General features: G+C 47.7%; 2 protein-coding genes across 2 annotated transcripts; one reads left to right on the top strand and one right to left on the bottom strand.

Annotated features, from left to right (window-relative positions):
- Positions 1-26,313: 26,313 nt before the first annotated feature.
- Positions 26,314-44,385, top strand: LOC144161987 (calcyphosin-like protein). The gene is made up of 5 exons (XM_077692527.1): positions 26,314-26,732; positions 30,917-31,131; positions 38,222-38,405; positions 43,064-43,273; positions 44,100-44,385. The coding sequence occupies exons 2-5, from the start codon at positions 30,983-30,985 to the stop codon at positions 44,199-44,201; spliced, it is 645 nt and encodes a 214-aa protein (XP_077548653.1). The 5' UTR covers positions 26,314-26,732; positions 30,917-30,982; the 3' UTR covers positions 44,202-44,385.
- Positions 44,386-51,339: 6,954 nt separating this feature from the next.
- Positions 51,340-123,881, bottom strand: LOC144162723 (solute carrier family 4 member 11-like). The gene is made up of 14 exons (XM_077693366.1): positions 123,682-123,881; positions 123,432-123,472; positions 113,713-113,847; positions 83,399-83,468; positions 80,312-80,396; positions 76,797-77,118; positions 75,844-75,867; positions 74,997-75,078; positions 72,870-72,992; positions 69,786-69,902; positions 66,897-67,029; positions 62,321-62,718; positions 58,429-59,134; positions 51,340-58,011 (listed from the first exon to the last, which is right to left on the bottom strand). The coding sequence occupies exons 1-14, from the start codon at positions 123,845-123,847 to the stop codon at positions 57,945-57,947; spliced, it is 2,469 nt and encodes an 822-aa protein (XP_077549492.1). The 5' UTR covers positions 123,848-123,881; the 3' UTR covers positions 51,340-57,944.
- Between the last annotated feature and the right edge of the window lie 16,430 nt (positions 123,882-140,311).

Raw genomic sequence — 140,311 nt, 5'->3', positions numbered from 1 at the left:
CGCCGCCGCCCCCGGATCGTGACTTCGATCGAGAGCGGCTCTGGCGGCCGCCGCCGTTGCTGTTGCGGACCGGCGTCTGGGACCGGCCCCGTTGCGAAGAGGCGCTACGTTGGGGTCGCCCTGTAGGACCTCTTTTGCCTTGCTTTTTGTCCTCGTTGTCTTCTTCCGCCCGGCGCCGTTCCCAGCGCCGTCGACGGACGACGTAAGGCGTTTTGAATCTTGCCTTGCAAGCCTTGTCGGCGGTGAGATGTTTCCCCCCGCACAGGCCACACTTGGGTACGCACTTGTGGTCTTCTCCGGGGTTGGCGACACCGCAGCCCCGGCAAATCTTGTCTTGAGGATTTGGGCACGCGTCCATCCTGTGCCCCACTCGGCCGCATGCGTAGCACACGTCAATCTGCTTCCTGTGCAGGGTGCACTCTACTAGAAGGTTCCCATACCGGACGTGGTTGGGCACTTTGTGTCCCTCGAAGGCGATCACCACCGACCTGGTCTTGCCGATGCGGTTCGCCTGCAAGGCCGTGGGATTGTGCTTGTGCACGACTAAATCTTGTATTTCTTGGGCGGTGTCCTCCAGTGGGATGCCCCGTATTACTCCTTTCACTGTTCCGTAAGGGGCCGACTCGTACGCGCTGACTTCGTGGGACGTTCCCCGAATGTCGATTCGCTCCACCATGGCGTATCTGTCGGCGTGCTCCCTCTTCGAGGTACTCACGACTATGATGTTCTGTTGGTGGTTTAGGCATATCACATCTTCTCTAGCAGCAATTGCGTCGACTTGCGCCGCCGCCGTTACAGCTCGGCTTCTTTCCACGCGGGCCACCTCGCTTACGCGGAGCCCGCCTCGTGGCCGCATGACAATCTTCATATCTGCGCGCGGCAGGTCTGGCATGCGCGCGCCCTTCAGCAGCTTGCCCTTGTTCATTCGTTTCTTCGTCCTCTGCTGACGTAGATCGTTGCCGGTGGCGGCACCGAGGTCGTTGCCCCGACCGTTGACGTCAGTCGGGGCCTTGGCGCCATCTTGGTTCACTTGGAGTACGGGCGTTAGGCTTAGCAATCCTACGCCGCCTTGTTTCACTTTTTCGCCAGCGGTTTTCCACCCCTGCGCTCTAGTGAACTGATCCGGCGAAATTTCTACGCCATCTACTTCTACTCGCATAGCGGTAGACATCTTGGGTCGTTGCGCGCTTGCGTAGCAACCGATGAATCGGTGATCGGCTTTCGGCGTCGCCGGGGCTCGGCCTAGGCCTACCGCTTCCCTCGGCCGAGGCCGAAGTTGTCGTTAGGCCTAGCGGCTCGCGGGCACAAAAAAGTCCTCAAATTTCCGAAAAAATGGTCCCCCTACCTCGGAATTCGGGTTTCCGGTGCTCCATGCAACTTCATACATCTAGTCGATGCCCTTTCATAAAGCTGCGGGTCAATTAACCAGTGAAATCAGTGAAAAATGACGGAGCGCCTGCGAAGCTTTCCCAAAGTGGAACGCGTCAGCACGTGCCTCTCCGACGGTAATAAATATGCAGTCCTCGGAGGTAGTGCAGCTGATAGAAGTTAGACTAACAAAGTGTGAAGAATACGAACCACTCCTTATTTCCGTCCTCGTGGTGGACTGTTGGGCATTCGAAGTTAAACGACGTCAACAGTGGGTATACACGCAGCTTGAGGTGTAACGTGTTTCACTAAGCTTGGCACATCACTGTTGGCGAATAACAAAATGCTCTCTCTCTCAATTTATAAGGGCCCTGCAGCACTTATCATCGACTACTGGGAATGTATTTTCCCAGGAATCCCAGCAATCTCCTCCCGAAAGCCGAAACTACGCGGTATGAGAAATCGCGCATAATCGTTCCCTCTCAACTGCGCGCTCTCTCCCGGAGAGGGCGGCGGCTCGCAGCGTTCTCTTCCGAGGCCTTCTATATATACCACCGGATGGGGAGTTTTCTCCTTTTCTCCGCAACATGGAGGGGTCTATCTCACGTCTAGTGCCACCTAAAAGAAGGCACGGCTGCCTGCTCGCAAGTGCGCGCTCGGGCTGGTAGGGCGTTTTTGAAGCAATAAACGTTTGTTGTCGAGTGGTCTGGTGAACGGGAAGTATTGAGCTCATCACTCAAACTACGCGCGCACTCAAAACACAAAAGAAACGGCAAATTGTGCGTACAGGTTAAGGTAAGAGGTTTGTACACAGCGCCGACGGCGGCGGATCGTCACAGGAATTTCGAGAAATAAGACGCGAAGTTGACCAGTTAGAGCCAATTGAAAGCCATGGCCTCAATGACGTCGTTTAGGCCATGCCAGGGGGGCATGATTAGGAGAACTGAAGAGAACGCGGTTGGTTTTTTCGCGTCTTTCACAGCAATTTGTGCGCTCACCGCTTCACGCGCGCGTGTAATATTTGGCTCAGGTATTCATGTCTGTAAGTTAAACGTCGCGCAGGTTTACTTGCACTGCTCAAAGGGTGTTGCAGGGTCCCTTTAAAGAACACACACCTTCGTCGGGTGGATTGGCCATTGACGCTGACTGCTTCCGCAGGAAAAAACGGCCATTTATCTAATTCCCATTTCGTTGCGACATCAAAATACAGCCCGCCCACAATTCTCACTCACCAACACTCCGTTCCACATGCTCAGGAGGATTAAAAAATAACTATGACAGCGGTTATTAGAAACTCATGAGTGTGAGAGAGAGAAAAAGAACGTTATTGAGAGTGAGAGAGAGAGCTTTGCGCAGAGGCAGTGTCTCATCCAATGAAGTTTTATTGGGAGAAGTCGTTGATCTTAGGCGTCGGCCAAGAGCAGCTGGCCGAGGACGCTGGTAAAGTTCACGGCAGACTCACCCATTGAAATTCCACTGCGGCGCCAATATAGCCTGTATTCAATAGCGAGGCACGCATGCAGGCAACCATGTGAGTCTGTCACAGGTTGCGTCGTGCTCCGCGGGATGGGGGTAGTTGTCCATGCTAAGCGCATGATATCTGTTGGACATTCCGAGCTCTAGCCCACCGAACGCGAAGTAATGCCTCAACTCCAATGTGAGTGCGATTAATAACAACTCTGTTGACACCACCGTTGAGAATCAGGTTGACACCGAGCAGACTACGCACGCCCGTGTTATATTTTTCTTCGGCGTGCGCCCGCAGCGGCACAAGCCGCGCGATGTCCGTGGCGCTTCGGCCATGTCCGTGGCCATTTCAGTGTTGCCAAACAAAGAAATTGTCAGCTAAACTTTTTAATGAATACCACTTATATTAACACACGGTCTATTCTGTAGACCATACCACCGAATAATGTTCAAGTTTATTTTGTAGTACAGACCACAGGGCTATGTTCTATTTCGAGATACTGCTTCGGTGGCGCAGTGGTCGAGTCTTGGGTTTTTGGCGCTAACGCCCTGGGTTTGATTCCCAGCAATTATTTATTTTTTTCATATGTGAATTTTTGCTGTAACCTCTTCTCCTAAGTCAGTTATACGGATTATTTATTTGAATTAGTGTGGACTGGTGTCTCTTAGATTGCCTTAGACAATTAAGGATCAACAACGGTAACAAGGTACAGTCCACAGAAAAAACTGAACATTACCGTGTGGACTGGTCGACAGAACCATTCTGTACAGTATCCTGTGTTCATGTGTATCATCATCCACTGATCCACAGAAGCGCCAGTGGACTGTAAGTGGGAAAACTATTATTTGTTTTCTCAGCGGTTGGGCGGCACTCCACCGGTGTCTTCTGCCACGTGCTGCAGTTCCCGACGGGGTCAGCACTGGTGGTACCCTTGGTCCAGGGCTCCACCGGCCTCTTCTGCTTTGCGTTCCCGGAGATTTAGACCGATCTGGTCTTCGCAGCCGTCGCTGGCCAGCAGTGCCTCCCATTACTCCGCATTAGGGTTTCTCATTTTTGGCCAGCCATTGTGAACTGCCATATGCCAACCCACAAGCTGACATGCACCCCCGGGGATTGGCCAGGGACGATGGCAGCTCACAAGTTCTTATTGGCTGGTTCGTAAACATACCCAGTCTAAGGATTACTGTCGAATCTGCTGCGCTTGATTGTAATAATGTTTTCACACTCGTAAATCATAACAGGTTCCAAGTCTGTGTTGATATTCTGTTCCAAGATAGTTACAACCCCGGCCCTTGCTGTTAGGCACAAACGTTAAACAAACGTGTTGATATGCCACACCGCACCTCTAAACCAAACTAATAGATGGAAAACCACCTTCATTTTCAGAAAAATAAATCTCATAATTGCGTTAGTAGAACATTACACAATAATAAATATAACGGGTGTTGAAAAACCCGGGCGTTTGTTCCAAAACACACAATTCTGCCCCTTGGCTACTGCGCAGGACAATGGTGCTCTTAGAAGTTTCATTAATTAGAAGGAAAAATGTTCCAAGCGAAACTGTGGATGGTTGTGTGTGTGCAAAGAAGTGCGAGGTTTCTACGTATACAGGGGAACGGAATCTCGCACCAAGGCGTCATTATCGGTAGCCGTTACTTGTAGACAGGCAGACTTAGTACGCCACAGCTCCCCACCCCCACCCACTTCAATACATCGGGAGGGAGGGGGGGGGGGGCTTACACAAACTTGCTAACAACACTACCAACCTGATTTGCTCATTGATGAAGCACCCGCTCGGTATAGTTAGCGTAGGTCAAATTATGAAATTATGGCCAAAGTCGGCACTGGAAAGAGCGAGCCTACACGTACAGAACCGCACATATATTAGATGAGATATTGAAGAAAGTTTGATTTCCCGTGTAACGAAACAAATGATACCCATCGACTGATTACCAGCAATCAACAACACTGAACTTGGTTTAATCGTCGCATTTGTGTTAGCGAACATTCATTTCATTTGACGCTGGAATTTACATCCCATATGCGGGGTTTTCAAACATTTTTTTCGTTTTCATGAAAGCAGAAGAGGAGTCTAATCAGGATTCAAGTGCAAATAACCCGTTGAAACTTGCAAGGATGGCGCAACAAAAGCAGCTGCCGTTAGCTTTTGCTTTTGTCGTGCTTTAACCAGGCATGGCTGGAGGAGCGATGGTCGAATTGTTAGGCAGTTACTCGTCTGCAGCATGGAGTCAGAATGCGGAGAGGGCGCGCGTGAGTAGACCAGGTGCCATCAGTATTTGTCGTCGTGGATTTTTCATCCAAAATGTATGTAGACGGCATTAAGCAAAGTAACACGGTAAGCAAGCCATGCATGGTTCACTGCTTCACTGTCTCAAGCTGCAAGAACTTCGATTAATCTCGAATGTTCTCCTGGAGGCCAGGGCGACTGTTTATGATGCACTTGAAGAAGTGAATTGCGGGAAATTGTGTACAAAGCAGGCCTAAGAGCGCAGGCTGTTCCAGCGACATATTCTCTCCCGGCAGCACATTGAGAAGGTAGCCGAAGTCGTATGCGCTATAATAACTGAACCCCGTTGGCTTGCTTGACCAGACAGCACTGGAAATCGTGAGAGGGTCGGCCCACTTCTTCTGGTCAGTATCATCGTCATCCCGATTGTTAACCTCAGAACGAGAGGTGATGAGCAGCTCGATGGAAGCAATAAATGTAGTCATCTTGAGACGGGAGTTGATGTTATACTGATGGTTGGAACAGCTTGGTTGAGGCCTACATTCCTCGTCCATCGGAGTACAGCTCACGGGGGGGAGATACGTTGGTATACGTTGGTGGCTAACATCATGTGCGGGTGAGCTGATGTCCCCAGCTCAAAGTAATTGAGCCTCGCCGGAACACCTGGGAACTCGGTGTCTACTGCGGGTGTGAGATGGAGGCGTGACGTTGGCGTGATGGCGTGGAACCAACTCGAAGCTGGAGTGCCGCATACCTTGTATTTTTCAGAGATCACAGCGGAGTCTCGTCCCGTTGTGTGCCGTGAACACGAGTGACGTCTTTGCCGTTGGGGCTGCTGGACGTAGAGGAATAGTGTACGAACAACGTACACCGTGGTTAAGTTTGCCCGAGGAACCAGTGGCCACTGCTTCTACTTCGCTGTGCTGTTACTCCCGTGGCGGCGGTTTATTGGTGGCGTTTCTAAAGAGAGACATACCCACGCAAGGATCTGGCTATGACGGTTCCCAGAAAAATAATGACGTCACCTTGATTATCTTAGATGACGCCTCCCTCGCTCGTCTGTTTCGGAGGGAGATGTGTGGCCAACCGCCAATGTCGCGTGGCATGCGCAGCAACATCGCGGGAAATGCGCGTGTAGTGGCAACGCGAGAGACTTTTGGAACCCAGATAGCTCTTGGAATAAACTCGCGACTTGAGCTCCCGGTTCTGCATTACAGCCACAAAAGGAGCCATCGATTGCACTCTGGTTGCAGGTACCGGATGCCCCAAGCGACTCAGCGAAGCTACTCGTCGATGTTACATCGACTGTGGCTCGGCGTAGTTTTTATTGATCGGTACCAACACTGTTGGACCTCTGGGTCCTCCAGCTGCGGCGCGATGCTCAGAAAGCGGAGCGACACGCCTTGATGGGATGGATCTTTAATGGAATGTACTAGAAAGCAGGCGTGAGCTGGCGCAGCCACGAGAGCATGCGACAGCCCGTGAGGAGCATAATGGCAATGAAGATGACTAGCGCCGTCTGCTACTATGCTAATGCAGAGGAAGTCACAACAAACATCTTATCGGAGGTTCGACTGACCCTGACTGCGAATCATGTCTCATACCGGAGACTATTCAACATTTATTGTGGAACTGTTGCTTCCACGCGCATCACCGTAGTATGTTTGCCACGTCGTTGGCCCGGTTAGACAATCAGGCATTGTCTGAGGGCGTCCTGTTGGGGCCCTGGCAGCAGCGCTGTTCCGGTGGGGAGGCTGGTGGCGCTGATGATTGTGATAACGATGAGACCCTCGATAAAAACGGCACATCACTGCCGCACCGCGTAGCCCAAACAATTTCTTCCAGGTACCCAGGCTTGCGTTCTCTGAAGTCGAAAGCCGGGCTGCTGCACCATATTTGCACCTTTATTCGCTTTCTTTCTTCGTTGTTGCGGGGATTTATTTAGGCCTGAATTTATTTATGCTACACCGTGTTTGAGCCTTTGTCGTCGCGTTCTTTTCTGCATCTTACGGCGTGAATTAAGTCAGCAATCCGACTGGCACACGCCGTAGCTTGCATAGAATCAGGGTTCTGCGGGGCTGGTGTGTACCTGTTGTACCATCGTGCCATCACGTCTATGCGTAATGCGGCGTGCACTCTTACGTTTCCAAATCATTCTTTTTTTTTTGTGAATTTTGCAAAACCGGCACCTTTTTCACTCAAAGCTCCTGATTCCTGGCCAACCCCCAAAGCAGATGTGTTCCTCGAAAAAAGGAATAGCAATGACAACAACTTTTGTTGTACCGCTGGCAACGTGCGGAAATAGCGCAGTGATTGTGCATCGGGCCAATACTGTGGAGGTCCGGGTACGTATCCCTTCGGTTTACACATGCTTTTTATTTAGGCGAGGACCTTAAGCGATCAATTTCGTCAAAAAACCGCCGTTGTTGTAGCTGTTGTTGTAGTTTTTGGTCAAGAAAATGGCTGCTGCATAAAAAGTAAATAAATATGAAGCACGTCTGTGATCCTATTGGATTTCAACCCCGCTCTGCACAGTAGCAGCCCAGTGCTCTGCCTACGGTGCTATATCCACATTTTGCCGGAGGTAGAGCAACAGTTTATGTCGTTGATGCCCCTTTGTTCTTTGCACATTCCGACTTACGGAAGTGGACGGGAATCATTAGCATTATTGGGCCAAGTGCCTGTTTCAAAAAATTAATAAAACAGCGAATTTGAAAAGTAAAGGCCGTAGAGTAGCTCGTGCCGGGTGACACCTGAACGTGATGTCAAGCGAGTAGAACAGGTGCGCGTGGAACCCTCGCTCTAGGGAAGCTCTGGCGTTTGCAAACCCGATTGTTGAAGTAATTCGCGCCGTAAGACGAGGAAATGGAAGCGAAGAAAGGGACGCATACCCAAAGTCGCACAAAAGAAGCCGCTCGAAGTAAATTGCACCAAAAGGCAAAGAAACCACAGCGAAGAAAGATGCAAATACGATGCAGCAGACAACAAGTTAATATTTCTCGGGTTTCGGACTTAAACCACATGAGCAGACCAAAATTCTCCGAGGAATCTTTGATTTACTCTTCATAGCGGCGCCCATTTTCTCAACGCGATAATCACAACGACAGTTTTTCCCAGTGTGTGCAATATAAGGCGTTCTTAACCTGTGTTGTCTGCAGTAAACATGTTCCTTGGACGCCGCCCATTTAAGCTGCAACTGCCGCGATCAGAGTGTGCGAAGCAGTCGGGTGTACACAGTAATAAGGTTTACACCCTTCTTGTCCAAACTAACGCCCTTGAACTTTATCAACAGCAACACCCTTTGAAAGGGTGAACAAAGGGCGTCTACTTGATTGATTGTGGGGTTTAACGCGCCGACGCAACGCAGGCGATGAGGCGCGCCGTAGTGGAGGGCTCCGGATAAATTTTGACCACCTGGGGATCTTTAACGTGCGCCGAAATCTCGTACACACGGGCGTTTTTGCTTTTCGCCTCCATCAGAAAAGCGGCCGCCGCGGCCGGGAATCGAACCCGCGACCTCGTGCTCAGCAGCGCAACGCCTTAGCCACTGAGCCACCGCGGCGGGTAAGGGCGTCTACATGTGTTATTGCTAGGGTGCGAGTGTCTTATGAACAACAAAACACATTAAAGGTGTTTTTCATTTTTATTGCTAGGGCGGACGGATATGAGTTATAGATAATGATATACACTCTTAAGGGTGTATATCATGAGTGTATAACGCGAAATGGGAGTAGTGACTCGAAATTTTAGTATTACGTTTTTAGAGTGTTACGACTGCATGCAAGCCCACTGATTATGGAATGATTCATGAGAAGGCACACCACGGTGCGAACAATTATATTCCGTCTCGCTTAGTATTGGCAGTTTCGGTTTCGGTGAAAGGAACACTGAGACGGCCGCTATGACGGGTAGGTGTTCATTACATCACTGCTCCAGAGTTCCTGAATACGTTTCGGCAAAGTAGCGCGTCTGATTTGCACGAGCCGCCGTGCGTTCGGTTTCAAGCTGACAGTAAAGCCCGTTTTCAGTTCTGGGCACCGAACTCCTTTTCCAGTTGTGCGCAGGTAAGCGGCTGTGGCTTCACCCCACCAGTTTAACCGACGAGGGGGATCCAACATGCTTTCCCGCACTATTTCTGAACTCAAGTTTGCCGATGGTCGCGCAGCCAACACCCCTAGAACAGCTACATACAGGAACTCTACACGGTTCCCCTCGCACGCGTAGCGGCAGCTGGACGTCACTCCTAAACCTTTGATGTGACGCGCGGGGCGTAGCAGCCAACACGTTGGCTACGTCAAGGGAACCCTGACGTCAGAAGGATGGGGCGAAGCACTCAACGCGTCACGCTGACGCCAAAGTCGAAAGGGTATCTGTTGTGAGCTTTCCTGTGTGTGCAAAGACGAACATAGATGTAAAATATATCATACTAGACGGCTAAGGTTGCTACTTCCTGGGAGATATGTCCACGTGCAAAGGGAGCTTTTTGCATAGTTATCTTGGTTTTCAAATTTCGTATCAATTCCTGTAAGCTGACAAGAGAGCGCGAAGATTCAATGTAGATGCAATGGAAATGGTATTAAAAAGTTATACTTTACATTTAAAAGTTCCTGTATACAGGCAGTTCTATCTATTTGTGGCCGAGTGAGTGACACCATCTCCTTGAACTTTATTATAGAAGAAGCTTACTGCTTGCAGTTCTCTTCTGAGAGCCGGATGCAGTCTTTGAGAAGGCTGTGTTACAGCACAAGGCAGGGACTTGTTGCGAGCAGTTCTGCCCCCATTTCCGTGTTGACATGTACAATATTCTTGCCTCTAATACGCGTCTAAGCTTTCATTAAGCTGTTAGCTCGCCTAATACCACTTTTTTGTGCACTGAAGAATGCATTGTAACTGTTATTCAGGGCACGCCCGGTTTAATATCTGAAACTTGGGACATGCCAAATGTACGGTATGTTTATTGTGAGGTTTAATTGAATTGGCTGAACTAAAGAAACGAGCATAAAAATGTCAACCATTTTAAGAAATTCATTCAACTGAGCACATTTGCAACACGACTAGGAGAAATTGCACCTTGCGAGAGCCAATTAAGCTTTTTAACACAGAGCTCATGAGATGACGTTAGACTCGCCTTCAGCATGCCTTCACGGACTGTAGTCCTAATTCCCGTTTCTTTAGGAAATATCTTAATTTTTATAAACACATTTGTAGAAATATACTGTTTTAGTCAAGAAGTAAATATAATTTTTATCGGAAAGACAATTGTATAAAGGTATTTGTGTAATATTGCGCGAAAAATGGCGAACGATTGTTAGTTGAAGTGCGAAGGACAGTTTCTCCGAAGGCAGTTTGCCACGCTTTTTAGCGCAACGGTAACAATTCGCGTCATTGGAGATATTACAATCAATTTAATTAAAGGCATGATAATCAGCAAGAAGCAAGTTTATATTTCTGAATTGACATGTCAATGTAGGTATGATTGCTCGTTCGTATAAGCAAATCTTTGGTTCCCCCCAGGACGTTCGGCGATTCTGTCTGTTTATATATATGACAGCGGCGTCATAAGCCTAGGTCGACCGCCAGCTCTCCCATATCGCCGATGGGAGCGTTGGGCGTGTGGGGTGCATCGGCAAAGGCGAACAGGCCCACGGCCATCGTCGCGTTGCCGTCGTCGCCGGTCGTCTCCTGAGCCGTATGGGCTCGGAGGAACAGGACGCCGGTAGAGTACAGCACGAAGACAAACACCAGGCCCAACAGGAACGTGACCACCAGAAGGATGCACAACCTGCAGATGTGGAGACGGGAAGACCTTAATTCAGTCACGGCGAAGACTAAATATAGTGCCGAAGAAGTCTGGATTCTTCTGACAGTCGCATTCACAAATCTAACTTATGTGTTGTGTTGTGTAATGTAGTTCTGTTCATGCCACCAGGTGGCGCACAATGCTAAGGTGGCCAATTTCCAGCATCATCATCAGCAACCGCAAGCCCGGTTCTAAATATCGTGAAACAAGAATAAAGGCTCTCTTTTCCGTGGGTACGAGGTAGCGTCTGCGTCTCTCTGCCATGTGTGGTGACTCGGTGGGCGGCGGATACAACATTATGGCCATGTATTTTCAGCGGCTTGCTTTCTTTTAGAAAATAAATGCACTTAAAGGGACCCTGCAACACTTTTGATAAGCGCTTTCACTCTTTCCTTCGCGTCCGGAACCACTGCGAATGTTTTAGTTATCGCCAACACGGAGCTGCGCTGCGTGATTTGCTCGCCGCACCCGATACGCCTTCCGTTTCTGCGCTGTTTTTGTGGCTTTTTTTTTAGATGCGACGCTCAGAGCATCTCTTGTCGGCGGCCCTGTCCTTCCTGCGTGCGTCCGTTGTTGTCCGCGTGCGTCCGTTGTCCGCAGCCACTCTCCCGCTCTCCCCTCCGATAGCGAACACTCTCTCGCGAGGGGCATTGGATTGGATTGGATTGGATTTGGATTGGATTAAAGTGGATTGTGTTGGATTGTGTTGCGTCATAGCCACGGCAGACGCACTGGCGCCGGCGCGTGCCCAGGTGAGAGCGTGTGCGGCCCAGCGCGCTCTACTATCGTCTTTTGACGGCATTTGCAACGAAAGGAGCAGATACGCGGCCAATTTTTTCAGTTGCTTTCGAAAAGCGTTCATTGCTGCAACGGAAGGAAAACCGGCCAACAGCCTCTACGTGGTCTCAGTGACGTAAACTTCCTTAACAGGCACCAAGAGCCGGACTACATTCCCGTTTAATTTTAGCAACCAACATTGCGGACTATGACAAAGACCTAGCTCACTTTGTAGAGTTTGGGCGTCGTGCGCAAAAAATAGATAAAGCCGAGTAAGGTGAAGCTCCTTCTGTACGCTAAGGCTGGGTTCAGACTGTTGCCGCAACTGTGGTAATGACTTTAACTCTTTCGCTACCGCAGAAAATTGACCAATTTTGGGGGGTCCAAGAAAACATTTTTTTTTCTGCTAAAAAATTATTTAGGCACTAATTGCAGGAGCACAAAATGCAGATTATTTAACGGCCTTTCCAATAACACCAGTTTTTTAAAGGTTTTCATATGTCATAGTTGTGAAAAAAAATATCAAATTCAAAAGTTTTGTCAAGTTGTCGAAAAAAATGATAAAAAAGGAGTTGTGTATATCAAACCACCGGTAGTAGAAAAAAATTAGAATATACATTTTGCAGGGAAAAATTTCAAAAACACACCCTAAAAAAATGTCGACTTGCGCGGAACAGTTTTTCAGATATAAAAAAAAAATTTAGCACGCACGGTGCTCGTGTCATGCGGTGAAGCCCAACCTCTAATTCAAACTGTGCAATTTTGGGTGGTTCCTTGGGATAAATCTGGCGGTTTGACGTTATCAGAGGCACCAATTTGCCCCCACATAACGTAAAAACATCTTGTCAATGGCTGACTTTGCATTTACAGCGAGCACAATATTTGGGACAAGCACGCGATGCAGAAAAAAACATGCATGAAGTTGAAAACGGAACGCCGTGGCTGATGTTTGTTGTCGTTCATGGTCAGTTATCTCTCAAAACATAAAGCTGAGCTTTATTATCATCTTCTTACTCGCAATTGTAGCCTTGCTCGCAAAAATGAGGTACGATGAGCTAGAATCGTCCCCTGCGATCTTTGGCCGAGTAGCAGTTGCGCGCTAAAAAAGATCAGCACAACGAGCCTTCTCTATTGCAGCGCCACCTAACATTTTTCAAATGAAACAGTATAAAAACTTATCAGAGACTCCGTCCGAATAGACAGTTCAACTAAGCAGCAACATTAGACACCCGGATATACCCTCGCATGAAAACGAAACTGGAAGGCGAACAGCTGGCAGTGTAAGGCCGGTTTGAAGCGCTGTCCTCGGCGGAACAGATATCTGGCGACTGGGTGTGACCTTTTGACTTGCATCTGAAGTTCTTATCGCAGAAATCGGGTTAGGGTGGGGGGAAATGAGGAGCGGCGTGCTTTGTTCGAGGATCAGTCGCGGACGCTTCAGGCGCCATGGCAGTTAGCCTTGAAGTTGGGTAACTGCGTAGTTGCGCTAAATATGAATTTCGCGATGCAGAAACGAAACCGAAACTGTTGTAAACTGTTTGGGAATGGTCCTGGGGTAAGTAGAACTACCAGAGTGCTTAGGACAACTTGCGCAAAGGCAATAAAACTGCCTAAAATCATAAAGTAGCTTTGCAACCAGGCACTGCTTGACATTTTCAGCCGATTTCTGGGATTATTACTGTCAGAGCGTGAACCTGACGATTGAAAATCGTTTGCTAGTTCCCCATTCACGCCCTGATAGCAAAAAACAAGCGCTGGTGCAGAGTAATTACGAGTTGCACGCATTCTTCGTTGGTAGCCCTGAGGCGCGATGACCACGCCCCTTTTCCACAACCAGGTGATTCAAAAGCGTGTCAAAAATCACGTTTCCGTTGCAAAAATGAAAACAAAACTGATTTTGAAAGGCCATTTTCCGATCTAACTCCGAACAGCTTTACTTGTTCGAGAAACGCCTGGAACGCTATGAAAAGGCGCTCCCAAAAGTATCGATCAAATTGATCGATTTTGATAGGCGCGGTAGCGAAAGAGTTAAAGGATGACATCATTTAATGTCTCAGCCAACCGAACTGAGGGACATGCCTTTTTTTTTACGTGAATAGATCATGATATGGATTTTGTGTCGGTAGTCTGAACATAGCATAATACGACTTGCGCGCAAGCTGGCCGTGCAAACTTCGCCTCGAGTGCGAACCCGGGTTCCTGCCTGCGCGACGCTTCGAGCGGCCGGTGGCATAATGACGCTGCTTGTGCTCATGGACAGAGGCAGAACGGTGACCGAGCTCGTCACCGCTCGCCAAAATGAAAATGATGGCGAAACCAAAGTTGCACATGCTAGGAATGGTATGATAAAACGGAAAAAAATTGCGCTATGGATGTCCATTTGCTCTAAAAGCGAAAGTGCCGATCCAATATCTGCCGTCATGGTAAGCGTAAATATTCCACCGGGAGCGGCCACGCAAAGAGCTTGCTGATCTGAGCATTTCGAAACCGCCCAGCTAGGGACGTCCCTCTTGCCGCAAGAGTCAAATCCCGCCCACACGCCGCATCTGGAATGATGGGTCGCACGCCAGCCTAGTTTCGAGGTGTCCATAACTCGCTTTAAAAAGGATGCTTTTCACAAGGACGCCGCAAGGAAGGTTTCTGAAACGTACGTTGACCTTTCTATTCTCTTTTTAGCAGAGTTACGAGAAGTTGACCAGTGGTATCAGCTGGGTTGGCCTTCTGAATACAGGGGTAAGTCATTGCATCGGAGTATTGGGTCATGTGTCCAGGCATGGTGAGTTAGCGCATAAACTTGCGCAAAAGTGTGACCGCACTGGTGACTGCGCAATTGCACACAGAAACTAACGCAAAGTACGTCTACACCATAAATGCAGCTTCTTCCGGTGCCCTAATTCTTACTTTCACGCAAGGGAAACCTTCGCGACCCTAATGACAACTCTCTTACGAGCAATGCAGGCCGATGACGAGGCCAAGCAAGAGAAATAGTGCCTGCGGCATGCCACTAAACAGTGGGAATACGGCGTTTTGCATGGCGTTACGTTACAACACCAATGGGAGGTGTAGAAAGATCTCATGTGAAATTGCGTAACAAATTAAAGCGCTACCTCTAAGAAGATAAGCGCAGATATAACACGTAGTTTCCTTAAGCATACCAGCTTCATTTATATAAATTGACAGACCCTGAGTGGCAGCGCATTCCATACTAAAGAGACACTTAAGACTAAATAATTTGTTATTTCAACAGAGCGCGAGAGAGATCCCGCGTTCACAGTAGAATCATTATCGATTATACAACACTTTGCATTTAAAAATGATAGGTATTCGTATCCCCCGAGCCACTGTGTGCTAATAGAAGCCAACATGTTTAGAGGCACAGACTTAATTCAGATTCAATGTCAGATACCTTTACAAAAAAAAAGGAACTACATGTACTCCAAGAGTGTTTCAAGCGAACCTGAAGGTCTTGGACTTGTAGATGAAGACGCCGATGACTGCCGTGTTGAGGAGCCTCACGGCGGGGGCGTCACGGCCTACTATGGTGGTGTTCATGCCAGATGGAGACGTGAGGGCGTGGGCTGGGTTAAGCGTGCTCATGGACGTCATCACCGCGGTGGACTGGCACCTCAGACCGCGGCCAGCCATGACGTCTCTTCAGGGTCGGGAGGGTTGAGAGCAGCGAGTTGGAGCGAGCGTTCTTTGTCTTCTTCGCCCTCTGAGACGCTGCACGTTTCGTCATCTTTGCTTAATCACACGGCACCTTGTGTATGTGCCGATTCTGCTGCACGAATCCTCTGTGTTACGGAGTGTTTGGCCACACCGTTCAAAACATCAAGCTCACTTCGTTGTGTCCATTTCCACATGGTTGCAAGTTACAAGGCGGTCACTTTATTTATAGAACATCCACTGAAGGATCAGAAAAGGGGTGGGGCAAATAAGCATCATTTGGTAGAATCCTTTGTCCATAGCTCCAGAGGCTGCTGCTACCGCCTTCCCCTACTCTATAAAGGGCCCCTGGGCCTGCACAAACTCTTGGCAGGGTGGCTTGCCATGATTCATGAGCTGTCAGGGATAGGTCTCCGGGATGTTGGGCGTCCGCTCATAGTCGAGGGAAGGCCTGCGTGGCGTGGAAAAGAGCTTTTGGCGTCCCACATAGCTTGCAGTCTTCGGTGTAGTTGGGATGCGCGTGCCGAAATTTTGTGGCCGGCGTGATTTCTGAATGAAGGCGTTCATGTGTATCTTTCGGAGGAGTTGGGCTTCGTTTGCCACCTGCTGTGCGCACCCAGTACCATCTAGTGTTTCGCTTGAAACACTCCTTCGAAACTGTGCAAAATAGTTCCGCTGATCGGCCTCAGTACCCCAGGGGTATATATGGCATTCATTGAACAGTTTAAGGGGTATTCACACGACGGAGAAATCAGCCGTTTGGCTCCTAGGAGTGCGCGCCACGTGACCCCTACGTCACGGTTTCTCGCCGACGCACCGCTCCGATCGGGGTTCGGAGCTTCTATTTGCTAGCTACAAACGGCCCGATGATTGGCGGCAGAGGCGGCGGGATTTCGTCTGCTCGTCGTGCAGCTGGCCGCGACTTTAGTTCTAGAGCGGTCGCAGGCACTATTTTTTTAATGCTTCTTATTACATTGGACACAAAAATGCGCCGCGCACACGACAGGCGCACTGCGTGAGCCGCTTATACCACCAGCACGGTCGCTGGGCGAGCGGCGGCCGCGGCCGCCGTACAAAACGTACTTTAACAAAGTCAAGATACGACAGATACGGGCGCCTGTATCCGTCCTATCTTGTCATCGTCGACGACTTTTACGCGACGTTTTCGTTTTTTCTTCAATTCTCATATATCCGCCCTTACTGCGACATACCCAACACCTTGGCACACATGATCCTGGAGTGCCCTTGCGAAGACCGCCGTCCAGAGCCACCTGTGGACGGCCAAGCACCCTCAGCAACACTCATTTCCGCACCACAATACAATGCAAGCGCCCATACAACCGCTGACCACGACATCGCTGAAAAGTGGGAGACACTGCTCGTCTACGAGGATCCGGAGAACCAGAAGAATCTGGTGAACCGGGCGGAGACGGCAGCCACCGCCAGAGGTTTCCTGGACTGAGGAGACCTACCACCTCGGACCGGCAAGGACCAAGTCCAAGCTATTCTTTTCAGACAATAAACGTTTATTTCACTCTCTCTTGTTCAAGTATAAGCCAACTCGCTCAGCAGCAAGTTTTGTTAAACTGTAGCTGACGGTCGATGCACCAGTTCACCCCGTTGCCATAAAAGCGACATTGGTCAAAAAACTTTACAAACACTTCAAACAACTTATTATTTGAAATAGTGGTAAAATTAATAAAATAAACGGCTCTGATGAGTTTCCCTCCAAATGTTGACCTTGTTCATAACTACCGGTACCTTTGCCGCAGAATAGCAGGCACAACCGTTCCGGCAAAAATACGCTTTACTTCCTTTTTCCTTAGTTTTTAAACAGCTTCTTTTATTTTCCACTTGCATAATTGTGCACTTTTCTTCCTGTTTTTGCGGCACTTGGTTAAAATTTGCGATCACTAATGCCTGTGCTACACGGGAAATTTCAATTGACAATTGAACGCTCGCCAAGAAGTTTGCCCTATGTATTTACAATGGGGCGGTACTCGATAGGCCATTGGTTCGAAGGCATTCGGAAGGCCTTTAAAACTGCTGTGTAGCACAGGTATAAAACGTTTTAATACAACCCAATTATCAAACAACGGTGAGCGCATGATGTAATGGCGGTCCATGACGACACAGACGGCCTTGATATGAGCCGCATAGACGCTAGCGCCAGATTCCTCTCTAGTGTATATTGTATATTGTATGTATACGGATACTGGTGGACAACAAAGGGAGAGACCGGCAAGCAGTGCCGCCGTTGAAGGAGCCATGAAGACAAAATACAAGTTGGGTTTATTACAAAGACTGCTAACAATGATACCAATATCATCGCAATCTTCGAACAAATAACGGAGATATTAAAGAAAACGTGTGACTCAGTCGCGACCCCCTAGCCAATTTCCCGCAACTTTTCTATGACGTCACGGAACCTTGCTTGTGCGATTGGCGGCCGCCTAACTGACCTGTCGCGACGACACATGACTGGACGTCTGTATGGGGCCTCTAGTTCCATTTGACCGCATCACTTGAATGCTAACGTGCAGTTAAAAAGACACTGAAGTGAATTTGTCAAGCTCCCGTTTTTGCTTGCACTGCGTAGACTGGCTCAAATTAGCACACTTTTCATCGTTTATCCGGTTGACAAATCGGTAATTATTTTACACAGCGCGAAAGAAGAAAAACTACTATGCGCGGTTTGCGGCGGCCGCACCAACTAACGCTGTGACGTTGGGAGGAGGGAGCACCGTGATTGGACGATGCCCAAGGTTAGCAATCAAACAATTTTCGGTTTCGGTTTCGGTTCTGTAAAACACAAGCGATGGCGTTGTTGGATGGGCATTCTCAATATCTCAGTAATCATCGTACCGCGCTTCTGCCATGTTGTCGGCTCTAAAATGCGTAAGATAAGCCTCCCAGGACGGCTTGGAATCGTAGCATTCACTAGCCGAGGCCTACGAAGTGCATGAACGCCCTGTTGGAAATCACGGCGAGGAGGAAGAAGAAGAGACCGTGCGCTCGAACGGAGCGTGCAATGCTATCATCGTCATTGTACATAGTGTTCCATCCTGTCCCATTAAAGCGGCAGCTCCAGTTCGTGTCCCGGCTCGGTCCTTTCCGCGACATGGTGCCGAAACGTCGGGAAAAGCGGCTTTCACAGACGTGAGACACCCTAACGAGCGCCGGCCTTAGGGTGTCTTAGGGTGCCGGCCTTAGGGCCGGCCTTAAATTTTATTTCCTTAGTACCTATATTGACTTCGCTGACTCTTCTCCCCGTTCAAGAGGCCTTATATTTTCCTACTGGCGTACCAGTCAGCGAAGCGTCGCATGTGCGCTTGTGCAGCGCTTGTGTGAAGCGACCTTGACTTGGAGCTAGATACAGTGTACAAACTAACCAAGTAAAGAAAGGCACATTCTTCCATTCACAAACGTGTCCTGGCTTCGTTTCAACCCAGCGAACGAATTGCGACGACCCGTCGGCGGCCGGCGGACGAAACTCTGGGCCGACTGACTCTGTCTGAAGGCCGGGGAGCAGTGCAGTAGCGCAGCCAATTGCGAGCTCGGCTCCTCCCGATGTCACACGAAAACACCACAGAAAATGGGCGAGCGTAAAGAGAGGGGGACAGCATTTTTGAATAATTTTTCTACTAAATAAAATCGCGTAAACGCGCCCAGAGTGGTCGAAACATGGCCTGTAGACTCCGGACTACAATTTGCGCTAGTAATCTCGCAATGTTTACATATCACTTCAGTGTCCCTTTAACGCACTAAAAATTGTTTGATTGTTGGCCTCCCCGAGGGGGATTGTGAGGATGCAGAAATGCATTGGGTGCACCGATGAGTGTGATGCGATTAATGGCGAAGAGAGAGGCGAGAGTGTGAGCGTAATCATTTATTTTTTTCTTTTCCCACGCCCGTCATTTCCGCTTCGTTATAGAGAAGCGTCTTCGAGACCGCGTTGAGCGCAACCGCCAACTGCAGAGGATCGCTCACGTCAAAGTCGTCGGGAATCGTTTCGAACTCACCGTCAGCATCATCGACGTCGTCTTCCTGCGGTTCCTCTCGTTCGCCGCCGTCATCGAAGTGATCGAGCCGACTCCAATCGACCCGAACGTTGATGGCGCGATACAGCGGGTTGTGTTCCAGGTGCTTGAGCCAAGCCAGGATGTTGCCGCTTTTCACCAACCCGCGCTTGTACGTTGCCGGACTCATCAGCCTCCGCTTGATGTGAACGCCGAACGCAACGTCCTCGGGTACCATGCGAGGAAGGCACCGCACAACCTTCGATACGTCGATGGGCACGTTCACCGCCTCTCCCTTGATTCCAAACTGCCCGTTGCAACGAGTCAGCCGCCTGATGCTCATGAAGGGGAGTCGAGGCGCGATGAGCCGCTCTTCGACCGGGTTCAGATCGGGAAGATGCGCCGGCCGAGGAGGATAACGGTAGCCAAAACTCACGCAGCCCTCCTCTTCGCAGCTTTGTCTCCTTCTCCTTCTTCTTCTTCAGCGGTTCCCCTACGGGAAGATGACGATGGTGGTTGAACGCGAAGCAATCTCGTGATGGATTGTTTGGTTGGCCAATACCTAGGGGCATCATGCCACAATCATCATCAGACGCGCTGCGCACGCCGGCCAAGGGACGCACGACAACCCCCGACTATAATGCATTTCTGCATAAAAAAACACACACTGAAGGGCACTACTGTGAATGTGCACAAACTGGACAAAAGTTCTTCCAAAGGGCACATTGAAGAAGAGATCGTCGTTCACGTATCAGACAACCTTATAGAGACCGCTGTGTAGTGTAAACCGCACAATTCCTTCAAGTAGGGTTGCGACACTACGAACTCGTAGAAAGTGTTCTTGTGCATCATTTGGGAGGGCATGGGAGGCGACGAGTTGTTCTCGACCCCGAACAAAGTGAGGGCATATCCATATTAAATGGAAAAGGTTAGGGTCAGTATCATCATCATCATCATCATCATCATTCTATCTACGCCCAATGCAGGGCAAAGGCCTCTCCCATTATTCTCCAATTACCCCGGTCCTGTGCCAACTGTGACCAATTTATCCCTGCGAACTTCTTGATCTCATCAGCCCATCTAGCTTTCTGCCGCCCCCTGCAACGCCTGCCTTCTCTAGGGATCCACTATGTTACCCTTAATGACCAACGGTTATCTTGCCTTCGCATGACATGCCCTGCCCTCGTCCATTTCTTCTTCTTAATTTCTACTAATATGTCCTTAACACGCGTTTGTTCCCAGACCCACTCCGCTCTCTTCTTATCCCTTAACGTTGCACCTATCATTTCCAGCTCCATTGCCCGCTGAGTGGTTCTCAATTTAAGTTGAACCCTCTTAGTGAGCCTCCAAGTTTCTACCCCGTAGGTGAGTACCGGTAAGGTGCAGCTGTCATACACTTTCTTCTTCAGGGACAATGGTAGGCTGCTATTCATTATCTGATAATGTCTGCCGTATGTACTCCACCCCATTCTGATCCTTCTAATTATCTCTGCCTCATGGTTGGTATCCGGGGTCACAAATTGGCCTAAGTAGATATATTCGCTTACCACTTCCACTACCTCGCCCCCTATCCCAAACTGCTGTGCTGTCCCGAGGTTATTGATCCTTACTTGGGTTTTCTGCATATTAATTTCCAGGCCCACGGTTCTACTCTGTTCGTCCAGTGCGGAAAGCATGCTTTGCAATTCGTCCCCCGAGTTACTTAGCAAGGCAACGTCATCAGCAAATTTGAGGTTACTGAGGTATTCTCTATTAACCCTTACTCCCACCTGTTCCCAATTCAACGTTCTGAATACTTCTTCTAAACATGCTGCGAATAACATTGGAGAGATTGTGTCTCCTTGTCTGACGCCCTTCCTTATAGGTATTTTACTTATCTCCTTATGGAGGATGATGGTAGCTGTGGACCCATTGTAGATATCCTCTAGTATTCTTACATAATGCTCATCTACCTCCTGGCACTGTAATGCCTGAATGACCGCTGAGGTTTCGGCCGAGTCAAATGCTTTCTCATAATCTATGAAGGCTATATATAGGGGTTCAGTATACTCAGCGCACTTCTCTATCACCTGATTGATCGTGTGAATATGATCCATTGTTAAATAACCTTTACGGAACCCTGCTTGTTCTTTAGGTTGACTGAAATCTAAGGTGGCAGAAATTCTGTTAGCGATTACCTTGGTAAGTACCTTGTAGACGACTGTAGCGTCAATATGTGATTGACAAAATGGACATTTTGAGGGAGAGTCACTATCTGGATGAGTCCATTTACGGATGATATCCGGAGTATACGGAGAGTTTGCGTAGACCTTATTAACAAAGATTTCTCCTTGCCTATTCGGGCAATTGAGAGCAGAAATGAATCCTGCTGGCGATGCATCAAACTGCCGTTTCCTACTCATCACCTTGTACTGTCGGTATTGCTGGGGCCAAATAGGAAGGGATGCATCCGGTTGTGGAGGAGCAGACTCGTTATGTGGTGGGACCGAAGAGGTAGCCATGGTAGGGTTGAAGATACACTCCCGTGCAGAATTGTGTGCCATATGGTTACCTGTGGTCCCTAAGGTGTGAGCCGGGGTCCAGACCATGCGGATTTGAACATTTTCGCAGCGGAACTCTTGAATAGTTCGACGTATTGTAGTGGCCGTTGAATTTAATGAAAAGGGATGATTTAGTTCTCGAAGTGCAACATGTGAGTCGGTGATAATGCGGTATTTTCGAGACGGCAGATTGAAACACAATTTTGTAAGTGTTGTAAAGCTCCAAGGATGCGGAAGAGTTCAGCTTCTTCAACGAGACCGTAGACATTGGTAATTTGTCGTGATCCGCTAAGCAGAGGCACATCGGAGCATCTCCAGGTGATGGCCGCTGCGGTCTCATGGACAGCTGCGTCAGTGTAGATGTCTAATTTGTCTTCTGCCTTATCTTGGCATATCTTTTAACCAGAAGTTCCCTGCCGTTACGATGTACACGTAGACGAGGTCGGTGTCTCATTACTCCTAGAGGAGGACGTTCCCATGGAGGAATGTCTCCGGAGAAGGGCTCTGGATCGAAAATGCTATTTAGCCCGTCCCATTTCGCAACTGCTCTCCCTTGCGGAGAGCATTCTAGATGGTTCTGAAGATGTGAGGCCGTTTCGTCATATAATGTTTGAAGCGGAGGAAGAGGTACGGCCTGTTCAAGAAGGTCAATAGGAGTGTGGCGTGGGAGACCTGCAATAGTACGGATTAGGGATCGGTTGAGGATTTCTAAGTCCTGCATATGTCGAGGGCTGACGTCGGAAATAGGGAACCCATAAGTAATGCGGTCATGAGCCACTGCTCTTGCAAGCACTTGGCATGAGGCTTGTTGAGCACCGCCGTATCTGTTGGATATTCGAGTGGCGAGGTGCATCGTGGCAGGCCAAGTGGTGCGGAGATGCCGAATCCAACTGTGGACGCTGTTACAGCTTCCAAGTTTCAAGCCAAGGAGACGTGCAATTTTTAGACGTAATATCAGTATCTTTGACGCAGAGAGTGATGGTCTGAGACGGAACACCGGGACACTCGTTTACGCCTCGCGCTAGAACGCTTCGGGCTTCAAAGACAAGATACCTTTACAGCAAAGCTGTAAACCTGTACCGCCATACGATTTCATCTTCGTGGGCGAAAACACCAAGGCGCCAAGAATACGCTTATACACTGCATGCTTCGCCCTCCCCAAGATTCATGTTAGTGGAGATGGCCCGGGATTTTTTTGTATCAAACCGCCCTGCCGCACGATTCAGCTAAGTGGTCCAGAGTCGGAATCTTCGAAGCTACACGCAGAGGTCTTCAAATTACGGAATGAAGAAAAAAGACCGCTGTGACAAAAGCTTTTGCGTCTACAAATTAATTTGTGTGTCTCCATTCAGCGTCCTGAGGCATAGCAGCGCGAAAGGCTAAATGCACTTTTAAGGAAAACACATAAAAAAGTCATGCAACTCGCAACAAGTACTATAGGATGGGCCTCATAGCCTTGGGCCTGCACACCGCCATCGAAGAACTGATAGAGGCCCACCAAACAGAGCAGAAAGGGTAAATCAGGGTAATCCGTTGGGGATGGGAATCTCTAGACAACCTGGTGAACAGCACGTCCCATCACGGAAGACATCTGCCTCGGCATAAGACCCAGGATTCTCGTCCATCCGAGCCCAGAAATACCTCACCTCAGCGTCATGAGGGAAGACGGAAAGATAGTGGCGGTTCAATCGAAAAAGCAGTATAGGGCCCAGGCCCGCGACGTTCCGCTCTTAGGTAGGTTCTCCCGGGATCTCCCAGTGCAATGCAGAAAGTTAATTATACATGTTTAAATGCCGCACCCTGCCCCTAAACCGACGTAATTGATACCAAACGACTGTTATTTACGAAAAGAATACGTAGACCTGAGCCGAGAGAACCTTTTACAGCAAAAAGACGCCATTCTTGCGAAAAACCGATGCCGTTCGAGCCAAAACCCACGGGGTTATCATCAAACCTACGGGTTCTAGTAGAACTTTCTACACAAATAGCTACCTATTTCGCGTTGGAGCGACGCCAAATCCGGACTGTGACAATTGTGCTTGTGTCGAAACAATTGAACACATTTTATTAGAATGTGCGGCCTACATGGAACCGAGATCCCACTTCCTTGAAAGCATGGAACGTTTAGAACATGGACCAATTACTCTCAGAAATATTTTAGGACCATGGATTCGTCCGTCAAAGCAGCGCCAAGCTCTACGGAGTCTACCCTCTTGTTTGGATGAAATCGGCCTAATTTCAAAATTGTAAATTATGTGGCCCAAGCTCAGAACAAAAATGTGCATGTAAGTCCGCTACCGCGCCAAGTCCACGACAGCTTTTTTTTCTTGGGCCTTTTCTTCCCCCATCCCCAACCCACAGCAGAGAAGCATGTAGGCGTCTGTGAATGCCGGCAAACCTCTCTGCTTTTCCAATAAAGGGCCTTCCCTCTCCCTCTCTCTCTCTCTCTCTCTCTCTCTCTCTCTCTCTCTCTCTCTCTCTCTCTCTCTCTCTCTCTCTCTCTCTCTCTCTCTCTCTCTCTCTCTCTCTCTCTCTCTCTCTCTCTCTCTCTCTCTCTCTCTCTCTCTCTCTCTCTCTCTCTCTCCTAAAAAATAGGAGTGTTTAAAGCGAGCTAGGAGATGGCGCCGGGTGAGTACATGAGGTGGCGGGCTTGAACGGAATCTCGCGCTCGACACCGCGTCGTTCATACCGCCTCCACTTAATACGGGGTGCGGTCGGGGGTCGTCACGTTAGGAGCTAATTCGGTTACGGTCCTGGCTGGTCTGTCTTGAAATAGTCAACTAGCGCAAGCTACGGCTATCGCTGTCTCCCAAACCAAAGCCAAATCCCCGAATCCCAAGCAGTCTGCCGTCATACTAATGAGGTACAACTTCCAAATAAGCGCCTATAGGGGCCTCCTGCAGATACCTTCGTCCAAGCAGGTTCAAATTAATCTTTAGAAATTCAGAAAATTGTCTCATATTGCGCACAATTCTTATGCCGCTTGTCTTGAGTATGAGTTCTTTACAGCCCCATTTCTAGTTTTTTTTTCTTCAATCCTGTCCGCCCAATTACGTCCATTTACGCACGAAAATTGCAGGTGGAACTTTCGCGAAATCTGCATTACTGTGGAAATGCAGGGCGTTACACGGTTCGCCATTTTTCGTATTTTTTTATATTCCCTATTTCTCCAGTTTTTCGAAATCTCGTTCGGCCAATTAACTTCGTTTAGGCTATTATAACGATTAGGGGTGGAACGTTCACAAACTTTGCATTATTGTGGAAATGCAGGGCATTACACGTTTTGCTCTTTTTCGTAATTTTTCTATATATTTTTTTAATTTTTCAGAACTTCATGCGACCAGTTATCTTCATTTACGCTATTATAACGATTATAGGTTATCTGCATTTTTGTGGAAATGCACGGCGTTACACGGTCCTGGCTGTGGGGGCACTCGGCAAGCAATGCTACACAATAAAATATCGACGTCGGGCCAACTTTGCTCTCTGCGGCCACTATGCAGCCTACGTCCTGGTCCGAGAACTCACCCATCGGGAACCGGGCACCTCCCAACTTTTCTTCTTGCACGCAGACATGATAAAACTAGTGGTCCGACGTCCGGAAGAGTTGTGCTGAGCGGGGCATGCCCGTTGTGCTTGACTGCCGTATGCACACAGCGAACTCCGTCATGTCTTCAGCTGCCTCTACCGGATTGCCGCCCACCATGTACCCCTCCGCCCCTCGTTGGCTCTAACATCCTACAGGCCTTCCTTCGATCAACAATGGCTGTTCATCATCCCCGTCATCCTTTCGTGCAACCGCATTTCATTCAAAGCAAAGTTCAGGAACTTTTTGTCCTCAACAGTAACGGGTGCTTTCTTCTTTTATTGAGTAATATAGTTCACATAATAGCATCCATCACTTTCGCATTTGTTGTGAATGAACGCAGCTGGTGTCAATTGGGAAATGGAGTCGCGTCTGGTTGATTTCCTTTTCTCCCGCCGTACATATATACGTCGTATAGGGATAAATCCACCCGTTGCTCACGCGACGCAACAAAGCATAGCCACTAGCAAAGAACGCGACAGTGTCGCGTCAGAAACGAAAAGAGAGAAAGCTTCATTGGTCGGGATCACGCAAGCGTTCGACGTTCGGTTCTCTCGGAAAAAATGCGTCACGCAATCCTTAACACATGCAGCGCGGTGCTCGCGCGAAAATGAAATGTATACCGCTCAGCGAGGGAGAAGAACATTAACAACAGTGACGAAACGCAGCCGAAGCATCGTCTGTCAGCGAACTCCCCCGCATAAACGATTGCGGTTTCGCAGATTTCGCACCAGAGTTTTATTCCTCTTCCAGTTTTCCCCTTTTTTACTACTAATCCAGTTCTTTATTCCGCGTAGCGCGACGGCGTGTTTACGATTAGTACCCATAGTAACCGCCGGGTCCCTACAGAGGGCTGGACAACACACGTATAATGGGAGCTATCGACCGCGCGAGCGAAACGGGGCGCTTGGCCCCGAACACGCTCACCGCCAAGATGCGGAGCTTTTGGAAGCCCGTCTAAGCGGACCTCTTTAGCTTTTTTGCTCTCCCCGGTGCACGTACGTAGCGGACGTTGCGATATGTTTTCCGTTTGATCCTTCGGGTTTTTGCGCGGACTGCCTCTCGATACGAATAGGCGCGCCCGCTACAGCAGGCGAGCAATATCCGATCGTCTGTTCTGTTTGTCGCCTGCTGCGGCGCGTGTCGTCTGCATCGCCCAGCGCCCGCGGCAGCCTAGCTAGCAGACGACGCGCGGGGTCGGCCGGTGCGTTCGTTAGGGATCACTACACCGCCGGTCATCATCGACTTGACGCCGTTAGGGTGAGTCTTTCCGGTTAACCGGGCGTTGTTTATGTGCAGCCGGTAGCTGGTAGCTTCGAACTAGCCTTGTAGGTCGTAATGGAGAATATAATTCGCATCTTTGCAGAGCGGTTTACGAATACTTCTTGCACTTCCGGTAAATGTTAAGTTATTGTGATAGTCTCAAACGCTAGCCATACGGTGGTGTTCATTCTTTTTCATAATCAGTTTTTTTTTTGACACAGGCGTCACTCACGGGTATTTCAAGCAGATTCTTAAATTTGTTTCGAATGAGTTTTCACATTTATCCGTGTCATCAAAATGATCTGCTGGAACTAAAGTCAGTGCTGGAATGTTAACACTGGTTGAAAAACCACCTATCAAAGATTATCACTACAATACAAACTCTTGCTTTTGGAAGACGGCGTAAATCAATATCGCGGTTTCGTTCGAGAATTTCGTGAGAAATTAGTTATGCGAAGTTGTCCTCTTATTGAACAGTAAAATTAGAATGTCCTTGAAAGTGACCTGAAAACGAGAATTGAGCGCGAGTGGTCCACTGGTATACGGGAAGCACGCTCTCAGAGTTTGTTGTTCATTGATCCATGCCAGGAAAAGCGTTCTCTTTCTCCTATTCTCCCGAGCTGTAGCGTGACAGTGGCCGATAACAACATCTACGGGAAAAACAACAAGTTGGATGTTTTGTCACCAGGAGGTTGCATTACTATTTGGAGGGGAACTGGAAAACAAAACTGGTCTTCGTACTCTTAGTTTGTGAAAAGCGCTGTTGGACCAGGCGGGGCAAAGTCTTCGTCTGGAATGGTCGTGCGCATGTATCTTTGTGGTGACCGGCATGTTTGATGTCGCGTATCACATAAGTTCGCACGCGCTATGTAACGGGTTTCTATGTCTGTTACAATGTTGGTGTGTAGGACCACTTGTATTCAAACTTTGGCAATGTGGGTAATACATACATACACACATTCATCATCATCATCATCATCATCATCATCAGCAGCAGCAGCAGCAGCCTACTACGCCCACTGCAGGGCAAAGGCATCTCACATTAATCTCCAATTATCCCGGTGCTGTGCTAACTGCGAACAATTTATCCCTCATACATACATACATACATACATACATACATACATACATACATACATACATACATACATACATACATACATACGTGCATACATACATACATACATACATCATACATACATCATACATACATACATTCAACATACATACATACATCACCATCATCATCATCAGCCTACTACGCCCACTGCAGGGCAAGGGCATCTCACATTAATCTCCAATTATCCCGGTGCTGTGCTAACTGCGAACAATTTATCCCTCATACATACATACATACATACATACATACATACATCATACATACATCATACATACATACATTCAACATACATACATACATCACCATCATCATCATCAGCCTACTACGCCCACTGCAGGGCAAGGGCATCTCACATTAATCTCCAATTATCCCGGTCCGGTGCTAACTGCGACCAATTTATCCCTCATACATACATACATACATACATACATACATACATACATACATACATACATACATACATACATACATACATACATACAGCTGTTTTAGGCATTGTATCCCTAATCTTTAAACGAAAAGATGATTTAGATAGCGTTACGGGCCTAAACCTACCTTGAGGAATTGAATAAAATATGCTTGCCCGCATTAATCAAATTAGTACTTAACATTAAAAATTCAGAAATTAGTTTTGGAACATTCACATCAGTAGCATTAGGCGCATATACCAGTGCAATAATGCCCCATTTTCCCCTAAAACCCAAAATGTGTATGGGCGTATTGGTGTGCGTGCGAGTAGCATGCGTGTGCGTGTTTTCGTGTGCGTGCTTGCGGGCGATGTCTGTGCGCGTACATGTGCCAGTATTCGCATGTGTGCTGCGTTCATGCGTGTGTGTGCGTTTGCGTGAGGAGGTGGGGATAGAGGATGACTTTACAGACGGAGCAGGGGCCCACCTGACGGCGTAGTAACAACTAAGCTGTCTGATCATTCACGAAAACCGAATTTTCACTGTATCTAATTATTTTAGGTCAAATGCAACAAACCTGTCAACCATCTGCGGAATAGTTTTAACCACCTCGGTATGTTTAAAGTGAGCCGAAATGTCGCACAGCACATTGGAACATTTTGCACGTTGTTTTTTTAGCTTGAATCAGAAAAAAAAGACATTGCGAGATTTCATAAAAAAAGCCGCCCGCATCTTCCCACGGGGGGAACTCGAGTAAATGCGTCGCATCTACTCGAGTCAAGCAAAGCGTCACGTCAAGCGTAAGCCATGCAAAGACGCCCTTGACTGAATTCCGAACGCGCGCTCCGCCGCTTATATACGTTGAGGGGACTGCGTAAGCCGGTCCCAGTCGACGACGTTGGCGTACTTGTAAAGCGGCGTGGACTCTAGGTGTTTGAGCCAACCGCGGATGTTGCTTGGCCGGAGAACGGCACACCGGTTATATGCGCAGCGCGCCCGAAGGAGAGGAAACCGCGGAAGAGAGAGTACTGCACATGCGCCGGCCCAAGCGCGTCTGCCGCGGCTATGACGCAACGTGCCGCGGCTATGACGCAACACAATCCAACACAATCCACTTTAATCCAATCCAATCCAATCCAATCCAAATCCAATCCAAGCCAATCCAATCGAATCCAATCCAATGCCCCTCGCGACTCGCGAGAGAGTGTTCGAATCCAATCCAGTGCCCCTCGCGAGAGATGTGTTCGCTTTCGCCTCGACTCGACGAGCATGCGCAGTGAGCGTGCGGACTACGGACGCCAACGCGGGTGACATCGTGAGTTACTGAAATGCTCTGCATTTAAAACTCGGAACTCCTGCTCAGAAGCCCCACAAAAATTCATCCGGCGCTCTCTGTTACTTTAGGATTCCGAACAATTCACTCTTGAAGTTCAAAATGGCTTGTATGCTAGCTTGATCGATTCGTCAAGCGACTGCGGTAGACTGGTAAAAGTTGCGGTAAAAGTTGTAGGTAGGAGTGGCAGAGGACTTTCAGCAGTAGGAATCAATCAATCAATATCAGTCAACTTATTAACCAAGTTACACCAACCGATGATTTTAGCGACTAAGCCCCATAGGGGCTGGGGCTGTTCGCGTCTCCTGTCGTCGTCGTAATCGTCGTCTCATGTATTCACGGTACTAAAACAACGGGAAACTAGCTTGCACCTCGCTCTAGAGCGTAACGCGTACTAAAAAAAAAAAAAACACCGAGATACTCGCTTACGCCTTACGCTAGACAGCTTCGTGCTTCAAAGACAGGAGACTTTTACAGAAAAGCTGTATACCTCTACCCCCCAACGGCTTTTCCTCCGTTGGCAAAAACGCCGAGGCGCCAAGAATACACTTATACACTGCATGCTTCCCCCCTCCCCAGGTTTCACGTTTTTGGAGAAGGGTAAGGATTATTTATCTATGCTGAGTTTAGATGACACTGAAATTCTCACCTCCCGTGTGCGGTCGTCCTCTGTACTTAGAAGCTTTCGAGACACTGCACATTTCCTTTGAAACACTTTATTCTTTACTCTGCAAATGGGTGGAAACTAATTTGCAGATTAATCTCTGCAATCTGTACGCTGTTATCATTTGAATTCTTTGGAGGCTCCGCTGAGTCTGCAGTCGTTTGTATACAATGGCACAAATGAGAACCAAAAATTAGAACGTTGAAAGAAGCGTGGACGCTAAAATTGCGCGCAACCTTCGCTCAAAGTGCGTCCAACCGATCGCCAAACCTTCGAAGATGCAATTTGCAAACGAAGAACCAACACATGCGACAATATTTCTCGCACTAAGTAAACGAATCAACAAATGATCTAAATGTATGCCGATATACGCGGATTATCAGATGAAGGTACGCTATTGTGCTTCTTCTTCTGGTCGATGCGTGTATTGTATCTAGAACCGTTTCTTTTTCGCGATTTTCAAGCAACCGGTTTGGCGCAATGGACGCCCGGTTTCACGCATGCGTCGTTTGTCCAGAGATCTTATCAGAGCATTTCGGCCGACCAGCCGGTCTATGGGGAAATGCATCAGTTTTTTGACAGAACGCCATGGGTCCCACTAAGAAAGCTACCGCTTTAAAAGGCTGTCTTCACTGTCGTTGTCTATCTTCCCCACAGGAACTGCAAAAGAGGTCTTCCGGGGAAACATCGTCGCCGCTTCCGCCGAGTCCCAAAGGCTGAACGATGCCCAGGCCGGTGTCTGCGCAGACGCGAAATGAGAACGCCCTGAAGCTGGCCGCGGGCCGACAGCTGCACAACACATCGGACGCCGTGGAAAAGCTGCGACTGCTGTGTCTACAGCGAGGCTCGGCTGGAATCCTTGGGCTTGCCAAGCAAGTATTCCTCCCTGGATAGCCAGTGTGGAAGAGCGCGTTCCCGGATGGGTCGTTACGACCACTCAGTTGTCACGCACATGAGCCTCGGAAAATGAACCTCGCGATACAAACGGTGCGTCCGCTTAAAAAGGACTCACTTGTTAATATTCTTAAGGGACTTTCCACTTCATGACCCACGGCCTTAAAAGCCATCGTGCACCAATACGAAAAAGTTTTACAAATACATAGAAATGTGCACAACGGCCTAGATTGGTTATTTTACGTCACTTCTGTAGTGAAATAAAAAAAGGAACTCTCTCATGGTAGATCGCCAGCGCCATCTAATAAAAACTAGATAAACTAAAATGCATGTCTTGTGCATTTTTTGTTTCGGTAAAAGTCTGTTATACGGTTGAACCGCGTTATAACGAACACGGATATAGCGAATTATCGGCTATAGCGAACTAAATACAAACTTTGGTTGGTCACGCTTTGTTTCGACGACACTTATTCTTTTATCACGAAACTGAAACCGTGTGAGCTGCGGGTGATATCGGATATAACGAAGAAATATTTGACCAGGAGTCTGAGAAGCTATATGAAAAAAAAAAAAAACCGCGTCGTCCGAAACTGCAGAAGTATAACGGCCATCCTGCTCGTGGGCACCGTGGGAAACTGGTCCTGCTCAGTGCTGTGAGTAGCCACCAGGCGAAGATCACATCGTTCACCAAAAAAATAAGGATGCATGCCTGTTTTGTTAAGTGAATTTCACGTACTCATGTTCCGGTTCATTGAGCTTGAAATGCAGCAAGGAGAAAGGTAAGGGTTACCTTGTTCATAGTGGAGTCGAAGCCTAAAAATGCATTTTTGCAACAAGAATTTATGCGGGAGCCAGATTTTTTATTTGTTACAGCCGATTTTTACCTCTATTATAACGAATATCGGATATAACTAACTAATTTGCTGTCCCGATACCACTTCGTTATTACGAAGTTCGACTTATCTCTAAAAGAAGCAAACTGGGCCGTTACGAACATTTTCCTGGATTTGTGGAACCTTTCGTACTAGTTTCATTTCATTTCATTTCATTTCATTTATTTACTCTCAATGCCGTTCAGGCGCTACAGAGAGGAGTGGGTAGTCAAAAAATTATAACAATAACACACAGCGTGGCGGGAAGAGAACTAAAATTACGATAAATGAACAACATCGTAAACTGCCGACTTGAAGGTGACAGGCTCGGTGATGCAGACGATGGAAGCGGGAAGGCTGTTCCGGCCCACGCTGTTTTTTTTGGTACTAAAGAGTCATGCTAATGGTTTGTTCTGCACAATGGTAAACCAACTTTGAAGTTGTGGTCAATGCGGGGAGATACGTAAGCGGGGTCAGCGAAAAGCGTCTGTTTAAGAATTTGATGAGTGTGATCAATTTTGTGAAATGTACACAAGATAGAAACGATGCGTCGTGTATAGAGGTAATCAAGATTTAACTGTTTTTTTTTTTCATTTCATTTACACTGGCCAGGCGCTCGTAGTTTGATAATATGAACCTAGCAGCATGGTTTTTGCAGTGATTCGAGAGATGAGGTGAGCGATTTAGTTCCGGGGTCCCAGACGCATGAGGCATATTCGACTTTCGGTCGAACGACTGTCGTGTATAAAACTAATTTCAACGATGACGGAGCAAGAGAAAAGTTTCCCAAGTGCGTTTCCCAAGAGAGGTTATTGATGATATGGACTCCGAGATACTTATAGGTAGTAACTTCAGTTAAAGGGGAGCCATTGCGGGGATAAGTGGAAGGATTAGTGGGATTAAGTGCTCGCAAAACTCTCATAAACTTACACTTGATAACATTTAATTTCATACGCCATGTTTCGCACCACGTCGAAATGTTAAGATCAATTTGAAGACTCGCGGTATCAGATGTGTCAGAAATGTCTCTGTAAATTACGCAGTCATCAGCGAACAACATTATAGGCGAGTTAACAGTATCAGGAAGATCATTAATATATATTAAGAATAAGGGAGGGTCTAACACCGACCCTTGCTGAACACCGGATGTCACCGGACAAGGGCCGGAGTCGTGGCCGTTAAGGGAAACATACTGAGTACGATTTAGTCAGAAGCACTCAATCCACTTGATTACATTCATGTCCAGGCTAAGCTTATTGAGTTTGAAGAGACGTAGTTGATGATGAACAGTGTCGAATGTTTTAGCAAAATCAATGAAAATACAATCGATTACGGATGAGCGATCCAAGGCAGAAAATAAGTCGTCAACCAATAGTTGAGATTCACATGAGGGATGCTTGCGGAAACCGTGCTGGTGTTTAGTAGAGGACGTTTTAAGTGCGAATGCACTTTATAAGCGACCCCAAACCTTCCACCGCCGCCGGCGGCGGCGGCGGCGGCGGCGTCTGCAGTCCTCCTCTCCCTAGCAACGGCGTGGAGCGGAGAGGAGCGTCGGTAGCAACGGCGCGGTGACGTCACTTCACCACGTGACCGCGCTCACTCCGCCTCCTCGCCGTGGCTGCGCGGGTGCGCGCCGCTCCCTGCACCGCTCCTCGCACCGTGACGTCATGGTATGACGTCACAGCGCGCCTCCTCTCCCCAGCAGCTGCCGCGCGCCTCTCTCTCCACCGTGACGTCACACTCTCTCCTCTCCCCCTCGCTCGGCTGCAGCTGCCGTGCGCCGCTGTCCCTCTCCCCTTGCGCTCGCCTCCTCTCTCAGCCACCTGGCTCGGCGCGCTCGGCGCGGCGTACCCCCCTATATATGCAGCGATAAACTGCCAGACCTCCGTGGGTCGGCTCGCGCGCGCTCACGGGCGAATGCCAACGGATTTTAACTTTACTCCCCCTCATAGCATCACCCCGTGCATTCGTACTTAACCATGTTCACCCTCGGGGAAATGCTTGGGAGTTTTTCGGAGGACGATTTTTAAGCCCGTGGGTAATGAATTAGCAAGTCCCATAGGATTGTGATCAGGCGAGACGCAGTCAATGCGCATCCATGTTACTACACATATCTTAGCCCCGAATGTAAAAATAGCGGTCATATTTTTATTTGTATAGAGCCTTCATATATCAGGTGCTATTACAGGCATCAACAATACATCGTTCGCGGAGTGAAAGTGCGAGGTCACATCGAGAAGCCCTGCCGATTATCTTCGACCGCGTTGGCAGATATCTAACACCCGTTACAGGAGCGCAGTCAAGGCCCAAGGGTGCTTGTACTGCGGCCAACCAATACCACCGAGTGACGGCTCAACCACCACCGTTTTGCTCCGTAAAAGGCGTATTTTCTCTCCGTCTACCAGAACATCAAACCGGATCGACAGCACGAGAAAATTCATGAGCCTATCACAGGCGTATCACAAAAATTCACAAGCACTATCGTGTAGCATAGTTGCCAGCGTCAGCAGTTGTATCTCCCTATAGGCGGAACCAAAGCATGGAACAGCTGTCAGGAATAGCGGGAGGTTAGATTCAGAATAACACTGCTGAGTGGACATTCATCAGCAAGGCTTCTTGAACAGTTACATAAATTTAAGCGCTCGCTAGACGCCGCTATACCCGTGAACAAGTCAAGTTAAAAGGACGGACCAACTATCTTTGTCGCGTACATATTTTCTAGCTTACGTGAAAGCCAGCGTTTTATATAGTCGAGTAACCACAGGCAATTAATAAACAAATTGGCGGAAATAATTCTAATTTGGTGCTAAACTTTCCGAAATCGTAGGTTCGTAGTGTAGAAACTTGACCCTAGAATATGTGTCCGCTACTGAAACAGCTGAAACGCTTATCCAATTGTTGAAAACCTTTTAACATAAGTATTTGTATAAGTTTAAATTGTATATGTATTTTTAAACGTTCTTTTAAAATTTTTAAATACACGCCGCCTGCCGCCGCTGAATTGCTCTCAGTGTGGCTAACTGAACCTCCATGCCCAGAATCAACGGCAGCGGTCAGTAAACAGATCCAGTGAAGGAGCCTTGACGATTCTGCCTACATCAGGGGCGTTTCTTCTACCAAAATATTCGTTTTCAGTCTTCAAAAATGACAACGGCAGCTAACTGCCGACCTCCACAACATGAAGCAAGCATTCTACCTATCGTGAATTTTTTTTTTTTTCAGATGGCACCGTCGTGAAAAATATACCAGTGATAAACAAAAAACATAGAAAGGAATAAGAAAGCCCGCAATTCGCAATTCTTTTAGCTGGTGACAAGTTTTTAAATAGCGCTTTTCATCTCGTATACAGACAAAAGCATGTTGCCGCGCTACTGTATGTCATGGTTGCTAGCATTATTTTTGGGAGGACAGATACGGCTTGTAGATCTAAAAATTTCGATTTAAAAATTTCTAGGGCGTCATAAGCAAAACCGTGTCGCGTTAAGGCGTTTTAAGGGATGGCCTTTCATTTGGGACAGAGAACATATACTGGACAAAAATCGGTTGTCTGTCCCTTTAAGACGGTGATAGCTCATGTATGGTATCACTGCGCCTAAGCGACGGAGCCAGATATCAACGAGTGCGCGCGTTTTGAAAGGAGATTGCTATCAATGCGTGATATTGTCAGCCTTTTCTTACGTAGTTTGTTTGTCGTTGTTGCAGTGCTGTGTAAGCATATTAGGTCCAAAAAATCACGGAAATTGCTCGTGCAATGTTAAAAATATTCCCAGTAACTCATTCCTTGCGCCGCGCGGAGTCGCATCCGGCTCAGGTGATGAGGCACAGCGGCGACTTCTGTTGCCGTTCTTAACTTGCACCCGAGTATAGGGACCGGGCGGCCGTTGCATGGCACCACCGTCGCTTCAGCGAACAGCGCCACCAGTGGCGAACCGCTCGTCAGTGGAATTCCAGGTGGCGGTCAGAGCAGCGTTGTTGTGCATGGCTTTCTCTCGTTCTCCTGCGGGGCGGCTTGCAAAGCGTAGATAATCACAAGAAGTCTTTTCAGATCGGTAAATCCTGAAAGTAGAGGCGACCTTTACGAGGCATGCATGTGTGTGATTTACGCCCATACTCAGTGATTAGAAATAGCAGACGACGCTGAATGCGTCAAGCTCGAAGTCAAGCTGGAAGTGCAAGTCCGTTCCTTCGTGCAATTTTTTCATGCCTGCATTCAGTTTGGCGTATCGAGGAAATGATCGTACAAAGCTGGTGTGGGAAGCCGATCCAGGAATGCTGCGGCGCTGGCCTTTGGCAGCTGATGACGAAACGGCGTCGTGCACAAGCGAAAGACAAAGTTGGGGGGTGCATTCTAAGATTTACCTCAAAACAAGAATTGTAATGGACGACGCTTCCATGACTTCATTAACTACGGTAGAAACGTGTTTAATTTCACATAAAGACACTTACTACAGTAATCGGGAATATTTTACGGAATAAATACCGCATGATAGTAGAACGTTATCGCTTGTCCTGGAAGAGCATTGGTTTACAAGAATTGCAATGGTTGCTGGCTAGTTGGTTAATAGTTTTTCGAAAATCAATTCCGCCGTGGCTCAAGGACGAGAGACCGGAGGGTATTGAAAACTTGTACTTATTGTCCCAACTGAATGCTGCGATCGTTTTACAAGCTGCCACCTGCACTTGAAAAATCATGCACTCCTTCGTCTAATGACAATGATGGTTTTGTCGCAAAGCTTCCTCGTGGGGGCTTACTTGGTTGCCCTGTGGATTTAAACTTTGACTAGTTTAGCTTTGAAATGAGCCAGCACACAGTTTGCTCTTTCGATCGCAGCGTCTTTGTCTTTGACCATTTCCTATTCGATTTAGCACGAAGAAAGCCTCGCGTTCAACCATCGTCGTCGTTCAACGGGGGGCTGGATGCTTTTTCTGTTTATATTTGCACTTCTATTCACCCTTTCGGGTGCATGGAAGTGCATCGACAGGAACAAAGAAACATCGTTTTGATGTTTCTTTGCTCCTGTCTCATTTTAGGTCAAAACTACCATGTCGGCATTACGATAGGAAGTGGCAATGGGTGGGGAGGGTTCTGACATCGTGCCGTTGGCCGCATAATATACTGCCCCATGGGCACCACGCGGCCCCCGGGCCAACGGTTGCCGACACCTGGCCTAGGAGTAAATTAGGGCATTTTTTGAACGAACGGCCCGGGTTCGAGCCCCAGCAACGCCAGCGCTTTTTTTTTTCAATAGCCGTGACTTTTTATTGTAAAACTTTCTCTGAGCTGAATTCTGCGCGTTTATTTTGTAAATACAAGGGGGTTGGAATCTTCTAGGTTGGTCTAGATGCTGGGCGCGGCATATCAACACGTTTCTGCATCATAAGTACAAGGCTTCTACATTATCTTGGAAGGGGATATGGCCTTCCAGATTACTTGGTAGAGTGTGCAGGGTTAGGGGCTGAACATGCAGGTGGCGGAGTAGGAGGTGCGGTGGATGGCGTGGAGGAGGGTGCCGTGTGGGTATGCGTTCACCTCAAGGCAGCGGTAGGCAGCGGACACCTTGTCGTAGGGTGGCAATAGACAGCGGCGGCAGTGTTTCAGTATGTCTTTATATGTCCGAGGCATGACGTGGTCTTCTTCCGACAGTGACGGCTAGGTGCAACAAATCATTTTTTTTTGGAGCGATGATGTCGCGTTGCTTAGTTGGTGACGCAGGTGTCAGCGTGTCATGACGTATCCAGAAACTAACAGCGCAAATGTCTGGGCTGGGCAGAGGAACACACACAAGCTGAATGATAAACATGTTGCGCTCTGTACGACAATAAAATAGGAAGGCCCTGAATATGTACAGCCTCTGTGAAAAGTTTCTAGGCCATGCCAAAGTGATTTGGCCGCAACTACTTCGACATACAAGCTTTGCTCAAGAGTGAATATGAAATATTTTGCGTCAGAAAGCTGACGAAAGGGCTCTGCGTCCTTACCGTCTTCAAAAAAAGTCGGTCACGCAGCATGAATGTTTAGATAGTTGCATTTTCGTTTCGAATTCTTTGTCGACTAGAAACTCTCGACGTGGGCTCAAAATTTTTGGACAGAAACTGTACGTCATGGTCACTGACATCATGGTATTTTTTTCTCTCTCGGAAGCCAGTGACCGGGTCGTTCCCCGTCAATCTGTACGCCGTTTTTTGCACTTTGAAGGGTTTTCCGCCGCATGGACGACAACGGAAGTGGCGACCTCTCCCGCGACGAGTTCGTCAAAGGCCTCGATGACTCCGGCATGGCCGCCTTCTTGGAAGAGGATGATTACGAGAAACTGTTCGAGCGATTCGATGCCGACAGCTCTGGAACCATCAAGTTTGATGAATTTATCCGCACCATCAGGGCAAGTATTATGTGATCATAATGCAACGCGCAATTTCTTTCGCACTACATCGCAGAAACGAATGGCCGAATGTTTTGTCTGATTATTAAGTACACGTAATGTCAGGCGCAAATGTGCAGCTTTCTATCCGACACCTGCCATTAATGCTGGATGATGCATGGTGTTTCCCGGCGAGAAAATTGTTTAGGGTGGACGAACAGAAAACAAATGAAGTGTGCTGAAACAAACTGGTGCCCCTAAGACGTCGTATACCTTGAAGCCGCTGCACTGTCCAGTAAAAGGTTCATTTGCCCACATTTATTTATTTATTTATTTATTTATTTATTTATTTATTTATTTATTTATTTATTTATTTATTTATTTATTTATTTATTTATTTATTTCCAGATACTGTGGACAGCATTGCTGCCCAAGCAGGGAGGGTTACAGGAAAGATGATAACAAGCGTTCAAAAGAATTTGCATCACGGCACTCCACAAAATCAGATGGCAATGCATTCCAGTGTTTAATTGTACAATGGAAAAATGATTTCTGAAATATTGTAGTATGGGCGAAGAACGGTCGTATCGTTTTTGAGTGGTTCAGTCTGGCTGAAGTCTGGGGGGCAGGAAGTAGATATGTATCACTGTTCGAGCCAATTTTTTTGTGATAAATTAGATACAAAAACTTCAGCTTGGCAATCTGCCGACGCTTCTGGAGTGGCTCTAACTCTAGCTGTTTTAACATATTACTAACGGATGATCGTAGTCTGTAACGAGAAACAATGAATCATGCAGCGAGCCGTTGGATCCGCTCAATTTTTTCAATATGTTTTGTGTAGTGTGGACACCACACTATTTAATTTGTTCATTAAAGCGAAGCTCTTATATGCTTCACAAGCCGAAAAAGTACGGTTGCGTATAGTTGGCCATGATGGTACCAAAAATGTTCAGCCCTTATACCCCGTGTACATGGTTGACTAGCGGAGCTGTTAATGGGCGGCTACCGCGTTTAAATGTATTAACGTTTATTACGCGGGCATAGTAGAACCCCGCTCTAACGTTCCTCAGTGTACGTTTTCCCGGCCGCTACGTTTTTTTTTTTTTTCTCTCAAGTCCCGGCGCAGCTCACATAGCATCTCATGTATTAAAATCCTCACTGTTACGTCGTGGCTCAGAGTACATTCCCGGATCATTTGTCGCAATCTCAAACTCCGAACCCACCCGGGCAACATGCGCGGACCGCCATTTTGACGTTTGACGAGCCTTGACCAGGCGTGGCTATGCAACTTGACGGCTTGAAGCCGCACGCGGGTGCGCTTCCTCACCACTAGATGGCCTATGTTACTCTTTGCTATCACCATAATCACTGTGCTTACAACGGAAGTTTCACTTCGGAATGCCGGAAGTGCGTGTTTACCACGAAGCACCACCGCAAGAAGAGCACGCGCTCTCGTCGTCGTCGTGCGCTTCAAGCTTTGAGAACACCGTTTAACTTGCAACCCCAAATTTTGTCGGGCCTTGATGGTGCCACGAAAACAGGAGGCGCTGTACGTATCAGGAAAAGTTTGACGTACTAAACGCAGTGGGCAAGCAGCCAGCGCTGAAGAGAGTCGACATTGCTAGAGACCTCTCATAACCATGCGAGGTGTTTTCCAGCGATCGCAAAAAGCGGCAATCCTACAATCGCGAGTTTTTTTTTTTTTTAATTTTCGAAAGCCAAATTTGCAGAAATACATGGTTGCAAGCCAAGGCTACGTAGTGTTCGTACATTTTCGAAGGTTTCCTCACTGCTGCGTTTTCCTGGTTGTTACGCTTCGTTTTTCCGGTCGGTCAGGAGGAGAAGGGGGTAGCCTTTATTGGGGCAGGAAGACTCTACGTCAAGAGGGGGAAGTGAGAGTAGAAGGTGGGGTACGCGCTTGTAGATTGGGACATCTTAAATGCGGACAGTTCGACCCAAAACAGGTGTGCTCCTTGAGAAGACTGGAGAGGTCGTTTGGGGTGAGGAGAGCAGGCGCACGACTTTAAACTGCTCGCGCTAGACCACCTTTTAGAGATGAAATTAAATCCAGCACGGTGAAATTAAATCCAGCTCGGAGTGTTCTAGTGTACGAGGGTCGATGTGAAGAGAGGATGCATTTGGAGGAGGCTTGAAGGTTCTGTAGCGCGCGAACTTCGGACAGTGCCAAATCAAGTGATGGAGATTAGCGTGTGGGAGGCGCACAAGGGACACCAAGGCGGCAGAGACGGGGTGTACCATTTAGGGAAGGTCTCTGCGGTAAGGCTAGCATTGGCAAAATATTTGTTTATGAAAATTTCGGCTGATCTTGGGAGCGACGGCAGAGCGGATAAAAAGCCGGTTGGAGACAGGGCCTTGAGGCGGTCTTTTTTTTTTTCCTTTTTGTAACGTAGACGCTGTATCGCTGGTGGTAATGTCTCAGCAGCTGGAGGAGCCAGGTCGGGTATCAGCGGTGGACTAGAGGTTATGCACTCCCGTGCAGCCGAGTCGGCTGCCTGGTTCCCCGGTGATGACTCCTCGTGTCGAGGTGACCAGTCGATGCGAAGATGGATGCCGCTAGATTTCTGGATGGAGATCTGATGAAGGATTTTGTTGGCGATGGTATTGGTCGACATGGGAGTTTTTAGAATCTGTAGGGATTCGAAAGAGTCCCTCAGGATGCGTATCTGGGAAGGCACGGAGGAGTGAAAGTCAAACATGAGGTTGTCTATGACATGAATGATAGGATGGAGTTCCGCTTCGAGGATGGTAGCACATGGAATATTAAGGGATCGTTTGCCTTGGTTGGAGGGGAGGTAGGTGAAGCCCACGCGGTGGCAACTAGCGGAGGGGAAATGCTCGCGTCGGTGCAAATGTCGATTTCGTGGGGGAGTTTACTGTTTCAGAGAGCGTTGATGCGGGCAGCGCGGATGGGGCGGGCGTTACGCGGGACGGGTTGTGTGGCAGCTGAGTCCGTGACAGAAGGGCGGCTCCAGGGAGCCAGAGGCGGTGGGATATCGGGTTGTTCTGGTGGCTTGAGGTTGTCCCAGGCGATGATAGAGACACCTTGATGAGTTCATGTGCGTTTATGAAGGGATGGATTCACTTGCTCTTTAATTATATTTTCCAAGGGGGGAAGAGCACCTGCAGCTTGCAAGTTGTCCGGACGAGTGTTTCGGTAGTCCGCTGATGGTGCGAAGGGGGGCTCGGTGCAGGTATTGAAGTGTTCTCATGGCCGTTTTGTTCGGTGCAAAACGTATGAGCGGGGTTCCACTTAAAAGTGTATCTTAACTGTGTTTCTGAACGAATGCGTAACACAAAGTGCATAACCCAGCGTAACCCAGCAAATGCGTAGCACAAAAACAGAGAGACTGCTTTTCCTTGTAAGCCTCGACAGTTCCACTGTAGGGGTGTCTTCCGGGTTTGTTAAGTTGTGTAGTGTGTCATCAAGGAATCAGTGAGAGACGTTGGGTTCCAACTATCTCCCATAAAAGGCAGGTTGGCGGTGAGAGCGAGACGTCGTGCACCGGATCTTGATGGATGGGGCCGGTATCAGGTCAGGCCTTCGGGTGTCTGGATTGTAAACTGAGGGTCATTACCTCTTGGCAGAAACTCAGGTGTTCGGTTCGAAGGGGGTGGATTTCTTGCTTACGTACGTGGCTGTCTTGCCGAAGTTCTAAATTTCATGAATTAGGGTGCCGAGCAGGCCATCAAGCATGCTTACGTCAGATCCCATTGTCAAGGTTTTGTTCTGCTCGGTAGAGAACCGGGAAGACGAGGGTGGGGTTTTTTTTTTGCTTGTTGATCTTATGAGGGAGTTCTTACACAGCCAGACTTAATCGGAGGGATTATGTAACAGATTTCTGTGGTTCAAGGAGCTGAAGTAGTTGCATGCGCTCGTGACCTTGCGTGTTCTGTTCAGAATGTAGAATTGTCTGTGTGTGTGTTTGTAAGTGTGGGGGGAGGTTAGGTAGGCAATCGCCCATGTTAGTTAGCCTTACATTAGAGGAATGTTTTTCCACTAATTTACACTTGTGTAATTACCATGCTCAAATCACTCCTGCAACAGTGAGTACGTCTCCAACAGTAGAAGGGCACAACGTTTTTTGCAAGGTCCTTCGTTAGTCAGCTAGAATAATCGTGGTGTGGTGGTTCAGTGGTTCTGCGCTCGGCTCACATTTCGGATTCGGTTGTATACCAATCGCCGAAAATGTTAACAAATTTTCAATTGGTTGGTTTTTTTTATAGGAGCTCATGAGAGTAAGCAAGCACGCAGACGAACGATCGGAAAAACAAACGACGAACAAATTAAGAAGCAAATAAACAAACGGGTGAGCACTATAATGCCTCGCGCTTCGAAGACACTGGGGGCTTCGGGATTGCGCTCCATCGTGGACAACTACCGCCACCTTGGGGGAGACGGAAGAAAGAAGACGCGCACGGGTTTGGAGCGCGGACAAAGAGGGCGTAGTGTGTTTTTGCTGACAGAACAAAAATGCAAGGCACTCTAACCGATCATTCCGAAGCTTTTAATTCCGAAGCTTTCGAAATCATTCCGAAGCTTTCCACTACCACGTGCCTCAGAGCCTGCAGGTGTAGCTTTCTCGCGCACACCCGCGATATATCCGTGCCAGAGTGATAGTTTACAAAATGCTGGCCTCAGCTCATGCTCAATGGTGCAGCCCAAGATGAGCCCCAGCCGGGAGGCCCTAGTGGAAAAGGCGTTCCAGAAACTGGACCGCTCCGGGGACGGCCAGGTGACGTTCGAAGACATCAAGGGAGTCTACAGCGTGCGCAACCACCCAGAGTACCTGAACGGGCAGAAGAGCGAGCGGGAGCTGCTCAAGAGGTTCCTCGCCACGTTCGAAGAAGGAGGCGTCGTCGACGGCGTTGTGAGTGGGCTCGCGGCAACGTCTGCGCTGCTTTCTCACTGGGTTACTAGTTTGGGGTGCGTGTTTTAGTCCTTCCTACGTCAAAATGTGCGCTGTTCCTTCCTTTGTATCTCGCCAGCAACTAGCCCAACATGGTACCCTTTTAGATTATGTTACCATTTCTTTCCCCACGCCACCCAAATTCGTCTATACTCGGGTACAACCTAATAATGGCAATGAAGTTGGCGCTGTGCCTCATCACCGGAGCCGGATGTTACTCCGCGTGGCGCAAGTAGTGCAATACTGAGAATATTTTTGACATGGCTCGAGCTGTTCCCGTTATTTATTGTGCAAACTTAATATGTTTATAAACTTCTGCAGCGACGACAAACAAGCTACGTGAGAAACGGCAGACGATTTCGCGCATTCATAACAATCTCCTTTCACAACGCACGCGCCAGTTCTTATCCAGGTCCGTCGCTTCGGCGGAGCGATTCCGTACATGAGCTATTGCCGTTCTTAACTTGTTCCCGAGTATAGAGCACCAACTTCACGAACAAAGGCCTCCATAGCCGCGTTTGAATCCTAGGGGTGGTTGCGCCTTTTAGGGAGTGAGTGAGTGAGTGAGTGAGTGAGTGAGTGAGTGAGTGAGTGAGTGAGTGAGTGAGTGAGTGAGTGAGTGAGTGAGTGAGTGAGTGAGTGAGTTGTGCTGTGCGTTACGTCGACCACTGCTTTTATAACTCACAGCGAAGCGTCAGGATTTTGCAACGTCGACAACCGCTTTCATAACTCAGAGCGATGCGTCAGGAGTTCGCAAGTTATAACCTTCCAAACCTTCCACTTCCAGGTTACCAAGAACGAGTTCTACGACTACTACTCCGGAGTGAGTGCTTCCATCGACGAAGACGCCTACTTCGACCTTATGATGAGAACCTGCTGGAAGCTATAGCCTCGCCTCTGCGCAGCAGCAGAGCCCTCCATTTTCCTCCTCACATCGGTCACCGAATGCTTCCTGTCAGACTACACTGTATACCTGTTACCACGTGTCCGCCATAGACTCCGGACAGGAATGTCGTCCCGATGTGACGCCAAAGATACAGCATTAAAGGAAAACTGATAAAGAATTGATCACAGCTTAACCTCCAGGACTTCTTGCATAGTATTTATGTAAAAAGAAACGAAAGAAATTCGGTATCCAAAAAAGGACAAGTACCATGCGTTCACGTCATCGACTGGTTTGAACGGGCCACCAAGGGGGCCAAATACAGCGCTTGTGTGGAATTAAATTGGCGGGAAAGCTCACATTTCCTTTGTGGTTTTACGCGCCAAAATATACGCGGGAACAAAGGGGCGTGGTTTGATCACATTTTGACAGCAAGGGAACTTTTAACGGGTGTCGGTATCTCGCCGATCGTGTTTGTTGTCACCTCAGTCATCAAAACAGCTGCCGCAACCGATATTCGAACGCATGACCTGGTGGTCAGAAGAGCACATCGCAGCCCTTGAGCAACCGTGGGGACAGTACAAATGCGGAAAACGAAGCCGGAGAGATCTCTGTGAGATCTCGTTTAAACAAGATGCGGCAGTGAGTTTTAAAGGAACCCTGCAACTCTTTTTTCAACTTTTTTTGAAATCTGAATGCTTGCAGGAAGTAGTCACCCAACACACCCAGTACTTAGATTAGGGGTCGCAAAGTACCTCAGCCAAAAATTACTGCTCTATGCCCATCAGATAACATGTAAACTCGCTCAAAAGATTTTTCTCCCTTTCCCGGTCGTGACGTTCTTCGACGGCTCGAATTACGTCACTAAGGCCATGTAACGGCTATTGGCCGGTTCTCCTTCAGTTGAAGCAATGAACGCTTTTCGATAGCAACTTAAAAAAAGCCACAAAAACAAAGAAGAAATGTAAGGCGTATATGGTGCGACGAGCAAATCACGCAGTGCCGCTCCATGCTGTAGACAACTATAGCTTTCGAAGTGGTTCCAAACGCGATGGAAACAGTGACAGCGCTTATCGAAAGTGTTGCAGGGTCCCTTTAATAGGGAGTAAGACTGCTTCAAGCTACGTACATATCCGACGAGGGGCTTCCATGCAGTTTGGCAACCTTTCACGACACGGTGATTTGAGTCGATTCCACACACACACACACACACACACACACACACACACACACACACACACACACACACACACACACGCACGCACGCACACAAAAGAATACGTCGGGCGGTATCACTCATTTTCTACCTCCGAGGGACATGAGAAAAACTCTCCACATGTTCACCATGTATCGATTGCGCTGCTGTTTCTTCCCTATACTATCCTTTATGCGCAGTCAGGTGCAGTAAGATAGGGCGCAGCGTTGTTATGTTATATGCTGGCTTTTCGACGCGAAACCGTTACTTAGTGCCCACAAAAGTGCCTAGCCGGCGGGCGTCCGAAAAAACCGTCCACAGAAGAGCTAACCCTCGTCGCGTGCTCCATTCCCATTAGCAGCGACACATTACTTAGCGCGCGCATAATACAAACAAGGAAGCTCATCCTTACAACAGCGCAAAAAAGACGCGGACGAGACGTAGAAGGGACTCTGCGTTGTGTCCCGTTTACATATCGTTCGCGTCTTTTTTGCGATGTTCCAAAGATGGTGTACCAGCACGAACAAGCTTATACCGTAGTGAAGAAATCTTTCAGCTTGGTTGGCGGCACGGTCACAGCAGGTTGGATTAAGATTCTGCAACAAGTACCTCCAACGAGTTCAACGTCGATAGAGTCCTCGGCGAAACTAGCTGAAAGAAACGTTTTCGCAGTGTTTACGGATCCTCGGCAACATTTTTTGTGTGTTTAATATTTGCTGTGGCCCGCGCGCGCAAGAGAGAAAAAATTCACGCATCTCCACGAAGTGAATCATGACGAGTGGGCGAAGCACTAGGGATTGTTATATAACGTATATCGCCCGTGAGAGTGCTTACTGCTACTAAAAAGATTCCCAATCCAATACAATTCAATTTAATCCAATCCAATCAATTTCAATTCAATCCAATCCAATCCAATGCTCCTCGCGCATGCGCAGCACGGCTCTCCAGGAGCTCTTTCTCTCTCTCTCTCTCTCTCTCTCTCTCTGTCTGTCTCTCTAACCTTTTGTGAACCTTTTATTTTGTCCTTGTTAATCTTTTGTGAACCTTTGTTCACAGATGTTTCGATTTACACGGTGCTGTGCGTCTCGCTCTCTCTCTCTCTCTAACCTTTTGTGAACCTTTATTTTGTCCTTGTTTACCTTTCGTGAACCTACTGTTCGCAGATGTTTCGATTTACACGGTCCCGTGCCGTGAGCACGGACGCCGGACGCCGGACGCCGGACGCCGGACAAGCCTCGGCCTTAAAGAGTCCACGAAGACAAAATACAACTTTGGTTAACTTGAAAGAGTTAGGCTCGAGTACCGTAATTACCCGATTCTAACGCGCACCTTTTTTCCGGAAAAATAGGTCGAAAAATCGCATGCGCGTTAGAATCGGATACGAAACCGAAACTGCCGAAACAACGGAAATTTCGTGATTTCGTCTCGCCCATCGCCATCTCAAGATGGCGCCAAAGCTTTTAGCAACAATTTTTCGGACGCAGGAAGCATAGGCGCCCAGGCTTTTCTATCGGCGTTCACACAAATCGTCAAATCGTTCCACTTGCGCACTTGATAACAGCAATGGCAGCAGCGGCTCTCGCGCGTTCAAAAAGAGTGGTCGGCTGAAGCTTGCGCTTCTGGAGAAGTTCGCAGGATAGGCGTGCGAGGCGTGGGCCACGATCCCATCGATCATGGTTGAACGTTCGTTATGAAGTGTGGCATCGCGAACGCGCTTGGCGGCACCAAGGACGAGATGTTGTGGTCAGCGGAGAGCGACGAGGAGGGAGATGGGTGAGATTACTTCGAGAAATAAATCGCCCGTTCATCTCGCATTCGTTTTTCTTGCTCACAAAGTTCTGTGCGCGTTACAATCGGAAATGCAAGTTTTTTCGGTTCTTTTGCCTGTAAAATAGGGTGCGCGTTAGAATCGGGGGCGCGTTAGAATTGGGTAATTACGGTACCTCACGCAGCTCCATTCCGGCCACGAAAAACGCTTTTTAACCGATAAAAACGCAAGAAATACTTCAGAACTTTCAAATTTCGCGCCACATTGACGTGTGACCGGCACGATTGACGTCATATGGGCCATCACTAAAAACATAATTTTCAGTGTCTTAAGTGCAGGTTAGCGTTCAAGTGATAGATCAAACGGAACTAGTGGCCCACTACAATCGTCCAGTCATGTGTCCTGGCGATTGATCAGTTCGGCCGCCGCCAATCGCCCAAACAAGATTCTGTGACGTCTTAGAAAAGTTGCCGGAAACTGGCTAGCGAGTCGCCACTCCTCCACGCGTTTTCTTTAATATCTACGTTATTTTTACGAAGTTTGCGATGAAATCGGTGTCATTGTTATCACGACAGAGCAGTCTTTCTAATGAATCAAACTTGTATTTTGTCTTCATGGCCCTTTTAAGGTGCTTTGCCCCTAAAAGCGGCATTTAATGATATTGACGAGGTTAGACTGGCAAAAACGTCAAACTCGCTAGGCCGCAATGTTAAAAAGTGATGATAACGAAAGATAAGATGCCGATGACGACGATTATCCGCATGCTTGTATAGACACCGCTCCACTCCTGTATTTCCGATGAGAGTCGGTAGAGCTTTGCTCGCACGGCAAGCTCGTTCGGGACTCAAATAGCAAGTGCAATCTTAATTACTTAGGGAGACTGGCCCAGGACACTGAAAGAGACATCCTAGGCGTCGAGAACCGCGAAGATGCTCGGATGACGTGGCGTAAGTCTTTGCGCACGTTACAAAGTCTGTAGAATGGAGCAGTAGCGTGTTGTATCTCGAAGCGAAGGTGCCTTGTGTAAGCGACATTCAGCCGTATGCGGTGTAGAACTGCTTCGTCATGCTTGGTGAGTCCACGAGGCATCTTAAAATTGCAGTGAGGGGTCGCGTAGTGATGTGGTACAGCGTCCCACGCAGATCGTTCTAAGCTCGAGACGACCCTTAATGAAAGAACTGGGGCATGTTTTCGTGTGCATGCGTAGAATGGGTAAAACCGGTACACCTACGCCATGCGCGATCAATGCCCCAGAGTCCGCCTCGCCGTTCCCAATTTTCCCACAGTGGCCGGGAAGCCACTGTAGCTCCCTAGCAAACCACTAACATCTCTGCGACGTCCTGAAGAGATCTGAATGTTTATGTCCCAGCAGTATATCTAATAAACATTCGATATTTTTATCAAAAATTTTCAATATTAACAAGATGTTGCTGGTACCCTATATGCGGTCGTTATTTCCACTATGTAAAGATGTACTCTCGATGTTGCTGATAATTTATTTGTGGACGCTGTACGGTGGTGTGCCTGCTGAGTTTGCAGATGCAGGGTTCAATATAGAATATCAGCTGATCTTTCGGGTAAGATACGAAACACTGAAGGACTGCCCGAGAATCAGGGAATATTGTCCGCTGGCGCGCTGGTTGCTGCTCCGTGATGAATGCGAAAGAGGCACGCGGTGTAGCAAGGTCGGTAGAGCGAGGATTTCTGTTATCCTATTTTCTTTAGTTTTAAATACAGAGCAAGCGACGCCAGTGGCGCCGCAACTGTTTGATTCCTTATTATAAATTTCGCGACGGTACCCTCGTTCTAAGGAGGCGTAATTGCGCTGCCTAAATAATTTTCTTCAGAACCAATTTTCTGAATATTGTAATACTTCTACCACTTATTTAAATATACGTGCTCACAGTCGAGCTTACAGCATGAATATCTGCACAAGGCGTGGAAACACGTCAATGAGACTTAGGACGTCTACGACGACAACTGATGTAGCAATAAGCATAGCGATACGATTCAAGCTGCGTAGAGCTTTCGTGAAAACGAACTGTGCTGCCCGCGCCACTCATTTTAGGGGCGAAGCTCCTCTTGCTCGGGCCCTTCCCATCCCTCGTTGCTGCTGTACACGGCACCACGATGATGATTGTGGCAGGATCCCCTAGGGATTGGCCAACCAAAGATTGGCCGAAGAGGTCATAACGTTCAACGCGTTCAATGCTACCCAACAAGGAGGAGAGGACGAAGATGTTGTCGTTCTTAGCCTGCGAGCTCAAGACTCTTGCTCGGGCCCTGTCCCGTCCCTCGTTGCTACCATACACGGCGGAATGATTATGATTGTGGCAGGATCCCCCTAGGGATTGGCCAGCCAAAGATTGGCCGAAGAGGACAAAACGTTCAACGCTTTCGTTGCTACCCAACAAGGAGAAGAGGAAGAAGAGGAGGTTGTCCTTCGTCGCCTGCGAGCTCAAGTACATGCAGCCGGCTAAACCTCCCGCTGTCTGCTACAGTTATCTTGTCATTCGGGGCGAAGGAACTGGGATTCTGCCACGGGGATCTTTGCAGTGCGTTGCACTCATTCATCCTGGAATCAGGCCGTCTGCCGTGCTAGACAGCATTTAGCTTAATTGAATTTTCTTGGCAAGAATATGCGCGCCAAGCTCACTGCTTCGTCTGTACCACTTTCTTCGTGTTTCTTACTTCCAATTTTCATTAAATGGTGTCCGTTTTTACCTTTTTTTCTTTCTTTCTGTAATCTCCTGACTTTTATTTCTCTACTCATCTACTGCTAATCCATCCTAATAAGTAAAAATTTTTCTTTCCCTTCAAAAATTACCTAATTTCTTTCGGTAAGGCGCCGGTTTCCTGGCCAATCCCCCTGAGTGGGTACGCGCCATTTCACTGGAACCACCACCACCACCACACGTACCGGGGGTACGCACACAAGACGCTCTACAGAAGGCGACGGCCAAGGTAGCTAAAATGTCACACAGCGAATTCGCCAACTTACCCATGGAGATTCTCATCGTCCCAAACAAGCCCTAAATAATCACCACAAACATCGACGTCGTCGACGGGCTTGTCAACGGAGCGGTGGAAAGCTTGACGTGTCGAGTCTTTATATGACATGCGGGCGAATGTTTCACGGTTTTACCGATAAGCATTTTTGCTTCGCCCCTCTCATCATCATTCACTTCGTAGAGATGGCGGAATTTTTTGGGGGAAGAAATCATAAAAACTTATGAGCTGAGATAAGATCCTCTAGCTAGCATGGTGATCTACCTATGTGCGCTGCCTTTCTGAGGCAGCGCACATAGGTAGATCACGAAATTGAACCGCCGTGTACGTTGCTTCCAACATCATTTATTCACTTTTCCAGATCTTACCATCGAGCTTTTCTTGCAATAATTTGTCAACTCTTTTGGGGGAGGCAAGAAATTTGCGGCTCGAACGCGGAAAAATAAACAAATAGGGCCCTTCCTGGTACGTATAGGATTTATTTGTTCTCATAACCTGACGACACTAGGTGGGCTGCGCGGACTTGCAAATTCGTTGGCACTTTTTTTTCTCAGTGGTTTGCAAATAGGCTCCGCTCATTTGCCAACGCCGCTGCGACCGCTATCCATTTGGCTAATTTCCTCTGTTGTGTAAGCTGTAGCGTGCCGGAAAAAGAATTGCAGTAAAACCTCCTTATCACGATACCGCAGTCTTCGAAATTTCGCTTTAATCGCAGGGTTTTATGGCCCAAATGCAGTGTACATACACCATATCCCACCCGCGTTTACTGAAGTATCACTTACGACGAAGCCAGTTTCCTGCCCAGATTTCGTTACAATGGAGGTTTACAATGGAGGCTTACCTTACGCTTGCAAACCAGAGGAGGAAACTGTAGTTATGGAGGCACCGCAATGAAGCCGTTGTCGCTATCGAATTGCCATTCCTTTGGCTATCACACGCTATTTATATTTTTGGTTATAGTTGTTCCGTTGCGTCTCATTTTTTAAAAGGGTTGCGTAACCTGCTTGTGTGGTTTTGCAGCTTTAACTGTGGTCGCTGCGATTGATAGTGCCAGCGCATTTATCTGTGACGTAATGTTACGAAGGTCTACACGTACTTGGCCAGTGAAAGAAGGCCTGGGAAGTGTCTGTGAGTGAGTATGTGTGTGAAGGAAAAGAAACGGAGTCGTCCAGTCTACGCAACTCCCGTTTATTTATTGCCCCTGAGACCTCCAGGTGGTGGTGCGCTACCTCCCTGGACGCTCTTTCCTACAAAAACAGAGAAACACGGAAAGAAAAACGCAAACAACGACGCGCGCGATAGAACAAAGTGTACACACGAGAGCGGCGCCGCCTGCCGGGCGGCCACCGGCGGGGCGCTAAGCGAAAACATCGCTCCCTCCGCCAGCGCCGCCCTGCGGAGCTCCCGGAAGCCACGTATATATAACGCTTCAACAAGAACAGACTCAGGATGCTTTGTGTGTTTTTCTTTTTAACAAGCAACAACAACCGTCTGCATCACCAGACATGCTAGTAGAGAACTCTCTTGTTTTATCACTGTCTTTCTTACTTCCGTTTTTTTTTTCCTCCGCGCCAACAACGAACAGCCCGCCCCCTTTTGGTAAAAAATATATTTAAAGATATATATGTAAACACGTCGTTTTTTAATATATGTACAGCGCAGAGAATTCCTCCTGGAGTCGGACAAAAAGTAAAACGCGTCCGCAGCCTCGGCTACGGGGAGGAGGCTGCCTCTTTTTATTCACTTATTTATTTATTCAACGGCGAACGCTCGCGAGGAACGCTGCGCGTCAGGGGTTTGTCGTCCGGAGCGCGAACTCGTCGCGGGTGAGGTTTCGACGCCGGCTAGCACACTGTTCTCAGGGAAGCCGAAAGTAGGTACCATACGCCCCCTGGTGCAGAGCTCGTGGTTCCGAAGCAGTGATCGCAATAATCACCAACTTCACGTGAACGACGAGCACCGCAAAATGCAGAACGCGGACGGCAGGGGCCGACGGAGTGTCATCGAAAGGCAACAATAATGACATCATACCGGCTTGACTTGGATTGACTTGTACGTCTGGGCGGCATTGCGCTCTAGCGTACACCTCTTCGCCCTCTCTCCCTATTTGTTCTTTCTGGCAATATCGGGGATTTTCGCGGCGCCGCTTCAAATAGAGGTGGACTTTTGTCCTCCTACTTTAATTCCTTACTCAAAACTTCTTAACTTCCGAAATGAGTTAGGAACACTGTGGAAACGGCTAGGGCGTATCTTCGTAGCACGTCGTTTAGCTAAGTGTACAAATACTGTAGTGTACGTTGCTTCCGCGCCAATTCAACGTAAGGACAGCTTAAGTGTATCTTTTTTATTCTACAACACCACTTCCAAAACCAATGAAGTAAGTACCTACCAACTGCAAGTTCGACGTTATCAACCAGCGTCGGGTCTGTCGTATAGGAACAGATAAAGGGAGCTAACCATTATCACAATGCGCTTGTCTTTTGTCCGTCTGCTGCCATTCTCAAGCGAGTAAACGATGTGACGTCAGAGGCACGAATTGCTATCGTTACCAACAGTGCTTTGGGATAGAGCTACAATGACACTCAACATCAGTTAAATATTTAACTCCAACCAACCAGGACGGCAGATGATGTGCGGATCGCAGCAGTGCACTTTCACCGTCCGCGTGTTTTGCTTCCGCGAACGTGATTAGGCAACCTAGGACCATCGCCTAGCATAGCCCTTGGCAAATGGCGGAATTCAGCTCAGCGATTAAACGGGCATTGCGTGAACGGGGATATCAATACATAATACTAGTTTATTCGCCTGCCGCCAAAAGACGGTAGTAGGTGTAGCATATGCCAGCAGAATTTGGCAAAGTACACGCAGGCATAATTTTTTATTTATATGCATAAATTGCACCTAGTGTTTGTAAATATCTACAAAGCACTGCAACAACTGTACATCCACTGTCTTGCCGTAAACGCTAACACAAGCTTTACTCCCCTTCCAAAGTTGCGTCAGCGGCTCGGTAGGTGGCGCAGTGTAAGCAACAGCCTCACGGATTGACTCGATGCAGCTTTACCGTCTGCCCGGCCTCGCATCGTCTGATCCACCTCACCTAAGCCGTAATACTTTGCTCGGCGAGCTAAATAAAACCGCCAACAAGGCTTAACAAGCTTCAAGCGCCGGGATAAGGCAGTGAAGACCGCACATAACAATAGCGTGAGTATCACAGCGTCGGTCGCGCGGCAAGATCAACGCTTTCAGGACAACACAACAACATCAGTGCATAAATATTCTCTCTCTCTCTCTCTCTCTCTCTCTCTCCCTCGAAACCTTCTTCTTTGGTTGCCTTTTCATTCCCACTTTTACTTTACCCGTGAAGCTCCATGCTTGTGCCGTCCGGACTATCGTGACGTCACGATTTCTTGCAGCCACCTCGGTTAGCAAAAAAGCAGTACGTCATAATCATAGAAGGCCTTCAGCAACCGTATCAAGGGGAACGCAGACGACAGGAATCACATAGGCAACAGCTGGCCTACCCCACGCCTAACAAATATCGGGCCAAGTATTATGCCATTTTGTAATGCATGGATTAGTTTTTGGGAAAACATCTGCAGCCGGGGTGTTTTAAGTTCTCTAGAAATGCCGTTATAATCCAAGCCAAGCCGGAATGCCGTGTGGCAGCGCGCCTTTGGGATTCGTTTGCGACAGCTCAATAGGCCACCAAAAACGTCCCCGAAAAACAATGCTTCTCGGCAGTTCTCGATTGACACCTATCATGAGCATAAACGCTTTAGAGCGCATTGACTTACGAGAGACAGTTCTGAAAACAACTACATCTTACGTGCAAAAGAATCGGTCTCTAGCGAATATCCCCCGCGGTTTGCTACTAAACAGCCTTTCGCGTATGTCCGCGAAGCGCAACATGCTTCTGCGGATGACAAGAGGAACTCATCTAGTATCGCTGCACTAATCTACACTGTCTGGTACTAAGAAACCCAGGAAACAAAACCTGTAGGACGAATTATGTTTGCGCGAACAGTAACGGGGACATTGTAAATGAGCAATGCATCATATGCGTGTATGCGTCATTATCAAGGACGGCTGATGCAACACGTTTGCGAGTGACACATACTTAGATCTTTAGGTAGGGTTTTCTGGAGCTTTGGAAGCAGTGAAAAGCGGCATTGAAGGCAAGGTCCGCTAAATGACAAGTACAAAAATTTGTTAAAGTAAGATAGTAGTTGCTTGTCTTAGTCCCCAGCCCCCTTTTTGCAATTTCCGCACTTAGCAGCGGAAACAAGCACGCCCAGATCTGTACCTTAGTTCTCTGAAAGTATCTACGTTTCGTGCTTGCTTCTTGGGATAACGAAATATTATGGTAGAAGAGAAGCCCTTCAATGATGGCAAAACCAATATCAAGAAACTTATACCGAGAGCTTACATGAGGGCAATTTGGCGAACAATGATAGGCACCACCCAACGTAGTTAGGAACTTTGCTGCTTTATATCTTAAGCACCGCTCTTAAACGCAAGTCGGAACTCTTACAAACGCTTAGTACCTGTCAAGACTCGCGGAGCCTTGTCGGTTTTCTTAGCTCGTTTGAAGAATTTTCGCACATCGCCAAAAAAATAAACTGTCCACTGGAAACCGCGCGAGGCGATAGGTCCCATACGATACGAAATACCCCATATGATATCATACGAAACTTCAGCTTTTTGTTTTCTCTGGCGCCGTTGCGCAGTTCGGACTTTCGCGGATTTTGATAGTACGTGGTGCAATAAGAAAGTGGCGAATATAAGTATAATACCTTTTGGTTAGCCGGGCACGTATCGTTACCCGAAATGTAATACTGTGCGGTAGACCACTGCTTCATATCCGCTTACTCTTGTGCAACAACGCAGTATACACGATCTGGGGCATGCTCTGCCACGACGCAAACAGTTATTCTTCTAACGGACTAACTTCACGCTTCGCCAAAATAGTTTCGCCCGAGGTCGGCAGTATACCACCATGCCGTCTACGGGTCTTCTACAAAGCACTTCGAAATACTGTTCACCAATGTCCCCAGGTATGATCACATCATTCAAACTGAAAATTACTCCGAGACAGTTCTCTCAACAGCGTTTGCTTTTTCGGCGTCGAAACCTCGCCCGTCACTCCGGTTACAGAACAGCGCGCAACCGTTCCTCACTGCGGTCTTGAGCAAAAACGCAAGAGCGGCCGGGGCAGCTGCGGTTTCGTCTTTTTTTTTTTCTGCAGTGGGTGTTTTTTTTTTCCTCTGTTCTTCTTATCAACTATATTGCTCTAGGGGCCTTTCGCACTACGACTGATGAGTCTTCTTCATCATCCGGGAAAGGATGTATTTTTCTCTCTCCCTCTCGTTCGATCTCTTCTTTGTATAGATGCTACGGACACGGGTGCTTAGTGGTGATGCCTAAGACACAAACTAACGACACTTTCAACGGGAAAAAAAGAAACGGAGCCGGCCTTTTCGCTTTGTATTGCGGAGTTCCTCGGCGCTGCGGTTCGGCGTGTCCTCGGCGTCGTCCCGTTCACAAAAGGCACACATCCGAAAATAAAAATCTTCGGGTAAGAGGAGGGCGTTGCCTCTGCGGGAGTTTTATAACCACGAGATGTGCTTGGAATTGCGTTAAATGGTTCAGAGCACATACTTTACAAAATCAGAGCCCTTGCCTTGTGAAAAGTTAAGGCGTTGACCTTATTTTGTACTACCTAGCCAGTCGTTGTTTGAACTGAGCCCGTCTTGAATGCGCGGTGGCATTCGGCTTGCAACCATGCGCTCGGCGTAACGAATTTTAAGCAGGCGCACGCTGCGAAAAAAAAAGAAGACCCGAAGTGCCGCCCCAGCATGCGGCATCGAGGTGTAATTATATTTGCACTGTGACGCCATCCTGTTGCTTTGAAAAACTGTCTTGTGACAAAGTCCTTCCCATCAAAGATGGGCTATATCCGAGTTGTTATGTCTCGATATGAAACCACGTACGAATTCAAGAAATGCATGAACTAAGCAAAAAACCTAGAAACACATCCTAGCTCTGACTACTTTAAATATATTTTTAATACTTTTCCACGTAGAACCACAGCGCCGAGAGACTGCTAGCGGCGGCTACCGTTTTTTTTTTCTTGGTAAATGCAATCCTAGGCCACTATAGCGCGTTGAGAGAGGAACGCACTTAGGCGGTCCTTATCTTATCTAGGAGACGCCGCCGAGAGCGGACAAGGCCCGAGCCCTAGCTCCGGTCGCAAAACCCGCTCTTAGCCTGCCTTGAGGAAACACGGAGACAGCAAGAACCGGAAGTACGCCGCTACTTCCCGGATCCGTGCTGGACAGTCATCCGCTAATTTCCCGTCGCATGCGTACGCACCTTATTGGCTCCCTCGGTAGGAAGCGTGCGCACGGCGATGGCGTCGACCTCGAAGGGACAACGGACACAGTGGACCTGGAGGCCGCACCTTCGAGGGTGGCACACAACTTGCCCATGCTAGACGTTGGTAGAGTCCTTTCGGGCTGATTGTTTCTCTGCTTGCCTATATTGGTAGTAAGAGTTCATCTCGCGGTGTATTGCTGCACCAAGCCGTGTCTTGCGGACGAATGAACAGACAAAACACTAGCCGGCGAAACGGAACTTAAGACGAAACACCAGGGGCTAAAACAGTGTGTTGCTAACCAGAGCGACGCGCCACGACGGAGACATGAGACGCTGGCCGACAACGGACACGAACTTCGGGGGAACGCCTACACGGACAGCGGACTCGTCAAGACACGACAAGAACGAACAAGAGCGTGCTTTTGTTTGTTTGTTTGTTTGGCTTTCCTCGGGCTCACAGGGTTCCGGAGAGGTTTTGCGACCGGTAGTTGGGAGTTTGGCGTGGCTCCGACTTTGTGAGACTTTCTAGAAAGTTGCTCAACTGCGACTAAGCGACATAAATGCGCCCCGACTCTCGTAGGTGAGAGCTTTTTGTGTGCACGAGTGCTCCAGTGCAGGCACCCACGATTTTCCGGCGGAACGATAAAAGGTACGTGAACCTTCTTCACGCAATTGCAAACGCAGTGGGCGCTCACAGGCTCGGGCCTTGTCGGCGGTGTGATTTTTTTTTCTGGTTCGGATGCGCTGAGTGCGCTGGTGCGACACCCCTTCTCTTCTTGTCCATAGTCCGGCGCCTGTCGACGCTATGGGACGACGACACAGAGCAAGAGTGAAGGCTGGACTACTACTTCCGCCCGCCGCGACAGGCCAGGCTTGAATCCAAGCAGGACCTAACCAGACCTGAGCACACCTGCGCAGACCTGGCCTCCTCCTAAACCGGTACGCGACCACGCATACCAACCTGATCGGACCTGACCACGGCACTAAAGCAGATCAGACACCTAACCTTACACCTTGACTAATCAGACCTTCCGGGAACCTGACCAGGAGAGCTAAGCCGACGGGCCAGGTCTGAGCTTGGCTGTGAGCGGGCGTATCCTTCGGCGAAGCTCTTACAGCCACCCGTTGGGGTGGGGTTGCAGCATTCGCTGGGGTGAACGGGAGTGAGGGTGGATTAGCTTTTAAACGCGGCGGCGGCGGCGGCGGCGGCGAACTTCCGCGGTCGCCCGGGCGGCACTTTGACACGGTGGGAGGAACGGGGAGAACTCTCCTCGCCGCATTGCATAAGTTTCAGGTACGACAACCCGGGCTGCTGCTGCTGCTGCTGCTCCTGCTGCCTTTCCACCCACGGCTGCGACCCCGTGCGGCTGCTGCAGCTGCTGCATAGAGTGAGAGGACGCTACTGGTGCTCGCCATCCAGCGCTTCCAGGTACTTTTGGTCGATGAACAGAGTGACCACCTTGTGCCTGCGTCGAAACAAGGGTATAACAGTATTCAGACGTCTCTCTCTCGTCTGCTCCATGTAGTTGCGCAGAAGGCATATATTGTACATGTTAAAAAGTTAGCTGCGGACATTTGTTGTAACCCCTCTTGGGATAGAGGGAATATGAGGGCGAACAGTTAGAAAAAAGGAGAATGCATCTCCACTCTTTGTTATCCTCAACCTCCATAGCCTTCCTATCCTAAGACTGGCTTCGGTCACAGTCAAGAAATCCATCATGCGGGGAGACTTTGCAGAGAAAATGACCGCGCAGATTTAGATTACTCTATAGAAAAATGTCAGGGAGGTATTGAGGTAGCCATCATAGAAAGATTACAAGTGCGTGAGGGTGTCCTCATAACTAGTTGCACATGACAGAGAGGCTAACCAAGCCCCTGCCCACCTGAGCGGCAGAAGTAGCAGGATTATGACGGGGAAGACCATCTTGACGTAGGGCCACGGGGCGAACCCGAAGAAGCACATGACCAGCAGCTGCACCACCTGGCAGACGGTGAAGACGTGGATCTTCCGCTGCGGGCAGCGCCGTATGTAGTGGTTCGGGGGATAGGCCGCCTGCTCCATGAACAGGAGCGTGATGCGCTCGAACATCTGGTTGCCGTTGAGCGACGTGATGGCCATGTAGAGGAACAGACCGTCCAGCACGGCGGTCGGGATGTGCGCCAGCGGGTACGGCAGCAGGAACACCGAGAAGCCGATGAGCAGGTGCGATATGGCGCCCGTCAGCCGGGTCTCTCGGACGCGCACGATGATCTCGTACACGTGGCCCTGGTCCACTCGTTCTTCGACGTCGGCCAGGCTGCGCACGTGCAGCGGCGAGTGCGGGAGCACGCCGTGCATCCAGGGCAGGCCGAACAGGGACAGCACGCCGTTCAGCAGTCCCACGACCAGCAGGTCGAGGTGGTAGGCGGCGCCCTTCTTGAGCTTGTTGCACGGGTTGTTCACCATGGCCGCCGAGATGTTCTGGTCCATGAAGAACAGCAGGGACAGGGCAAGGCCGAGGCCCATGGCGCCCAAGGCAGCGGGCCACTGCAGCACTTCGACCCGCGCCCTCACGAACTGGTCGCTCTGGCCGAAGTGGAATTGCTCCGCTGCGGGAATGCGGGAAAGAGAGGTATCACAAGGGGAGAGGTTGTAAAGCTGGCCACCCCTGTGTTGGCATGAGACTTCACGATGACAATAACAATAGGTGCGACAGTCAGTGTTGTGTAGTGGCACGTAGTACTTTCTCCGGTTGGTTCAAAGCGAACGCTGAGGGCTCATTACAATAGAATAAGCAAGAGGCGACTGTGACTGGAAATTCTCGAGACTGAGCAGCCTCCGTAAGCATGATGCAGTCGTCCTTCATCGCATTAGACTCAATGTGGCCTAAATATAGAATTTTAACGCGTTACCAGAATTAATACCTCATCTGCCCACCTTGTGAAGTTCACGAGGGCGTCGAATTCTCCAGATTTAGTGGAAATACCCAAGGTGGAGGAAGCTTCCGCGAAAGAAATTTTGACATCCACCAGAAATATAGCGCTACGGATAAAGGTAATGCATTTCAGGCGAATGTCAAATTCTTCTTCGCCAACTTCGGATCCACGATACGCAATTGCACAATACCCAGTAAAGAACTCTGTGGGCCTGCTTCTGTCTGACTACACCTGTTTCCTTTAACTTCTTTGCCAATGGCATCCTAAAGAAATGCATGTAATGTCACAAAGTCACTATAAATAATTCTTGGGAACCCAGGCACGGCAGGACACTGTCAGCACTGCGAAATATGATTGCTCCGCCTGGTCGTGCGCAAGTGTTCCAGATTGTGTGATTGTACGTTTATTCCTCTCTCTGTGTGTGCGCGTGCGTGCGTGCGTGCGTGCGTGCGTGCGTCGACTTTTCATATCTGCACCCTCAGCTGGAGCAGAAATTTGGGCAGCCCGGCTGACCTCCCAGCTCATTAAAAAAACTCTCTCTGTGCACCCGGAGCCTCCCTCTCGGGTGGTTACGCTCAGCAAAGATGACAAATAAAGTTTTATCTCTCTCTCTCTCTCTGTGCGCAGCAAAACAAAATTCGTGGAAAACACTGCGCGTTAGGAAGCTGCTTGTCCAGATTTCGCCCATACAAAAATATTTCGACCTTGCACCCGTTCACAAACTGCCCTAAGGAAAGATTTCTTACTGGTGGAAGCGCACATATTAGTGAGATGGATTACATGAGCAGAGACAGGGTAAAGTGCACTGTGTAATTATAGGCCCAACAACTTATGCCTAAGATATGCAAGCACGATAGGGGGAGGATTCCACCGAACGAGAAGGATAGGCGTGATATGGTTACAGAAACACTAAATGTAACTATCAAGTTGGTTTCAATCCAAAGGAAAGTCTTACCTTCCCAAAGCCATTTTAGCGTTGATTCGGCGCCAAAAGGTGTCTTAATTTCTGAGAAATTAAGGCACTTTTCAATTGCTCAATTATGACGCAAACGGCGACTAGAGAAGCTCTTTGCGTCACAATAAACCGGAAGCAAGCGAGTGATCAGTAATGCATAGCGGTCAAATAAGTCATGTTTTCCCGAACTCCCACGTCTACTGCAGCAGCGGACCACTAAGAAAAATGTTCTTCGTGGGACCCATGATCGGTATTAAAGCATTGTTGAAGAAAAAAAAATCACGGTAGCTTGCACTCACGCGCATGGCGAAGCTGTTGTAGGTGAGTATTGCCTGACACATAGTTAAGTTTCAGCATCATTGTTTATTTGCAAAGTTGCGGTGCTAGTAATTGTCGTCATACGCGTCGAAGGGGTCGCCGTCTTTTTTGCAGCAAGTGGTAGATGCAAAGTCATCTCCAGCATTGCACACTTCCACCACCTCTTCGTGATCGACTCGAGGCAGCCATGGCGGGATCTGTAAGTGGTTTTGGGAAGGAGTGGCACACTCGTAGCCATGTGTCTAATTATCCATAATGGCTTCTACAGAGTGCGGCTGCCGCGGTGACCTCTCCAAGCAGTGTGTCTGTTCCTCTATAGCATTAGCGCTGGAGGTTTTCTTTTTTTTTTCTAAAGCCACTGCGCGTGGCGGGGACGCTCGATGGTGACCGTGAGGCACGCGCTCATGAGCGCTCGGAATTTTCTTGGTATTTTTTTCCAACGGTGAACTTACAAAACATATTGACCTTTTGAAACCCCGCGAATGTTGGTGTCTAACCAACCGCTCGCGCCTAGCTGGCACACTTCTGCGGAAAGCGGTACCACCGCCCTAAGTGTGGATGAGTAGCGCCATGCAGCGGTAGCCAGGAAAGACGTCGCACACACCAGCCGATTCAAGCACTACAGGTTCAAGTTGCCCGGTATAGCTAGTTGCGGCGGCACCTGTCCTCGCTATTTTCTGCCTTATTTAAGGAAATCTACACGTGTGAGTAGTATATTCGTGTTGCGGTAAGCTGATCTATCGTTTTAGAGCAACTTGTATTTTGACTTCAGTGTGCATTTAAGAATGCGTTGATTTGATCAAACGAAATTTTCAGCAACTCAAAAATTCCAAGCTCTAAAGAAAGGCGGCAAACAGGAGGGCTCTGGATACAAAGTCAGGTTGCATCTGCCTGAGTCCGTAAGAATATCTTTGGTTTTGCTGTACCTTCTAGTGTGTCCCGTTTGCAAGAATGACGTCGCTGCATACGAAGATACAAAAGGACGCTAACATGGTAGACTGCTGTAGAACAGTATATGCACCAGCTTTCGAGTCCTTATAAACTGTTTTTTTTTATGTCAGGGGTGGGTATTGCGCTTCGGTATTAAAACTTAGAGGAACGTTTCTCAAACTTTCTTTAGCTCATATGACATTCAGTTGGGGTCTGCATCCGAGGTTTTAATTTGTACCAGATTAGGCGACATATCGCCCGCGAGGTGTAAACTACCACGCAAGCGCGGAACTCCATGGTTAATTATTATGAATAGCTCCATAGTTGGCTCCATAGTTAACTCCACGCCAAAGTAACTGTTGCAAAGAATTCCCCATTTTCAGCATGAACGTACTGTCTGATACGAAGAAATTTTAAGACATTTTTCCAACTTTTTTGGAAGATGTGACTGCGAAAGCTTTAGCGGCTTAGACACTCGTGCAGTCTTGCAGCAGTGTGACACCTCTTTTGGCGTTTGTGAGGTCTTTGCAGCCCAGCGCTCTGAAAGAACCCGACGAACGATTTTCTTGGGCGTATCCTATTGCCAACGCCCCGTGCACCTCACAGCGCATTAGCGCAGCACGGAGTCCCTGGTGAAGCGTAGTCGTCGTACTCACTCTCGACCTCGCGGAAGACGAAGGCCCCTAGGAAACTGAGCGCGATGACCGCCACGGGCAGGGCGTAGTCGGCCAGCATCTCCCTCTTGCTGGCCTGCAGGTATGGGGTCTTGTTGAAGTTGTACAGGGAGACGGCCAGCCAGACGGTGCCCAGCATGAGCAGCAGGAAGAGCAGGCTGTTCTCCCGCCGGCACTGCGGAAGAACCTCGAGCAGTGCCTCGGCCGTGGTGTTGTTGGACGAGGCGCTCGCCGTGCGCAGCAGCCGCGTCAGCGACTCCACCGTGGGCGGCGCGCACTCGGAGGCGTAGTAGTAGCGCTGGAAGTTTTTGTACACGTCCCGGCCGGCGTCCACACAGAAGGCGATGCTGATGAAGAGCGCGAAAATCTCTTCCGTCGACCTGCAGCATGCGCGGAACGCTGGTTAGGAGTATTGAAAATGGGATATTAAGGCAGGCGCCACGAACGGAAACTGATCATTGACAAGAGATCAAAAGTAATACTGTTCGAAAGAAAGAAAAAGAGAGATGTCGGCTATACGTTATCAGCTCTAGCAGGCAATTCTGTGCGCGAGAGGGGGGAAAGAGCGTGGATGGATGAAGACCGGTATGGAGAATACGCTGGAGTAATCAGGGTATGATTATTAAAGGAACATAATTGCCTAACCTATATACAGTTCGTGTAGGACAGTTATAACATTCGGGGCCTGGGATTGGCACTCTTGTTTATTGTCTTTAAATCGGCCTAAGTACCTCTAGCAACCAAGCAACTGCTTCGCAAGAGCATTACCACAGCCTCGAATGCCCAGTGTTTAGGCGAGAGTAGAGCCCAGGGCCCAGTAGAACGTCCACAGACATAAACTGAACGTCCGAATGGGCCTGTGATGTGGCTGGCTTCCCTCAGGAAATTCAGGTAGCATGGCCAGTCGCAGAGGACATGTGCGATCCTCTCTAGCTCGTGGAACTGTTCACAATCATAATCACCGATAATGCGCTGTCGGCAACGGAAAAAGGTACGCCGAGCTGCTATCGGTGAAACGGCGTCACGTGGCTTTGTTGAGTACTAATGAGTAACCGGAACCTGCAGTGGGGTCAACTAGATGGAGCGGTCTATGGCTTTAATCAAGATAAGCCCAGTCACTCGCCATGGCGCTTCGGGGAATGGGGAAAATAAAGCGGTCATCGGCGGCCTTGGTAACGCCAAACGCGTGGCAACGGCTTCTCTTGAAGGCTTCGTTCTCTCCGTGTCAGAACAACCATTACTGGCAAGTCTAAAACGGTGTAATACCCACTGAATGGAAGAAAATGTCCCTGTTGAGATGCAAAAAAGTAGCGTTCTGCCACTTCGACTGCAAGTGCTTTAGGTGTCCATTTGCTATGGTTCACGCGAGATTAAACAAATTGCCTCCTGTATGACAATCAAGACAGTAGCCGTGGAGGTTGTCTTTCTAAAATGCGAAACGTTGGATGACGCACAGACTTCGAATAGTTACAGCCGCTGTTAACCTAATGCCTGTCACAGATCTGTGGTATACACGTGTATAGTTTCGTCATATGGGTTTGTGAACAGCATTTGAGTCAACGGTTTGAGAGCCGCTGAGGACGCACAAGGCTTCCTGACTATTATCGAGATGCATAGGTGGATCGATGGTTTTGATATCACCCAAAGGAAGTTCGTGTTGAACCACAAGGGGGGCCCAATCTAAGGGATTCACGTGAAACGGCTGAAGTTCTCGAGATCTTAATTTGTGGAATCAAGAAATGATGGCGTGCATATCCCGTAAGGTGCTGGACGTAGACACGAAAAAGGGGGCTTATAACAAGTGATTGAATGGGGTATGCATGTGTCGCAGCAATTGTACCCCGAGTAAGAGTACATATGAACATTCGAAGGCCCCGCATCTGCAGACTTTTCAGTGTGTGCCAGCATGAAGTGCACAAATTCGAATAGATGCATGCTGTAACAAATATATCGCGAAAAAAGTACTGTACAGAACAAAAAGGAGACGCTCAGATAGGCCAAACCTTATGGCGGGTACAGAACAAATCGAAGCACGCGCACAAAGCATATAAACTTAGCCTTTAGCTTAGTGATACACTTCGTCTATGACAGACCGCGCTCCACAATGACACCGGTAACCTATTGTTCGGAACATACGGTATTATTCTGTTTTAAATATTCATGGGGTAATTGAGCAATGACGTTTTGGTGGACGCAGAAACAGCGTAGTTTTCCGAGGCCAATTTAGACCTTGACGGTGCAAGTAAAGAGACTTGGGTGTTGCAGCTTGCTGTACGTGATCGCGCAACTGTGGTCTATATGCACAAAATGCCTAGATGAACTAATATTCGGCATACAGAGCGGCTCTCACGACTTCAGCCATTTCATACGCGGGGCCGATGACCGAAATATTGAACAAAGTAGTGCTCAGTACACCCCCTTGGGGAACATCGCAGTTTACCAAGCAAACGAGGACATGAGGATTGTGTGACCAGTTCGGTAGATTCACGTCTACGCATACAGTCGACCTCAGATCAATGGGAATAGCACCATCTGTCACATCCGCAGGCTTTGATGTCGAAAAATGGTGCACCGACAAGGCGGTGACGGTTTTTTTGCGTGCTCCATATATGGCAGCAGATCGGCGACATTACGTAAGATCTCCGTCTTCGAAAACATGTCATCACATATGTATAAATGCTAATTTTCTCGGGAAATTATTTAAAACGGGCCATCACCACTATATATCCCCCACCTTACCGATGCAGCTTGCTAACGTGGTGGTTTTGGAGGAAAAAGCCTCCAAGGAGAGTTTTTGTGTCTTGAATAGGACAACAACTGGGCCGTATTTTCATGTGCGAGGAACAGAACCATGGATACAGGTAGTGTTGAACTATGTTAAAAAGGCTTTTCTCCCTTCGCTGCCATAATTCCGCAGTACACTGTGCAGTATCCCATCATACCCTGGCGGCAAATGAACCGCGAATCCTGAAAGAGTGACATCATGGTAAACAAAAATAAATGATTATAGAGCGTAACGTCGTGTCTGAGCATGAATTTCTAGTTCATACTATGCCACACCTCAATAATGGCGTACTCCAAGCCACTGTTATAAGAACAATTGCTATAAGCGAGGTAAATTTGGTTACGTTAACGGAATACATACAGGGTATAAAGCGCTGCTATAAGCTGGTAAATATCCATAATGTCGCACACAGCCATGAGAAAACATGAGTTTGGCAAAAGCCCAACAGCTGCACGCGAAACAATTACACTCACTAAAATTTCTAGAAGTTGGTCTAAGTACGATTACAAGCACAAATGAAATAACATCAACCTCAACTTCTGAGATCTGGGATGATATTTTAACACAAGGTTGATGCTGTCAATGAAGTCTCTTGTCTAACACAATGCAATGGGCTTTGTGTATTTCCCTTTAAGTTTTGTAATTGCATTTAATGGTCACTTGTACTTCTTGGAACAATTGCTCCCACTTGCACACTTTTCAATGTTCCAAGAACTGGCTGGAAACTTGCGCCAACTCGCATTAACGTCTGTGTTCACTTGACTGCCTTGAGCCATTTACTGTCGACGGACCACTCATCTACATGTGCATGACTTCTGAATACTACTGTATGACCGCTGTTACGGGCTTGGGTCATTGGCTTTCTTTAGGGTTTGGGAGATGTAATGTATGTTTGGGACATCCACCTGGCGGACATTGTATGCATGCCCCCTGAGGGGCTTGAAGGTCACTGTGTTTAGCTTCCTCAACAACAGTTGAGCCATCTAAGAAATAATTGGCTGAGGTTACACAGAAGTGAAAATTTTCCGAATTACGGAGCATGCACTTTCCTTTGTTTCACAGCAGCAGGACCTCTCTTGAAACCGCTGCAAGATTTTAGTAAGATGAATCCGAAGTAAATCGGTAGCAGTTCTCTGATATGTTCCTTGTGGAAGGAAGGAATACAGATTCAATGCGTAAGCATTTTTAGCGCATCCCCAAAGAAAAAGCACCGTTTCTTTCAAGCTATCCTTGCCTCGGATTTAGGGATGTCGTCAATCAAAACACACTGCAAAGTCTGTAACCTTAATTTAGTGCAGGGATATGTTTAACCTGCCCATCCTGCGAGTGAATAAACAAAAATGCCGATGCTTTCATTGAACGGCTAGAAATCAAAATTTTGAATGTTACGATAGTGTGATAAAATATTGCAAAACTACAGTGTTTGGAAGGCTGAGATGGTATGATGACATTATGCAAAGTACAGTGTCGTCATTATGGTCATTACTCATGTGCTATATTTCTTATGACTTTTGCTGTGTAGTAAAAAAAATAAGCCATGCATGTCCAGCCGCACAATGCTAACACAGACACTGCTTCGACAAAGTTATTCCACTTCGGAGTCCGTTGAACAAAAATGCACAAATAAGCAAAGCTTTCAAGGGAGGAAATAAGCAAATCAATGAGAGAACACAGAAAATACAAAGCGAAATACGCAGGCGGGTAGGCCGGGACGACCTTCTCAACGATTGCTCAGGAACCTACTAGAAATAGAAGCGCGCTTGAACCACTCACCTCGTGCACCACTTCATCAATTTGCTGGCGTCGAAGATGGCGAACAGGAGTAGAAAGAACGTGTTCCAGAGGCCCACACAGGCGTACATGGCGTAGAAGTCTAGGTCGAAGTCTTCACAGATATTGTAGATCACTGCGAGACCGACAGATAAGGGGACGTGCTGTAGAACTCGTTTGTTTTATATTGATTGATTCTTGCCATCAACATTTGCGCATAAAGTACGCTGAGACTTAGAACAAAACGCAGCGCAAGCCGCGTACTCCTTATCTTGCAAATTTTGGCCAGGCGTGGGCTTGCATAAAGTGTACAATGGTTAACTTGGCAAAGCACAGATTGGTACTGGCGTTTGCTGCAATCCGATAAAGAGACATACTGAGCGCGTGCTTGGAACTGTAACTCTCTTTGCCGGACTTTACAACATAAGCCAGACTTCCATTAGAGCTGCAACTGAGAACGGGCTAGAGCCACCGCTGTTACAAAAGTAAAGGCTCTGCGAATGACCCTTATCATACATTACGCTCACTACATCGTTCTCGGTGAATGAATCGCTAAGATGTTATGCGGTTGAGAACACGGCCATTAACCAAAAAAAACTTGAGTGCCCAATCAATAATGCACTGCTTGGAGTCAATACTGAAAACGTTAGAGTGGTGGCGCACGGCGATTCTGTCCGAGCGGGGGCGGCGCCCATTAAGAGAAATAAAAATTTAATGGTTGAGAGATGTCATTTGTTATACTGCGTGCCACTGAACAATTGATGAGGCGTTTCTGTTCGCTAGCGCCGTCGTGAGTATCGCCAAAATGAAGCACCCGCCCAGTACTTTTGCGGTAGCCGCTATTGTAGCGAAGGAGAAATCGACCGGTGGAGCAGCCTTGCGTTACAAAATTGTGGGCGCTGTGCAAGAAAAAAAATGACAGAAAGTTTCGGCGATAACTCATATTTGTTAGTTTCGGCGATAACTCATATTTGTTAGCAATTTGCATTGATAAATTTCCCGCTGATTCTTGTTTTAATGCTATGTTTATAGAACAAAATTCTCTAGTCTCAAATTGTCAGCCCTGAAAAAACATCTATGAAAAGTCAACATTTGACATCGTTGGTTGAAGTACCTGATTATGTCTCTGTCCGCAGGATCAGTACGCGGTTGCCAAAAAGCGCCCAAGGCGAAGTTTATTTGTGGCGGAGGTCTGTACACTCCTTCTCGCTTGCAGATTATAGGACAGGTTACTCACGACAGCCAGGGTCACTTTAGAAGAGTACACCCATTAACCTATCCCTGGCTTGTTTTGTTCTTTGTGAAGGGCAAAAAAATGAAAGAAGCTGAGGCTAACGCGTGAAACTTGAAGGTAGCGAAGCTGTATGCAATCTTCACGACAATCACTGAAGGTTGAAGCGACGATTGCAGACTGTTTGCTTCTTCTTTGCTGCCGCAACGACCTTTACTCAATCATTGCTACTATAAGTGTGAGCTTCCTTCATTTTTTTGGAAGTGATAATCATTGAACATCACATTTAGAAGGGCGAACGCGATGACGTGTCTCTCGTTCCGAGCAAGTGTTGCCACAATTACGGCGAATGCTGGAGTCTTTCTCGTTCCGGGCAAGTGTTGCCACGATTACTGCGAACGCTGGAGTTTTTTTTTTTTTTTTTTTTGGAGGGGGGCATTTTGGACGATATCCCTAAGTGGGTGGCTTGACAAACGTGCACCGTGGACGCTGGGAGATCGCCGCGAGGCACGCACTCCGCAATATTGGACAATCTGTCACAGTGAGTATGCTTGGCTTGACAAACGTGCGCAGGAAATGGTGGTTGGTCGTCGGGAGCGCTCGCACACACGAGCGGTCGGCATTTTCTTGGTTTCTTTAACTTGCGGGCGGTCGCCGCGAGGCACGCGCTCACGTGCGCTCGCTCGCCACCTTCTTGGTATTTTTAAGTGCGGACAGAATAAATTACGATTTTCTAAACAGCTTCGCTGTTAAAACAATAATTCAAGCGCTTAAATCTGTTGGCGAGCTTTGAAGAAGAAACCCTAATGACTTATATCTGGCAATGATTAGGTAAAATTGTTTGTCTGTTTTTTAGCTATCGTTTATTTGTCTTTTGGTGCGAATGACCCCCATACACAAGACTGGCAAAACTTTACACCACAGCAGCGACCCCAGAATCTCAGATATCCGTGGCTTGGATGCACCAGTCCTACTCAAGTGGCCTCACGTGCAGCTGTCACACAGCGCGCACTAAGCTAACCCTGGTTCCGCCCCTGGAAACATGTTTAGTTTGCGTAAGGGTAAAGCACTCGGCTTATACTCTGGAGCCCGGGGTGCAACTCTCATACGAACTCAGATGTGTTGTGTTATTCTCTCTTTACACCAGCGGCCATTTTCTGCGCCGCGTAACAACTACAACACCAACGGTGGATTGTCGCACAATGAACCACTCAAGGTCATAATATAAGGCTTCGCATTTCGCAGGTTTGCACATGCCAATATTGCATGCGGTTACAACAACAAGTTCTGACTATCAAAGACTGGTTAATCGATGATTCCCACTAAGGGCAGCTTTTAGTGCGTTAGCTGCATGTTAACATTCAAAAGATAAGATCATTCGGAACTAGAGGCCCCACTACCACGCCCAATCATGTTTCTTGACGTTAGCTTTGGTCGGCAGGCGCGAATTGATGCTGTAAAATAGAGACGTGGCCAAAAGTGTCTGGGTAGTATCCACTGCTTCCTCTGTTTTCCTTAATTTCTGCCTTATTAGTTTGAGATTTGCGATAAATTTTGTATGAATGTTATAAGGACACAGAGGTCTTTTTAATGAGCCGAACTTTTAGTGTGTCTCTATGGTCATTTCAGGAGTATTGGGCCTTGTTGTGAGATGTGCGTACCCTTGATGTACAGGCTGAGAGGCGCGGTGGTCATGAGTATGACCAAGGGCTGACCACCGAAGAGGGCAAAGGAGAGGCCGCCTATGGTTTGGCTGATGATGCACTTGCGGACGTCTGCTCGTGATGCAGGGGTAGGGTAGTGGGAGGAAAGCATTCAAGCACAGAAAGCGTTAGCCACACCATAGCTGAGATCAACTAAAGAAGCACAAGGCCTTACCTCCTGCGCCCGCCATGGTCGGTGCGAAAGCACAAATAAAGGTTAGAGAAAAAGAGATGGAGACAAGATGTAAGAAACGGAGTTACACGAGTGCAAGTTCAGATCGCTTTCGGGACAAAAATGGCGGAGTTTGTTGCACGTGTAGAGCTGAGTCACGATTGTAAAAGGCCATTACCTTTCACTCGAATCATTTGATTTAGGGCGCTATAAGGTAAGTAAACGCAAACAAATAATTTGCTTCCAGGGCCAGTAACCTACTACCTGGACTTTCAATGAAAAATGCGCATGCGCCGTATACTACAGGCTACGAGAACAGTTCTGCCTTATTTAGGTTTACACCCCGGAAAACGAAATTAGGTGGCATTCGCATTTGGGCGCTATTTAAAAGGCTTTACCATCTGTTTCTGTTAAAAACTCTTCGAGTTGAGGTCTTACTCTAAAGAAACAGGTTCAAAACCATCGTTATCTGACTTGCCCCCGAAAGGGAAGCATCTACAGTTCCTGCCACTGCTAGCGCTAAATTTCTCAGAAACATGCTTAACTAGGAACATGCTTCCCGTATCGCAAAAAGGTGTGTAGACTTTTATTGATGCCTTTCTCGAAGCCTAAGCTTTTATTCCAACGCCTGTCATGCGTAATACCACCGCAAACGGCATATTTTACGCACACCAAAGAGTCTGCGCAGTTCAGGGCAGTGTTTGCCAGTGCGTCTACCTGACAGAATCGTTGCGAGTTATTTTCATTTTCTTAGTACGCTCCTAAGAAAACAAGAAGAAACTACATAATAGTTATTTGCCAATAAGTACTAAACAAAAGGAGCAATAAAATTCTAGCTTGTTTTATCTCTCCTGCTGCGTAATAGTCTCTGTAACGTTTCATCTTCCCAGGAACTACAGTTGTGCACTTATTGGGCCCGGGATGGGAGAATCTGTTGACATACTTTATCCTTTGGCATTAAATACAACACAAAGAAAAAACAATAGTGTCGTTTGGCCTCAATAACTGCACGAGTGATAAGTCAGGTAAAAAAACTTGATAAAGTAATATGATCGCGCGGTAAACAAATAACGAAGAATCTGAGCTTTATTATTCCATAACTTTCTTCTGCAAAAAATTTAACATATTTAGCTCCCTGTAACGAAGCTCCACAAAAAAATATTCCATGAAGACTTATTCTGGACGCTGTACATCACCTTTAAACACAGCGCAAACCACGTCTTTTCGGGCCTAAAACTCCTGCACACTTTTTTGTGTACATTGCAAATTCGGAAAAAGATTGTTTTGCTGCTAAGAAATGTATTATTAAAACAAAAATAGGTGAGATTCATTTAACCTCCGTAAAAAATGTGGGCACAAGACAGATCACACAAGCGTTGTTTGAAGTTATCCTCCTGTCGTGCTGATTTGAAAGTGCTGCCCCAACTTATTCCTCGATGTTTTAGCTAAAATATTCTACGAGAGCGGCCGTCGTTTCTAGAAGAGGGCAGTTCGCTTGCTGATCAAAGAGGCAGTATTTTTTATGGCAACATTTCGGACAAAACTTTCAGACTGTGTACACCTTTGATTATTCGGCTGGATAGTAGCAAGGTATGTTTCAATGCCACCTAAATGGCGTTGCATTAGTAGTGCGTGTCAAAAGTAACCCTTTGATGAAAGCGTCTGCAGTATAAGCAGGTTAAAAAATAAAAAAAAATCAATTTCTCATCAGTGCAAACCCACATGTGAATTCAACGGCAAAACTGTGAAGCTCTTTCTCATGAGTGTAGCTTTATATTAGGCATGATCAGCCTACAGGGCTCTCATGGGATCCACCAGTTGGTTGAATGAGCCAGTTTTTACATGCATTGCAAACTCAAATTGTCGACGCGATTCATCAAATTTGATCAGAGCAGGGAGCTGAGTTAGAAACCAATAGCTACACGTTAACTATTATGCGTGAATAATAAATTATTGCATAATTTGCCAACATCTTGTTTTACGCGCGTGATGGCTGCATGGATACCGATAAGAAAATTTCCGGCTCTAAACAAAAGTCAGCAACAGATTAGCCCTAATCTCAAAACTAACATCAATTTCCTTGTATTTTCCCAACTAAGGCATGGCTCGAAAAGTCGTATTGCACATTGGCACGAGGGACAGCAAGCAAATTCGCTCACGCCATAAAAGGCGTTTGAGCAGCTGTTTTTAGGTGCTTCCGCGCGTGGTATGATAGACGAAGACTGTGCTTTTTGCGTTGAGTGCACAACAAAGCTGAAGCTTCGTAATCATAATGACAAACCAGTGTCACGCAGTTATTGTTGTATTATAATAAAGACCACGTACAAGCCCCTTTCTTTCTTTCTTTGTATACATACCCTCACCAACAATTTGCGATTGGATTTTTAGGCGTTCTAGCAAGTTCCTTTGGGACGTTGGCTGTCACTTCGAGGTTAAACATTACAACCTCACGGTCTCGTGTACATCTGCGATATCTGGTATTTCCACTCGTTAGCTGAAAATTCACAACGTAGGAAGCAATGGAAGTGTTTTGACTCGTTGGTTCATACTTCAAACAAAAACAGCGCTCAAGACGGGACAGCGCTGTGTGTGTAGCCTCCTTCTTTCTGTCCCGTCTTGAGCGCTGTTTTTGTTTGAAACAACGTAGGAAGCCCAATACACCCGTAAGATATCGTTTCCGCCCGTTAGCTGAAAAATTCCCAACGCAGTATGCCTAATATACACGTACGATATTGTTATCTGAATGAAGGAGATAAATCAATGCGCAGTGGGGTCATGAAGCTAGCTCGCGCCTAACAACACAGTCGTTTAGACCACCACATGTGTCCACGGAGAAAGATTTGCACGATGTCGAAGCAGGATAAACTCGCCTATTTTGCCCTTGGTGTTCGTGTCGTTCAGCGCTCCGAAGGCAATGGTTGGCAGGAGGCAGGCAAAATAAAGAAAAAAGATCGTGGAGATGGTCTTGTAGATTGTCCGATGGCCCACCACTCCTGCAGCAAATGGACGCGAAATGAAGTGACACTACGTTCATCAGACTCTGCAGTGACTATACAAATGCATCCATATCTTTCGCGCAGGTGTCGCCGTACGGGCTATTATAAAATCACGACACGTGGTTTAATGGGTGGTAGGGATTGAAGTTTTTGGGTTGATTGTCATTGGTGTTACACCCCACTAAATGCTAATCTCTGGACGAGCTTCATGACAGGTGGGAGCAACATCGCGCTCCTTAAAATGGATACAATCAGCGTAACTGTGTGTTGCCTCCATCCAAAATATAACAGTTGCCACCTCGAACGTGCTTAACAAGCAAAGAATTTTATAACTTAACGTGCGATTGCATTGCTCAAAATTTCTGAGTACACTTTATTTTACACTTGAATAGGTTTGTGCTATGCTTAATTTGATTCAGTTTTTTTAAAGGAGCCATGAAGACAAAATACAAGTGGGTTTATTAGAAAGACTGCTTAGTCCTGATAACAATGATACCATTATCATCGCAATCTTCGAACAAATAACGGAGATATTAAAGAAAACGTGTGAAGCAGTCGCGACCCCCTAGCCAATTTCCCGCAACTTTTGTATGACGTCACGGAACCTTGTTTGTGCGATTGGCGGCCGCCTAACTGACCTGTCGCGACGACACATGACTGGACGTCTGTAATGGGGCCTCTAGTTCCATTTGACCGCATCACTTGAATGCCAACGTGCAGTTAACGCACTGAAAATTATGTTTTATTGTTGGCCCGTATGACGTCATTCTTGCTCATAACACGTCACTGTGGCGCAAAATTTGAATGTTTTTAAATACTTCTTGCTTTTTTTTCGTTAAAAAAACATCTTTTGTGGCTGTAATGGAGCTGAGTGAGATACTGAATGCTAGTTCTTTCAAATTAAATAAAGTTGTATTTTCTCTTCATGGCTCCTTTAATGTCGCGGTATGAAGCTCCAGTATGCTTAGCGGTTGTTCAAGGATTAAAGTTGGAGTGACTGCCGACATGGTTTAAGCGCTAAAAATGTGGACACAATAAAGGCGACAGGGCAAGTGCTTCTGGTCTGTTGGTCCATTGCACTGAGGTGAAACAACATATAAGATAATGATGCCCAGACGATCTGCACGCAGAAGTTAAGAAGACTACTTGTTAGGCTACGGATTGGAGGTGTAAAACCATCTCATTTCACACTCGTAAAGGGACATGTTCGTGTCGTTGGCACAATCAGTCCAAAGTGCACGGGCTGTTTTGGTCCCGTATTCTGCCTAGAATTTTCGCTAGGGTGAAGTCGGCTCTCATGTGTATTTCTAGCAGTCGGACAAAAGATGTTACCCTTCAATTTTCTTTACATGTCGTCACCACCTCATCACCACCCCACCCAGAAACAAGTTCTTCTTGACTGTGACATGTTTAGGACTCATAGGGCACGCCATATGAACGGAAACATTTGGCGCCTGTGAGGAACCATGTAGCATTCGTGAAAACCTGTGTACTTTTATAATTCTCGCTATAAAAGGCCACAAATCAATTTAGGCGAACCGGAATAGTGAGGACACTTAACTCAGCTTTGGCTTCTGATTTATGTCGTCGGAGGCCTGCCTCCTCGGCTTTTAGCTACACAACTATATTGCTGTAAGAATCAGTCAGCACCAAGTCCACACATTCCAAAGCCGTATGCGGAATTAATGGTCTTATTTTCGAAGGTGTCATGACAAATAATACACTTTAGGAACATAGATTGAGACAAATGGCAAACAAAATTGAGGTACATAAATTTAGCTGCAGGATAACCTAAAATTCGAAGGCGCAATTCCAATGAGACAAAATGGGAGGATGGCAGTCCATGAGAGAGGCCTTTGTCGTGTAGGTGCCATCAACATGCTGGTGCTTCTATTGATGACGATTACAGCAATAGTGGCGGAAAGTGATATGAAACAAGTAATGGTCATCAGGTAACGCATGAGAAGCCTTAATTAAAAAGCCAGAACGCAGTGCACCTACCGTCGATATAGTCGCTAACGTAGTGCGACAACCGCCGCCGAAGGTCGTCGTTGAGGCCTTGAGCGATCGGACACCTGCGGGCCTGCGTCGCAGATCGGACGGCATCGTCGATTGCAGCAGCACGCAGAGAGAAGAAAAAGAGCCATACGTCCGTCAGTGGCATTTCTTTCGCACGAAGAATCTCGCAGACACTGTGACATTCACCGCTACAAGACTACGGCAGGGACCCTGGAAACACCGCTACTATCCGAATCAAATTCCACACAAGCACTCTGCCAAAACAATTTGTTGTTTTGGCAGACCAAACAAACAGTTTGTGCTTCTTGAAAGCTTCCAATAGGGACCTTGAGGACGTATTTTGATGCAACACGATATTTTGGTAGGCTATAAGTTCGTTCGTGGCAGTGAACAATAATCTGTGCTGCTAAATAACGTTAGCAAAAAATCATGACACTTTACTGACTTGTGTCCTGTTTCCTCGTTTGCATCTTTTGCACAGTGTTTCACACAAATCTTCAAATTTTCCTACTAGTTACTTGGAAGGTTGGTTATTTGTTTTCAGTAAAGTAGTAAAAACGTATTTTTGCATAAAAGATACCGTATCTGCCTCTCATTGCATAAGTTATTACTTTGCCGCCACACATGTTTTGCTTTTCCTACAGGTCTCCAGGATTTTTCATGAGCCAAAGAAACACTTTTCGGGGTTTCAAAATCCTAAAGGAAGTTTTCAAGAAGCACAACTGTAGTAAGAAGTTATTTTCACGTTTAGAGGCATCCGCATGTGTAGTATTTGATTTGGATGTACTGTTCTACATGGCTAGTGGCATCCCTGCACCTACTCCCTCACCTCACGCTTTCTTCTGGCGCCTTGCTGCGGAGTGGAGGAGTTGAGGGAGGGAGAGAGGGAGGAAAGAGAGAGATGGCCCCGCAAGGGGGAGCTGCTCAAGACGGTCTCACCTTGCAGGTCAAGACGAATGTATGCTTTGTTTCTAAAACTACTCAATGTAATCCTGCACTTCTACGGCTATAACGAAACAATTCGTATGATGCCAGCAGCAAGAACTTACGTGAAAACTGTATCCGTCTACAGAACGTTCACACACAGAACAAACTGGCAAATGATATCAGGCCTTAATCCTTAGATCGCGAGAAGCCTATGTCACAAAATTATGCCCCCAGTATCGCGTTTCAATTTATTTTCTGACGAGATTAACTGGTACGTGGCACCATCCCAAAGAATGACTGCGCGATACTATTACCTCCGGTACTCGCTTGTTTATCTTTAGTGCTTTTATAAGTGCGCATTTGTAGGAGGTATCGGTGAGCTTTGCTTGAGTGCGCACATCGGTGCTTCCTGGCCCGCTATGCTACATTTGTCGAAACTTCCTTTGTTGCACTACATAGAATCAGACTATAGCCCCAAAATGCACCAGGCATGTATACCTCGAACAGGAGGGGGGTGAGAGGGTACAGCAGGTTGTTGAAGCCATTTCTATTACATCTGAAACTCGATAGGACACCAGAGTATTTGTAACCGTTGAACACATCTTCTCTAAGCTTGGACTTTCAATAACAGCAAATGCAACACGGCGCGAATAAGTCTGCGCGAAACCGGCAATAAATTACAAAGGCGCACAAATTATTCGCAAGAATAATACTTGGGCATGTTCATAAGCAAGTTCATAACCATGGACCACGTAGTAGTGCGCAGAAACCATATTTTATCAGCGACGATGGTAAGCACATAACGTGGCGAAATTCCCGCGGGTCCACCACAGCGAGAGCGGCTGCTTCACCCACCGGGAAGTCGAGCTGAGCCTGTGAGCCGCGCAGGTGTACCGGGTTGCTTTGTTCGGCAGCCAGGTCTTGGGCGTGCTTGAGCAGCACGTTCTTGAACTCAGCCTCGGAGTGCACCTCGAGCAGTCGCTGCCGGAAGTCCATGTCGGCGAAGATGGTGGCAAACGTGCGGCCCGTCTCGAGGGCGTTCTTGGTGCCCTTCTCCTTGCTCGGCGTGAGCACCAAGATGAAGAACCGCACCTCGTGGCACGTGCGGCCCATGTTGGCAGGATGCTTGAGCCGCGCCACGGCCACGTGGCGCTTTTGCAGGGACGGCAGCGCGCACCTGCGGAGGTGCGCACGAGAATTCGTCATCAGCTGCAGCTGTCAGTTGCATACGTTTGTACTTCGTTTGTTTTTGATTGTTCGTTTGCCACTTACCACTGATGTTAATATTTTGTACCACCCCTGCTATAATCTGGTAAAAGATCGCCGTATCAATAAATAAACAAATATATAAATAAAAACATCAACACAGACAACACGCCTTAATTCGGGTGATTACAAACTGCATGTTGTGGAATAAAGAAGGCGTGTACCAGTTACCGCCAACTGCCTGCTTCCTAAAGTAGCTGCATCTACATTCCTTCACTGCCGATATCCTTATCTCACTCCTGTAGTTCTCTGCACGTCTTGCCTTATCGTCATATTCTTCGGCATCAGCTGCAGTCTGTGACTGATCTTCTAATCTAAGCTAAGATGTCATCGACTCGGTTTCGTTCCGCTTTTCATGCAGCTCACAAGCTAAAATTTATCGCTGAGAGTAGCGTCCCCTTCTCCATTATCGCTGCTATTTCAGCTGACCAAAGCTTTCGTGCTTCGCAATGAGCCGCATTTATAGGTCATAGGATTTAGTAACCAGAATATGCACTAATTCATATGTTCTTGTTTGATGAAGACGCGTAAAAATAAATCCATCTGAAGTGCCCTTTACAGTTAGCCGATGGCAACCATTTCTGGACCATCGGCGTGGACAGTTCACGTTCACTGGAAGAAAAGTTTAAAAACACTTCTGGTGAAGCCCGCCTGCTACCAAACACGCCTCCTTTCGAATTGTTGCTGAGAAACAGGTAGTTCTAACTTGAATCCGGGAAGTACCAAACTGTCCTACAACAATCACAACTTGCAGTGCGAAAACGCTTACTTCGAGCCGATGCTATTAGATAGCATCCTTCAACGCGTTTTAAAGCGAAGCTGTTTACATGTACCCCCCCCCCCTTCCCCCAAGGGTTCTATCGCCACCCTTGGTGTAAACAGAAAACTACCGCGAATAAATAAAAGACGGTACTGGCACCGTCAGGAATGAAACCTGAAGCGAATAGAGAAACAGAGCGAGAGCTCGTTGTCTTACTGATTGAGCTAGGAGCCCACGCGGAGGCGGGGGAGACACACGGTGCACTCAACGAGCCCATCTTCGGGTTTACCCCCTCGCTGAATGCCACGCGATAGCACCACGCGACCTCTTTCACCGCTTTGTCTCCTCCCACGAGACGTGTAGCGGCCATTTGCGCGCCTTGCGCATGCGCTAGGAGTTGGTAAAAATTACAGGAACCTCACACCAACGCATGGTACCTCACTTCTTCTCCGTCTCTGCCGCTGATCTTGTCGCCTTTGTCGGCGGCTGCAGGGACGGAGGAGGAGCGAGATCGTCCTAACACCGTGTTTGAGCTTCGTTTAATTCTATAATAAAAGAGTTTTCGCTCATGTACCTCACGAATACAACTCAACCAACTCATGAATCATTCATTGATTTAACGTTAGTAAAGAATATCTCTTTGCAGTAATAAAAGGTGGGGTTAAGTGCATTTCACTTGAATCTGGTTTCACTCTTTGTAGAGCCACGTGTGTGAATTCAAGTGACGTAGCATAGGTAATCATTGCTGGTACCATTTAAAGCTTCGCTTTCAAAGCACCTCCGCATCGTGCGTTGGGGTGCATTTTTTATTTAATCAACTCAGCTTCAGGCACCGGTGCACAAATGTGGACCAGTACCGGTACACCGGCACACGAGTACACAGGTGTGCCGGTACACCGGTACACCTGTAGTTAAACAGCATAGTCACACCACGGTAGTCCCCACATGCCCATCTAACCCCAGCTATCGATTCATGCATCGTACCGGAGCGAAATAATTTGCCAATGGCGTTGGATGGCACGGCGAACAATTGACAAAATAACTTCAAAGCTAACAGTTATCCGTGACTCGTGCCCAGATAAAACACCCCACGGTCATGTAGTAGTTTGAGCCGTCCAATGCCGTATAATTTGTTTAATGATGGTTTCCATAAAACGCGAGCTACGGCTGTTCTCTGCAACCTCACTCTTCTTGTAGAAGCCGATGTTTTGGCAGCCTGCGATAATTCTTAATTCTTAACAACGCCACGGTACGCTAATTCTTCTATTGTTCACAGTCGCCTCAGCGGAAAATCGGAGTATGATATTTTCAATATATCTGTATTTTAATTTATTACGCAGGCTGCCTGCCGCACAACAAATGACGCACGGCGCTCAACAATACCACCAAACGCGCGCGTCAACCTCACCGTGACATCTACACTCCAATACAAAACCATGGTTCAGATTCACCAGAATGCACTCAAGTGGCCAAGTGGCACTCAAGTGGCCAAGTGGCACTCAAGTGGCCCAATTGGCAGCAACGGCCATACCATTTTGCAATTGCTCATTGGCACCGCGCAATGCAAGAACGTCATGCTTGCATTGTGCGGTGCCAATGCGGAGGCCAAACTTATGTCAGATCATTTGATCAGCATCATGATACCCGGAAATTTCCTTGCTCTCTTTATGCATTGGTTCGTGGAGTACATTGCAATGACGCTCAAATACGGGATTGTCTTAGAGTGTACGGGGACATGCTGAAGAAAAGCGACAATATGTGTTGGCTCTTTGAATAGACATTTCCGTGTCTCGTTGGACAGGCGGAATCGGCCTGGTAATCCGCGTAGCTTCCACCTCGGTCTCGCAGCGTGTGGAATATCCCATAAATTGAGATCAACAGAGCATTCATGAGAAACTTGGCTTTTCCGCATTTTATCTACAGACGCTAGACATTATGATGCCTAGTGTTTGCCACACATAGTTCGTCCTGTTCCTCGTCTCTTTCAACTATGAATATGTCTTTAGTATGCCGTAACCAACTAGCCCGACTTGTTCGCATAATTTGAAATCTTGACCAGTCTTACGACAGAGACAAACAACAAACACGGTATTAACATACGAGCAAAGTGCCCAATCACTCGATTGAAAAACTTCTTATTCCCTGAAGTGGCAATGCAGAGCGTAGGTTTCTTTGTCTACACAGAGTTAGCCATACTGACCACAGGTCGAACGCAATCTTGAGGCCTTGGTCGAACGTAGAAGCACTACCGGCCAAATATAGGCCGGGGCTTGACTTAAGGAAATTTCCAATGTATAAAACCATGTACAATTGATTTCTAAAGAAGACAGAAATGAGAACTCACAGGGCGCAGATCCAGGACTGATCGTAGTCGAAGCCTCCACCTTCTCGCATACATGTGCCTTGGATCGTCCTGGAGAGTAGGTGCACTGCAAGCGAGAAGAGAGCAAATCGATGAATAAGTGGCCGGTCCGAACTTGTGCACTTTACTTGGAGTGACATTTCATTCTTCCTGTGGAACATAGCACGCAGTATTGAGCGACTCCCAGCCAGATGCCAATCGTAGCAACGTGCCTCAGACACTTGAATCAGAAGCAAAAGCGCAGTACGCGGCCGAGAAAGCAGCTTTAGAGACTGTCGGTGCAGTACAAACGAATCAAACAGTTTGAACGACGGGAAGTCATGGGAAGTGTGCTCAATGTCGAAGCCAGACTTACGTATTGGTGTCATGAACGAGCGAGCACTTAAAGTGTATTCAAATGCACTTCCATCACATCAGCTCTACTTCTCGCTTGAGATTACTTCATTTAATATTCAAATAACTACTTTCGAAGCTTATGGCTACAATGCAGCCAGGAGCGGCAGTTGGCACATGGATATTACACCAGTGGTTTTGTCTTTGAAGACAAATTGTGTAAAGCCTTCTGCTGTTTTTCTCCCCACTAATACACGTGCCACCTGAGAAACATCCCAAACTACATTTAGAACTCTACAGAACCCTCCTGGCACTGCATCCTCAATCTGTTGTACGCGCATTCTAAGATCACATAGAATAAGGACGAGGATACAAATTCTTTGCATCCGATATCTGCAGAGGGAGAAAAAGAGGGAGAGAGAGAGAGATAAGTATGATGTGAAATGTCCGGATCTGGTTTCTATATCTTACACAGACAAAGTTCCACTTCTGTCTCTACTTTAAAGCTTTCCGTATCATGAATTATACTTGCCTCTGAAAATGGTGAAGAGCCATCCAGCGTCTTCGTGGAAGTGTTCTAAGCGCGTTGTCGCAAATGTCCCAAAAATAGAATGTCCCCCCAAAAAACAGACGAACCTCCACATAAACGCAACTGCGCAAGAATAAATACTTCTGTACGAAATGCTGGAAGCTTTGAGCATCAGTCTGCATTTTGGAGCCACACCTTATTTTCGCGCGCGAATAGCTAAAATTACAGGTGTATTGGCGGGTCTCAAAAAGAGCATGCAATTCCAGAAGTTGACTGTAGTTGCAGTTTACGCAGGTGCACAGCACCGCAGTCCTGAAGTATCACTGTCACTGAGTGCATCGTGGAGAACCATGTTTCACCTAGCGTACATTCAAACACAACAGACAAAACAATAAATGCGGAGAGCAGCCAAACTCCGTTGTAAGCGGCTGTCTCTGTCGAAAAATATCCGTTTAATGCACGTACGTCGGCACTTGCAATATTTTAACGCAGACCTTTGAAAACAAAATTGAACACCAAACATTCCGTGTGAAAGTTGTGGATGTACTGTTGTTCTGCAGCATTTGGTTCGTTTTTGTAGCCTAGAGCGCATTATTCTGTTGCTTCTCCAGCAGAAATAGCAAGAATGGTGTCCTAAAAACATAGATAAGAAATATTCACCATGGTTGAATGTATGGGATGACAACAGAGCACACAACTAATCTTTGTGCGCACGAAAAGCGGCATCGTACCACAGAAAAAAATGTTTGTCGTGTGTGTTATGGCTTGCTGACAGATGAATAGCGAACAAATGACTAAAAATTGGCAGGCTACCTCAGTGATTGCTGCGGTGGAGTCTGCGTTAGCAGCGCGATTGCTGCCGTAAAACAGGCAATAAAAAAACCGTTTTTGCATGTCTGAATCAACGCCGCGTCCCAAAATACAGCGTCGAACGTTGCCAGCGTTTTGCTAATGGACCACATATTGCTTGGCTGATACACGCCCGCCGTGGTTGCGTATACGAGCGTTGACGACAGGGAGTGAGCGTAGGCGTGCTAGACGAATGAATGCGGCTTTCCGAGGCTTCCCTGATCGTCGTCACGCTACCGCCCACACCAACCTCAGTTCCCCCAAGTGCGCACTAGCAGTTCGTGTAACGCGTACTCCATGGCTTGATGTTCTAGGGACAGCTGACTGTCGCAAGGGCTATAGACAACGGTTTCTCCGCCTACGCGCCGAAGCCACAGCGAAGCGAAAGCTAGATTGCGGTGGGAACGAACTTTGGGTGACACTCGCCTCAATGGTTTGCTTGGCGCGAAATTCGAACTTCCTTTCGGTATATGGTCTCCGCCTACCTTGTTTTTGTAGAAAACGTGTTTATCGTCAGCGAAATACGTTGGCCGCAGAGACTGCAAGGCGACTCTTTCGACATCCAAGAAATTGCCAAAAAGCAAAGAGTGCTCATAAGAGTTAAAACTCGGGTCATCATATGGTGGGCTCAATTGCTTAATAAAATAGCTCACAGCATTGTTGCAAGAAGGGGGAGCGTCGTTTTGTGGCCACCAAGAAATTGCCAAAAGCTAATAGTGCTCATTAGAGTTAAATATCTGGTCCGCATAGGCTCCGTCAGCACCGCCCGGGACCGGAACAACTTGCCTGCATTTGCCGTGCACCACTCCGACCCACATCTATTCAAGACTGTTGTTGAATCGCTAATCTGTTGGTAATTAAGCCCATCCCTCATGTAATACCCCGACTGGGGCTTTTGAGGTATAATAAATAAATTAGTGTGCTTAAGTTTTTATTAAAATAACATATGGCATTGCTGCAAGGAAGGGGAGCGTCGTTTTGTGGTCAGCTGTTCAAAGTTTGAACTGAAATTTGGTTTCAGTTATTTCAATGCCACACGGGCGTTTTTCAAAAACATTCTAACGCATGAGTGAACTGCGAATTGCACTGTCCATACGGTGCCTAGGAAAAGCCGCCGAGTATACCACACATTTAGCCAGTCACAGCTGCTCCATCCAGTTTGAAAGGCCATTGACTCTACTGTCAAGTATGTGTCAGTGTAGCACAGGTATTACAGTGTCACGACGTGTTTATTTGTTTATTCGTTTCTCGAAATTACCACATTGCCCTCAACGCTTACGCCCGGTTGCCACAGGATGTTGGCACATCCAGCATTCAAAATACTTCAACTCTCTTTGAGATCGTAGTTTTTTACGTACCTTGTTCGTGAGTGAAAAGTGATTCTTTGGCTTCCGCGAGGGTCGCCATCTGTTCGCGTCCGTCAAGCACCTGCAAAACAAAAAAAAGAGACTTTTTAGGCATGTCATATGACTTCGCTGGTGTTGATGAACGCTTATTTTATCTTGCAACCAAGCTGTAGTGGTTTCGAATGTGTAACACACCTCAGGGATACGTTGTCCGATAAATGGGTTGGTATAGGCCTTTTCCTTTTACACGTCAGAAAACAAAAAAATGTCGAATAACTAAAGTTTTGCATAAGAACTCAAGGATGCAAAGAAATATTTCTTGTGTGCCCATTTAGGAGGAATTTTCAAAGCGGTAGATAATACAAAAGACGACTAACTTGCCAAGTTTTCCTGGACGTTCTGAAACAACAACAACAAAAAAAAAAAAACGAGACAGAATGCTGCTTCTTTTCTCATTTTAGAAAGATACTCGGCTGTTTTATTTCTTGAGGCAATGTGTAGCACGATAAGGCAGAGAAATGCCGTGCACTGCAGAACACGCTTATTTCGTCTTGCGAAAAAAAAATAGTATCAAAAATTAAATACGCCATTTGCTCTTTCTTGCTATTTTTGTAAATAAAAATCAAATCAAGATCTTTATTAGGACACTGACCATTAGCACAATGGAATGATTATTAGCACAAGGTAAATATAATTTGGAATACTGAACTTCTTGGACAATTCGCCGTATGATTGGGTGAGCACTAACCCTTCAGAGCACTGGAAATCTGAATGGTTTTCAGAGCTATGTAAGACAGTTATTGTTGACTATGACGATTTATTGTTATTTCTGAGATAGATGGCTGCAGTATGCAACATGATTACTGCAATATTGTGACAATTCTGCTTTGTTGCAAGAATATTGTGACACTTGAGACATCGTGAAAATATTGTGACAACACGAGCACGCAGAGAAGCATCACGCTGTGTTAGTGCAGGTTTAGTCTTTTACTGAAATGTTTTCGACAACAAAAAAGTTACGTTACTTAAGAGGGCCGAGACTTCTTTTAATTTCTATGACATTGCGCAGCATAGTGCACGGGACAATCAGGCACAGAATTAGATGTTTAGGAGGTGTCAAGACAAACATTTTTATGAAAAATAATTTGCGCCAAGCACAGTTTCTTCGGCTGTTTTTGTGAAGGGCTGATCTTGAAAGTTGCCCTCTATTAAAAAAACAAAACTGGCCCAGTATCTACAACACGTGCCACATGTGGACACATGCACAAGCAAAGGTTGATGAGACTGCGGATGCAACTAATGGTCGCTAACAGCGAGCACAGACGAAGGACAAAGCCAAAGAAGGCGACGGGACGTGCGCTCGTCCCGTCGCCTTCTTTGGCTTTGTCCTTCGTCTGTGCGCACTTTTAGTGAGCATGAATCAGTACCAACTCGCCGAATTATCTGTTATTCTGTGTACGCAAGCTGCAGGCATAGTCTTGAGAAAGATCATTTCCTCGCTTCCTTCCTCGCAAGCTTGTTCAGTGGTACGGTTCTTATTATGTCTTTAAAGTATATTCAGTGTTTCCAAATATTTTGTACATTTGTACATTGATCACACCAAAATCGATCGTGTACTGCAACTAGTGGGCATTTTTTGGCATTTAGGACAATGTGCACCATTATGGATCATAGAAAGATTTTGCGGACCCCACCCATTTTCCGGAGGAAATATTTCTAACAAACGAATACTACCAAGTACGATTGCCTGTTGCTGATATTTCTTTCTTTGGATTCGAATGTTTTGTTTCTTTATCAGATTTTTTTCTATTCTGAAACGGTTGTTCACAAACTAGATATATAGTACTAGGTAAGTTTGATGTCCATCGGGTTCCATAAAATTTTGGGTAGGCACGTTCACTGCCGCATGTCGTAACCTGGTGACGTGTGCCAGAAGGATTTTAGAATTGGATGGTGGCGTAAGGAGGCTGATGACGGAAAATATATAATAACCGACAGACGCATCCTCGAAGTGTTCGTGTCATGCCACTTCAGGATGCTTGCTTCAACTTTTAAACGCACATTAAAACAGATCTCAACTCCACGAGTTACCATAATTTACTCTTCAATCAAGATTTTCATTTATTATTCAACATTTTCATTCAACATTCAAAACCCTAATTCTCAATCATGTTTATGGATAGGGGTAATGTACTCTCGCAGTTAGGTCGCTATCCTAGTTTTTAAACTAACTTCTTGTATGTTATGCTAGCTCTCCATATTTGCGGAATACTCATTAAGCGTTCGTTCGGTATTTACAGTTTCAAAAAAAGAAAAAAACTAAGGGGCTCGTACCCCATTAAGTGGCAGCAGAAACAGTCGAAGAGTCACTGCTAAATTTGTTCTTTATAAGGACGCAACTGGTTTTCAGGATTAGGGCAATTGCTGTAAAGGAATGACATGCTGGAAATTGAGAGGGAGTAATGGTCACAAGACAATCCAGGAACTCCTCCCAAGTATCCGTCTGTCGGGGCTGACGCTGATGCTAAGCATCTTTTGTGGAAGTGCGTGGGAACAAGTACAGCTCGTGACTACGCGCTCAGAAAGGTTGGTCTCCGGTGGGATAAACCGGATGGTGTACAACCGCTGGGTGCAGGAAGATAAATACTGCAGGTCGCTGATGGACTTTCTGCACGCCACTGGACTGCATCCATACCTGTAGACTCGAAAAACTATCGGTTTCGTGACCATCTGTGCATTTGGCAGCACCTCTCTCTCTACTTTCTTCTCTTCCTCTTTCCTTTCTACTTTCTTCTCTCTTCCCATCTTTAAACCTTCTCTCATATGCCCCGTGTCAAAAACATGATGTAAAAAAATGGTTGTTCTTACGTTTTAAAGTTGCGTTCACGTTTTATTCACCTGCTTTCATTTGAAATTGCAGAGCTGGAGTTAACTTCTCAGTAGACTGAATAAAATATCCTCTCTCTCTCCCTACCTGTATCTCTCTCCCTCTCAACATTTGATCTTGTGGTGCTTGGAAAATGATCGAAGGGACATCTATAAGATAGGGTCTGTACTTCGAATGCAAATACATCCGTTAGCGGGACGTGCCGCTCTCGCTAACGTATCCGGCTTCTTTAGGGGATGCTCTTTGTAATGTTTCTGACCTTTTAACTTTGACAGGAAATATGGTCGAGCAAACAGTCGTAAAAATTCCTTCTGCATAAAAGACAATAAAAAAAATATTCGCCCTTTTATGCCGCGAAGGTGGATGATAAGTTATGCTGTTGAGCCCACGACACCGAAGTACCACAGATACTACCGTGATTCTAGACAATGGTAAACTTAAAACCATGCTTTTTAGAAAACCAACAGACAGGCAGCAGTACCTATATTATAAAAGCCATCACCCGAGACACTGCAAGCAAGGAATCTTTGTAGGACAAGCCACCAGGCTTAGAAGAGTATGCACTGACGAGAGTGACTACGTAGAGCATGTAGACGAACTCAAGTCCACCCTTATGAACAGGAACCACCCTAAAGCTCGCTCGATCAGGCATACCAACGTGCATCTAATCTCAAAAGGGGTGACGTGCTCAGCAAACAGCGACAAAACGAAAGCGCCAGGCCGCCTGCCCTGATAACTAAATTTTCAAACGCCCTCCCTAACGTAAACAATATCCTGCGGAAATACTACCCCATTTTACCCAGTAACGACCGACTCAAAAGGACGTTCCCGGAAGCACCAAGGGTTACCTACCGAAGAAATAGGAATCTAAAAGATATTTTAGTGCATGCTAAAACAGGGCCTTCAAAGCAACCAGTCATAGCCAGCTGCTCCCGCCCCAGATGCAAGAATAGCAGGCACCTGCAGACAGACTGCCTTGTAAAAAGCACAGCCAGTAATTATGTGCACAAGAATAATTCAAGTTTTACTTGCACTTCATCCAACATTGTGTATATTATATGATAGAATGCTCAATGTGTCACAAACAGTATATAGGCGAAATGAGTCAATCTATGAGCCTACGCCTTAACAGTCACCGGGCATATACTCTTAGAAAATCCTCCATAGCTGTAGCGCAGCATTTCAACCAATCGGGCCGTAATTTTGATGACCTTAAGTTGTATATACTTCAGTCAAACTTTAAGTCTCCTAGGGACAGAAAATACCGAGAATCCTACTTAATTCACAAATTCAACTACATGGAACCTGCTGGAATTAATGCCTCTAGGGGCAACCTGGAATCCTTGCGATACTCGCAGGGCATACAGCATTAGGCACTGTCTTGCTTGTACCTTATGCAAAGAATATGACCCCTCCCTCCGCTCCTTATGTGGCGACCTAATTCCTTTTGTTTTCATTCCTTACGTTCCTTTTCATTAAGCACGCGCAGCATCCCTCCGAACTTTTCTCTGGAATTCCATTTTATTTTTATCTTTCTCTGTTGTTTTTGCTCCGCTTTGTCTTGTGCCCCGTACGTACCCCTAACTTTATATTTTTGTTTTTGAGTTTCAGGAAAGGCCTGTTCCAGGAATGTTGCTGCTAGCGACACGTGCCATTTCAGCTGTGCGGTTATTGATTTTTATTTTTTGTGTGTAGTTTTTTCCAGGGTGTCGAACCGGAACCGAACCGAACCGAAAACCGGAACTGAACCGGTATTTTTGCCGGAACTGAACCCGAACCCGAACCGTTATTTTTTGAGCACGCTGAACCCGAACCGGAACTGAACCGCAAAAAGAAATAACGGTTACCGGTTCATGCCGAAACGGTTCGACCCTCCGTTGTTGATATTGCACAGTCCGTGCAATTCAGGCCTTTTTTTCTTTCACGTACTATCAACTTTGTACCCGCTCACGCACTTTCCCCTCCAGACAATTGAACGCTATCACGCTCTATGCAACAACAGAGGAAATGAATGAGCATCAATGTAGCAATGGTCTGTTGCTGCTGGAAGTGCTAGCGTAGTGCAAGCTCACCAAACGAAATGTCATTCTCGGCAGCTTGCAGGGGATATAAAACGACTGTGCCCCTATAGCTGCGACTTTATTGGAACAATCAGGCTGCAGGAGTGCTCTACTGCGCAACAGCGAACGCCCACACCAGATGTGTGCAAACTTTTTGCATTTCATAATTTGTGTAAAAGGTCCGACACCAGCGAATTGTTAATACTTGACAAGTGTGACCGCAGGAGCTGCTCAGTAGCTAAGCCGTTTGCTGCTGACCACAAGTGGCCTCGATCACCCTTCCCCGCGACCGTTTTTCTGAAGTAGATGGAAATCGAGAACGTCCGTGAATCGAGATTTTGACCCACGTTTAATATCACCAGCTGGTTAAAATAAGTCTGCCGGCCTGCAACATAAGCTGCGCCTCGGAGCAGAGATATAGCACGGGGCATCAAATGCGCCAGTTTTTTTAAAAAACATGTTTAGACGGAAAACAACAAAAAATAAAAGGCGAATCATGTTGTTTTAAAATATTACGCTAAAATTAAGTAAAACCGAATAAGTAAAAAAGAAAAACGCACCAATAGGTGGAAATTGCTCTAAACTTTTCTTTGCCCTGCCTTTCACAACCAAACGGGTCATCACTGCGAAGTAAGTGAGTTTTGTGGTCAGTTTTTGAGGGCAGTACAGTGGACAAGTTCCGTTTTTTACAGATACAAATAACAACAGACATGTCAGGGAAAACTGTCAAGGTGCGCACTTAATCACTTTGCAAGAAACTGCAGCCCTCGATCTTGTCTTGGAACAAGAAACAGTAATAAAGCAGATGACATATGCAGAAAGGCAGGCTGGTACCTCACACTGCGCCATTCGCCCAGCGATAATCTTTTCTGCTTGTTCTGCAGTTTTGTCTCTTTCAGATCTGCTTTTTTTCGAAGGTGCACTTGTACTGACTGCCCAACTCGCTCCATTACTTCTACTGCTACTCGTTCCTGAGGGTAGTACTGCTGTGGACGAATTAAAGAGCGTCTACCCAAAAAAGTCCCATCTCATGCTCCGCGCGTAAAATTTCCCTTTCATTTTGTAAAAGCATAATCTGTTATTGGATTCCGCAATGTAGCACACGGAACGATGGCCCGGGGGTCAGGCGGTACGATGACATACTGATTGTAATGCACACATCCGGCATAGCTATCGCAAAAGGAATTGCAGTGGTCAGAGCAATAATGCAGTGACTGAGCGTTAGGTAGGTAGGTAGGTGTGGTTCGGTTTGAAAAGGAAAAGAAATGAACTGGGGATAATTTTGAGCCCATCTGGGGGCTCACCGGGATACAACCCAGTCCGGGCGGTAGGGAATATAGAAGGGGGTGAATAGGATACGGTAGACAAAAAGTAGATAGGTAAAGAGAGAAAAGAGAAAAAGTTAAGGCGCCACCGAAGAAAAGAAGAGTTGCCACAGTCACTGGGGCAACCGAGCACAGCACACTTAACTAAAGCTTACTTTTAACAAAAGTGTGGCTAACACATTCGATAAGGTGACAGCTAACAAATTATTCGGGGTGACCAAATAATCTAATTCATTGGTAGTATTTATGTGCCTGTTGTAGGGTTTTTCTGTTTTGTTACAAATAGAAAAAAAAAGTGCGCCATTGCTATTAAGCGCTGGTATTTGAATGCGCCAGTACGCAGGCCTAAATTTAAGGCTTCAAGGCTAGCGTGATGGGCGATATCATAGCGACGATTGCGATTTCAACAAAAAAGGAAATGGCAGAAACTATATCCCACCATCATATCTCTTGGCGGTGGCTTTATGAATAGTCGCTAGGACAACATAAAGTCTGGGCGAGAAAGCAGGTGGTAAATCGTCGCCACTTCATCTGTTTTTCTAATATCTCGTAATTGTTTAAAGTTTGCTTTACAATTGCGCCACTGCCCTTGGGGAACAGCAGCATTTTGAATTTTTGTTTGTATTTCGATTTGACTGTCGTTTTGAACTACTAAATGTTTTTTTTTAATTTAAGTGATAATTCAACTCATCGAACCGGTTCGCGAACCGGTTCAAGCTCCCGAACCGGTCCGCGAACCGGTTCGGTACGTGATTTTGTCGAACCGGAACTGAACCCGAACGAAATGATTTCGTCTGAACCAGAACCGTAACCGAACCGGTATTTTTTTCGGTTCGACACACTGGTTTTTTCCTTTTTTTTCTTTTTTCCTTGACCTAGTTTTTTTCTCTTTTCTACCTTTTCTTTTGACCTGAGGCTTGTAGATAGCTTACGATAAGGACTACTCGCAGCGCCTGTTCTGCTTCCTGCGTTTCTGAGAACCTTCCCGTAGGATGCGCGGTGGGGCAACAAACCCCTATCATCCTTTCTGTCCAAGAATTTCCCGGAACATCAACCCCCACCTGACTTCCCTCTGACCTACTTCGCAGCTTGAACTATACAACCTTCTTTCCCCCTCAATATCTCCCCCTACATACTCCCAAACCTATCCGCTTTCTCAATTCCACTTCTTTCCTCTCACCTGGGGACCTACCCCTATATAAACCGTGCCAGCCAGGCGACGGTTTGCCCTGACGAAGGCAAGTCTCTTTGCTGAAACATTGGCAACAATCGTGGTTGCTACCTTGTGCGAAGTTTTCTTTTCTTGTGTTCTCTACCATCTTCAAAGTTTTATGGCTCTCTCTCTCTCTCTCTCTCTGTATATATATATTGTGAGGCCGTAGATAGCAGGCGACCAGACCGTGGCTTCGTAGCTCCTTCATTCGGAGGCGAGTCGACTAGAACGCAAGATGGCGATCAAGCCCCAGCACTGATGATGATCTCCGAAGAAGCGGGCTCGTCGATGATGATGAATTTGTACAGGAAATGAAGAAGTGATCACCTCAAGCCGGTGGTGATGATAGTGGGCAATTGCTACCTATGGTGGCATACAGGCTGTAGCCTCAAACAAAGCTCACACTACAAAGCGCACACAAAGCTCACAATATATATATATATATATATATATATATATATATATATATATATATATATATATATATATATATATATATATATATATATATATATATTTCTCGAGTTGTCAGCTTGGCGTGCTAAGACAGTTGCTACCTAGTGTTTGCATGTTTTTGATGAGCTTTTATACAACTGTAGGACCTCGTATGTGGTTACTTAGACACGTCGCGGCCTTTTTTCGAAAGACCGAAAAAAAAGACCCTGAACATAAAGAAAAAGGCTGAGGAAATGTGCGCATAGAAACACACCCACAATACTGTTGCTTTCACTTAGCTGACAAAACACCCGACACTTTACCGACTAAGCGTTTTGAAACACGCGCGCTTTCTTGCCCACCCGCCCGCCAAATTGCGTTGCTTATCCCGCGCTGCCCTTTCTTCAGCGCTGCCAAGATCGCGAAAAAGGAAGGGGAACTAAATGGAATTGACTGTCGCCGCTCGAATCGCCTCCACTCCCAAACTTTTCCATCATCTGCTCTCTTTCCGGCGTTCCAGAAAACTCACAAAAAGTAAAGCCGCCTGCCGCTTTCGGAAGCGCTGAGATCCCTTTATATAAATTTTATCGAGGAATGGAGGCTTTCGACCCTTTCAATTTACCCTCTTCCGGGAAGCCGCCACTCTCCCAGCGACCGCATTATCTGCGGCACAACAGGACAACCGCGTTCGGAGAGCGCTGTGCCGGTAAAAGCACCACACAGTGCACCGCTGAGGAGAGCGACGTGTAGCAGGTTTACGAACAGTCTTCGTTGTTTTTTGCCTTCCGTTATAGAGTTGTGACCGCCGAAAAAAAGGTCTTCGAGCGTTTCTCCACCACTTGGTGGAGATACAACTTAGCCCCTTCTTCGTGCCCGGTCGGTGACGTTGCCTGGAAACCGCACTGGCGAAACAAACTCTCTAAACCAGCGGGTGACAATATAATGAACCGGAGACCCTCGTCTCCTTATTACGGCCACGTCGATACCGTAGAGAGATCGAAGCAACGCTTGGACTAAGGTAGTCACTCCTGTGTGTACGCGTTTAAGCTAACGGTGCGAAGGGAGCAACACATGTACGGGCGTGAGCACGGGTACGCCCACAGACAAGCGCACGCGTGCTGACAAACAAACGTATGCTCTCTCCTCCATATACCTTTCACATACCCACGCAGACACACCCACCCACGTAGGTGCACGCGGTGATTGGCTGTTTTAAATTTGGCGCCACAGGCACTGACTACAAACAAAATGAACGTCGTTGTGACGCACTCCACACGTGCTCGTTCACTGCTATCTCGTCCAGGAATAATTCTTATCGTCGCGTAGGTTAACCGTGTACCTCCTGTGGTTTTATTAAAAGACCATAAGCACTCCCAATGCTGCTTTAATAACTACCAGCTTTACGGACTCCCCTGACGTATTTATCGCTTTTAAATAGCGGACTGCGAAGATCTGATTGGGGCTTTTCAAGCTGTTCATGCTTTTTATCTTAGGAAGATAACCGTTGGAACCAGGTAATAGAAGTGTATCCGACCATTACAACGTCCGGACCATTAGCGTCTACTCGCGACTATATTTAACACAAATCAATAGTTAACGTTCGACGGTGGGCAAGTCTCTAGTTTATATTTTTTCGTGTGGGGTATATGGTTTAAATGTACGCTGCTTGTGCGAGCCACAGTATGTTTGTGAAGTATCGGTCAAGTCCGGGCAGTGGGTACCCTTTTGCCCGTTTTCGTGTTGAACCACTAAACTCCAACTTTATTCATGCATGAAGCCCAATGTAAGAATGCTCACATCCGCAACCGATTATTTCGCTAAAGCGTAATTTTCGCTATAATGGAAAACATGCGGGAAAGAAGATGTATTCGATATTCGTTTTCTAAGTGAAAACAAAATCTGCAACTCAGCTCCCCCGATGCGGCGTGTTACCGGCACGCTCCCTAAGCAGTTAAAGGGCCACGAAGACGAAGTACAAGCTTGATTCAATAAAACGGTTGCTTTGTCTTGAGAGCAACAAGTCTAATATTATCGCAAATTAAAAAAAAAATTAATGTAGATATTAAAGAAAAGAGATGAACCTGTGGCGATACTCGAGACTCTTTCTGGTGGCATTTCTATGACGTCACAGATTCTTGTTGACCGAAGCCGCCGCCAGGCGACCTGACTGGACGATCGTGGTGGGGCCTCTCTTTCCATTAGATCGAATGTTAACGCATGGTTGACACACTGACAACCGTTTTAGTGGGGACCTCCACTGCGTTATTCCTTTCCATATTGCGCCAAAGTAGCGCGAAATTTGAGTTTGTTCATGTTTCTAGGTTTTCTTGGTTAAAAAACGTCTCCGCGGCTGCAATCAAGCTGAGCGAGCTACCAAATGTTAGTCCTTTCAAATAGGACAAAAAAGTCTGGGTTTCTCTTAATGGCCCATTTATCCCTCACCCCGCAACGCGTCTCTTCTAAAGATGCGACTTTTTTTTTGTTTGACATCCCTACTCACCGTCACTGCCTAACAGCGATGGTTTCACCGCCATTATCATCACCACAATGCCTGTGTCAACTGCAAGACTGCACGAGGTCGCGGGTTCGATTCCCTGCCGCGGCGGCAGCTTTTCTGATGGAGGCGAAAAGCAAAAGCGCCCGTGTGTACGAGATTTCGGCGCACGATAAAGATCCCCAAGTGGCCAAATTAATCCGGAGCCCTCCACTACGGCGCGCCTCATCGCCTGCGTTGCGTCGGCGCGTTAAACCCTACAATTAATCAATCAATCAATCAACTGCAGGACTAACGCCTATCCCACGTTCATTCAGGCGTTCCTGTCATGCGGTGGCTTTATTATGGGTATAGTTATCCCGATAACAGCTAGAGGCGGGCCAACATGATCTGCGTTATCCTTAGCTGTGTAGGTTGGAACTAGATTGCGTTAAGATGAGTCGATTTTTTTCAGCATCATCATTATCATCAGCATCTGTGCTGGCTACCTCGGCTCCACTTCCCATCCGTTCCTTTCCGCGTTGCCTCTCTTGTCCCCCCTCTCACTCATCTGCTGCCCGACCTCCTAGTGACATCTCCCACCATACTGGACATCATCATCATCATCATCACCAGCCTATCTACGCCCACTGCAGGGCAAAGGCCTCTCCCATTATTCTCCATTTACCTCGGTCCTGTGCCAACTGTGACCAATTTATCCCCGCAAACTTCTTGATCTCATCTGCCCATCTAACGTTCTGCCGCCCCCTGCAGCGCTTGCCTTCTCTAGGGACCCACTCTGTTACCCTTAATGACCAGCGGTTATCTTGCCTTCGCATTACATGCCCTGCCCACGTCCATTTCTTCTTCTTAATTTCTACTAATATGTCTTTAACACCAGTTTGCTCCCTGACCCACTCCGCTCTCTTCTTGTCCCTTAATGTTACACCTATCATTTTCCGCTCCATTGCCCGCTGAGTTGTTCTCAATTTAAGTTGAGCCCTCTTAGTGAGCCGCCAAGTTTCTGCCCTGTAGGTGAGTACCGTAGGTGAGTACCGTAGGTGAGCATACTGGACAGCTGCTCTACAAAAAGTCATGTGAAATGTGCCAGTGCTAAGTGAACTTGAACTTAAACAACGACCTTTTTAGGCGAACTTGTGAATGTCTTATGTGTTTCACCTTCCCCTGCACACTTCATTCCCCCCCCCCTCAACCAGTGCGCCTGTGCCCCCTCTCGACCATTAAGTTTTTACTACTACGGACCTGTTCTAGGGCTGGGCTTGACGACAGTCTGTCCTATTATGGTCTCACGCTCTATCCGAATCAGGTTTCGTCGCCCCCCCCCCCCCACAAAAAAAATAAACGCTTCTAAGTATAGAAAAAAATCATTGAAAATTTATAAAGTCCAGGGCCTCCATATCTTGATATGACGGCTTATACTGCCTCTAAAGATGTCTTTCTACCAATGCATTGGTGCTTTAAGGTGAAGCCAACTTTTAAAAAATCGGTGTCATCTTGCGATTTGTAAGGTGGCTTTCCCACACTGAGAGTTGCGCAGTGAAGCATGACCATTTACGGTGGCAGCATGATTAAATTAAACTGCTCTACCTCTTCGGTTATCAAAAAGTACCGCGCAACAAATGATGTGGCCTTGAGCCGCTAAGACGACTCTGCCAATACGCCGAATTTCATTTACTTGTAATTTATTGTCATTTCACGGCGACTTTGTAAGCATTACAAAATTCCTGTTTGCTGTCAATACATGGTTATGTAAGGAGGGAGAATGCATGACTACTGAAAACGGTTGCAACTGTTGTTTTACGGGTACTATCCGAAAACGAATTATATGACAGTTAGCTGTAAGACAACTCTAAAATTACGCACAAGAAAGAATCCGAAGTTAAACGGTACCTTCGTAAAGACAACTGTCCTTTCTTTCCCCTTCAATTCCTGCATCCCCATCCCCATGTATAGGGTAGTCAACCGGACAGTTCCCTGGTTCACCTCCCTGCCTTCCTCAACTGCTCCTTCCTTCATTCATTCTTTCGTTCCTTCTTTCCGCTGTCTCAGCAGATTTCACACTGGGTGAATCTGGGTTTAATTTGTGGTTTCAAAATCTGGGCTACAATGTCCTACTCAGTGATTGCAGCCCTCTATCTTTGAGCGAAACATCTATTTCAATCCGCAGGTCTTAAGTTTCTTTTTGTTCTTTGTTTTTTGTTACGATGTGCTGTGTGTATCCCTAATCAGAAATATCTGATTTTCGTTGGCTTGTTAGGCCAATCTACATGTAGGTAGAGATAAACCAGGACGGGATTGGCACGGTTAACGTTAATCTGTGCTTTATCTCGGCTGCGTTCTAATTCAACGTGAGGGATTAGCTTTGTATATGTTGTATAGCTTTGTATATCTCTTGTATAGCTTTGTATATATGTAAGCTTTGTTTCCGTTGGCTTGTTAAGCCAATCCAGATGCAAGTAGAGATAAACCAGCACGTGATTGCCACGATTAACGTTGATCTGTGCGCTAGATCGCCTGAGCTTTACCTCAACCTGAGGGACTTGCTTAGATATATGTGCAAGACTACCATTCGCGAGTTCTTCACAAATTATGGGAACAAACCAGCACGTGCACGTTCGATTCCACCATTGTGCGGGAACAGAAATAGACATCAAGCGGGAAAGCGACCGAGAGAGCGGGCGCCGTTCCATCCCGAATTTCGATAATTTCGAATAATCGCTCGTGCCTGGCTGCTGCAGTCAGGCAAGGCAGCACAGCCTTCGATCGCAGCCCGCCACAAAGTGAAGTGGCGGCTGCTGCTTATTGCGAGGGGGCTGACTGTACACGTTTCGCGGGACGCTCCCCGATGACGGAGGGAGATTCTAGGGAAGAGGCTAGGGAAAGAGGGAAGGCAGACCGCCCCCTTGCCGCCCCGCACACGGCTCTCGCCGACCTTTCATTCGGAGCTCCTTTCTCCTCCCCTTTCTCCCTGGCCCCATCGCTCGTTCTCGGTTCGGCGATCGATCTCCGCGGCTGCAGCGTCGATAACGGAGCCTCTTCGCGCAAGCATTGATCCTCCTGCGACGCCCGAAGCCGAGCGGGCCAACCCCCCGCCCCCCTCCCCCAACTCGCAGCATTGTTTGCTTCGTACGCTGCGTTTACTGCAGCGCTGGGGGGAGCGGTTTGTCGCTGCTGTATCTTGTCTTTCCATTTTTTTTTTCGGCGGGGGAGGAGGAGAGGCCGATGGAGGTTGTTTAATTTCTTTTCGACAATGACAACAGCGGCCAGGTATATGGCCGTAGGATGCGACAGGTGCCGGGTGATGGACGGTGCGCTTCGGGATTACAGGAGAAGGAAAGAAGAACAGAAAAACGGTGGCTGGGTTATTTGTTCCTATGCCGAGCTGCTGTGCGTTGAGAGTGTCGAAGGGAGGCGGTGACGTTAATGCGATTAGTGACGTCCGTGGTGCGGCGCGCCGATTTATTCCGCTTTTTTCAGCGGCGAACGCCCTGTGGTCTGGTTTCAACCGCAGCGAATTGAAACAAAGAAGTTTAGAATGCGATGTTTCTAGGCAAGAATTTGTTGCCGGAAGTAACTCCGTGAGCTACTACAGTGTATTTATGGGAAACGACCTGAATATTATATCATCTATATATATTTCACTATGCTTTCACGCTGAATATTGCCGTATTAGTAAGCAGGATTTTGACTAACCGGTATCGGTGGGCTAATTGCACTATGTGGGCTAATTAGAGCGCAAGAAAAAGAAGGTAAATATTAACCAGTGACAAAACACTGGCTTCTTTTCACTCTTTTGTGCTTTTTTTGCGAGAGCAATATCATTTTAAACAATGTACATGAAACAACAAACAAGTCAAGCAGAAAATATCAATGACTTCGTTCATTCGTTCGGCTGCGTATAGAATATTGCCGTAATCGATTTAGCGAGAATTCCCAAAATTAACGGAATTACTCATATATAAAGAAAACAAAAAATAAATTGTTGGCAGATTTTTTTGTTATTGGTAATCTCATGCAAGCAAGACAGCAGCTGCAAAGAATCAGAGTCAACACTTTTTTTATCAATTCCTAGCGCTTGGTGGAGGTCGCTCTAATAAGAAACGCGAAACAGATTGCTGAGACGGGTGGGGAAAAAGACAGCACCAAGCCCTCTTGTTTTATCTAAAGAGGCCATGAAGACAAAATACAAGTTGAGCTCATTAAGAAGACCGCTTTGTCCTGATAATCATGTCAATCTAATCGAAAACTTCAAACAAATAATCGAGATATTTAAAGGAGCCATGAAGAGAAAATGCAAGTTGGTTTTATTCGAAAGATTTCGTGTTTTATAGTGCCCCCAGCGCTTGTCCGGATACAAACGGTGCTTTATTCACTGAGAAATTAAACAATTTAGGTTAAAATTTTGATTTTCCCGCTCAATCATGCGTTTTCGTGGTCTCAAATGACATCACAGGAACCGACCGCTCTGCAGCCTAGAGTACCTTCATTTACGCATCCGCCGTACAGGGTAGAGACACGTATACGCTGGCGCCGCCATTTTCGGTTGCTCGCTCGCCGCCGAAGCAAGTCATTGTGTCAAAACCGCGCTAAAATTATCGCCGCAACGCGGTTTACTGAAGAAGTTTGAATCATATTGTCTGTTTCGCGTTGCTAGGTCTCGTGGGAAACGAAAAGAATAACGCGTTGAGCCCGTTGGCCCAATTGCGGCGGCACGGGACCGTTCAAAGGTTGTCTCCACCCTGTACAGCGGTGCTGGTTTGTTCCCGCGTTTCTTTACGTTCCGTAACCTAGATGGCGCCACCACACCGTGGCAAGCGTTTGGTTTGTTTTTGCCCGCATTTAAACCTGGCTTGTTTTTGTTCTGAGAGAAAATATTCGTTCCCTGAAACAGTGCTCGCTCGACAAATGTGGTCACGTAAGACACCGTTGCTTGCGTCAATCGGCCAGTGTCGTCTGAGACAACCCCAAGCCCCGTAGTGCTGTGCAGCTAAACCAAGCATGCTGTGCGCAGTACGAACAGCAGAACGCATCAGTACTTCTATGTTTACATGTGCTTTCGTAACTTCCACTGTTTGTCCCATCATTCTTATTGCTTTGTAAAGAATGTGCCCTAAATTTAAGCGCAAATCGCTCGTTCGTCTAGTTTGTAAGCTCTACCTAATTTGCGTCTGCTTCCGCCAGCCTCCGCCAATCGCAGAGCTCAGCTCATGTGACATCATAGGGTCTGTTGCGGGAAATGAGCTGGTGGGTCGCATGACCATTCCCGTTTTTCCTAATTATGTGGCTTATTTGAGCGAAGTTTGCGTTAAAAGTGGTGTCAGTATGATTCTAACGAGACAATCTTTTGAATGAACCAAACTTGTGTTTTCTCTTCATGGCTCCTTTAAGAAAACAGGTGCGCCAGGGGCGACTCACTCGCCACTTTTAGGTGACTTTTCTATGACGTCACAGAAAATTGTTTGTGCGATTGGAGGCCGCTGGCCTAATTCATCACCAAATCACACAACTGGGTGATTGTAGCGGGGCATCTAGATACGTTTGATCGTATCACTTGGACGCGAACGTGCAGATAACACACTGATAGCTATGGTTTTAGGGCTGGCTCGTATTACGTCACACCCGCCCACATTACGTCACTGCAGCGCAAAATTTGAAATTTTTTAAACGATTCTTGCGTTTTTAGGTAAAACAAACGTCTTTAGTGCAGCTCCGTCTAAACCCGTCCGCCATGACGGGAAGCTTCTCGAAGCTGCACTGCAGGCGTGCTCCACTGCTCCATTCGAAGCTCAACTGCAATATCACTGCAGGCGTGCGCACCGACGTCGTCCACGGGAAACTTCTCTCTCTGTTTCTCTCTCTCTCTCTCTTTCGTCTGGCTCTTTGCCGTACCCATGCATGTATGGAGTGCTGCCTGCTCCGGAAGTAACCATCATCTCGGATACCTAAGGGGCTGCAGTAGGAAGGTTCAACCATACTAGGAAGGCTCTTGGGGTCACAAACAGCACTCCCCCACCAGAGAAGTATCTGGCCACTCTGGTGTGGTAGATGGCCGCCACATCCCATGACTGACCAACTAAACTCTCAGCCCACAGTCCCCAGCAGCTGTAGAGCGCCTGTCCACGGCGGCGGTCAGAACAGTGATACAGCGGAGGGTGCTAAGAATCCCCCGGGTCCGGACAGGCCGCCATGGGAACTTGACCCTGGCAACGTTCAACGAACACACTCTGTCTAGCGAGGGAAGCTTAGCTGCATTACTAGAGGAGCTCTCGGACATTAAGTGGGGTATTATAGAGTTAAGCGAAATTAGAAGGGCAAGAGAAGGCTTCATGGAGTTCACTAGCGAGTGTATTCTGTGCTACAGTGGACACCAAGAGAAGAAAGAATACGGGGTGGCATTTTAATTCCACAGGAAACGGGGCGGGATTTTTAATCCGCAGGAAACGTGGAGGGGTTTTTTCGGCCTTAGAGAAAGAGAGGCGCAGCTGTTGTGATCAAACTAAAGGAGCGATGCACGTTAAAGATAATACAGGCCTGTGCGCCAACAACCAGCTATGACGATGAAGCCGTAGATAGCTTCTACGAGGATGTAGAATAAGCAATGAATAAGGCAACAACACAGTTCACGATTGTGATGGGAAACTAACGCAAAGGTGCGTATGAAGCAAATGGGAGAAAGGTCAGGGGGAAATTTCAGAAAAGACAATCGCAACAGCCGAGGAGATACACTGGTGGGATTTGCAGAGAGAAATAACCTGAGGTTGACGAACACATTCTTCTACAAACGAAAGAATAGGAAATGGACGTGGAAAACTCCCTATGGTACAACAAAAAAATAAATTGTCTTCATGTTACGTAACAACCCAGGTATTGTGTAAGACGTAAAGGTGCTACGTAAGATTAGGAGCAGAAATCACAGGATGGTTAGATGCAAGCTAAGGCTGAATCTCGAAAGATAAAGAAGGAAATTTGCGAAAACTAAGAAACCCCGTATGGATCAGTCAGAGCCCGGTCGCAGGAGTTTAAAATATCTCTTCAAGACGAATTCGTTCATCTGAACGAGCAGAACGAGGTCAGTGTAGAGAGGCTAAATGAAAACCTAATATCGGCACTCAGTGGATCAGCAGCAGCTGTGGGAGAAGCAAGATGTAGGCAACCAGCTGGAAAACTAACCAAGAAAACCGAGAAACTAATTGTCAAGCGTAAGAACATGATTGTGTCAAGTACGGCGGATCGGACAAATTAGCCGAGCTGCATAAACTGATTAACAGAAGCAAAACAAACAACATTCGAACATATGTCAGTGATCGAGGAAACGATGCAAATAGGGGGAAGCTTTAAAGGAGCCATGAAGACAAAACACAAGTTGGGTTTATTAGAAAGACTGCTTAGTCCCGATAACAATGATACCAATATCGTCGCAATGTTCGAACAAATAACGGAGATATTAAAGAAAACGTGTGAGGCAGTCGCGACCCCCTAGCCAATTTCCCGCAACTTTTCTATGACGTCACGGAACCTTGTTTGTGCGATTCGCGGCGACCTAACTGACCTGTCGCGACGACAGATGACTGGACGTCTGTAATGGGGCCTCTAGTTCCATTTGACCGCATCACTTGAATGCTAACGTGCAGTTAACGCACTGAAAATTATGTTTTATTGTTGGCCCGTATGACGTCATTCTTGCTCATACACGTCACTGTGGCGCGAAATTTGAAAGTTTTGAAATACTTCTTGCTTTTTTTTCGTTAAAAAACATCCTTTGTGGCTCTAATGGAGCTGAGTGAGATACTGAATCGTAGTTCTTTCAAATTAAACGAAGTTGTATTTTCTCTTCATGGCTCCTTTAAAGCAACTAAGACAAAGCTGGACATCGGCAAAGACAGGATTTACGCACCCAGAGACGATCAGGGTAACATTACGCACAACTTGGACGAGATAACAGAGGTAACAGAACGATTCTACACCAGGTTGTATGCCAGTGACGTGGACCAGGGAAAACTACTCAGGGCATAAGTTCAACTAGCGATGTCCCACTAGTATCTAAAGAGGGAGTTGGAGAGGCTCTCAAAGGCATGAAAATAGGAAAAGCTGCAGGTGACGACGGCATAACCCCGGATCTTTTGAAGGAGGAAGGAAATATTGTACTGGAAAAGCTTGCTGTACAATTTTCAGAATGCTTGAATACTCAAAAAGTGTCCATATCCTCGAAAAACGCCCACATTTTTTTATTCATAAAGGAGATCCCAAGGATCTCAAGAATTACAGACCCATCAGGCTTCTTTCTATTGTTTACAAGCTTTTTACCAAAGTTATAGTTAGCTACAAAGGTGGCACCCTGGGTTCCCAACAACCGAGAGAGCATGCTGGGTTCGGGTAAGGGTACTCAACCATGGGTCACATCCATGTCGTCAATCAAATGATAGGAAAAATCCGCAGAGTACACTAAACCTCTTTACATGGTATTTATATAGATTATAAGAAAGCGTTGGATTCCGTACTCACCGCAGCCGTGCTAGAAGAACTAAATAATCTAGGAATAGAGGAAACCTACGCAAGACCTCAAGAAGACATATATGGGCAGAATAACCCTCCACGAGCAAAGCGATAAATTTCCGATCCGAAAGGTGGTAAGACAGGGAGACGCCATTTCGCCAAAACTATTCACTGCATGTCTGGAGGTGGTGTTTAGAAAGCTTGACTTGGAAAACGTAGGATTAAGGACAAACGGGGAATACTTGAGCCATTTGAGGTTTACGGACGACATAGTCTTGATGAAAGAGACTGCACAACCCATGCAAACAATGCTTGAGGAACTACCATGAGAAAGCATGGCCGTGGGGCTAAAAATAAATATCGATAAATCTAAATTATTGAGCAATAAGCACGGCCAAAGCGTCCTGTTCAGCTTATTAAACGAAACGCTTGAAGAAGTAAAAGAATATAACTACCTCGGACAGATGGTTAGTGCTGACCCAGTGGCGGTCCCAGGGGGGGGGGGGGGGGGGGCGAAGGGAGCGATCGCCCCCCCCCCCCCCCCCCCCCTTCCGCCCCAAAGAGGTCCTCAGCTTCTTATTTTTAGTTTTTTTAAGCAATCCAGTCGAGCGAGGTTAAATCCCACTTGTGCGAGTCCGCAAAAGTGTTGCGACCGTCAGAAATGCGGGCTCTAGACAGCCGTTGCACCGCCTAAGGGGCCCCAAAAACCACGAACCCGCCGCGGTGGCTCAGTGGCTAAGGCGTTGCGCTGCTGAGCACGAGGTCGCGGGTTCGATTCCCGGCCGCGGCGGCCGCTTTTCTGATGGAGGCGAAAAACAAAAACGCCCGTGTGTACGAGATTTCGGCGCACGATAAAGATCCCCAGGTGGTCAAAATTAATCCGGAGCCCTCCACTACGGCGCGCCTCATCGCCTGAGTTGCGTCGGTGCGTTAAACCCCACAATCAATCAATCAATCAATCAATCAATCAATCAATCAATCAATCAATCAATCAATCAATCAATCCAAAAACCACTCTGTCACTAAGTGATTTGTGCGTTCACACGGCATACGCGCACACGCCTGCGTGGTTATCACCTCCTCCGCAGAATTGGCGCAAGAAGGGGAGCGGTTCTTTATTCGCCCCCCCATTACCCTCCCAAAAAATTTGCCCCCCCCCTCCCCCCCAAAACCAATCTCTGGGACCGCTACTGTGCTGACCCCAACCAGGAGAGAGAAATCCGCCGCAGAATAGGTATGGGTTAGGGAGCACTAAGCAAGCACTCCCAAACAACGAAAAGTAAGCTGCCTCTGTCACTCAAAATAAAAATCTACAATGCATACTCCCGGTGGTGACACACGGAGCTGCCACTTGGCGCCTTACTAGATAACTAGCAAACAAACTTAGGTCGGCTCAGCGGGCCATGGAACGAATAATGTTAGGAATAACACTCAGGAAAAAGAAACGAGCCACCTGGATCAGAGAACAAACTAGAGCAAAAGATATCGCAGTGCAAATAAAAAAAATTAAACTTAGGCTGGCTATATAGTGAGACAAACCGGCAACCGATGGGCAATTAGGGTGACAGAATGGATACCAAGAGGTTGTTCTAGAAGAAGAGGAAGGCCATTAACCCGATGGAGGAATGAAATAAAGAAATTCGGCGGTAAACTGTGGACTCGAGCAGCGCAGCACTGGAGCGGTTGGAGGTCAATGGGCCTTCGTCTTGCACTGGACTTGAGTATGCTGATGATGAAACGTCTTTCGTGGTTGGAATGGGTGAGTTACTAGGGGTAGTTCTCTCAAATTGAACAAAATTGTATTTTGTCTTCATGGCCCATTTAAGTGCTTAGAATTTGCAGGGCAACATTTTTTTTATTTATTCGTTTCCGTCTCCGAGCGGATCCGATTTTTCTACCTGATAGTCACCTGTGCGAGCGTCGTCACAAGGTAGTCAACTCGACTTTCTATGTTCGCATGTTGCGGAGTCCTGCATACTCTCTCTCAACTGTTGGTCTCTTTGAAAATGAGTCCACTGACCCTCTCCGCGAGAGTCAGGAGGGTGTTTGTTCTAATGCAAGCGAATGACTCCGTTACACAAGTCACTGCGTATGTCCTTTTCTCTTTGAGCGCACTAGTTATTTTGATCGCTACGTCACCCCCACCACAGCAAAAGTCCCCGATGTACTCCTGCGTTCCTAGACTTGGCCTTTGTTTGCCTTTTCACTGAACGCTAACTCCAGAGAAAAACCGTCAAAGCGTAAGTCCTGGACCGTTTGACGGAATGCACTTAACTGCCAGTAATGGCAAAAAAAAATGAAAGAGTGTATGGTGAACAAAGTAAGCTTAAAGCATAGCCATGGTAGTATTTATACGGTTCGAATTTTTTTATCAGTACATCAAATGTATGTAGTCATAATGAATATGTGACGCTTGATGCAGCACCGATCATGTGGTCATCATGACGCATGACGGTGCATTTATGCCCATATGACGATCACCTCATCAAAAACCTGTGTGTTCTCACGCAAAGTAGGCAGAACTATCGTCTCATTCGTAGTGTTGCGGAGCGCGACTTTTGCAATTTGTCTAAAGAACGTCGCCAGTGTTGAAAGCGCGCCAGTTCATCCCGCTATAGGTGCCTCCAATTCTATATCGTAAACGAAACGAAATGACGCCACCTGGACGGTGAACGTCAATACGGCCACGTATACGAGCAGCCATTTCCAGTATAAAAACGCTACACTTCAGTAAGGCTTCATGTCGGGCTAGTTGGTGTAACAACTTTTTAAGCATAATTGCCCTGGGTATTGCTCACAACGACTGGCGTAAAAAACCAGTGCTATTTCCCTTCAAAAGACGCTACAATTCACTCTGTGTCATCGATTCACTGCAGGTAAAGAAAATATAATTAGGAAAGGAGAAAAGAGACGGGTCGGCATACAGGGCTGCTGCGCCGCGGACTACACGTCGAGAGCAGTTCCCTGTGCTGGTCCCGTTTCGTTTAGTTAGTGAATCTCAGGGTTCGCACAGAACCTTGAAAACCTTGAAAACCCTTGAATTTAGAAGTGTCAATTTCAAGGCCTGGAAAGTCCTGGAATTTTTAAAGGGTCCTTGAAAACCCTTGATTTTTCCGGAGAGAATCAATGGCCCTGTCTTTTCACAAGAAGTTAAAGTGTTTGTCGTGGATTTTAGGTGTTAAGAAATGTAAAAAAAAACATTGTAACAATCAAGTTTCAGTGTATTGCGTGAAATTACAAGTTTGGTAGATTTTCATTATTACGAAGCAACATTGGGAGCAGGCATTTGTCAATCCAATCTATATCACGATACAATCCAGTGAAAGCCAGCTTCTGTTCTCTATCTTGCATCTTCCATCTAGTCTATGGACGGTTGCTCATTGCATGTTTGCTGTTCCTCATACGCTCCATTGACGTTTGCTTTTACGTAAAAATGGTGGACGTGTACATAGTTCATCCTGCCTTGAAGCAACACTTGCTCGATTTAATTTCAGCTGATACTCTTGCTGACAAAGCAGGAGATGCAGGCAGCATTAACCAAGTTTTGAAATCAATCAGTCTCAGCAAAACACCAAGAAAAAAGAAAAACCTCTAAATACCAGCCATGAAATAAAAAAATGAAGCTGGGGGAGCATTTACGAACCCGTTAGCACCTATCTAAATGTACACTAATGTGCTTTGATATTTTGCAATAAAAAACTTTTGCTTTATGTTGGAAAAGTTATAAATAATTCCTGATAAAACATTAGATGGAGTCCTTGAAAATGTGTTTTGTGGTCCTTGAAAACCCTTGAATTTTTGCTTTTGAAGCCTGTACGAACCCTGAGTGATAGTTAAGCAGGTTATGGCTCTTACGTGCAAGCGCTAGTGACCTTCCCAAACCCGCACCCTCTGATTGCTCGCTAAGCCTTTTCGATTTACCATCATTGTCGTTTCGACCAACAACATCAATCCAGACACGATGGCCTGCGTGCATATTAATAGCCTCACTTACGCAGCCGCGTCGCGTGACTCCGTACAACTAGCCGTTCAATTTGGGTCTTCTCGTTCGCCCGTACGACCGGTACTCTGGGTTATTATTACCCTACTATATGTCACCACGCGCGTATACAACGACGGCTGTCGGCAGAAGTGCAGCTCCGGGTCTAGGAGTATCTATCTGGGCGTGCCTGCGCTCGCGTGGTATATATATTTACTTGTTTATTTTGTTTTGCTATTTTTATATATTACGTTCTTTCTAATCAAATAAACAGTTGTTAGACAGCGCTTGTGTACTATTATGAGCAATATGAAAGGGAACACAGCAACGCGTGGCAAGCAGTCTCGAAACAGACTCGGAGCGATACGCGGATGGCGCTGTGAAAATCAAACAGGGAAGGAGGGCGCTCTTCCCCTAACTGTTGGCACTCCCACCACGTTGGCATTTCTACAAAGCAGCAGCCTACGTCATTTCGCCGATAATATGGTATCGTCCGACAGCTGATAAGACGAACGGTGGGAATGGGAACAGTTGTTAGAACAGCGTCCCCTTTCCACTTTGTTTCCGACGGTGGCAGCTGCGTATCACTCCCAGCTGGTTCTGAGGGTGTTTTCTGCGCGTTCCTGTGTTCCCTTCGATATTGCTCGTAATAGTACGTCTTTTCTTCCCCTTGTTCCGCGTTTCGCGCTGTTTTGTTCGAAGATGTACCATCGTGCCCTACTACAAACCTTGCATCTAAGAACGCTTTCACTAGCTCGGTACGAAAGGTCCCCAGTCTGGAAACCTGAAATACCAGTTTCAAAAGTTGGAGCCCTGTGTGTATTGCGGGTGAAAACCCATCAATTACTGCTAAATCGCAATCCACATTAGCAACGCTGCGCCTGAAGAACGCATGAAGACGCTTTGAAATGCCAGCCCGACCATGAGTTGAATTTTGCTACTTTCAGAAGGGAAACGTTTATACGCATCTAGCATTCCGCTATACGGCTAGACTTTTGAGGGCTGTATAGCTTACCTGAGCCGCTGTAAGGCTACATTTAAGGTTGGTGTCTACTTTTCGTTTGAACAAGCTCACTACGCTTTGGTGCTTCGCCTAAACTGGTCTGTTCCACTGCTTTTAAAAAGCGCCCGAAACGAGACCATAAGTACAAAAGAGAAGACAACGCTCCGCCAAACGGCCAATCGTATGAGAGCCCTAAATGCCACAGTACGCCGTAAGCTCCTGCTGGAGAGGAGGCTGACTTGCAGCGCTGTAAACAATTTTATACCTGGCGGCCAATAGTAACGCAAAGTTTTGACCTGTGACTTGCTGATGCTTCTCAATCATTAAAAAGTTTTCATCAAACGTTTTCTACGTCTTTACAAAGCTTTTCAACGTCCGCTCCTCGACACTCTCACCCATTTGAACGTACGTTCATTTCACTCATTAAATCTGTCACCGAGCTCTTCGGAGTCTCTTACCAGAATGTGTAAAAGGGTGTAGTCATTGTGGTTAGAACGACTACATCCGCGGCAATACGAACGCTGGAAAAGCTACAGCCGGCATCAAGGACGAAACACATGTACGGAAAACATGGCGGACAAGGACGCGTTTCCGCAGGTAATTTTTCCTATTTCAAAACCGGTTCTGCGGCCTTCACGAGTGTTCCTGACCGCTCCCGGAGCGGTTTCCGGAGAGTGAAAACGCGTGCGTCAACGCTTCCTCCTCCGCACATGCGTTTCGCCCGTCTCGCAAGACAGAAGGCGGACGCCAGTGAATTTCTTCACTAGGCGGAAGGCACAAAACAAATTGCACTACCAAAGGCAAACAGCTTTCATGATGATGATGATGATGATCGCTATTGGTTTCCCCTTTGAAGCGGGGTGATGACATGTCATCTTACCAAAAAGGACTAATATAACCATGTTTTACACTCTTGGTTTAATACTAGCGCTGCTTATGGCAGGCACTAAAGCTTATTAGGCCCGAATACTTTTTTTTCCTTGTTACAGGTGGTAACTGTCCTAGGATATACTCCCCTCTCTGATTTTCGTCCACCAGCATTCTAATCTTCTTTTCGTCCCCTCGACAGCCTTGAAGTTAACTTCCTCTCTGATAACCTTAAATCCTAGGGCTTCTGGAAGCCCAATATTCCCTTCATGTAGATTTGGATGGATACCCTCACATTCTAACACTATGTGCCGCATAGTTTCTCTTTCTTTCCCGCAGACCACGCATACCCCATCATTTTGTGAATACTTCCCCACAAAACTCTTAGTTCGCAGGCAACCTGCTCTAGCCTCAAAAAACAAAAGCACTGCCCTGGGAATTATCGTATAAATTTTCCTTTCTGATGTTCAATTTCTCAGCCCTGTACGACTCTAACGACGTTTTAGCTTCCATTTTTTCCCTCCATTTATTCGTTTCAATCTGCCTTGCCTCTTTTTTGGTTACCTTAGCTGTTTTGGATTCTCCACTGTTCCTTCCGTATTTCAAAAAAACAAAAACAAAATTAAGGCCTCGTGGTGGATGCAACATTACCTCAAAATGCGCAACAATGTCTAATTGAGCGATTGTACCGAAGAACACAACGTGCAGTGAAAGCACTACATAGCGCTGCGCATGGACACCACGCGAGCCCGCGCCCCTCCCCCCCCCCCCCCCCCCCCCCCCATGCCTCATAGCTTTCACGATACTCCAACTAGACCCAAAAATTCTTCTTCGGAATTACAAAAAATCAAAGCCCCTTTCTCAAGAAAAAGATGGTTTACACGCGAAGCTTTCTTCCACGCAACCTGAGTCGAAGCCAAAGTCCAAAATCCACTCTCCCGAATTCCAGACCGCCGAAGTTCAAAGCCAAAGTCCAATTCAATTCACCCAAAGTCCAAAGCCAACGTGCAAACATGCTTAGAAAACTTGAATGTGAACATCTTCGACAGAACTCTGCGATGTTCACATTCGCAGCCTACGACAGCCTAAGCTCCAGGACCTGCCTCAGCGTCGGCGAGATAACGCAACTTCTGCGTTATCTCTGCGTTCGGATGCTGCGTTCGGAGTTTGCGCCGTGTGTGTCTGTTATCTCTGCGTTATCTTCTGTTATCTTCTGCATAATCTCTGCGTTATCTCTGCGTTCGGATTCTGCGTTCTGAGTTTGCGCCGTGGGTGTCTGTCCTCACTCCGTCCGTGTCTCTTTTAAACGCAATCATTTTATTCAACACTGCAGTTCTGCCTGCAAAGCACATATTTCTGCTCATCATGCTTAGAAAACGTATTTCATCATCAGCATTATTATTATCATCATCATCATCATCGCTAATCGTACTGCCAAACTACATTTCGCGTATTGTGAGGTCCGTCAGGCGTGCAAAGACATCCCATTTCTGTGTTATGTGGTGTACGATTGCTTTACCCTTTGTGAAACACGTCGTGTAAAGTTGGCTTTCCTGCAGTGTGTATTGCTCGGACGGTAACTACATCAGTGAGGCATAGAAAGTTTCGCTTTAAAAAGCTCACGAGGCGTTCAATTGGATGAGGCGTCCCATAGCGCGAGGTTATACTTCGCATCCCCGAGAGGTGGACGTCCACGCCCGCACACTGCAGGCGAACGGAGCGAAAAAGCGCAACCTAACGATCTAACGTCAAAATAGCAAAGCTAATTTAGCTAAATTGTTACGAATGTGTATCCCAAATTTGCGTGGACGTCAATATAACAGTGGCCGGTAAAACTGTCACGCCGGAAAAGGAAGAAGGGTACGTTGACGTCAGACGTGAACGGTGGAAAAACGTGTACTTCTTTAATGCATCGGCACACAGCCATTCGCCTTCAAGTCGTGCTACTGATAACAGAAAAGACCCCGTAATTTTTTTATTTGATTTATTTCCATCACGGCATATTCTCAGGTGCCTTCATGATGAGACTCGCGGGAAATGCATTTTCCTTCAGAGTTGAGCAACAGCTACATGCAGCGCTGCCGAAGGAGCAAAGACCGTCTCCCTCGCTCTAAGTACGATCCACGCTCGCAAAAGCGCGCGCGTTCGCACCAGCCAAATACGCAGCCATTGATTGAACGCAGCGACGGCAAAGCCAGTCACACGAGAACTTTTCTAAGGGCGCACAAAAGGACACACGAGATGAAACGGCCGGGACGAAAAACAACAAAACGAATACGGCGTTCGGCTCATCGAAAATTCGATTGGGCGTGTGCGCCGGTACACGGAGTAGAAAATAGTTCGTCGCTTGCGCGACGACAGTGTTGCGCCGACTGCCTGTTGTTGCATGTTCGACAGGGGCGAGGAACGGTCTCTGCGGAGACGGGCCGACCATCTGAGCAACGCCTCCTACATGAGAGAAAAGCCTGTTTGCAGGGTCACCCCTCGGACGTCATTCTCTTCACCAAAGCGGCCAAGTTTTAAGAAACTTACAGAAAACGCCACCTCGCGGAGCCCCACATCGGGAGTGCCTAGCTAATCTCAAAACCCCAATAAGAACGTGGAAATACGGGGCCAGCCGTCATTCTTATCTCGGAGGCGTTCCTAGGGCTCGTTTCGTTGTTCCCCGGCACTTAATTCATCAGACCTAGAATGAGCAGCTACATGCAGACGCGAGCACACGTTTGCCGCTCCAATTATTCACAAGTTTGCCACTTTTGCTTGCGGTTTGTTTTCTTGTTGGGGCTCTTCAGGCGCCTTTGTTAGCAGATAACATCATTTAGGTGTTTTAGCGCACCTCGTTAGTTACTTAATTCGGGTTGGTGATCTCCCCGTCTCTTTTTCTGAGCGTCGCCTGTTCGTGGCGCAGTTCTTGAAACCCAGTGCGACGCTTCGTAGAAAACTAGCTATATTTTCCTACGCCGTCGACCTCATAATCACTTGGTAATTCCCTCCACCTGGGAGAGGGCGGTTGTTGCCCAAGGATGAGGAGCTGTGTGGCACGTGATGTAAAAGTGGCCTATCGATAGTCAATCAATCAATAATAACCTAATCGGACGCTGGCATCAAAGCACCACCCCCTGTACAGGTGTCCCTTAATGTTTTTTTTTTCTTTTTCGCGAGAACTTGAATGCAGTGTTCAAATTAAAGGATTGCAGTTTTTATCAGCAGCATCACGAAGCCGGCGTGGAAACGACAGCCTTGTGTGTGTCAGGTAGGATTAAACTGCGTTCCTTCCAAGATCATTAGTACAACTAATTCAGAAGTATTTGATCATAACCTATAAACAAGGGCGTTTTGTTTCTATCACTCATTAAGAGCGCCCCTCGGTCGATAAACTGATAATAAGCTATTGTCAATAGGCAATTCAAAACGCATTTATCATTCCTTTTGTGGCACCATTTTTATTGGCTTTTTAGCTGCCCCGATGTACCAATCATGTGAGCAGACCTAAGTGTCAATCACTTTTTGTTACATTTAGAAAACGTTGCTTGACTTCTTTTTCTATTCACGATACTTGTTTTCTCAAACTGGATTACACAAACTTTTAGCTGGCAATATCCCCTTTCCATTTCCTATCATCAACGTTCACCGCAGCACAGCAGAGATAAGGACGGAGCACCCTTTAAAGGCAAACCTTGAGGTCTGTGCTATCTGCTCGGCTCAACATCTTGCTGACAAAGTCCTTATAATCGCATAACTTAAAGCCCTTATCGCGCGGTTATCAATCCAACGTGATGCTTGCAGAGTGTCTGTGATAACGTTCACTTTGGTTTGTGAACAATTGTTTGCGAGGGAACAAATGCTTCATGTTTCCAGGCATAACGTGCCTGGAAACGTTCGCACAGACAAAAGGGACAAAACAGGTCATAAATACACTCAGACTCGGTAACACTTTTCGCGTACTGGGAACCATAAGGTCAGAAAGTCTAAGAAACTCCAGCGAAGTTTTCTTGCGCATGAAGCAAAACGCTGTCGTTTTTGTTGTTGTTGTTGTTGTTGTTGTTGTTGTTGTTCTCTCAGAATTTAGTAGCCGACCGTTTTTACGGACTCCAAAAATTCAAACTTGCTGGATATTTGGATTTCTCCGAGGTGCCGCCAGTGGCCTCATACAAGTAATGCATATGAACAACGGATATTTCGGGCAAACTAAAGCCAAAAGTTCGATTTTCCGGGCAACAATTTAGTGCCGCGGTGCGACTTCAGGACGACGCCATTTTGAGTCATAAGCCACCTTGCTAGCCCCGGATTGGATGGGTATTGACCTGACTCCCGCCGGGGTAACAAACTCTGATCTTGGAGGCCATAATTTTGCATGTTGTCTGCGGCGGAAGCAATCTGAAAAGCCGGGAACGGGTCATATGTTGCCAGTTTTTTTTGTACACCAATATTTTTAAGGCACCAGGTGACGTTGACTTGTAAGCAACATTCTCAGCAGGGTCCTCAACCATTCGCGACTTCTTCAGTCCTTTATAAATAAAATTAAAGTTCGTTTTTGCGACTCGCGGATTTTGCGGACTGCTCTTTTATACGTACAATTTTTAAGTGCAATGCACTTCTTAAGGCGCAACCACATGCGACGTTTTGGTCGCGTTTGGAGACCGTCCGCGGCGACGCGCGTTCAGCGCGCGCCACCAAATACACAGCAGCGCGCTCGGAGCGCCGGTGTCTGCGCATCCCAGATTTTCGGTCCGTTTTCGGCGTCTGCGCCGGATGTTGCTGTCCTCAATTTCCGGTCCCCCTCCGCACGCAACATGGCGGCTCTTTATTTGGCGGCTCTTTAGCACTTTATTTAATAGAACATCAATTTAACGTGTTTTGTTTGTTGAAGTTTTGATTTTTCTTCAGTTTATTAAGAATGACTTAAACAGAACGATGCTGCCTTTACCGAAGTAAGTCTGGCAACTTGGATCGGAGAAGCGCTCTTCGCGCGTCTCATGTGGTTGCTCGCCCTCTCCAACGCCCGTTCCGCGTCGGCGCCAGGCGCCGCAGACGGTTGCAAGACGCGGGCAAAACGTTGCATGTGGTTGCGCCTTTAAGCGACCCTGAACCTGCGTCCACCGGCGATGTCCACATCACATGCCCACGTGGGGGATTGGCCAGGAATCTCCTCGTCTTCCTTGGCAACGGGGGGAGATGGGCGCGCGCTGCCTGGCCGCTGACATGGCACATACCCACGTGGGGGATGGGCCCGGAAGCGGGCGTGAGAAGGGCTAATGCACCCGCTTAAATGCATCTTTCTTTCTTTGTAGTTGTGTGTGTGTGTGTAATCTCTCTTTCGCGAACATTACCGAACCGCGCAAATTCAACTCGTGCATTCGCACTTTCACATTCTTCCCCTCGGGGAAATGCGGGGAATTTTTCGTTCCTTTCCAGGTCCGGAAAATCGGTTGGCTGCTGTACTACTGTGTTAGAACTGAGTATTTTAACCTGATGCTACGCTGATGCTGGTGCTGGCTGTCTTCTGCGGACCTCCCTGGTAGCGCGACTAGTTCGAAGGGATTGAAATGAAACGGGGTTGACACTCTCACCTTCTGCAGCATCTTGTCGACGATGCCTTCGAGCGATGTCTCCTGTACGTCCAGGAGGAGTACGGCTTGAATGAGGAACTGATCAACGTCCATGGATGCCCTCACTTCGGCGCCGAAGTCCTTCATGGGGAGCCGCTGCATCCCCAGCATCCCGCGCAGGAGCAGCAGGAGCAGGATGAGGATGACGATGGAGAGAGGCAGAGAGAGAGAGAAGAAGAACACGTGTACGCGTGAGAGAAAGTACAGGAGAACGATTGAATCATATTGCTACATTAAACGCTCATTGGTGAGATGAACACGCCCGCCCCGCTGTGTATATTAGGAACGAAGCCCCTTAGGAGCTGGGGCTGTTGGCGTCTGCTGTCGTTGTCGTCGTCGTCGGAATTGCCGTCTCGTGTAGTCACGGTACTAAAACACTGGGAAACTCATTTACACCTCTCGCTAGAACGTAACGCGTGCTAAAAAACTCCGGGACACTCGTTTACTCCTCGAGCTAGAGAGCTTCATGCTTCAAAGACAAGAGACGTTTATAGCAAATCTGTATACCTGTACCCCCCAACGGTTTCATCTCCGTTAGCAAAAACGCCAAGGCGCCAAGAATACACTTATACACTGCATGCTTCGCCCCTCCCCAGGTTTCCCTCAGTGGAGATGGCCGGGGATTTTTTTGTCTGTTTGTAAACAACGCCTTCAAACTATCTTGAACACTTTGAGGCTAAGGACAGCTTTCACCCTTTCGACATCCCCCTCGTTTTCTTACTGCACACGTGCTTATGCTGATTTACGAGTAAGAGAACACATCCGCCCTACTCACTGACCCCACACTGACAACGATGATTTATTATCATCATCGTCGGCAGCAGCTGCAGGAATCCACTGCAAGACGGCGACTTCCCCCACGATGTCCTACAGATTCTTTGCCGCCGCGTTTTTTTTATTCATCTATTCGTTGAGCTAACAATTTTCCCCTACTTGTATTCTTGTCTCTCTGTAAATTTTATGTTGCCTTGGTGACTCACGCACTGCCATTTGACCACGCTGCCTCCGCAACCCAAGACCATTATTTGTCTCTAATTTTGAACTGTGATGTCTTCCATCCCAGTTTGTTCAGTGATCCAAAACGCTCTCTTCCTATTCCTGGGAGTTACTGCCATCATCCTTCGTTCCATGGCTCGTAGAGCTGACCTAAATTTTCCTTAGAAATGTTCAGTAACCCGCAAGCTCCTGGAGCGGAGAAAAGCAGCGAAAAAAGGAAAGGTAGTAAATTAGGAATAATCGAATAAAAATAGGGCAAAAAAAACAAATAATACAAGTGACGCGTAAACGGTAGCGAAATAAAGCAATTAAGCCAAATACATGGGACTAGGGAAAAAGAGGCAGTTAAAGGAAAAAGGGATTGTAACAAAATGAAAGAAGTAATACAAGGAAACGGGAAGAGTGACAAGCAAAGGATGTAAAAAAATGAGCAATGAAATGAAAGGAAGCGTACGCAAGTGTATAGAGGGAAAGCAGGTGGTACTCTGAATAGATAACTGAAAGGGAGAAGGAGGAAATGTGAAACGGAAGGAAGGAAAAAAAATTAAAACGAGAAAAAGAGAGTGTAAACATTTTAAAACGGGAAGGAAACCGCAGGAAAGATAGAAAAGGCAGATCCCGGAAAAGATACCCTTTCTAGGCCACAAAGAGATCCCTGCTTCAAAAAAAGGCTGTCCTGTTTGACGCACAGGTACCTCAACCCCGCATCTTTTTTTCTAAACCATGGCTGATATCATCTTCTATCTTATGAAAACACCCCGGTCGTTAACGGGAAGCAAAGGAAGTGCAGAAGAAGTCGCGTTTCCTCTTTTGTCGGACACCGATCCCTTCCTTCCTCTGCAGTCCCGTCAGACGATCAGATTGGCTGACTTCTGTCGCTTTAAATCGTTTTTCAAGGGCAATATCACGCCAGGTCCGATCTGTCGCAACTGTCTATAGGCCGTCACGAAATGTGCGCTGTAGTTGTGATTAGTTGAGAGCGCGACTTTTTGTTGTTTTCTTTGCTTGTTTGTTTGCTTGCTTGTCTTTGTTTGTTTGGTTGGTTGGTTGTCTGCTTGTTTGTCCATTCTTTGTTTGTCTGCTTGTTTGTCCATTCGTTCGTTCGGTTGTTATTGTTTGTTTGTCTGTCTGTATGTATGTCTGTATTGTTTGTTCGTGCGTTCGTTTGTTTTCTTGTTTTGTCTGTCTGTCTGTCTGTCTGTCTGTCTGTCTGTCTGTCTGTCTGTCTGTCTGTCTGTCTGTCTGTTTGTTTGTTTGTTTGTTTGTTTGTTTATTTGTTTGTTTGTTTTACATCCGCGTATTAGCTCTGGCGGTTTTTTTATGGAGTGAACTTGCTATCCTACAAACCAGAGCACAAGCCTTGCGATGACGTAATACTATGTGCTAAATTTTGCTATGCGATTGTTGAAGAGATGACGAATATTATTAAAAGCTTACCAACTCGAATTTATTTCACAATAAACGCTGAACTATATTGCTATGGAGCAGTATACACGGACTCTTTTTTTTTCTTTTCCTTCTCTTGTTGTTGTTATTGTTGTGGTGGCCGTGGTTGTTGTCTATTTTTTTTTTATTACATTCTTTCAATGGCGCAAGGAATGCCATATTTCTACGCGGCTTATTATTCTTTATGTACTGTAGAACAGTGTTCTACGCTGGTGCCAAAACGGGGGCTCGCAGCTCCGTCAAACTGTCCTTGAGATGGCTTTTTCTGCCGGCCTCCGGCATTGTCTAGTCTGTACATGATGCCAATAAAGTTCATTGTTCAGTCGTTCACTTGTTCAGATAAATCTATTACCTGGACCTCCTGCAGAAAGTACGAACTGATACATTTGCTATCGCTTTTCAGCAACAAAAATATGCCTCGCTCTCTATGGTACTAAATAATAACTAATATACTTCCGTGGGATTAGCCCTTCTTATACATTCGGATGAGACAGAGAAACAGCCGTGGAATAAGGCGTTTTCAAACTTCTGCAACAAAAATACCCTTAGCATGCAGCCGGCATAGTGCTGACACATATGCACAACCCTGGTCAGTTATCAAGCAGACTTACAGAAAACACAGGGTCTAGAGTGCCGCCCGACGACATTCGAATATTTAGGACTAAGCTAGCACCGCCCGAAGCGTCTGCCGTTCTTGAGTAGGGGTTTCGTCATAGCTTTTTGATGCCGAGGGCGGTGGTTGGCATCCGGCTGTTGGGCGAATGTTGTTTTTTTTTTTTTCACCTTCAGGCTGAATTATAATTTTTATGGCCTAGGTTAGTTTTTGGTGTTTTAAACAATTGAGTCGGGTATTTGTGTTCGTTGGGTCATATTGTGTTACGTTCGGTTAGGATACATTAGGTGTGGTTACCTTACTTAGGTAGAGCGGTGTAGCGCCAAACAAAACGCGGGTGGACGTCGATATAGTGGAGTGCTTATAGTACCGTTGGACGGCACTGTATACAGAGCCTGCGGAAAAATAAAGGCAGCCGATAACGTCGCCAAAAAACTGAGCCCATGACGAATGTTCAAAACTTATTTACCAGCAGAAGCAAGCCTTTGTTAAGTTTTTATAATAACTCATACTAACCTCAACTAATACTCACTAGCTAATACTAATCTTTGGAATGGAAAGAAAATACGCTTGGAGCGCGTGCAATGCCAATCTCCCACCCAATGCTAAAATTGCTATGCCCCACCCCGGTGACTTATAAAATAATGCATGGGGTATTCAGGGACTATACGAAAATTTGCTGACCATATGAACAATTATATTTTAAGGCTCTATTATACCATTCGATGTTAAATCTGGTGTGCGGCGTTTATACCCCTTCGTCTTCGTCTAGACCTGATTTTTTTGCGGCATTTCCAAATGCGAGGGAACTTATGCTGAAAGAATTCCTGACAACAATTTTTTATGGTCACGAAATGAAACTTTCGTCTGAAACAGGTTAGTTCAGCAAAAAAGTGAGAGACTGCGCTGACTTCATAGCGTTTTCTAGCAACAGCAAACCTAGACCAAAAAAAAAAAATGCAAAGTTGTGAATGGTCTGAGAGTTGTAAAATTATTTTTCAATTTAGTGACCGCCAACTAAAACTTTTTGGCAGTGAGTTTCACTTGTGCATGCTTGAAGAGAACAGTCGAAATGTGGGTATAGAGTAACGTGAGTGTAAATTAGAGGACATCTCCGTCAGTCTACAGCGAATTCCTCTAGGCTAACTGCGAATTAAATTTGAAATTAATTTTTTTTGCTTTGGTTTCACGAGGTATGACTACACCAGATAAATAACTACTGACAATTTCTAAAGCTCAGGATGGCTATGGGAACTTTACTCAGTGCATAAACAAAAATGAAGCCAGAAAGTGGGTAAATGTTATCGCTGTGAATAATACTAAGTTAACAATTCGTAACTTAACACAGCGACAAAAATGCCATGAGGTAAAAACAAACTCATAGGTATACAGGCATTAATTTCGTACATTTTCAGTAAAGAAACACACGGACCATAAAAATTTAAAACGACAGATTTTTAAATTTTTAGGGTTTACGCATCGAAGCTGCACTTGAGTTACACGGCTTTCTGTAGTGAAAGGCTACGAATAAATTTAAACCGCTTGCTGATCTCCGGCGTGCACGGTAATCTCAATTGATTGATTGGTTAATTGATTGATTGATCGATTTATCAATTGATTGATTGGTTGATTGATCGATTTATCAATTGATTGATTGATTGATTGATTGATTGATTGATTGATTGATTGATTGATTGATTGATTGATTGATTGATTGATTGATTGATTGATTGATTGATTGATTGATTGATTGATTGAAGGTTTTAACGTGCCGACGCAACGCAGGTGATAGGGCACGCCGTAGTGGAGGGCTCCCGATTAATTTTGGCCACTTGGGGATCTCTAACGTGCGCCGAAATCTCGCACACACGGGCGTTTTTGCTTTTTGCCTCCACCAGAAAAGCGGCCGAGGCCCCGCGACCTCGTGCTCAGCAGCGCAACGCCTTAGCCACTAAGCCATTGCGGCGGGTGAACGGTAATCTCGCCACACGAAAGTTTTTTTTTTTTTTTTTTGTAGTTCGCCTCCGTCAGAAAAACTTTCGCCAAGGCAGGGATCTAACTCGGGTTTTTTTTTGCTCAGCTGCATAAATGACAGAACTCACTCAAAAAATGTAAAAATGTGCATAGGTACTCGATCTTGCGAGCAGGACGAGAAACCAGTAAATGCAAAATAAAGTGATGCACGTACTACCTGCACGTAATAAAAGCGGCGTTTTCTCATTGCGTGATGAAGGTGATTAGGGAGTTAAAATTTTCCCCGATTGGAATGCGAAAATTTATTCGGCAGTGTTGCTTTTTTTTTTTTTGCATTTGTGTATGTTGTGCGCCTGCCAACAATTTAATTGTAAACATACTTAGCCTTTCGAAGAGCAATAATGCATCTGATTATATTTTTTCTCGCTTATGAAAACACGCCTCCGAATCTGTAAACGAATGCAGTGAAACCGCAATATCACTTTTCAGACTGACGCTTAAAAAAGCGCTAAATTTCGGCGTAAAATTTACAAATGCATAAAATACTAACTTTGAGTACCCGGTGACACTCACATTATCGAGCTGAGGAGGAGATCTTGCACATAATCCCAGCAAAGGAGGGCTGATGATTGTTTTGTGTGGTCAGCGAGGGGTTGACGGGACTAATGAAATGTTTTCTTATGTTGGAATTTCGTTTTTGTATTTTATTCCAAAAGGCTGCACTTTCTAAAATTTATCGTAAAAAAAGACCAACTTTCAATGACCGTTCGACCTGCAAGGGTTAAGGCTTGGGCGAGTTGGTGCATGATTACGAACAGGCGAACAGCGCAAACACAGACAAAACACAAGAAAAAGAAGTTGACAACCACGACCGCTCGTGGTTGTCACCTTCTCTTCTTGTGTTTTGTCTGTGTTTGCGCTGTTCGCCTGTTTGCATTCGACCGGATTGTAGGTGATCGATCTACTATAAATCCATAATTAGTTGATTGACTCTGTTTGGCCGCTTAGCCCACGATTCCAGAAGGAAAAAAAAGCTATAAGGGAATGGAATAGTTTAGACCCCTCCGCTACTAACGAATTCGCTAAAACAACTTTGCCTCAAAGAAAGAAAAAACAACACCTTAGCCCACCATGCCTTCGTTCTTGGATGAATTACAGCCTCTTGTTGAACCGTCTGAGTGGCTAAAATCTCCACAGGTGTGCAGATATTTGTAGTGTTTTATCCCATTTCATGTAGCACTCCTGTTCTGTAGCGTTACTGAGGTTTGAAATGTGTCTTTGTTTGTATTTCCGGCTACAAATGTATGTTCCAAAATATTTCGTTTTTATTGTGTTTATCGTTTGTTCTGTTATTATTTGTATGTATAACTATAGTGAACCATATTTCGTATTCTGCTTCGCATATACTTTGAGGACCATCCGCTTTTAAGGTGGCAGCTCTTTTTTTCTTCTTTTTTTTTTTTTCTTACGGCATGTTTCTGCTGTTTGTGTAGACTACGTGTATGTAAAATCTGCAAGCCCAGCTGCTGTGGTTTCGGGAAGGGACTGGCAGTACAATAAATAAATAAATAAATAAATAAATAAATAAATAAATAAATAAATAAATAAATAAATGGTTGCTCCTACGAAACTGGCTCCAAAATTTTCACTAAAAGGCGGTTCAAGGGCCAATCCGGCAGCGCACCCAGCATAAACGGGATTTTTTAAATTTTATTTCTCTCTTTTTTTCTCCGGTAAAACTGTCAGTAATGATATGTCTTTCTAGAAATGTATTCTTGGAAGTTTTAATCGAGTAGCCTGAAAGGAATACAAATTGTATTTCGCCATTATGTCACGATTTCGATAGACGTGCTATTGCCGACAACAAAAAGGTTTTGTAAAAAAATTACCTTTCAAAATTGGCCCTTAGAATAGTACAGTTTGCACGGCTGTAAGGATCGTGTTTACTAACCTGTGCGTCTACTATGGCAGGTCTAAAAGTTTTTCAACATTTGAAAAGACGCTTCAAAATAGATATTGTAGCAACACCCCCTCAACGCGGCTGGTACCTTGATTCTATTGAACTTCACTAAATATTTCTAACACCTTTCTTCCTTTAGCAACACCTGGACCGAATTTCTGCTGCATTTCAGTTTTCTAGACGTCTTGCCGATTTTTATGACTTTCAAACTGTCTCTATTTCCTTCTAACAAGCTTTACGCTAACAGTAGCTGTTAGCGCTACTGCGTTAATACAGTCACATGTCGTTAGTATGGGCGCCTACGCTACCCAGAAAGATCGTCCATGATGTGAGTTATCCATAATAACAAATCAAGGTTAAAACCACAAACTTTAAGGAAGACATCCTGAAGGCGTCTGACTTGTGAAGTGGCATAATTTCTCTTTCAGCTGAGCGGAAAGATTGGCCCGTTTACGCTTAACATCAGCCGTTGGCTCCACCGAACTGACCAGAGAAGCGTACAGCCTCGCATTTTATGCGCAGCGAATATTGGCAGGAATTATTCTCGCCCTGTTACCTTGTCCTGGGCCTCACGTTTTGTTCGTTTCGGCGTATGCCGCGCCGGACAGTCTTGTTTGATGGGGAAAAAAGTGTCAGGCTGTCGTGACTATGTATACACTAGTGTTGTTTCGCTGTCCCCGAATGTTCTTGATATAAATGGTACTGAAAGGAAGAGTGTTACCAGATAAATGCCCAATTCGGCTTTGTATGCTTCGGCCAACGCGCTGGGGCCTCTGGGGGTCAACAGTCATTTTTTCTATTTTTGTTTTTGTGGACCCGTGTACATAACAATGAGACAAAAATGCCTGTATTTACCCGTTTCATCCCCAAAATAGCCGTCCGTAGCCCGGACTGCGGGTATTTATGTTGTCGGGACAGAATTGGACGGCGAGATACCGGTCGCCGAAAATTTCGTGCATATTGCGAGGTGTCCGTATTAACAGGGTTCATATTAACGAGACATGACCGCATGTCGTTGACGATAGCAACAACCTCCACACACCACTCTCCGAAACCAAGACAAGGCAAACACCTAAGCCTAAAAACCGGCCGGGGACCCGCTTAACTGACACGACGTCCGATACAGTGATCTCGGATCAAAATCCGCACGTAAGTAGCTTCAGCTTATCTCGTCACACGCCGGCCCTGTACGTTTCTTCCGTCGTCAAGCTGTAGCCACGTATTTCAACAACAAAGAGCGGCGCGGTTCTTTCCCGACTCCGCGCGCGAGAAAAAAAAAATCCGAGATCTATCTGGGTCGATCTGTGACTCATTTCATTCGTGGATGAACATCAATTTCGGAACGAAGCTTAATACGTTCAAATCCGGGTATTTAAACGCGCCCCTTGAAGCAATCCCCGCAACAACCGTCGAAAGTAGGTCACGTGCGCGTCGAAGCCAGGACGCCGAGTCTGAGCGCTGGGTCGCTCGTTTCCCCCCAAGAAGCGACGGGCGAGGAACCGGACATTCAACCGCTCTCGCCGCTACTCTTTCGAAACAACCGAGCGACATCTCCCTGCCAGACGGAGGGCTCTAAACACGCCGCAGGGAGCGGTTAACAGGCGCCTGTTGAAAGCGACAAGCTTCACAACGCGTACATCATGGCGCAACTCTCTTCGGCGGCCCTTTTCCCGCAAGCGCGAGCCGACCTCTCACCGAAACCGTTTCGCCTTCCAGAGATTTACTTTCCTTCTAAGCGAGCGGCGCTAAAATGAAGAAAAAAAGCAAGAGCAAAGTCTAATCGTCGACAGCGCGGGACGTTATACAGCCCCCCCCCCCCCCCCCCCCCTTCCCACCCCCTCTCATCGGGAACGAGAGGTTGTATGCGTGCCTATGCGCGAGAAAGCGTGTCTGAACGGCCGACACGCAGCATATAGCATTCTCGTCATACGAGGACGCGCCTGAGCTCGCAAAGCAACAAACAGCGCCTTCCTCCGCCTGTTTAGTATGCCGATTTCTCCGTCCCGTCCGCTCCCGAAAAGCCTCCGTTCACGTTTATTCCCCCTTTCCTGCCAGCTTCCCTGCAGAGCAGCCCTCTTTCCTCATCGCTCGATTGTCGTAAAACGTAAAACTGCCTCCCCGCTGTAACCCTCGGAGCCGATAGTGCAAAACGATCGCCTGTTTTCCGACTGAGCGCAAACGGCAGCGGAGAGGAGACGACCTTTTTTTCTCTTCCCTTACATCCCCTTCTTTTTTTCTCTCTCTTTTCGAAGTGGGGCTTTATTACAGCAGGCAAAGACGTCTTGGCGATGACGATGCGACGTTTAGATCTAAGCTCCCAACCTTCGTAACCTTCGTTGGACTCAAGACACTAGCGGATGGAGACACACACCGAGCTTGTCCGAGCGACCGCTGACTGCCCTCTCTCATCCAGAGAGGTGAGCTGGCCAACACGTAACGTTCATGCAATAGATGCGGCGCCCAGTGGGGGAGGAATCTATACAACAGGCGTTACCGCGGGCTCCGTACGTGTTGGTGTGTGTGTGTCCAACGCACTGGCTAATCTCGAGGGACGGAACACAAAACAGCCACCTTCCCTCCCCCCGTCTCTCTCCCCGAGCGACGTCCGAAAACTGCTTTCGCTCCCAGCGTGCCGGAGAACGGGGAGCGGGGCAGACGAAACGGAAAACGGAAAGAAAGCGAGACACTCACCTCAAACTTGGCGAACATGAGGGACACTTCATCTCCGTCGTCTGCAACGCGGGCCCGGTGTCAGGCGGGAGATTTGCAGAAGGGCGGGAAACGGGACAGCGGGAGTGGAAAGGCGGGAAAAAAGAAGGTGTCGTGAGGAGATTATTTCAAAAGAGGAGAGCGCCGCAGCAGCAGCAGCCGGAGGCGGCCGCCGCGGCCACCAGCACAGCAGAAGAGCGGACGCGTGCGAGTAACGGCGCCTGTCGCTCACCGTAGGCGATGTGCCACTCGTCGTTCTGGTAGACCCACTGGAAGTGCCTCACGGGGTTTCGCTTGGCCGTTTCGCCGCTCACGTACTGTCGCAGCGAGCCCCTGAAGGAGCCGCGGACCCGACGGACGCTCATGGTGGCTTCCCGGCCTCCGCCAGCGACCGGCATCCTCCCCGGGTAAACCCCCTTCGGCGGCGCTCAATCGATGCGACCCCGAGCTTCGGACCCAGCGCCTCCAGCCCCGCCGCTTTCCCCACCGCCGCCCTCGCCACTCTCGACGTCGGCGCCGCGTAGAGGGCGCAGGAGACGGTAGTGCGAACACCCGGAGGACACTCTGTCGAATGTCTGTTTTGTTGGTGGGCTAACCAGATGGCGTGGCCAGCGCCGACCCGGTTTTCTCGGCGGTAGACCGAACAAGATCTTGATGGCTATAACACCGAGGCCCCCGTAGATCTTTCTCCTTGGGAAGTACAATAAACGGTCGCTATATCGAAATCTTTTGAACAGAACACATGAAACTGACTTCGTTATAAACAGGGGTTCTTTCCGCGCACCACAGTAGGGGCCGCTTAAAACATTGTCTGGTTTTAGGGAAAAGTCAATAGACTCTTCCCTAAAGGGAAGAGTAAAGGGAAGAGTCACGGGGTCTTCGTTTAGTCTACCACCCTGTGCCCCGTAACACTGTTCTTGATACTTACGGTACAACCTTCTTATATTGTATTATTCCGTACAAAAATCTGACCTCATTATAAGCGGTACTTCGTTAAAAGCGTGGGTAATCTTCTTTCCAATACACGGCGGTGGCGCCCGTGCGAAACTGCTCGGTGGGAAACCCAACAAGGTCTCCGTAACTCTTTCCTTGGAGCGTACGGTACGCCCTCATTATAGAGAGTCATAACAAAGCTGAGAACCGGTCCCAGTACGGTACCCGGAAGGCGACCGGCGCTACTGCGCGTGCGCAGAGGCGGAAGAACTGGTTGTACGCATGCGCAAGTGTACCGGGTACCGTACCGGGACCGGTTATCCGCTCTGCGGTAACCCCCTTATATCGAAGCCCCCGGTAAAGGAAGCAGACTTCGTTATAAAGAGTACTTCGTTAAAGGGGGTAATTTTCTCCTCATGCACTGCAATGGTGACCATGCAAAACTTTGACTATAACTAGCATGCGGATAAAGCGGCTTCTCTATAAGGGGGGTGTACGTGACTCCCTCTCTTTTGGACACAGCTGATGTAATGGTTCAGCTGCTTTGGGAAATGCCTAAGCTGACAGTCAGTCAAAAATAAACACATTGTCTTTAATGCTCCAACGTTATTCCTTGCAGTTGTTGAGCCTGTGACTGACTGGGCTCTTTTATTATTAAGTGGCAGTTCCGCTTTCCCTATCGCTGCCTGCAATGCGCTTAAGGAATATTAAAATGCATTTTGACCTGCGGGTGACATACCGCGTAGAACTTTTACTTCTGTTTGCATTATGACCGGGAGACATACATGCAATGTTGTTTCTCAAACACTTCCCATCAATCCTGCGCCTTTACACCCACACGCGTCAGCCATGTCGAAATACGTACATTTCAATCAATCTACGCCCTCCTTTTTCAACAAAGGTGGCGAGAATATCAGTGCAACTGTTGCGTGTTTGGCAAAAAACACTAAGTGAGAGCTGCTTTCCGCAATCAAAAAAAAAATTGCATTAAAGTCACTGCTTCGAAGGAAAATTTTCGCACATAAAATTTTATTCCAGCAGAATTTGCGGCACTTCAGGAAAAAAAACGCGCACTTCGGCACAGAGAAAACAGACAACGTGTCAGCGAATCTTCGTAAGAACGCGTCTGGTGAAAATCGCAATAAGTAACCCGTACGTAGCAAGCGGAAATAAAAAATAACAACCTCAAAACTCAGAATAGCCGAGAGTTAAGCAGCACGCATAACCGGAAAGTCATTACGAATGCCTACGGATATTTTCAGCTTCTTATTCCAGGGAGCGTCCGTTTTATCACGGGGCTCAGCTAGCGGCGATTTGATTGGCGCAGTCGACAGTATCGTTTAACTACGCGTGTGCAATACAGTACAGGGCATGCCAAGAGATGGAAGATATGAGCAGCTTGCATGTCGTCCGTCGGTTCCTTTAAAAATCCCGGTCCATCTGTCCTCTGCTGTGAACTCCAGAGGGTCAGGAGCCCTCGTCAGGCAATCAATGCCTTTAGCTCCTGCCCCTTCCGCAGGAATTGTAATAACGTCTGCTGAAAAATAAAGTCTTCTTCTTCTTAATGTGAAACCTGAGGAGGGGAGAAGCATGCAGTGTATAAGCGTATTATTGGCGCCACGGCGTTTTTGCCAACGGAGATGAAATCGTTGGGAGGTAGAGGTATGCGGCTTTGCTGCACAAGTCTCGTGTCTTTAAGCACGAAACGTTCTATCGCGAGGCGTAAACGAGTGCCTCGGTGTTTTAGTACCGTGACTACATGAGACGACGGTTACGACGACGACATTAGACGCCAACAGCCCTAGCCCCTAAGAGGATTCGCCCCTAAAATCAACCTCACCATGGTTTAATACCTGCCTCGTGCAAATTGCGGAGTAATCGAGGTTAATCTAGAATGCGTGGAGAACATTCCTAGCGACCACAGCGCCGCTACTTCACAGTTTAAGGAGCTATCACGGCGAAAGCAAGACGCGAACCGCTCGATCGGCTCACCATGCTTACCGAAGCCACCGCACGGGGCCCCGCGGCCGTCGCCGGTGGTCACCGCTACGCGCGCGAGGGGGCGCTCTGGGGCTGAGTCTGAGCGCGATAGGTCACATCGAGCGCAGTGCACGTGCTCCCAGCGTAGAGACGAGAGTTCGCGCGATGATGAAGCAATCACAGGCCCTCAGTTGCTCCCGGCGTCCTAGTCTCCTTCCACCCAAAACACAACTGATGTGCTCCCTTCGAGTGTCCGGTGATAATGCTGAAAGAGCCCAAGTAGGAAGAAGATATTACGTTGACTAAACTCGTGACGTCAGAGGAGACCAAGCTCGGCCATTATATCTGGGGCTAGATAACGCCTTCTTGCGGGACCTTGAACGTAGCAACGTAGGAAATTTTTTGTGCGGGCAGAACACTTGGTCAACATCACGGCTGCTTGCTGTCGATCTTTGAGGTCATTTTTTATCGGTTAAGTGTGCTTAAGGCGCTATCGCTTTCGCCGTGAAAGCTCCTTAAACGGGGAAGTAGCGGCGCTCTGGTCTCTAGGTGACAAGCATGTCATTCGCTCGACAGACTTTAGGACAGCGAATATTTCTGAGCATCAGACTATCATAGCTCCCAGAACTAAATCACCAGTCTTGGTAGATTAAGGACTCGGGACTCGATGTGCTTCGATAGAAGCCGTCTTATTACATTCTGGGGTAGAACTCCTAGGAGAGAGTGTGAGCTGCCTGTGAACCGCTTAGGGGAGTTTTCGTGTCGTGGATAGCTAAATGGGCTGACGGTCTTACAGAAAACAAGCACAGTAAAAAACAGAGGACGAGGCGAGAGGACAGGACAAGTGCTGTACTGTCCTTTTACGATTGCCCTGTCCTCGCCTCGTCCTCTGTTTTTTTTTTTTACTGCGCTTGTTTTCTATGTGGCTATGAACCAACACTCCCAAACCTTTTCCCTTCTGAAGGGGTGACGGTGGTGTGCATGGTAGCTTCCAAACCAACCACGAGTGGACATAGCTATACACATACAACAAACACATTATGTATACTGTATAGAGATGAAAGGAGGGAGGGAGGGACCATTGCCTTAATTTGATCCTGAATTTCAATGTGTCCAAAAGCAAAACTCATCGACTATGAGGAACTTTTAGGAGTATCGTTACCACAAGTAGTGTAGAAGTAGAGCTACCGCTACAAGTACCACGTACTACATTCATGGTACAGAAAATAGCGAAATCGAATCTCGTATCGTAAATCTTGCGAACTCCCTTTCGCACATAACATTTTGTCACTGCTGCGATCGCCAACTCTCAACTGCAAGCGTGCTTCACCGCGGGTATGGTCTTTATGTGGTGTAGCCTGCTTGCAGCTGACTGCAAAGGAGGGTACGAATGAAGGCTATTTTACCAGCCTACGCAGCAACACGGTACGGTCACTGAGACGCTGAGAATTGTTCACGCAAAAATTTTAAAATGAAAAGCGTAAAACTACGCTCAATTAACAAAAAATGCAGGAAGCTCACATTAACGCGTGAGACTTGACAGTAGCGAAGCTGTACGCAACCTTCACGATCATCACGAAGGATCGAGTCCACGATTGCAGCCGATGTGCGTCTTCTTCGCAGCGGCAACGATCTTTACTCCATCATTGTTGCTATAAGTGTGAGCTTCATTTTCTTTTTCTTTTTGGAAGTGATAATCATTGGACATCACCTTGGAGGGGCGTACTACTCTATGGCATGCCTCTAGTTCCGAGCAAGTGTTGCGGCGATTACGGCGAACGCTCGATTTCTTTTGGGGGGGAGGGGGGGGGGGGGGGGAGATCTTGACCAATCTCCTTAACTGAGTACGCTTAGCTTGACAGACGTGTGCCGAGAACGCTGGGCGGTCGACGCGAGGCCCGCACAAACGAGCGCTCGGCATTTTCTTGGTTTTGTTAACTGCCCGGCGGTCGCCGGGCTCACGTGCACGCGCTCGCCAGTTTCTCTGTATTTTTAACTGCGGACACGAAAAATTACGATTTGCTAAGCAACCTCGCTGATAAAAAACACGCTAAAGGGGCCCTGAAAGACATTTTGAGCACACTAAATGAAATAGCGCAATCGTTAGATTGGGTCGTCAAGGTCATCTGGGCCAAGTATTACTCTTTTACGCGCAGCGGAAAGCTCACATTTTTGTTGCAAAGTTTGTCGCTTTTTTCTCACCCTTTCCTTCGTGTTTTTGGACGCCGCCATCTTCACATGTCTACATCATCGATTCCCAGATGTTCGTCATGAGCTAGACATCCTGCTATTGGCGGCTTTTTCACGCACTTCCGGCAAAGAGATGAGTCGTCTGCTCAGCGTCGACTCGCCGGCTGATCTGCCAGGGGAGTGTCGGAGTGCTTGAACATTTTACGACAAACGAAACAAGTGTAAGCAAACGCTTAACCGTTCGTATTGAATGCAACACGACCATAACACGACATGGATATTCTCTTACCGGAGTACGTTCCATAAAGAAAGCGTCGAAGCCCCGTGGCATTTCTTTCGTGCAATCACAGAGAACGCCCTGAGCCGAATGCCCGGGTTTGACGCCGGGTTTGACGGATACATTTTTTTCCACTTCAAAACAATCCAGATATGCGTTTCGAACGAACACAACGTCACAACATGCGTTGCAAGTCTGAACCGCGATTGACAGACGATGGGTTGCCTCCTCCTGCCCGTCGTAAATTCGGCACTCACCTCGCGCGCGGTTTGCGGGGACGAACAGAGTAAATGTTGGTTCGTTGGTGAACGTGGTTGGTGTCGTCGTGGGGGGTGTCGAAGGACCCGATGACGAGGCGAGGCCAGCCGGTGATGGAGAAAAGAAGTCTATTTACATGTATTTACAAGAGACGACGATGAAGCAAACATAGGACAAGACGAAAACTGGGTTACAATTACGCGCCGCAGCGCACAAAGGGTGGTATCGCGGCGCGATCCCCTGATGGGGGCCCGGAGGCCAAAAATGTGCCGAACCGCCGCGCGGTTGGCTGTACCGTCGTGGAGCTCTGGCGCCCAGAGGCTACCACGGGAGCAGGTCTGTCAGCGTGCGCTCTCGGCGGCTGCTCCGGACGAACTCTTCGAAGCCTGCGCGAGTAGGGCGCACGCAAAGCCGCCCCCTCAAAGACGCGCACATTCCAACTGGGGATTTGTTCTCCCCTCCCCGCCTGCCCGTCCCCGAAGGTCAGGAGGGCAGGAAAGCCTCCACCGACGCCGCGTAAAAAGCCGCCGGGGAGACCCAACAAAGGGTTGCGACTCGCTGGCGTCGGCGGAGGCCGCCCCGACATCCCGCCAACGGATGGGGGGGACGCAACTAAGCCGCAAGCAGGGCGGAGGGTCATTGCCCTGACGAGGTGCGTCGGCGCTGGCATCATTACAGCCCCCCATCAAAAGCCTGTATCAGGACTGATTGGCCTACTACAGGCAACCCAACCAAGTGATTACAGCGCCGATACCCTCCCAAACAAAGAACACTCGCGAAGAATAACACTGAAAATTGGAGACATGCAAGGAAAGCTCCGCATGCCAAGCAAAGCGCAATGTATACTAGTATTAGTGTTAGTGTACTAAAGAAAGGCAGCAAAAGAAAAAAAAAACCCCGTCTGAGGGAGAACCCGCCAAAGGGGCTTCATGCACGCCGAGCGTACTGACACAACTCTAGTCAATACTAAAGTCACATCAAACGGGAACACTTGGCGGTGAGTCATGATGCCGCGCACCGAGCTCTTTCCCCCCTCAGCGCAATGAGTAGCAGGGCTTCCGTTAGCCCGCGCAGTCAGTCGACAGTTTCTGCCCCCACAAAGCGTTCCCGTGCCGGCGTTCCTTGCACTGGGTTTGCACTCCACTACCCCCACACACGCCCACACCCACACGGACCCCCGGGGCCCCCGTGAGGTGAGTAGCCAACTCCCACCGACGTTGAGGGGACCCTCGTGCCGGCGCAGCGTGGCCAAATCAACCCCCCCCCCCCCCAAAAAAAAAAAGAAAAGAAAAAAAAGGACTCGAAAGGGAGAAGCAACTCCCTGGCCGAGGAAGCGCTCGCAGCCCCATTAAGACCTGTCGTCCCACCTGCTGTTAGGCAGCCTGGAAAGGGCGTCGGCGTTACCGTGCGCCCTTCCCTCTCGGTGAGACAGGGAGACATCGTAGCGCTGAAGCGCTAGTGCCCACCTAATGAGCTTGGCGCTATTCGGTGTACTCTTAGTCAGGTAGGCGAGCGGATTGTGGTCGGAGACTACATGTATCTTCGCCCCAAATACCCAATTGTCAAAACGCCTGAGCGCCCATACGACCGCGAATGCCTCCTTCTCTATCGTCGCCCACCGGGCCTGTACCGGAGTAAACTTGTGGCTGGCGAACGCGATCGGCATCTCCTTATCGTGATCAGTGATCTGTGCCAAGCAGGCCCCGGCCGCAATATCAGAAGCATCGGTGAAGAGCCAGTATGGTCTGTCGGTGCGGGGTGTGGCCAGAGCCGTTGCTCCACTCAAGGCGTCCTTTAAAGCTTGGAACGCTGCCTCCTCTTCCTCGCCCCAAGGAACGTTGTTAGGCATCCGTTTAGCCGTGAGTCGCGTCAACGGCAGCGCCATCGTCGCGAAGTTTGGGATGTATTCACGATAGTAGCCACACAGCCCCAGCATACTTCGCACCCCCCTCTTCGTAGTTGGGCGCATCAAGTCCCTGATCGCGTCTAGTTTCCTCGGATCAGGCGCATGAGTGCCTGAGCCTATGACGTGTCCCAGGTAAGTGATCGATGGCTGTGCGATCTGGCACTTAGCAGCGGCCACCGTCATGCCTGCCGCGTCCAGAAGCCCTAAAACCGTGCGCACGTGCTCGAGGTGGTCCTCCCACGTCATCGAAAACACGGCGATGTCGTCGAGGTAAGCGCACGCGTAGTCGCGGTGGCCGTGGAGGAGGGCATTCATCACGCGTTGGAAGGTGGCGGCTGCGTTTTTCAGGCCGAATGGCATTACCCTCCACGCATATTGCCCTTCATGGGTGACAAAAGCTGTGTATTTCTGGCTGTCCGCGGCCACCGGCACCTGCCAATAGCCGCGTTTCAAGTCAAACAGGCTGATAAAGTTCGCGCGACCCACCAGCAACACCAGCTCGTTGGGTAGCGCTGCGGGAAACGCATCGAAGGTGGTGATCTCGTTGAGACTGCGATAGTCGACGGCCATCCTTACACTACCGTCTTTCTTAGCCACGCAGACCACCGGGTGCGCATGATCGCTTTCCACGGAGTATATCAGCCCTAGGCCCAGTAGCTCCGTAACCTGTCTGCTCACCTCGGGTTTTAGCACCTCAGGGATCCGGTACCTATGCGGCGGTTTTATCGAACATCCCTCCTGAAGAGTGATGCGGTGTTCGCCTACTTTTGCTACTCGCATTTCCTCGCCGAAGAGCCGTGGGAATTCGGCGAGTAGACGCCTCATTGGTGTCGCTCTTTCAGGCCCTAGGTGGTCCAGGGTGTGTCCGAGAGGCTCGGGGAGCTCCGCGAAGGACTCGTCCCCCGGCAGGGGAGTGTAGCCCACTTCCCCAAACTCCTCGTCATCCTGGTATATCACCCCCACGAGATCTACGCGAGCCACTAAACTTTTCAGCCGGTTCGCGTGCACCAGTTTTCGCCTGCCGTGCTCGTCCTCCACGTGGTACGAGTGGTCGCGTTCCTTGCCCACCACCGTGAGTGGACCGGACCACCTTGCGTTCATCTTATTTGGGATTCCTGTCTCGAAGGCAGCCACCCGGTCTCCCACGTCAAACTGCTTGGCTTTTGCCTTGCGGTTGTAGAAAGCGGCGTACTTACTTTGCTGGTGGCTAGCCACCAGCTTAGCGTCTTCCGCCGCCTTGAGCAAGTTGGCTCGCAACTCTCGTAGGAATGCCGCTGGGCTTTCGCTCAGCGTGTCCGGCACGGCCACTTGCCCCGTCCAGCTATCCCCAAGGATTGCCAGGGGCCCGCAAGGCGTCCGCCCGTATAGGAGCTTAAAAGGAGGCACGCCAGTTGTCTCATGGGGGACCTCACGGTACGCCCATAGAAGGAACGGTACGAACCTATCCCACTGCTTCGACTCCCGCTGGATAACGTGGTGCAACATGTTTTTAAAAACCCGGTTCCACCTCTCCACGGACCCGTTGCTCTCTGGATGATCAGGCGTGGAGAAACGCGGGGAGCAGCCGAGCCGCTGCAGAAACTCTCGCGTTAAGGCTGCGGTGAAATTTGTGCCCTGGTCGCAACAAATGCGTTCCGGAACGCCTGTTCGGCTGAATATGACCAAAAGGGCCTCGCAGGTCGCCCTCGCCGTTATCGTCCGTAGGCACACCACCTCTGGCCAACGGGTGTGTAGGTCTATGACGCACAGAGCATACTTATGCCCTCGGGCGGATGCTGGCTCTATGGGCCCAATTATGTCCATGTTGACGCACTGAAACGGGCACTCCGGCCGCGTGAGCGGGGTGATGGGCACGCGATCTGTGGCGCGCTTGTCGGCTCGGAGCTGGCAACCTTGGCAAGATGCGCAGTGCCGTTTCACCTCGGCCTCCATGGCCGGCCAGTAGAAAGTATACTTAATTCTGGCCATCGTCTTTCGGACACCTAAATGTCCGCCCCATGGGGATTCATGCGCGAGCAGCAAAACTTCTCTCCGCCTGTCTTGAGGCAGCACGAGCTGTGTCACCCGATCCCCCCACAGCTGATCTCTATGGAAAAGGATGCCGTCCTCCAAGAACATTCCACCCTTCCCCGCTGCCGCATCCGCAAATGCCTTCTTCAACGTGGGGTCGTTACTCTGCGCCGCCGCGAGCTTCCTACGTTTTCCCAACCTGGTTTCGGGTGGGTTCTCGTCTCCGTCTACCGGATCGGCATTTTCTCCTGCGGTTGCCTGCTCCGACTCCGGGGTCTCGACCTCAGTGTCTCGGCTGCTCGAAACCGACGTGAGCGTGACGTTAGTTACCGCGGCGGCCGAGTCACCACTCGCTGCCGCCACCGTCTCTTCGTCCCCACCCCGCGTGTTTTCTCCCATCGCCTGCGCTTCGGCCGCGCCCCCGCTGTCCGCGGCGGGTGGCTCCACCGAGGCCGGCGGCCTCTGGGCTGCGGCCTGAAGCAGCTCCCAAGCCTCGGCAGACAGCAGCCCGTCGGTGTGTGCCGCCAGTTTGTCGGTCAAGGCGCATAAAACCTGGGCATTTTCCTTGATTCCGGCCGCTATCGGCGAGCAATTGCTGTCCGCTATCAACGCTAACGGAAGGGTGACCAGTCTGGCACTTACTCGGTTCCCGAATGCTGCCACGAGTGTAATCGATCCATCCGGTTTGACGAGCTTGGTGGGGATCCGGCTCTCCCTTATTACGGTGATTTCGCTTCCTGAATCTACCACCATGCGGAGCGTTTCGCTGCCACAAGCTACTTCCACCGCAGGAAGTTCTGGCCGGCTTTTCGACACGCTCGCCACCTTCGCCGCCAGCAGATGCGGTTGCGTACTTTCCGCCGTGGCGACTCGTTGCACCCGGCGCTCATCCGGAGGCCCATCACGACTTTTTGGGCACTCAGCCGGCGGGTGGGCGGCGCCGCCGCACTTGTGGCACTGGCTTGTTGCCTGGCTTCCCTGTTTTCCGAGCGGGAATCGACCTTCCCGCTTTCCTGCTCCTTGCGCCGCGCCCTGTGGGTGCAAGTACGGCCTTGAGTTTTTCCTATGAAGAGTCGCGTGGCTCTCTTCCGCGGAGTCATGCACAGCTAAAAGGTCCGCGATGGCGGTGGCTCTGAACCACTCATTGCCCTCTCGCAACGTCACGTAGCGCAACTCGTCTGGGCTCAGTGTTGACTTGAGCTGGTCCGCGACCAGCAGCCCCACCACGTCCTGAAATGAGCTAACCCGCCTGGCCTCCAAATAGTAATGGAGGTAGCTCGCAAGCCGTGTGGCGAACTGCTGCCAGCCCTCCTCTTTTCTCTTAGCCGCCCCTAGGAATTTCTTCCGGTATTCGCTCGGGGTGAGCCGGAGTTCCTTCAGGACAGCCTCCTTAATGTGAGTAAAAGTAAACTGCTCTTCCTTACTCATGCTCGCGCACAAATAGCTCATCCTACTTGCCACCAGTGGGTACACGAGGTGGGCTTGGATCTCCTGCGGGACGCCGTACCTTTGGAACAGGCACTCCACTGTGTCAAACCACACTGGCACCTCCGCGTCTGACGGAAATTTGGGTATTGCCCCGCAGAGCATTTTTGAAAAGCTCCGGAGAGCATTTTCTTTCCGCGCGCTCGCGTCACCAGCCACGGCCCCCTCCGGTGCCCCGGCGTTCATCCTCGCGAGCTCCACCTGCAACTCAAGTTGACGCGTCTTTTCGCGCTCGCGCTTGAGCTCCCTAGCAGCGTCGCCATTTTTGGAACCTGCAGTTACCGACTTGGCCTTCGCTCCGCCAGCCTGACTTTTCCGGTTACCCTTTTTGCCCCCCTTTTTGCTAGCTGCGCTCGGACGGTCCATTATTTACGCCGGCAAAAGGAGAGCCCCTCAAAGTATACGTCGGCGGAAGCCGCCACTCACCTTCGGGGCCGGTCGGTCTGGCGCACGATCCGGTGCGCGTTCTCCGCTCCGAATGGTGCTGGTGGTGGAAAGCTGGTGGTGCACTGACGCCCTCCGCGCCTGGACACTGATGCCGCCGCTGTCCCGACGACGCTTCGTTGCACTTTCCCGTCGGTCGACGCTTTCAATCCTCAGCTCGTGAGCCACCGGTTGATCCCGTTGCAGCAGTCTAGTCGCCGACCGAAGTTCAGGTGACTTGTACGACACTGAAGGGCGTCGGGGGTCCGGACGCCACGCGCGATCGCGCACCGCAGCCCAGTTGTCTTCCGTGGAGATCAGATGCTGTAGGAGTGTCGTCTTGTCTTCTCGGCCGGGTGCTGACGCGTCAACTGCCTTGTAGGCAGCTTGCCCCAACCCAGATTCGTCTTCGCCCTTCTTTCTTGTAGTCTTGGAGTCGACTTTTCTCTCTCCTACCTCGGAGCGGTCATAGGTCCCCCAACCGTCACCAGTTCGTTCGCAAGGGTGACGCCCACGACGCTGTCGGGCTGCGCCAGTAAATGTTGGTTCGTTGGTGAACGTGGTTGGTGTCGTCGTGGGGGGTGGCGAAGGACCCGATGACGAGGCGAGGCCAGCCGGTGATGGAGAAAAGAAGTCTATTTACATGTATTTACAAGAGACGACGATGAAGCAAACATAGGACAAGACGAAAACTGGGTTACAATTACGCGCCGCAGCGCACAAAGGGTGGTATCGCGGCGCGATCCCCTGATGGGGGCCCGGAGGCCAAAAATGTGCCGAACCGCCGCGCGGTTGGCTGTACCGTCGTGGAGCTCTGGCGCCCAGAGGCTACCACGGGAGCAGGTCTGTCAGCGTGCGCTCTCGGCGGCTGCTCCGGACGAACTCTTCGAAGCCTGCGCGAGTAGGGCGCACGCAAAGCCGCCCCCTCAAAGACGCGCACATTCCAACTGGGGATTTGTTCTCCCCTCCCCGCCTGCCCGTCCCCGAAGGTCAGGAGGGCAGGAAAGCCTCCACCGACGCCGCGTAAAAAGCCGCCGGGGAGACCCAACAAAGGGTTGCGACTCGCTGGCGTCGGCGGAGGCCGCCCCGACATCCCGCCAACGGATGGGGGGGACGCAACTAAGCCGCAAGCAGGGCGGAGGGTCATTGCCCTGACGAGGTGCGTCGGCGCTGGCATCATTACAAACAGCAAGTCACTTAACTCTGACGCGCAAGCCGAGATGGCTTTTATCCACGCACACTGCACATACCCCATGCGAGGTGGAGTCGTACGTCGCTCGAGAAAGATAATCCAGACCATGGGAAGCACTATCCACCCGCAGAAGCACAACGTCGCATTTCATCGCGAAACAAAGGCGTCCACAACACACACACCATCGCCTCCTGTAATGCCAAACGCATCTCACACTTCCTAATGAGAGTGAGGGTACGCCTGCAGTGCCCACATGTCGCGAGGTGGGGCCCCGAGCTGAACCGGGATCACGCAACCGTAACTGACTTCTGGGGCGGTTTGTGCCTTGTTGCCAAGGCAACCGATGTTTCAGATCGTCAAAGAAAGGTGCTCGCTCCAGCGCTAGAAAGCTCAGAGCCGCGACGGAGCATGTTTTGCCAACGTTGCCGCTCTCCACCACGCGTCGCCCCAAGCTGAACTGGTCATATGATTGAAGCGTTTTGTGCACGGGTTCTGTATCGGTTTAAAATGTCTTTTTCACGTGGCGCGCGCCGGCAGTAATTACCACCACCGCAAAATAAGACCCGGCACCAGCGGGGCCACATCTGATACGGCGCTTTTTGGATAAACAGTGCGCGGTGCATGAAAGGGACCGAGCGAAAATCCTCCCCAGCGGCTGCGAGTTCGCCGCCGATTAAAAGTCACGTGCTGCACTGCAGCAACGCACACCGCGAAAGGGCAAGGCCAGGCCACCGCACACATGCGGCCAGATTTTTCGTTCGCTTATCCATCCTTGAGCGGAGTGCGGAATTCATGGTGTCAACAAAACTTGCCCGTAGCAGACGGCAGTCGGAGGAGCGTAATGCGAAAGTACGTCACCGCGGACTAGCGCAGCATCATGGGAGGGAGTGCTCGCGCGCCGTCAACAGTTGAAAAGAGGAGGAAACGCGGCGCGACGATAATGCGCGGTTTTTGATTTACGATTTCTCAGCTAATACTCATCGCTTTAACAAAATTCTTGCGGGAGGAGATTGCTAATACATTGTCTTATTTGGTTACATGTACATCCATGCATCGGCGGAAGGTATTTCAGGACCCCTTTAAGGAAGCTTTCTTCGACCTTATTTTATCGTTCAGGTAAACCCTTGGAAACACTTCACGCCATTCCGGTTTGGCGATATTACAGAAGCGTTGTTGTAGATTAAATTAAGTACAAAAAACACAATAAAGTTTTCAATAATTCGAGGCAAAGTTAGGGCAAGAAATGTATCTTTCTCATTGCTTTGCATTTTTAGCTCTTAACATTGAGAGTGGAGATTGTTTTGTTGGGGATCTCTACGGACCGGAAGCACCTGGACAAGATTTTGGAAAAGTGCAGACGCATAAACAGGCAACAAAGATTGTTTACAACCATCCAAACAGTACCTCTAGCGTTGAAGAAATAAAGACAAAAAATGAATTTCGCGCCATTCTATGGTGGCGGGTGATATGAAGGGAATGCAATCTGGTTTGAAGCCGACGATGGGTGGAAAGGGTGTAGACGACAACAACGCGTGCAGATGACATCTCGACAAAGCAGCGCGCGCGGCCGTAGTCACAAACGCAGGCGACCGTATGATAAGGATGAAAACCGATCAATAAGAGAACCAAACCAAATTCCAGATTTCTGTGCAGGTCCGAACAGCACAGCGGTATTTAGCAAAAGCAAAAAAAAAAAAAAGTGAACGAGAAAGTTCACGCCTTTAAAATTCACGATACAATAATGCGATGTTCTGAACGTTAGAGAATTGAATCCCTAATTTTTGAGTTGCTGAAAATGTTGAGTTTTGTAAAAACGCGGAACGTAGCCGACGACATAGTCGACTAGGAGCTGGCACTCACGTTCTTCTACGTACACTGCCCGCGCCTCCAACTTACGTTCCGACCACATCGTTTGTTTGTGCTCTTCACCGGTACTTATTAACAATGACCTAATAAAAATGTCTACGTGTACAGGATGATAAACGTCACGCTAGTTCTCAAATTGCGTGCGTGAGTTGGTTGCCGTCTCAGACCCCAGCAGCTACCAGAAGTAGCGCGTAAACTGCATACTAGCCGTGACGTCTGTCGCTATAGGAGAGGCGAAAGTACAAAGGTCTCTTCGATTTCCAGAACTTGATGCATCTTCTCGTAGAACAGCAGTCGCACTCTCCCCACAATTTTTTTAATGAGACCAAAGAGGTCAGTCCAGCGTAATTTCGGGCTTGCTACTTGAGATAGTTGGTGAACTGTAATTAGGGTTAAATTCCAAAACTAATAGTAACAATAAAAACAGAAAAAAAAGAAAGAAAAACTATCAGACCAACACACGCACACACATATACAGAAAAAAGTTGCGAGAGAGGCAGCCACAAGCTGGCGTCTAGAGTCCAGGTAAATTAATCTGTAGCCCTCCATTATGGCGTGCCGCAGAGCCCACGCGTAGGTTCAGCACGTAAAACAACTGTTTGAAGTTTGAGAGGTGTTTAACAAGTGGGGCCTCTGATGCCGAAGTTTAGTCGGAGTGTGATATTTCGCTGCTGAAACAATCGACTAGTGCGGCCAAGCCAATGTGCGGCCAAGGAAATGCGTAGAAGCGCGACCTTACGGCGAATGCGGTCCTTCCAAACGGTAATGCGGCCGGAGCACGGGTTAGGAGTACAGCTTCGCAGGTTCAACAACTCTGACTCCCTGGATACATCAGCGAAGCTACATGAAAATGAGGAATTCTCGTTTTCACAAGCGTAAACTCGTGCGAGCGTGCTCGATCGCTTCACAGAATTGATAACAGCGTGTGTACTTGCTGGCGTGCCACCGTGCCGAAGGCTCATCCTACTAAGGCAACTCGCACCGCCTCATAGGTCAAAGGTCAACGGGTCACGCAACGAGCCACGCACGCAAATAAGACCGTGCGATGGGTTACGTAAAAGGTCCCCCCAAAGCACCGAATATATTTTAATCCGCCGCCATTGGAGCAACCGGCCACTTCAATTATGTGCAAACTTGCCTGTATCAATAAAAAATATGAAAATTTAGAAGAAAGAAAACTTCAAAAATACATCAGTGCCTTAGCATTTTTTTATCAGTATGGCTGGGCCGATGCTGCATGAATTGCCGGATTTTTAGGATAACAAGTATTCAGTCGTATAGTATGTTGTGCGCTGGAAAAAAAAACCTTCTTTTTGAATACAAAGTAAATTGAAAGCAAGACGAACATCGCCCAGTTTTCAATTTATGGCTTGATTTCTTTGTTAATTTATAACCCAACGAGGTCTAGGACTATTACTCACACCCTTACACTACAGCAGAAGAACGAATGAACGCATCCTCTAAGGAAGTTTTGTAATTTTGAAATGAAAGCGAACTTCCATTTCATGCTCTTCCTCTTGGTGGAGATAAATTATTCTTTCAAAATCCAATCGAAGTACAATAAGTCGTTTAGCCCTGGCCAACCCCATCTGGGTACGACCAAAAACATCGGGGGCATCATCATCATAATAATCATCATTTATTCGAAGCTTTCGTATTTTTTGCAAAACGAGATATATATAATTGTATTCAAAATTTTCTTTCTGCTTCAGGTCGTTTGAATTGCTGAAGGGCTCCAATTAATGGGTAATTTGGGTTTTATCCATAACCTAGTTTCCTTTTACAGCCTCTTTCCTGAAATAATTTAGTATTTTAAAGACCCCACGTATTTCAACAACCGATTTAGCCCTGGTCAACCCCCCTTGTGGGTACGTTCCAAAATCTTTGAGGACATCATCATCTTCATCATCATCGACAGTCTTCGCCTACCGAAGCGCGGCACAAAATTTCTTCAGAACTTCTGGCGGTCAGGCGGCAAGAAGAGATCGCCACAGCTGTGGCGTAGAATGAATCTTCTGTGGAGCTGCCATTAGTGCCCCTGCGGCCTTCTGCATCACCTCTCAGCACGCTGCGTGTAAGCTGCCACCGATCACCATGAATGCAGACGGGCTGGACCCCCTCGCAGACGACTCGGGTGTGGAAGTGTTTCGTAAGCGTCGCATTTGCACTCTTAACAACAAAAAAAAACTGTGGTTGATTCCTCTGTCATAGGAACCGGTAAATGTGCAGTGAAATCTGCAGCTGAGCATGATTTTCGGGTCGGCGGCTGTCGTGTGGGTGTGCTTGGCGAGCGACCTCCTACTGGCGGGTCGCTTCGGCAAAGGTTTAGTGGCGCCATTTCT

Source organism: Haemaphysalis longicornis, unplaced genomic scaffold (assembly GCF_048455015.1).
Source record: "Haemaphysalis longicornis isolate Haplotype H1 unplaced genomic scaffold, Haemaphysalis longicornis Haplotype H1 scaffold_12, whole genome shotgun sequence".
In the NCBI taxonomy this organism is placed as follows: domain Eukaryota; kingdom Metazoa; phylum Arthropoda; class Arachnida; order Ixodida; family Ixodidae; genus Haemaphysalis; species Haemaphysalis longicornis.
Note: the sequence above shows the minus strand (reverse complement) of the source record. Positions and strands in the feature narration are given on the sequence as shown.

Coding starts and splice junctions, on each gene's coding strand:
- LOC144161987 (XM_077692527.1), top strand. CDS start 30,983: ATGCCCAGGCCGGTGTCTGCGCAGACGCGAAATGAGAACGCCCTGAAG. Junction 38,406..43,063: donor AATTTATCCGCACCATCAGG/GCAAGTATTATG, acceptor TCAATGGTGCAG/CCCAAGATGAGCCCCAGCCG. Junction 43,274..44,099: donor GAGGCGTCGTCGACGGCGTT/GTGAGTGGGCTC, acceptor TTCCACTTCCAG/GTTACCAAGAACGAGTTCTA.
- LOC144162723 (XM_077693366.1), bottom strand. CDS start 123,847: ATGCCGGTCGCTGGCGGAGGCCGGGAAGCCACCATGAGCGTCCGTCGG. Junction 123,473..123,681: donor CGAGTGGCACATCGCCTACG/GTGAGCGACAGG, acceptor CCCGCGTTGCAG/ACGACGGAGATGAAGTGTCC. Junction 67,030..69,785: donor TCTCAGCCTGTACATCAAGG/GTACGCACATCT, acceptor TCGGTCTCGCAG/TGATCTACAATATCTGTGAA.